Source organism: Rattus rattus, chromosome 12, assembly GCF_011064425.1.
Source record: "Rattus rattus isolate New Zealand chromosome 12, Rrattus_CSIRO_v1, whole genome shotgun sequence".
Lineage (NCBI taxonomy): Eukaryota > Metazoa > Chordata > Mammalia > Rodentia > Muridae > Rattus > Rattus rattus.
The window spans coordinates 73,278,014-73,422,192 of NC_046165.1; the positions used below are offsets into that span (position 1 = coordinate 73,278,014).

Consider the following 144,179-nt stretch of genomic DNA (forward strand, 5'->3'; position numbering starts at 1 on the left):
GCCTAGTGGCCTACATCTGCAATGTCTGCACTTCAGATACTGAGGCAAGGGTATTGTGCGTGTCTGACAAACAAATCTAGGTTAAAATTCCTCTCAGAAACATGAGAAATACAGTAATTTACTGGTTCTTGTTTTGGCCACACTTGGTAAATCATGTATTTACTTCTACTCTTCAGACAGATAGAAGTCCCTTGGGGACAAATGCATCAAATATGCACTTATGTCGCAAATATTCACTCTAATAATCGTTGATCTATTCAAACAAAACAAATCCATAAGAGGGGACATAAGATCGCTGTCTTGATAAGTGTATGATAAGTCACAGGGGCCCTTGTGAACATAGTTTCCAAAATTCGTTTTGAATGAAAAGATCTATTCACTGGGCAACATGACACCTTCCATGTTAAAGACATTTTAAAAGGTTTTATTACCTACCTCACAAAGACACATTCATGCCTGTAAAAGGAAGATTTTCTTGTATGTAAATATTTCAGCCTGAGACTTTATCTTTTAAAGACTCCACTAAAGGAAGGACTACACTGCTTTATATACCTGGCTCTGCCTCAGATCTCCCCCCTCCTACCTTGCCTCTTCAGTGTAAAGGACAAAATGCCATTTACTATGGTAGAATGTGGAGTTCAGAACCTAAGGGCAGCAAAGTGTGAGCATTAAGTGAAACTGCATTTTAAAGAAAGATGATGTAAGTTATGCAATATTTTGTTCCTTCACTTATGAAATGGCTTTGTTTGGGGGGCAGGAGGTAGGATAGAGAAGCCAGAGGATTCATCTGCATGATTCTGGGATAATTGTTAAACAATGTAGATATGGACAGAGAATGGATTCTTGTGTTTTGAAGTTAAAAGGAACTCTTAGACATAAAAATTAATCATTCCCAAGGCACATTTAAGAAAAATCATTTTATGACAGAATTTACTCCACTTACTTATCAATAAACTGTGCACTAAAAATATTATTTTAAGTTTACTAGAAACCTACTAGAACTAGGTTAAGTTAGGTCCTGCCAAATGTTCTCAAGAGGTTTGGATGCAAGAAAACATGTGACATCACAAAATAGATTCTAACTCAATACCATTATTTATACCATTAACATCACCACGATCAGTGAATTTCATTGAACACTTAGCGTCAGGTACTTATCCTTATACTACTACTCCATGTCAAAAACCACTGTGCAGAAGTTCAACCTAAAAAATCAAAACTGTGTCATCCTTCTACAGCGCTATCCTAATCTGTGTATTGTTCCAATTTTAGTATATGTGCTGTCAAAGCAAGGTCAGGGACCCCTATAGAAGAGTTAGGGGAAGGATTAAAGGAGCTGAAGGGGATGGCAACCCCATAGGAAGAACAACAGTGTCCTCTAACCCAGATCCCTGGGAGCTCCCAGAGACTAAACCACCAATCAAAGAGCATACATGGGCTGGTCCATGGTCCCCTGCACATATGTAGCAGAGGATTGCCTTGTCTGGACTCAGTGGGAGAGGATGCACCTAATCCTGTAGAGACTTGATGCCCCAGGGAAGGGGGATGGGGGGATAAGTTGGGGCAGTGTGAGTGGGGAAGTACCCTTTCAGAGGGGGGAGGTGGAAGGGGGTGAAGAACTCATAGATGGGAGACCAGGAAGGGAGGCAACATTTGGAATGTAAATAAGTAAAACAATTTAAAACATAATAAAAACGAAAAAAGTCAACAGCAACCAGAAATTTCCCATCAGAAGAAATGGTCAAAGGGAAAGGGAAGAAGGCTTTGGAAAAAACTGGAAGGCTTATGCAAATCAACCTTGAGGAAGGCCAGGAAGGAAAGACAATCTTTCAGAGCAAAGACTTAAACATCCAGTTTTCAAATGGCACCTTCTCCTCCCCGCTCCATGGCTACACCTCCAGTAAGATCAAGACAATTCAAAGGATTGGGAGGAGAAATACCTAAATACAACCCTAGAAGAAAATGTTTCCATCTGTGTGTGTGCGTGCGTTTGCGTGCGTGTGTGTGTGTGTGTGTGTGTGTGTGTGTGTGTGTGGTGTGTTACTTTTCATTCTGTCCCAGTGCCTCAAATCCTTGCTGCAGGTTCCATTTCAAATGAAAATCAGACTCCAGCAAAAGCACCCTCCACCAACACTAGCACTGTCTGAATAAGATTGGTCAGCTATTGTAAAAACCTCTTGATCATGTCTTTGCATAACCAGAGGTGCAATTTCTGTGGGCATCAGAATACCTGCTAGGAACAGACCTCTACAGAACGTCTCCCATGGTGCAGGATAGCAGTTTCTCCCACACAGAGGTCAGGTGGGTAGAAACACTGCTTAAAACCTTACTTATTATTTAATGTTTAAAATGATTTTACATTCACAGGTGGTTTTTCTGCACGTTTGTATGTTTTGCACACGTGTGACTGCTGCCCATCCGTTCCAGAAAAAGAAGTTACGTGCCCTGGAACCAGACTTACCAACAGCGGTGTGCTGGGATAGGACGCTGAGAACTGACCACAGCCCTTCTCCAAGAGCAGACAGTGTGATTAGCTCCTGAACCATCCGTCAGCCCCCACCCCAGGAATGCTCACTTTAGCAGAGTCCCATGCAGTGTGTGCAGGAGAAATGAGGGCCTGTTATAATTATTTGTAGCCAACAGGTGATATTAGGCAGGGATAAAGGGGAAAACTGTAGGTATCTGCTTCCCAGGCGCTTTTGGAGACCTCTGAATGTCAGCATGTCATCTTGCTGGGAGACAAGTGGCATGAGTAGTGGTGACTAAGACTCCAGTATCTTAATCAAAGCAAGGGCAGAGTTCAAGCAGCATAAATCCTTGTGACTCATTTCCAAGTGCTAACATATACAAGCTAGATTTACAGTAAACCACATTTGGTCTCTGGCTAATGGTAAATGCCCACAGGATGCTTATAATTAATTGTGAGGATGAACAGGAGCCGATGGCAGTGGGGTCACACTGGCCACAGAGCCAAGAGTTGACCAATGAGAGCCAGCAGAGTTCTTCTGTAACTTCTACAACCACAAGAAAGCCGAAAGGCAAAGTGACATCGATACACCATTATTTCTTCTGTGTTGGATTCAGAGCTGAGAAGTAAATGGTGACAGTGAGTTTAGCTCTCACCGTCTCTGCCTAGACACATCCTGTAAGCTCTCACTGTCTCTGTCTTAGACACATCCTACCTTCTAGGTTACGTGGAGCCTTTCTTAGCTGATTAAGGTTCTATCAATTAATACTAAGTAGTTCCTGCTTGATGGTACTTAAAGGTTGGTGCATTGTCTTAGTCTCCATTACCAAACCCATATGGAGGCAGTCAACTTCCTGCTTCTTCAATAAGAGTCATGAGGAACACAGGCTCTGGATACCCTTTGACTTTATGTGCCGTGTGTCCTCCTTTTAGATCCCCTTTTCCACAAGAGCAAGATCCTGAAAAAGAGATTCTGGTCCCTTGGTTCCAACAACCAAGAACTTCATTAAATAGCTGATATGTTTTGAAGTATTTCCACCCCTTTAAAATAGCTTTTAATTGACTAATTTGATTTGTACATGCGTTTTGCCTGCACTTACAGAGGACCTTAAACTACTTACATGCAGTGCCCCACAAGACCAGTAGAGGGCAGTGGATTCTGACATACTGGAATTACAGATGATTGTGAGCTGGGGTTTTTGTTTGTTTGTTTTTGTTTTATTTTGGTTTGGTTTTGGTTTTGGTTATTGGAAATCAAGCACATGGCCATTGGAAAAGCAGGCATGGTTTTTAACTGCTGAGTCATCTCTCCAGCCCTTTTCTGCTCATTTTAATGGCAGTCTCATTCTGTATACCAAGTTTTTACTGTCAAAACTTCTCCTAAGAGCGATATTTGAATGGTCATTCTTTTTTTTGCTTTTGTAGTTGGGTATTCAATTGCTTCTGACTCAAAAGATTTTAACCAGTTAGAACCATGCAATATCTAAAACCTGACAGATCTAAATTAATTAATTGCAGGATTCTCAGCATTTCACACAAACCCAATGTAATATCCGTGTAAGTATGGCCTAGATGTTGAATAGGTATATAATTTTCCTTCATGCTAGTGGGTGTCTTGTATGTATTATATACATCTGTGCCCAACTTGCCTGCCTGTTGCCCACATAGGCCACGAAAAAGGTGTTAGAAATGATGCAATTGGACTTACAGACATTTGTGTACTGTTTCTGGTAGCTTGGGATTAAACCCTGGTCCTCTGGTAGAGCAGCTTATAACCTAGGTTCTGAACCATCCCTCCAGACCTTGCATTTGCTTTTGCAACTATATATTTCTCATTGAATAACCAGCGCATACTAAAGTTAAAAGTCAGATAGAGTCTATCTGGAATTAAAATTTAACTGAGAATTTTCTGCAGAGAACTGCTAAATCTACCAGTCCTCAAACTTGTTTCCTGAATTTGATGCCTTGTTTGGAAACATGCAGCACACACAGGAATTTATGCAAATTTATACACACATAAACAAACAATCCGTTGCTTTATCCGAGACAAGGGAATAACAATCATAATGTGTGAATTTATTGTTTTAATGTGCAGAGAACACTTTTCCTGGTCTACAGCTCTTGTGTGTGTTGAGGTGGGGGAGAGATTTTTATCCCTGCCATGTACTAACAGCAGCTCTTGAGATAAACCTTTCCTACTAGAGTAGTTTGTTGGACAGGATAATTATTATAAATGAGCTTCAAGAAGATTGCTTTAGCTTTACTGCACAGCTGACACACTTTGGTGCAGTGGGAGAGACCTTTACTACGGGGAAGGGTTACCGTGGAGAAAGACAGCTTTAAGCTGGTCTAAAGGGCACTCTGCATTTCTCACTTTGCAGTGTCACTGCAAGAGATATGTAAACAAAGACAAGAGGATGTGCAAGACGTTTTGACTAGACAAAGTTTATGGATGGGTCAGGTCGTGGATGTGTGGGGGATGGGACTATCATCCTCTGGTCATCTCTTCTATATAGCTTGGAGCTACGGACTCAATGTTTAGCATTCAGGTTATTTTCCTTAGTCCTATTAGTTACCAGAATTTGGGTTTAGATGACCCATTGTGTGTGTGTGTGTGTGTGTGTGTGTGTGTGTGTATGCTAACTCAGACCTTAACCACACTGTAGAACTTTATATAATGAAAAGACTTGGCCTGATTTTTCAAACAATTGACTTTAAAGGAAAATGCTGAAACACGACTTAGTTAGGTGTGGCTGATCTGGCGGGAGACCTGGTCACCACACAGTGCACTATGTATTAAGCTGAACACACACAGAGTACAGATCTCATTCATCAATTAAATTTAATCACATTCCATTCAAAAACCACTAGCTGGCTTCCATTCAAATATGCAAAGCCGTTCTGAAGGGAAGTGGGAGGAATAAGGTGGCACTCTCGAGAACACACACACACACACACACACACACACACAGAGAGAGAGAGAGAGAGAGAGAGAGAGAGAGAGAGAGAGAGAGAGAGAGAGAGAATTTAAAAGGCCATCATGAACAAAGGCTATCATAAGAACCAGAACCAAAGGGGAAGTGCCATGTGACCTGTTTTAAAACTCTCTTCTCTCCATTCACAATTAGAAGAACGAAAAAGAGATACTGAGTTCGTGAAAGGCTTAAAGATAGCCGCAAGGACAACCCTGCCTTATGTCATTATACCAACTGCAGTCCTGAACCTTCAATTTTCAAGGGGTCATCCTAATTTTCAGAGCTCTTGTGCAGTTCTTATGAAGTAATTGATGTGGCACCTTGCTTTGTGTCAGAAAGAACAGTTCTTGCAGATTTTCTCTGATTAGACGCTCCACCAAGCTGCCCACTCTTCCCACAGGGACTACTGTATCTGGGGACTGAGTGTCCCTTGTTTACCAGGCACCAGAGAAATCCCAGCTCTGGTTGGACCAGTGCTCTCGTGTCCTCTCTGAAAGTGTAGAGAGAGCTGCAGCAGAAGCCCAGGATGTGAAGAGGGGCATTTGGGGACAGGGTTTCTTGAAGGGTCGGTCTCAGAGGAGTGATCCCACTCTGATCCTGCCTGGTGCGGTAGCTGAGTCCACAAAGTTTAAGCTGTAGGGGGCGTGGTGATTTAGTTCGTCACTGCAAGAGAGGCGGGCGTACCTAGCCGCTGGCCAATCCCTAGCCTTAGCTGCAGTCTTATGAATAAACAACAAAACCAAGTGCCCTCCCTCTAGCATCCCAGACAGCCAAGGGAGTGTAGGCGGCCTCTACGTGAGTCGTGGCAGGGATGGCTGGCACTGGCGCTGCCACTTTCCTTCGCGCTCAGCTGTGCTGAATGCTCCAGGTGAGGACAAACCCGGCTTCTGCAAACCTGGCGAGAGGCAGGGGTGGGGCGGGATTCCCGGGCTGCGCGGGCTCGCTCTGTGAGTGGGGCAGCCCTAGGGTGGAGCTCCCTGCACCCTCCCGGAACGCGGTACCCAGGCTCTGACTGAGCAGGGACAGCTCCGGGAGCACTGGACGAACCTTGCAGGCCTGAAAGGGCTTTCAGCACTTACTTGGTCCATCCCAGCCTTGCTGCTTAGTACCTGGGAGCAGCCTTTGTGCAGGAAGAGAGCTTCCAGGCTGGCTGCTTTTGTGTGGACTTGCTCCTTTTGCCCTGCCTTCCCTTGCAGTTCAACCTTGTGAGAGAGAAGTTCCTCAAGACTGTGGTTCATTCCTTTCAAAGCTTGGGTCCCAGTGTTCCTGTACCGCTAAGAGCTAGCAATGGAGGAGTGAATGCGGACTGCTGTGGCCTCCCAAAGGGTTCTGCTACTTTACAGAAAACAAAAACAAAAATATTTGAATGTTTGATGCAAGGATATCAGGAAGCCTTCCTGCTGTCCTGGGTCTCCCAGGACGAGTGAAGGACACTCCCTGAGAACTTAACCTAATTAGAAAAAGGTACTAGGGGTCAAGCTGGGAGAAAACTCTGCAGCGCTTGATACTCAAACCTGGCACAGAAGCCCAGTTTGGAGGTGCTGAGACATAGCATGTGTGTCCCGGTCACTGACAGAGCCCAGCCAATATAGATTCTAATCCTGTGGAAGCTAGAACCCTGGCTAAATGAGGGAGCAGCCAAAACGCGGTTCTCAAGAATTTGGGGCTATCCAAGATGAGACATTCTCTCCTTTCCTTAGAAAGAAAACGTGGGTACCAAATTAAAATTCAGATCTCTCGTGGAAGGTAGCCAAGAAGGCTGCTTCAAGTGTCCGCAGTGTTTTTCTTTACAAGTTTTCCTTAGAAACTTAAGCGGAGTTAAGCCAAGATTAGAAAGTCACCCACAGAGTTCTGAAAGCTCTTCACTGAGGACCGATATATGTGGTCAGAGATCGCATGCCTCCCCCTTTCCTTTTGTGTTTTTATTGATGTCAAGTCTATTAAGCTCCCGTGTGTCTCCTTCAGCTAAGCATCCTCTGAACAGGCAGCCGAAGTCAGCACATCCTTCGCATCATTCAGAAAGAGTCCGAGTCCGGAGGGAGGCTTTGCAGAGTCAGAACGCTGGCTGCTGCTATTGTTCAGAGTTACAAAGCCAGCCTGTTTGGCTCTTAGATGGATACAGTAGAATTTGCTACATCGGCTGTACTAACGAACTACACACGGCTGCAGCCGCCTTACTATTGATTGCAGAACTCCCAAGGCTCACCAAGTCCAAGGTAGCTACGGCAACAGAGCCAATTAGGACAATGTGGATCTGCCTTTGTTTTCTTGAGAGGCTCCTGACTGTACATAGTGGGTCGTTGTTGCTGGGCCTTCACACCATGGTCGTTTGACACCACAGAAAGTGTTTTTATGTCAAATGCATGTTCACAGTAGAAATGAGGAAGACAGGCTCCTCTTCTAAGATAAAGTTTCACTTGCGAATATCAGCTGTACATCCTTCCGAATAGCTTAGAAGGTATCTTTACGTTATAGATTTCCTTTCTTAGCATCCCACCCCCCTCTGTTTCTCTTTTCCTCCTTGAGATATGATCTAACGATGTAGTACCAGCTGGTCTGGACTTAGACGTATAGATGAGGCTGTCCTGGGACTAAGAGATGTATGCCTGCCCGTGCCCCTAGTGCTGTGAGTAAAGATATGGGCGGGTCACTACACATGATGCATTGCTGTTCTCGGAGTTTTCCTTCAAAGGTCATTTGAATTTATTCTCCATGATGAAAACTCATTTTTTTTCCAATTAAGCTATGTGTGGTCAGTGTTATTTTTCACATTGTGTTTAATTATTGGTGATGAGGAAAATCTCTGAAAGTCCTTTCGGCTCCCCGTGAAAGGCCGACTAGTGCTTAGAGATCTTGCCAGACAAATGAGGTTCGTGACTCACAAAGGACAGAAATAAAGTGTTGAATTGGGTCATTGAAAAGAACTGCCTGCTGTGGAAACAATTGCTTCCTTTAGGAAACTGATCAGGAGAGGATTCCGCACTAAAAGTCTGAAAAACGAAGTTAGGTGACAAATAGTGCACAATTGAGTGATGTTATGGATAGTTCAAATTGCTCTCTGAGTTTGAGGGACTTGTGTATCAGATCTGTGTTGACGCATCTCCCATTGCATGATATTTAAGTTTCTTTGGAAGGTTCATATTCCAGCCTGCTGTCATTTTGTTTTCCTGTCCTCCACCCTCTGAGGAAAACAGAATGCATGCGATGCTACTGGTGCTGACCATGACGTCTCAGCATGAGTCTGAGTCTTCTTATCTCTATTTTGCCATTTAGTACCTTTGCTGTCATGGCTTGTTCAAGATTCCCAGAGAACTAGCGCATCGTCTGTTAATCGTCAAGGGCAACTTCTCTTACCAAGGATAGGATGATATTCTGAGGGCGAGAAGCATGGGCATGTTGTTTGTTAGCATCATTAAAGACAAAGCTTTGGAAGGAAGCACAGTGCAGTGCAGAACTCACTTGGGGTCTGGAGCCTGGAGAGAGCACTTTGCTGGGAGTTGACCACTCACCCTCTTCTCAGTCAGCACTGGCCTGGACTGCTGTGCTCCTTGGAGAACATAATTCTCTGCAGCTACTTCATTCTCCATCGTTCCACCGTGATGGACCAGTCTGCTGAAAGAATCATTTGTCATCCCATCTCTAATCTACAGTAAAGGATGGCTGCCGCCCAGATCTTAGAACCAATAGGAGAGACCAGGGAGAGTTGCCAATAACACATTGAATCGGTAATGTGGTGCCTCAATGCCAAGATCTATAGCTAGATTAATAGAGCCAGAGTTGACTAATGAAATAGTATTGACAAGGAGAACCTTGATGCTTAGGAAAAGATAAGATAAAACAGTGACACATGGATCCATGAGGATCAAGGAAAGCACAAAGTGAAGAGATTATTAAGATACCTAACAAGAGCACCAAAGACATGCCCCACCTTCATCAATCAGAGAATCACTGGTTGGATTTCTGAAAGATTAGAAGGTTATTAGGAAACAAGTTGACCTGATATTCTCAGGCTAGTTACCTATAACTACTCCAACTTCCCCATCTCTCTCTCTCTCTCTCTCTCTCTCTCTCTCTCTCTCTCTCTCTCTCTGTGTGTGTGTGTGTGTGTGTGTGTGTGAGAGAGAGAGAGAGAGAGAGAGAGAGAGAGCACCAAAATACAGTTTAAACAAGAACATACACAATTTGTTGGTTCTATTGAATAATCAGCCCAAAGTGGCCAGGTAGGGAGCAAAGCACACAATAAGATGAGGAGAGACTAAATAATGCTGTCAGAAATCCCATGGTAGACAATGGATACCCCATCCTTAAATGATTACTCATAGTTATGCCACCAGCTATGTACGGATTGCCTCCTCTATCCAGTTGTCATCATTAAAAACTATAGGCAAAAAAAAAAAAAAAAGGAAACTTAAAATACCAATGTGAACATACTAGAGATTCAATCTCATTTGAAGTGAGAAGACTTATAAAGATGATAATTACTAGTAAAGAAGCTGAGAGATAATGGGAAGAGAATGGGCCAGCTTGTGTGTTTGTATCACGTGTTATGTTTTGTTTTCTGATAGCATCTGTTTTCTGATATCCATAGGAAACACGGTCAGGGCTTGATATGGGGTGCAGAGCAGAGCAAACGTCAGGCTAACATGGTGGACGCAGAATCAATACGAAGGCTCATGAGTAAAGCTCTTAAGTGGGAGCTTTATCTGCCTGAAAATAGGGATTTGCTTGGCCCTGGTGTGAGATTTGGATAGTAGATGTACAGCTGGGGGTTTGGATATTTGGGGACATTACATTCTGTGCCTGGGGAAGAGAGAAGCCAGATGGCAAAGACAAGGATATTGAAGTCTGAAAGGCTCCAAAAGATCAAACAAAGCTACAAGCTATCACAGAAGCAAGCTAATTATCCTCTGTAAACATGTAGCTTTTTCATCTAAAAGGTAATCAGGACCGTGGTAGCACCTACCACATTTTGTGGGATTCAATAAGGTAAATTTGCACCAGGCACTTAACAGCAGTTGGCACAGAGCATTACCCAAGGAGTAGCCACTCTTGATTGATCACTATCATTTTATTCTCAAGAACAAGCCATCTGGGTGGTCTATAATGTATTATAAAGGAGACCGTCTAGACAGATTCACCAATTAGAAGGCAATTAAAATAATGAGCATCTAGTTAGGCAGCAGCCACTCCAAGAGGGATAATGATGGGCAGAGTCCCAGCAGTTAGGACTTGGGATTTCAAAGAGGAAAAAAAATGAAGATGAGACTGAAAGTTAGGGGAAAACCAACACTGAGCTTGAGGTAGACCTCAGTGGCCATCAGGCATTGAAAGACAAGAGAAGACCCCATCCAGAACTGGAAGGTTGTCAATTTGAGTTGCAGACAACATTTTGCCGCAGACATTACAGAAATACATCCTCCGGGCCTTGAAGTTCAAGCATCCATTTGGATAAAAGAGCAACCCCACCTTTCCAGCAGACAAGGGGAATCTACGAGCGGGGATCTTTCCTGTATTTCTCCTCAGTTTTCCCCACAGTATTTCTGTAATTATGAGCCAGTTGTAAGAGCGTTTCTGTGCCTTCAGTATGCTTGGGGCAATGCTCATAGTCTTTTTAAGAATAGACATGAAAATTTAATTTATTCTGTGAGCCTAGTCATAATACATAAAATGTTTAACATGCCGAGTCTCCTGTCCTGTCTTTGTTTTGGTAATACACTGAAGTAATAACGACCTTCATCTCAGCTGGGAACACCTCGACCAAGTAACTGTGTAGAAGACCTTGTGTTTCAGTCCTAAGGCTACAGTTGCCAGGTTTGTTTGTTTTGTTTTGTTTTGTTTTTTAAACATTGCTTTTCATGGTCCTTGAAGATTGAGTGTGCCGGATTGACAAAGCAGAAGATTCTGGACTGTGTCTATTCAAGATGGTCAAAGATAATGCTTGACAGAACAGCTTATCTGCACACTGCTGGCTGAAATGCAGCAAATCACCCAGACGGCAGCAGAAGCCATCAGCGTGCCTTGATAGCGAGTGACAGACAAAGTGGTATTGATGAGCTCCCTAAGGAATGCTTTTTAATCTAGGTGGAGCGAATATCTGCTGTCTGTTAGGAATTTGGGTAGAGTTCCTGAGAACTAACCAGCATGGAGAGACACAGACAGAGCAGCACCCAAAGGTACCATGTGAACAGAAACTAAAAGGAGAACAATTTCCTTTTCTTCCTTAAGTATTCTACTGTTTGAGGTAATTTAACCTGCAACACAGATGCTCATAAACACTGACATTCCCCCTCTTCCCTTCTCCCTGCAGAGCAGCCGATAGACAATCCTGGCTTTTCAGCCAAGATCTGCTCAGCATTTCCTCTCTCCTGGGCACTTGGCCACGTAGGGGGTATAGTGTAGAGGAAAGAAAGCAAAGGCCCTAGACTACAAAATATGGCCACAGGGTTTGTTCAGGGTTAATATTCGCATCAACCTGTGGTCTGACTTTTCTTCCATAATTTTCTAATGTCATGCAGTTCCCTTTGTTTGATGCTAAACCCCTAAGAGCAGTGATGGGGACCTGCACTGAGCCTGAGAGATGGAGGGATTTGAAGGTCATCTGCTAGTTCCTCTGAGTGGCAGGCAGCCGTTCTTATAGGCCATCGTCTCAGTCTCTCTTAAAGTTTACATGTTGTTTCCAGCAGTGGAGAAAAGGAGCATAAGGCCTCAGTACACAGACACACGAGGCTTGTGCCTCACTCCTACTTTCTCTGAGGTGATTGGATTTAGAAAGCAGGTGGCCAGCTTTTAATCCCAGAAGGTACATCTTCTAGAGAGGAAGCAGAATTCCCTGCACAAGACATTCTGGAACTCTAGACGTAGATGAAATAAGACCCTGGAGGAGAATTCTGTCTTGGCATGGTGGTTGAGGCTATTTAAACCTTTACATTTTTTTTTATCCTTTCCCCTCAACCTAAAGAGTTCATAAAAATTTCCTCTCGGCTCACAAGATTACAAATCATAAAATGTACAGTGCTTCTTCACATGTGTGGCCACCTCCATTCCCTGATGGAGAAAAGCTGAGACTGCAGGAACAGTCTTAGGTTTGTCTTAACTTCATAGTAACCAGACATGAGTCTACAACTGTAGAGGGAGAGGGGATCTTATGGTTTGTTTCCTTAACCCCATGCTTTGTCAAAGGCAGAAGTGAAGAGGTTTACTCACCAGCACATGGCAACTGTTAACAAAAAAAGTCAATTCAGAGATAATTTTCTAATGTGAGTCCATGGACCTCTAAACCCCCAATTCTCGACATTTTGGGCTACTCTGGTTTTTAATCCAGAAGCATAGAATCATGTAGACTCAGCTTTTATGACGTATCTTTTGTCTGACTCAGGGCCTTGTGCATGCTAAGCAGGAATTCTGTCCCTGAGCCCTAGTCGCAGTCCCCGGGGCATCCTTTCCATCATCTATTATGTTTAGTACGATGGCACATTCTTCTTTAGAAAGAAGAACGGACAGCTTCCTGAGTAGATCTGAAATAAATCGGAGAGGTCTGTCAGTATTATCAGTATTTTTCCTTTAAAATAAATACCATTTCACAATTCAGTTTGTCTACCCAGAAATCCAAAGGGCTCATTGCCCATGGAGATTTTCATTCATAGCCCTCATTTGTCTTTGTTTTAAAGAAGGGAAACTGGGGCACCAGGGCCATCCCTCCATAGGCCCATTTGACCTGGCTAAGGAAGAAGGGACGTTCTAGCACATGTAAAGTAGAATGGCACCTCAAATGTTCATGTGCCTTGGCGTGTGATTTTTTTCTCTTTTTCTCAAATATTTTCTCCGTTTAGAATCACACTATACACAGACAACTTAATATTATTTAAAATTGCTTCAACCCTTGCCATCTAAATCCCCCTTCCACTGCCTAAGGCTCTTGGGGGTGGGGTGGTATGGAGACATGGACAGGCTTAATGCTCCTCCTAGCTTCTCTGGTTTCAGCGTCCTCTGCATGCTGATAACAATCCTGATGATGCCATTACTTTTCTGCACATGGCACTTGATAACTCATGGCTTCTCTTCCTATATTTCCCAGAAGCTCTGTGGAGTCAAGATTTGGTACAGCAAACTGTAGAAACCTACTGGCTTAGAGCGCAGCAAATGCTTGTTGTTTTATTCAGTTATGGATATGGAAAAATTGGCTGTTACTCATCCAAGGACTTCTGACCCAAGGGTTCTCAGGAAAGCTTGAGAGGGGTTAGAAGATCAGCTTGCAAGATGGTCACTGGGGGGTACTGGTGTTGGTAGTCCTCAGCTCCTGTAGATTCCTTTTTATATATGTTTAAACAATGTAAATATGGTATATTTACAAGAGCAGGCTGATTTCTGTAAATTTGAGGCCAGCCTGGTCTACAAAGTGAGTTTCAAGACAGCCAGGGCTACACCAAGAAACCTTGTCTCAAAAACAAACAACAAACAAACAAACAAAAAAACAAAACCCAAAAAAACAACAATAAAACCCAAACAAACAAAAAAGAACAATCAAAAGATTAAATGAGGTAACATGAAAGATTTGAAACCCTTCAGGGGAGGAAAACCTCATGAATGTGGGTTTCTGTATTTCACAACTTCACAGCATTTGCACATCCTAGGCAATTTAGTTGCTTAGATGTAAGTGAAAGGAGAAATGTAATTTTCATAAAAATAAGTCTTTGAACTTTAGAATCTAATTTCAGGATTTAATCTTTTAGAAAAATAATTTGCAGAATCTTAAATATTTTTTCCTATTTGTGCTGGGGAATTTTCAGTGTTATGAAATCTAATGACCATCACAGAACAATAGACAGGCATATTTGTATATCTTTAAACTGAGGGAAGATATGTTATGTGCCTGTAGTTTTAGCCGCAGTGCAACTGTGAATAGTTTGAAGACTAAAACAGATCTAATTATTATAAATCACAGCTAACTAGTAAGAAATAAAAATGTAAACATTAAAAACCCATATGTTTGTGTGGCCTTAGTACATTTTATGACTCAAATTTTGCAACATGGAGGTTTTGGGTATAATTTTTGTTGCAAATAGTTTGAACACTTACAAAGTATGTTTCGGCTGGAGATCTTTCACATGCATTTTTAAACTCATGAAAATAACTGATTTTCATTCAGCGTGTTTTATTATTTCTGCTTTCAAAGCATACTTTCTATTTTGACTGCTGTAGCAAAATACCAGGACTTGGGGAGAGGAGGAGAACTGTTAGAAATCCCAGTTACGAGACCAACGAAAGCCGTCAGATGAACCTCTTACACTTCTAGACACTGTGAAGTCCAAGCTAAGGACGGCAGCTGTGGACGCTGGTTAGGGCCTGGTCCACAGTAACCAAGTGTTTCTGTTCTCATACGTTGGACAGAAGGGAAGGGAATGTCCTAGGACTCTTCCACAGGGACCCTAGTCTTATTCATCAGACCCTATGTTCACCATCCTTATGATAAAACTCACATGAGTTCTAGGGGCACAATCATGCAGATCATGGCGACACACAAGTTCTTTATTTTAATTTGTAACATTAACTTTCCACCTCCTAGACATGGTGGTATTTCTACAGTGATTTTCATATACCGTTCTCCAGGCAGTTTTAAGTCAAAACAGCTGAAGAATTAAGCAGAGAAAAGTGAACTGGGTTACCCAAGTCTCAAGGGTACAGAGAAATAGAACAGCCATCTCCTACCTCTCTTCTCTGTGCAGTCTGGTTTGACTTAAAGCATATTATTTACAAAAATATATCCACATGACAGTGTGCTATGCTTTACTTGCCTACAGGACTCAGTTACTGGAATTGTCCACTCCTTCAACCGATTTTCTCCACCCACTATGAGCAGACCAACTCTGCTGCCCTCCTGTGTGGCTTTCTGCAGCATTCTCTTCCTCACCTTGGCCACAGGATGTCGAGCTTTCCCACAGGTGGAAAGGAGGGAAACAGCACACGCTTATGCAGAGAAGGCGCAGCCCCAGAAGATGGACACAGATGACCAAGAAAACATCTCCTTTGCTCCAAAGTACACACCCCAGCAGATGTCCTCTGATGCTCCCATGGTGCTCTCTGCAGGACCGTCAGTGACACCATTACATAAAGTATTCTCTGTGAGCAGGGAGAGTCACCTTCCCGGAGCTGGGCTACTGTATGCTACCAGCCCTGGTGTTTACTCTTCTAGTGAGCAAGTGGTTTCAACCAGTGACCAAGAGCATGGCCCCAGGCAGCTTGAAAGAATGTCTCCTGAGCACAGCCTTCCCACGTCCATGTTAACTGTTGCTGTATCTTCTTCACCTGCTTCTCTGAATCCTGACCAGGAGGAACCCTACAGCAGTTCGAGCACCCAGTCCATGGTACAAGGGATCACAGATGGGGCCCATGGTTTCCTGGAGTATTTAGATAACCAGGTGTTTGCAACTGGAAGTCAGGAAGCAGTTAGCTTAGGAAAGTCACCTCCTTCTTCTATAAATACCAAAGACACTGAGAACATCAAAGCAGATGCAGCCATGAGAACTACTGCCTTTCCTCATGTTGATTCCACAACAGAGATGAAGCCTGATAGGGAGAGACCCTCAGATATGGCAGCTGATGATGCTCAGAGCAATACCACTAAGTATTTGGTGACACTCTCCAAGAATGTCCTGACTATTGAGCCAACAGCTGACAGTGTTTTGGGAAACCCTAAGGTCACAGTGAGTGTCAGTACACCTGATCCAGTTTCTTCTGTCTTCAGCGAGGAGTGGGATGACACCAAATTTGAGAGCATAAGTCGAGGGAGGCCCCCAGAGCCAGGAGACAATGCAGAGACTCAAGCGAGAACAGAGCAACCACATGGAAACTCTGAGAGCTTTGAGGGGACTGAGGAGAGCCCCACTTCCACACAGGTTGCAAAGGTGGCTCCCGGGCTCCCGGGAGGAGAAACACCCTTGGGAACAGCCCTGGTAACTGCACTGGGGGATGAGAGATCAACAGTCCCGAGCCATCAGATTTCCTTCACTCCCACGAGTCCTGTAGAAGACCCTGAAGTTTCTACTATGAAGCTGTTCTCAAGTGCAGGAGGCTTCACAGCATCCACCCAGGGGTACAGGACCCAGTTCTCCTCAGAGACCGCAGTTTCTCTGTCTCAATATGAGTCTATGCCACAGCAGGCAGCAGGAAATGTGCTAAAAGGTAAGGTAAAAAAAACTAAACAATTAAAATCACAAAATTATCTACAAACTTTGTTCAATTTGAAACCTTAATTTGCATATTTTAAAATTTTTATTTATATTAAAACTTTTTGAGATGGGATCTGGAAAGATTGCTTTGAGTTCACAGTGTTTCTGCCTTTGCTCCTAACTTTTAGGCATGTGTCTTGTTGCCTGGGTTACATTTCAAATGTTATCTGCTTTCGAGATTTCCCCACTGGAGTTCCCCCTATTCCTTCGCCCCTCCCCCTCTCTCTATGAGAGTGTTTCCCCACCCACCCACTCCCTCCCATCTCCCTGCCCTGGCATGCCTACATGAGGGCATTAAGCCTTCACAGGGCCAAGGGCCTCTCTTCTCACTGACACCCAGTAAAGCCATCCTCTGCTACATATGTGGCTGGAGCCATGGGTCCCTCCATGTGTTCTCTTTGCTTGGTGGTTTAGTCCCTGGGAGCTCTGGGAGGGTCTTGTTGGTTGATATTGTTGTTCTTCCTATGGGGTTGCAAACCCCTTTAGCTCCTTCAGTCCTTTCTCTAACTCCTCCATTGGAGTCCCCAGTCTCAGTCTGATGGTTGGCTGTGAATATCTGCATCTCTGTTTGTCAGGCTCTGGCAGAGCCTCTCAGCAGACAGCTATGTCAGGCTCCTGTCAGCTCACTGCATGTTCTGGTTTGCCTTGAACTTACAATGTTATCCAGTTGACCTGAAACTTACAACTATCCTCCTGCCTCTGTTTCCTGAGTGGCCATGTTTTGTTCCATTTGTTTGATTGTTCGTTTTTGCAATAATTTGTTGTTTTATTTTATGTTCATTGGCGTTTTGACTACATGCATGTCTGAGTGAGGGTGTTGGATCCCCTTGAAAAGGACTTACAGACAGTTGTGAGCTGCCATGTAGATACTGGGAGTTGAACCTGGATCCTCTAAGAGTAGCCAGTGCTCTTGACCACTGAGCCATCTCTAAACCCTGGTTTTGCCTGTTAAAGGTGACTTAGAAATAGTTACTCATGTTTAAATCAAAGACAGAAGTATTCAAATAAATCATATATGTTCCATAAAAAAAACATACTCTGTACATAAATCAAGGTCCTCAACTTTGGACTGAAGTAGTAATTAGTTAGTCCACGCTAAACTCCCCAGCCAGTGGGCAGCTCAGTGGCTGGGCCACTTCTAATCCTTCCCACTGCTAACACACTCTCTCCTCTGATATTCCTGAATTATTACTTCCTAAAACCTCTTTCTATCCTGGCTGTCACAGACCCTGGCCTGCAGCCCTCATAGGCCATAATTCTAGACTCTTACATCTCGGCAATGTCTCTGTCCCTCTTCTACACTCCTCAGACACAGACCTTCTCTTCTCGGCAATGGTGATCTCTTCTCCCTCTTATTTTTTGCCCTGGACCCTCAAAGTCCCACTTATGTCTCCCTACCCAGTCACTGGCCACCAGCAACTTTATTTACCGGTTAGAACCAGCTAGGGGCAGAGACCTACAGCGTCACACAGAGACGCTGTGAACTCTTGTGTAATGTGGGAAGCCAATTAACATAAGCCATAAACCAACCCGCTACGTGGACTATTTTACACAGACCCCACTCCTCCTTGGGACATGTAGCAATACGTGAAGATGCTTTCCGTTGCTTCCGGTGAAGCTTACTGCTGACATCTCCTGGGAAGGGACCAGGGATGCTTTAGAACATTCTCCGTCTGCTGAACAGCTTCCAGAAGCATTAGTCTCAGCCAATATATCAATAGCATTGCAACCAATGGAGTTTAATGGTTTTCAGATTTTTTTGTCATGAAAATATATAAACACCTGTGAAAATATGAAAGAAACGATTATGTGTTTAAATAGTTTAATAATAATGTTGGTACTTATTTGGACATCATTGCAAATTATGTGTACATTTTTGACATTCTCACCAAAAATAATTAGGGAAATATCTATTTATTGATATTAACCACTTTAGTTCTCTGACCTTATGAATCCAAAACTAAGTCGTCTAGTAGTAATATGAAAGAAATTAAAAACCATCACTAGGCTTCACTCTGAATTTTCCACTTTTTCCTGGCCTCCATATATTTGAATATCAGAAGGTAAAAACCCTAACATCGACCATTGATGGATTATGCATTTATTGTGTGATTAATCCCATAATAACATCTGGCAGGAGAGGCTTTAGGTAAATTTATATGTATTCTCATTTCAATTTGCTTCAGAATGTATACAAATCTTGTAACCTGGCCCAGGTTACCTATTAATAAGAAAAATATCAACAAAAATATTGATAATGTTATGGCTTCTAAAGTTTAGTTGAGATCTACTATAAATGGGGACAATAGCCATTGGATAAATAATAAAGGTAACACAGAATACTTTAAATTCCTATTAGAGTTTTGTTTTGTTTTTGTTTGTTCATTTTTGAGACGAGACCTCGAGGTGCTCAGACCCACACTGGCTCGCCTCTAGTTTCTGAAGACTGGGCTGGTAAAGCGGAAATTTTCATATATGCTACCGGAAAACATTTTATAGGATGTATTTAAACTTTTCAAAGTTTGGGACTTTTTGAATGTGTGGCCCTGCCTCACAAGTGTAGAGATCTGCTTATTCATAAAGAGATCTCAGAAGCTGAGCTAAAGGCATTTTACACACCCGGCATAACATGCTTTAAACACAACATTAAGTGAGTTGCCTATAAAAGAATGATGATGTTAGGTAGGATTAAATGAGAATTGTATTTGAATATTCTATAGCACTTAAGCTTCTAGAACATAAAGTCACATGGTCCCCAGCACATATTCAACCAATACATTTATATTGTGATATTTTGGACTTATTTCAGCTTTTACAGATACAAGCTAAAAAATAAAATGGGTTTGATAATAGTCAGCCTGTTCTGGTGATCAAATATGCCTGAGGAAGCTGAAGGCCCAAAAATGTCCAATTAATTAGTTTAGGATCACAGAGCTAATGAGTGGTAAAATCAAAATTCAGACCCAAGTAACTTAGCACTGTGGTGTGCTTTCTTAAGCACTGGATGACAGGACTCCACAGGTGCTATTACTGTCCTGCTCCTTTACCTCATGTGGGACGGTAAATTAAGAGCACACTCTGTACCGTTAACTTGTCTTCTATCCCAGAAGCTAGGTGAGCACTGATTGGTTGTTGTAATTATGGGTTTCTTTTTAAATGCCAACTTTCATTCCCCCTTTTATGTACGCAAATGTGAGCATTAATATGCAAAACACTTCTGAAACATTTTAGTGTGACTTAGTTATGTACAGTTTATTTATTTTAAGTGAACAAGTTTTTATTATTTTTTAAACTTATTTTTATTGGATTTTTTTGTTTATTTATTTACATTTCAAATGTTTTCCCCTTTCCTGGTTTCCTATCCATAAACCGCCTATCCCAAATCCCCCTTCTTCTGTGAGGGTGTTCCCCTTACTGCCTCCCTGCCCTGACATTTCCCTACACTGGGGTTTGAGCCTTGACAGGACCAAGGTCTTCTCCTCCCATTGGTGCCCAACAGGGCCATCCTCTGCTACATATGCAGCTGGAGCCATGGGTCTGTGCATGTGTACTCTTTGGATGGTGGTTTAGTCCCAGGAAGCTCTGGTTGGTTGGTATTGTTGTCCTTATGGGGTTGCAAACCCTTCAGCTCCTTCAGTCCTTTCTCTAACTCCTCCATTGGTGACCCTGTTCTCAGTTCAATGGTTTATTTGATAACAGACTGATTCAGTTAGTATTCAAATATGTCTGAGAAGCTCAGCTAGCCGTCTCCCTATTTTGTTTCAATTTTATTCTAGGTTTATTGTTTGTTTGTTTGTTTGTTTGTTTGTTTTTTCATTAGCTTCTTTATTTCTGCCTTAGATTGCTCCACAACTCCCTAGAAGCAGCAACAATAACATTGTTTACTGGTTTTTGCTTCCCAAGTTCTCTTTGTTGTCCCAGTCTCTGAAAGAGCTGGCTGCCTCTTTTTGGTTAATTAACTTCATAGTGAATTGAATCTATAGGAATTTGGTCTCCTTTAAAATGTCTCCTTCCTTTCCAGACATCACTCAAGAGATGACAATGGCCACTCAAGAAATAGACTCCACATTACCCGTGGTCACACAAGAGCATATAGCCACCGTCGAGGTTCCCAGAGGCAGTGGGGAGCCTGAAGAGGCCATACCATCCCTCTCCCCTGTGTCTGCTGAAGTGGATGATGCTGAGCTCTCCAGACGATGGGAGTCTCTGGCCACTCCAGCCTCCACCACTGTTGTCCCTCTGTCTCTCCAACTTACCTCATCCATGGAAGGTCAGCAGGGGAGTGTGGGTTCAGTGTTTGAGGGGGAGTGTGGGTCTTTACTGTTAATAACTGGAATGAGAGAGGCAGCTGGCCCTTTCACCAGCGTGCACATGTCCCCTACCTGGAAAGATGGTCGGCTCTCTTTGCTTATAGAAATGTTATAGGGTCAACGGATGAGGCAGACTCCTCTCCTGGTTCCCATGTCCAATCCTCCTAAGGGCTCCCGCCTAAGAGCCAGGGTGAGTAAATGTAAAAATAGTGAAACCCTTGGGTTGAAGTCACCTTTACCCTGTCTAAGACTGGGGCCCCAGGTAAGCTTCTGAACATTTGTAAACCTCTATTCATTTCCAGTAATATCTATTTCTCTCTGGGATGTATAAATAATATACATATTTATATTAACTTATATCATTTATTTATATATATATATTTATTTTTACAATATACATAGAGAAATAGAGAACAATGAGTATGTATTTATTCGGTTCTCTCTTCATCAGCCAAGTAAGGATGACTTTTAGGCATCCACTGAGGTACTTGCACCAATATAATAAATATTTTTCAGCCCAGCCCCCTAATCCTCCTAACAAAACCAAGCAAAACAAAACTCAACTCTGGAGTCTTGACCATGACTCTCAAGAACTCTGACGACACTTCCTATCAGTCGTGACAACCAGCACTATCAATTTCCTTTTCATAATTCCCTACAGTCCATGCCACCTCCTGGTTTCTTGTACCTATACTCACTACTACAAGTATACATTTTAAATTTTCTGTTTTTGACTTTCTTTTTTTACAGATTCATTTATTTTATTTATATAAGAACACTGCAGCTGCCTTCAGACACACCAGAAGAGGGCATCAGATCCCACTAAAGATGGTTGTGAGCCACCATGTGGGTGCTGGGAATTGAACTCAGGACCTCTGGAAGAGCAGTCAGTGCTCTTAACCACGGAGCCATCTCTCCAGCCTGTGTTTTTAACTTTCTAAGAAAGTTAAAACTCCTACACTACAGATGAAGTTTTTGGAACTTAGTGTTTTCACTTATTGTTCTAGCGGCCAAATAACTTGTAGTTTTTATTCTGATCATCATTTCCTACTCCATTATGTAAACACATCTCATTGCTCGTCCATTCTTCATCTACGTTCCTGCTGTCTGCATTTGGGCTTCTTCTGGGTATACGTGTTGTGAATACTTCTATTATGAGCATTCTTCTACATGCACAGCGTCGGACATGCCAAGGAATTTTTCCTAGGTAGTGAGTTGCTGGCCATAGGATGTATGAGTGTTTGGCATTAAGAGCCAATGTCTCCTTTTCAGAGTGGTTGTTGCACCAACTTATTTACCCATAAGGAATATAATGGGGTTCGGTGGCTATGTATTATGGGAAATATTCCCTGTGACTTCATAGGCAAAGAGATTCTGAGTCATAAAGTTGGCAATGTGTGAAATCGGTCTGGGAAGATTCTGGTGATTCAAGCTACTATTGTAGATTCTTCTTTTTAAATTGGTTATTTTATTTATTTACATTTCAAATGTTTTCCCTTTTCAAGGTCTCCCACCCCACAATCCTCCCCATCCCATTCCTCCTCCCCTTTTCTCTAAGAGGGTGCTCCTCCACCCACCCACCCAGTCCTGCCTCACTGCTCTAGTATCCCCCTATGCTGGGGTATCAAGCCTTCACAGGACCAAGGGCCTCCTCTACCATTGCTGCCAAAATAAAGCAATCCTCTGATACAAATGTAGCTGGAGCCATAGACCCAACCATCTTTGGTTGGTGGTTTAGTCCCTGGGAGATCTGAGGGGAAGTGGTCCAGTTAGTTGATATTCTTATTATTCCTATGGGGTTGCAATTCACAGCTCCTTCAGTCCTTCCCCCATCTCTTCCATTGGAGTCCCCTGTCTCAGTCTGATGGTTGGCTGTCAATATCTGCATCTCTATTGGTCAGGCTCTGGCAGAGCCTCTCAGAGGAAAGCTATACTAGGTTCCTGTCAGTAAGCACTTCTCGACTTCAGCAAAAGTGTTGGGGTTTGGTGTCTGTAGATGGGATAGATCCTAGGTGTGGCAGTCTCTGGATGGCCTTTCTTTCAGTCTCTGCTCCATATTTTTGTCCCGGCATTTCCTTTAGACAGGAACAATTCTGGATTAAACTTTTTGAGATGGGTGGGTGGTCCCATCCCTCAACTGGAAGCTGTGCCTATCTACTGGAGGTGGTCTCTACACGTTCTGTCTTCCCTTTGTTGGGTATTTCAGCTAATGTCATCTCCGTGGAGTCCTGGGAACCTCTCACTTTCTTGGTGTCTGGGACTTTCTAGTGGCTACCCCCCAGTTCCCCACCCCCACTGCTGCATATTTCTATTCATTTTCCTAACCCTCTCCATTCTCTCCTGTCTCTTTCCATATTTGATCCTGCCCCCCTTTTATACCCCTCCCTCATTTCTCCCTCCCTGGTCACTCCCTCCCTCTACCCCTTGTGATTATTTTGTTCCCCCTTGTAAGTAGGATCGAAGCATCCACACTTTGATTTTCTTGTTAAGATTCATATGGTCTGTGAGTTGTATTGTGGGTATTCTGAGTTTTTGGTGTATTATGTCTTTATCAGTGAGTATACACCATGTGTGTTCTTTTGTGTCTGTGTTACCTCGATCAGGATGATATCTTTTAGTTCCATCCATTTGGAACTAAATTTAGTTCCAAATTTCATGAAGCCATTGTTTTTAATAGCTGAGTAGTATTCCATTGTGTAAATGTACCACATTTTCTGTATCCATTCTTCCATTGAGGGACATCTGGGTTGTTTCCAGCTTCTGGCTATTATAAATAAAGCTGCTATAGACATAGTGGAACATGTGTCCTTGTTATATGTTGGAACATATATTGGGTACATGCCCAGTAGTGGTGTAGCTGGGTCCTCGGGTAGAACTATTTTCAATTTTCTGAGGAACCACCAGATTGTTTTTTAAAGTGGTTTTGCCAGCTTGCAATCTCACCAGCATCTTCCGCATCCTCACCAGAATCTGTTGTCTCCTAGGTTTTTGATCTTAGCCATTTTGATTGGTGTGAGGTGGAATCTCAGGATTGTTTTAATTTGCATTTTCCTGATGCTTTAAATGTTGGAAGCTTGGGGGTTCATTTGGATGTCTTGAAATGGAGTCTACTTTAGGTACAGTTCCAGGCTGAGTCTCTTCCACATGATTTTCTTTAAGCATACTTGGTCTATCCAAACTATTACCTGGTATTTAATTAAAACATATATATATATATATATATATATATATATATATATATATTCAATTGTCTGCCTTTGGAATCCCATATGAAATTCTGGACCATCCATTATATTGTCAATAAAATATGTTGGATATTAAAGTTTAAAAGCAAATTTATGATTTGAAGCATTGCCTTTTCAGGATGATGAAATGTTTTCTGTGTGTGGTTAGGCTGATGTGAGAAGAGATGAATTTAAGTTATAATTACAGAATTTACTGTGCTTCTGGTTTCTTGCCTTTCAGAGTTAACGTTGACATTTTCTATGTTGACTATCTTGTGGGTCAAGCCCTGTCTCTTGCGTTTGGCAGATCTCATGGACACAATCACTGGGCCAAATGAAGAATTCATACCAGTTTTGGGCTCTCCAATGACACCCCCGGCAGTGACTGTGGAAGCTCCCACAATTTCTCCAGCACTCCCTTCCGAGGGAAGAACGAGTCCATCCCTCAGCCGCCCAAGTACAGCTGCCTCTTATGGCCTGGAACAACTCGAATCTGAAGGTATCCTTGTCTCTGCCCACTCATCTAAAAAACAGCTAAGTCGGTGTACGTGTAAGTCCCTGGGTAAACTGGCCTGGGAGAGTGTACTCTGCCACTGATTTTCCATAGCCTGTGAACTAACAATGGTTTCTACATTGTCAAATGGCTGAGCAAGCATGCAAGGACAATATTTTGTGACGTGTACTATTACATAAACTTCAGGTGTCAGTGCTCACGAGTAAAGCTGTATTGATCTCCAGGTTCATGCCTCACTTGCATGTTGATGGCTACTTTGGAGCCATAGCTCAAAACTGAGTCGGGGTGGTAAAGACTAAGTGGCCTGGACAGGCCAGAACACTTATAATAATGTCCTTTAAAGAATGTGTTTACTGTCCCTAGCATGCAAACACACACACACACACACACACACACACACACACACACACACACACACACACACCATAATGTGTGACCTTAACTGCAGGTAAACATTGGAGTCAGACACCTCCTGAAGAGCCTTTTATTCAAAGCATCTGCCTGAGATCTCTCTTTCTCTCTCTCTCTCTCTCTCTCTCTCTCTCTCTCTCTCTCTCTCTCTCTCTCTCTCTCTCTCTCTCTCTGTCTCTCTCTCTCTCTGTCTCTCTCTGTCTCTCTCTCTCTCTGTGATTCCAGTTAAGTTTACACAGGCAGAACATGGGATTAACATTAAAAATGAGTGTCTTATTTGGTTTCACTATGCAGGCTGGAATAATATGAGAATAGTAGGTTTAAATGGAGGGGCTGTGTTTTTTCAACTGGATTTTTTTTTATTTTATTCAAACTTGAAATGTTTACTGTGTTTTGATAACATCACTGTCAGTACTGGGTTATTCTCTCAGTAATGTCTTTGAGTAACTGTCTAGATACAGACAGTTTCTTTATTACTTAAGGCTGAGAAATCCATGCCAAATTGTACTGTGTAAGGCATTGGCTTTGGCCAGGAACAATGTAATCGAGGCCCAGCTCCACATCGCCAAGCAATAAGAATGGATATGGGGCCCACAGTCATGTGACTGCTTGAGTCAGCACCCTAAACGGGTGGAGGGTCACATTGTAGATACAAATAATTGAATCTAGTTATGCTAACCTGGACCACAGGGAAGCTCGTAGGGAGTCAACCATGACTTAGGAGAGAGGACAGAGGATGTACTAGCATTCTATGTCTTCTCTACTGCAGGGAAGAGGTTCAGCTGGATGTCTACGAGATGAAGGATTCACCTTATCATTTTTGAATCTATGTGTATGTCTGTATGGGTGTATGTGCCATGTATATGTTGGATCCCTTAGAAGCCAGAGTCATAAGATCCTCTGGAACTGGAGTCAGAGGGAGTTTCCATGGGTACTGGAAATCAAACTTGGATTCTCTGCAGAACAATACACACCCCTAACCACTTAGCCATCTCTCTAGCCTGTCTTGTAGATAACATTTATAATCTGCTCACTAAGAAACATGACACATGAAGAGTGGCTTGGATAATTTCCCAGAGGAATGCTGACTTAAGAAGCAGACCAATATGGTCCCAGAGGTTATCATCCCTGTCATGTCATGTGAAGACAGATACCACATGGCTTTGAGCTCAAAGCCTCAGTTTTCAGTTCCCTTGAATGCCACCTTGTAAAAAAAAAATCATGTTTCCTTAAACTGTCTTGAAATATAGATGGCAGATGTACTTGGCAAGACTCATTAAATCAAAGGAAAAATGTATTTGTGAATAGTCTATACTTGTAAAACTGTAGTAGTTTTCTAAATTTAGTAGACGATGACAGTTGTGTTAAAATATGTGAGAATTTTTCTGATGTGGCTAAAGATATCCTGGGGTTTGAGATCTTTCCCTCTGCACAATTCAGTTTCAGTTTCTTTTTTTCTTTTTAGAATATATTTTGTCAGGTTTCTAACTGAATTATGCTTCTTGTCAAAGCTTCTGAAAGACATTTTTGGTTAAAACCCATTTTTTTTCTGTTACCTTAATGGGCTTAAGATAAGGTCTAGAATTTGATTAGCACATAATTGTTCCTAAAGCCCGAGGTGCATAATTTATCTATAATTACTATGTTAAAAATGTCACAAGTTTATGCTGTCATTTAAATCTTGGAAAGCTGAGAAGGCTATATGTATTTAAACAGATGAACCTACCAAACTCCTGGATATATGAGGGGCCACCATTTTCAGCCTGTGTTTCTCTGCCTTGACTAGGAATGTAAACACAGCATGAGATGTTGCCTACTGGAGCATTTTAATTTTTTCACAGAACTATAACCAGTATTATTTTTATCAAAATGATTCATTAGTTGTGGTACGTTTCCTTTAATTGCCTTCTTAGGTTATTTTGATTTTGAGACTGGGTATTTCTATGTAATTCACATTGGTCTGGACCTAGCTATAGAATAAGTTTGAGGCCAGTCCTGGACACATCAGACCCTGTCAAGCACACAAAAACGTGTATTTGTTTGTCGATACACTTAATATTTTATGACATAAAAGCAGTTCTCAACATGTAGGTTATGACCTCTTCAGAGGGGGGACTGAATGACCCTTCCACAGGGGTCAGCTAAGACTATCAGAAAACACAGAGAAATACCTTACTATTCATAACACCAAAATTAAAGTTATGGAGTAACAAGGAAAATAATTTTATGGTTGGGGGTCGCCACAGCCTGAGAAGTTTGAGAACCACTGCAGGCAGAGTTTGCTTTACACAATTCAAAGTCATTGTGTGTTTCATTTACTTCTAAGGAGATGTACGTTAATCTATGCTAAGGATTTTCAACAATACTATGGGAAGTAGGACAGTGATTGAATACTTCACCACTTAGAGACCGAAGACAGAGCTCAGTGGTAGGCTGTTTACTTAGTATGTGCAGGTCCCTGATTCAATCCCAGGTACTCCACAAAGTGAAGAATGTCGATATTCAGACTTGCATTGGCTCTGTTTCTACCTGCTACTATGTTCAAGTGGGAGATCTGAAATCTCAGGTTTTGTGAATACCCTCCTTTTATTATCTTACCTCTTTTGTTAAATGTCTGAAAATGGGGGAAACAGTGCGTACCAGCAGGGACAGGAAAATGGAGAGATAGGGCTTTCCTGGGATACTGAAAGAGATGAAGCTGGATTCTTATTAAGATTGGTCCTGTTTAATGAATGTATGAGCACAGTGTTGAGACCAAGCTTTATCTCAGAAAATTTCCATTTTCTCATGGTTTCAAATGACCCATTGCATACAGGTTTTTTTTTATCTAATAAATGAACAAGAATTCTGTGATAAATTCAGAAGTAATAGAACAGTAATTGACTTGTTGGAGGATTCCTTTGTATGTGTATTTAATTTTAATAATTATAAATTTTATATACAGCATAAAAACATAGAAAAACATACCTTTCTCTCTACATATGACATAAGAATTTCAAGAGAAAATAAAATTTTTGTTTTGTTCCATTGTATTTTGTTTTGTTTTGTTTGAGACAACTTTTCACTTTTTATCTCTGGCTAATCTGGAACTCTGTATGTAGACCAGTCTGGCTTTGAACTCACAGACATCTACTAGCTTCTGCCCCTCACGAGTTGGGACAGAAAGTTGTGTCTGGAAAGGATGCCATTCTTTGTGCAACTGAGATGATATTTTGGGCAATATGGTGGTTTTCTTGCAGTTGACACTGAAGTCGAAAAGCCTTGTCTTTTCTTACTGGTTAATTAGAAAGCAATTTGGAGGTACCCCAAGAGGCTTTAAAAAATAGCTTCTCAGATAATGTTTTTGCGAGCTCCTCTGAGGATACTGCGGTTCTTGTTTGATTTAAAATATTACTTAACGCGGATGGGTGTTTTGCCTGCATGCATATACAGACACTACCTGGATACCTAGTGCTCACAAAGGCCAGATGGGCACTGGATCCCGGACACTGAGTTACACATGGTTGTGAGCTGCCGTAGAGATGCTGGGAATTGACCCAGGCCTCTGCATAATCAGTAAATGCTCTTAACCTCGGAGCCAACTCTCTAGCCCTCTATGCGTCATTTGTAAGGGTCTCCTGTGTGACAGACTTTCAAAAACAGATTGCCAGACGTTTCAGTTATTGATTGCCTCTTACTGTGGGTCTTTTTGTTGTCTTGCCCTGAAGTCATCATTCATCACCAGACACCTGTGACAAGCCTCTTCTGAGCATCCGTCAACTCTCTCGGGTCGAAGAGCTGATCTCTTGGCACTCAGAATGGGTATCATATGCTTGCTAGTAATACTCATGTGGTCATTGCTATCTCTAAAGTGCTTTAAATTAGAATTATGGTGTACTGCTATAAAGTGTTCACAAATTCTGACACACACACACACACACACACACACACACACACACACACACACACCCCACAGAAGACAGCAGACATCCATTCTACTATTCTGACATCTTTTTTCTTACCATTGGGAATAATTTACCAGTATACCCACACAATTTAGTAACATTGTTGCAGACTTGATGCCCTCCATTGGCCTCTGGTGTGTGTGTGTGTGTGTGTGTGTTTACAGTAAGCATGCACCTGTGTGTACATGCATGTGCATGTGTGTGCATGTGTACTTTTCCCAGTACTGTTTAATGTGCTCATCTTTAGTTATCCAAAAGCATCCTCTGTAAGGATGGAGACAAGGTTTTGTTTCGTTTATATACAGTAGGCTCACACTATCGTTTACTCATTTCATTATGAATGCATTTGGAAAGTATTTGGCAACTCAGGGAATACCATGAAAAATTAGGGTTTGACTTAACAGAACACAGGTTTAGTAGAAGAAGACATATGATAGATGTGTAAATTATACAATGCCTGTGAAAAGTGAAAATATTAAAAACATGAGCAGAGATTCAAGGTCGGGAGAAACATTAGCTCTGGGCTGCAGAGATATGCATTGGCATACACGCTTATCTTTCTGTGCATTCGGGTTTGTATAAATATGTTTAATTATCATTATGCTGTTGCTAACAGAAAAAGAGATATGACAAATGTGGGGGAAATACTGAATAGATGTTAAGAGATACTATATATAACAGTGATGATAAATTACCTTCTGACCGTTTGAACCAAGCAAAACTTTCTAATTTAGATAGTGATGAGATGAATTAGTCTTTATGATTAATTTTTTAACTGGATGTGGTAGCATACACCTTTAATCTCAGCTCTTAAAACGCAGAGTGGGGCAAGTTGATCTCTATGAATTTGAGGTTAGTCTGGCCCTCAGTGAATTTTAGACCAGCCAGAGTTACAAAATGAGACCCTGTTTTATATAGATATAGATAAAGATATGTAGATTGAGATAGACATAATCACGTGTGACAGAATAGACAATACAGAAGAGCCAGCCATATCCTCAGGCTCAGACCAACAAATCTTTTATTTATTAGAAGCTGCACTCTGTTTCTCTTGCGAGGGATGTTCAAGTATCAAGTAGGTTTTGTTCTGAATGACCGATCTGTGCTCTTGCACCATAGAGACCCTCTATGGTGAGTGGTTCATGCACAGATTCCTAAGTGTCGTGAGTTTCCTGCAGTTGAAGAAAACATGTATCTTGGAGGTATATAATAACTTGCAGAATTTTCAAAAATTTAAAAATTGCTATTAGTATATATTAATCCTAAATAATAAATGCATTCTTTATTATATCATATATAGATAGCAAAAGTATTTTAGGTGTTTGCAGAGAAAACTTTTTTATTTTCATTTTTAAAATAGTTTAAAACTTACATTATTGTGTGTATTTGTTTTGTGTCTGTGCATGCACGAAAGTTGGAGAACATACTGTAGGGGTGTGTTTGTGTGTATGTGTGTTTATATTCTTTTTTTTACAGAAATAAACATGAGAATTACATTGTGCTAAATACTCATTATTATAAACCTGAGAAATATGTAGATGCATGTAAGGGTAAGAACCATCATTGGCTATCTGGCCAACTGTACTCATCCCCTTGATGCTACTCGGATATCTCACTGCTGCTGCCTATTGTTACTTTTTATTTTTTTAAGGCAGGGTCTCACTCTGTAGTCCCACCCCATAGCCCTGGAGCTTACTATATAACTGAGACTCACACTGAACTTGGGGCAGTCCTCCTCCGTCAGCCTGCCAAGTTCTGAGATTACAGGCATGAGCCACGACTCTTGGGTCATATCACCTCTTAATGTTCATATCCATGCATGGCCCTCATAGAAAAGATCAGAAAGAGATGTTACCTATTTAGATACTCCTATAGGTTTTAAAAATCATCACATTGGGAAACATTGAATTTGTTCTGATTTTGGTAGGTTCTGACTCTGCTTACTAGAGTCTACTTCTGCAACCAAGCTACCTCTTTCTACACTGAATGATAATTCCAGATAAAAGTATCCCATGGTTATGCCCCTACTGAAATGCTATTAAAAAAATAAAACCTCCAGACTTCAGCATGACAAGCTAATTGAGGCCAAGTGATGGCCTCATCTCCCACATACACACCACCTCTCATCTTTTGAGGTTGAAGGGCATCCCCTTAACTCTGGAAGGCAGCAGTTTAATGGTGCTCGTGATTAACTCCATTAATCATGTTAACTTCCAGCCTTCGGAGAGATAATCCCATGCCCAGTAGAAGCCTGCTCTCGTCTTATGACCGCTGCTGTGATGAAACACTCACACCTAAAGTAGTTAAGGAAGGAAGGAAGGGCTTATGTTAGCAACAGAGCACATCCTCTAAGCAAAGCAGTGATGGCAGAGACTTAAGGCTGGAACCTAAAGGCCATGCCTGCTTGGTGTTGTCACAGCGTCACCTTTAACCAGGAACTCACAGCCAAGGAAGGGAAACAGAGGCTACGGGGGAGTGCTGCTTGATGGCTCTCGGCGGGATCATGTTCAATTAGTTCCCAACTTTGCCTGGGATCACTTCCACAAATAAATAAATAAAAATAAATAAATAAATAAATAAATAAATACATCAATAAACAATCAAGCCAGTTTCCCACAGACAAATCTGATCTAGGCAATTTCTCTCAAATGTCTTTAGGCTATGTTAAGTCAACTGTAAGAACTAATTAAAGCAAAGCCTGATTCTTTTCTAGACATTTTAAGACCATCCTCACCTATAGAATAGTAAGGCAAATAATAACCAAAGCTACATTATTCCAGAAATAAGGGAATGGAGTTAAAATTAATAGGGAGAGGAAGGAGGCAGAATCAGTTCTGCTCAAACCCGTCCTCTGTGAAGCCTCTCAGACCACCCTGCTCCCAACAACGAACGAGAGCTTATACTAGGAAAACTCCCCTGCTTCCAGTCTCAAGTTCACTCACTTGAGTATAAGTCCTGGATCCATAATGAGACCTCACTGGAATTTAATGAAAGATTTTTGCCGTATTTGGACATCGGTTTTTCTATCTGTAAAACTGGGACGTTGATGGTTCTCCTCCTGGCTTGTGAGGAGGAAATGTGAACTTGCATGCAAAGGTTCTTAGCGTACATTTAAACATGGAGCAAATACATAATGCGACTTAGTTTTATGATTGCTGACGTCATCTCCTAACATTATGTATCATGTATTACCCGGTCTCATTTATTACAGTGAAGTATATCTTCTCTACGTTGTTGTTATTGTCTGGGTGACAGAAAGTTGACATGACAATAGTAAAGAACAAGGCCGGAAGACAGGAAGTGGCAATGTCTTGAAAGGAGACCACACCACTTCTGATCCAGACGGATGCAGTACTTTGTCAGGAGGAAGAACTGAGATTAGTGGTACCAGATCTAAGAAAAGCCCAGCCTTTTCATAGCACGTGAGACATGCTTAACTGTGTGTGTTAGGAATCAATTCAGATGATTTTCTGCTTTAAGATATTATTTCATTTTGGAGTCAGAATCCTGCAATGTAGCCCAGGCTGGACTCACTCTCCTGAACAGATTCAGGAAAAGAAAACCACAAATCACTTCCCAAGAAACAAGACACTGAGAGATCACTGGAAATGTAAGCTATAAGACAGAATACCATCATCAAGAATTCTGTTCTCATGCATTTAAAGAATAAAGGCAAAGTACTAATAGCAGTCTTTATAAAATGAGCTGCTAAGACAGGAAGAGACACAACCCTGACAGGAAGGATGCTGTACTGCACATTCCAAGCTAGCTGGCCCTGGAGCTTCTGGCCAATTCTCTCATTTCTACCCCCCTTATTTCTACTACGTTTCACTGTAGTAGGGTACAGATTACTGATGTTTCTCACTGCTTCCAGTATTTGTTTTTAAACTAGGGATTTTTTTCTCCTGAACTGTTTGTTTCTCTATCAGTGATTAGATCCCCTTTTAATGGCTGGTAAGACAGCAGTGCAAATTAGTTTTTGTTTAGTTAAACATGAATAGTAATGTTTACAGAATCAATTCAAGAGTAAGGCTTAGAAATGTAGTGGAATGTATAATATAAATGCTAACATATGGCATTTGGTAATGATGGGTACCATTAGGACCATATAGAGGATTGTGAAGGAGTAATGCATATAGTTGCATTATTATATATGTGTATGATATTTAGTTTTAGCATATTTATGTGTATTTGTATATAGATAGGTGCATGTGAGCATTTGAGCATAGGTGACGTCAGATGCTGGATTCGGTTAAAGGATGAAGTTAAAGGTGGCTCTCAGCTATGTGGTGTAGGTGCTAGGAACGGAACTTGGCCTTCTGTAAGAGCAGTATGGTCTCTTAGCCTTTCAGCCATCACACATCCCTAATGGAAGATTGTTAAACACATTGTAATTCTTTGCTGCAATGATGAGTTCTCTGGGATTGTCTATCACAGTAGAAGGCTTGTTAACACATTTATGGTATAGATCGATAGAGAGATAGATAGATAGATAGAGATAGATAGATAGATAGATAGATAGATAGGTAGGTAGGTAGATAGATAGATCATATTCATGTTGAAATTTAATATTAAATTTCATAATATACTACACAAATATTATTTGTACATATCTCACATATGATAAAAATATGAAAATGGGAATAGTTGAGATTTCAGTAATGTTAAGAGATTCATTAAATTCTCTTATATTTTTGGTTGCGAGCCTAGCCTTTAACAGCTCTCCAACCCCATTAAATTCTCAACTGGATTTTGTGAGAGTTAAAAATGTCTGAGGTTTCTCAGTACCTTCTCCTCTTAGAGAGCCATCTGCTGGAGGATTGCTTCATATCCTTAAAAGAAATTTAAGTTCTTTGGCTTTTGAGTTTCACATTCAATTTCATGCTCAATTTGAGAAAAATATGGCTGTAAAAGTAGTATCATTCCTAGGGCTGTACTTATTCTCACGTGTGTAAAGCCTTTTAGTAATAGTGCTATTAGTTAAATTAGTTAAAACAATTTAATCCCATTTATGAATGGTGCCGTCTGTGCGTGCATGCGTATGCATATGACATGTACAAGTGCCAGTGCATCTATGCCATGGTGGGTTTCAGGGATGAAACTGGATCTTCAGGTTCCTGTGGCAAGTGATTTACTCACCACAGAGCCGTCTTTCTGGCCCCTTGTTCTTGATCTTCAGGGTTCTCAGATGCTAGCAAACATTTCCCATTCCTCAAAAGGACATGGCAGAAACGAATACCGCTCAGTTCAGGGAGTTGCCTTCTCCGCAGTAGCCTTCTATTCTTTCATATGCGTTAGTTTATTTGCCTTAGATCCTGCTTTAAATTTAAAGGAGGAAGGGAAAGGTCAGTGAAAAGAGAACTCTACCTTATAAAAAACTTCATAAATAGGCCAAAGGTGAGGATACCTATAAAAATGAATGCTTTAAGAAGGCAGAAGGAACAGGTGAGGAGCTGCCCAGAGTCAGGTAAGCAAGACATCCTAGGGACAAGGGTTCCTGTTCTGGTACTTTCCCCCAGGATGGGATGGCATATCTGCAAGGGTTCTTCATCCCTGTGGTGTGTTAGTGACTGCCTGGGGCTGCTCACTATGTGACAGTCTTTTGGATATGAAAAAAATGTCTATATTAGAGATTGTGGGTCAGCCTTCGGTGAGGTCTGCCTATGAGAATATCAGTGAAATTTGTAGATGTCTAGTCCTGAGCAAAAGGAAAGCTTGATTTTTGGTGACCACGGATGGAAGGTATATTTGTAATTAATAAGAAAAACAACACCTAACCTCGAGGGACAATTCTGGGTTTGAACAAACTCCTCTTAAGCTCCGCTTAGATAGTATATGAGGATTCAAAGTTCTTATTAAACGAACAGCCAGTAAGAAAATCAGAGCCTGCAAATTTCTTCTTTGTTCAGCTAACAACGCGAGTTTGTGGGATAAGACTGGCAAGGCTTTTTAGTTCCTCAGAGGCTTAATCCCTCAGAAGAACAAAGGATCCTGTGGGTTATGAAGCCGCTGTTAAGTTCTATCAGACAGAGGCCAGACAGATAAAATTGGCTTAAAGGGGGTACCGTCTAGACACATTTTTCCTCTCTCCTGGCCATGTGTAACAAGACATTTCTTTGTTTCAAATCTAAACATATAACTTAAGGTCACCAAGCATTTTTCAGCCTTCTGGCATTGATATCTGACACAACTGCTTAATGTTTTAGTGTTCTCTTCCTTCCTTCTGTCCTTCCTTCCGTCCTTCCTTCTTGCTTTTCTTTCTTTCTTCTTTATTTATTATATCTGTCTTTCTTCCTGTTCCTCTCTATGTCTCTCACTCTTTGTCTCTGTCTCTGTATGGCTCTGTCTCTCTCTCTCTCCTTGTCTCTCTCTCTGTCTCTCTCTCTCTCTCTCTCTCTCTCTCTCTCTCTCTCTCTCTCTCTCTCTCTCTCAAGGTTTCATATAGCAGCCCATGTTAGCTTCCAATTCACTATGTAGGTAAGGAAGACCTTGACCTTCTGAAACTCCTGTCTTCATCTCAAGGGCTGGTATTAAAAGCATGTGCTACATGTAGGTTTATGTGGTGGTGGAGATCAAACTGAGAACTGGACCTGTGCTAGGTAAGCACTGTGTCAACGGAGGTGCATCCCAGTCCTAAGAGTTTCACTGTTAACCGTTTTAGTTCATCTCAGTCACAGCAAACTAAAAGGAGCAAGGACCTAGTTTCCATTGCTGTCAGTTGATAATTTCCACATTTGGCCCTTCCTGGACTGTCAGCCTTTGCATGTGAATGTCACTGGCATGGCCATCATACAATGTGTTTCAAATATATTTAATTTTGTGTACAATCTTTGCATTCCCACTGGTGATGAGGGAATCTTCTTCCTTCCTTCTTGTGTCCCACATGGTAATAATCACCAAGGGTCTACCTACAAATTGTATCACTGGATCTAGGCAGATCTACATCATACCTACTTTCAGGTACCATTACTCACCTGAGTTCTAAGAGTATCCTCATGGGCTTCCTTCCCTGGGTGCTCAGTTGAGGTCATTGCCTACCTTGTAGCCTGAGTCATTTGAAAAGTGGTAAGTCTGATAGGCTCTATCTACTCCCTCTCCTCATTTAATATATTCTTCCTGCATCCTCATCCTATGCCCGGTGACCTCCTTGCTAGTCTCTGAACACAGCCTGTGCACACCTGCCTTAAGGCTCTTGGTGTCACTGGTCTCTCTTCTGGTGATGACCTTCCAGTAAGTATCAACTCAGTTACACATAGAATTTCTATTTATTTTTTTTTACACTCCAGAATTTATTCCCCTCCCAGTCCACCCCCTCCGGGATGGTTATGCATCCCATACCTTCCCCGCTCCCCTGACCCTGCACTTGCCCTCCCTGGTCTCCACAATGATGTTGCCCACCCACCTACCCACCCCGCCAGACCTCTAAACTTAAGGGCCTCCAGTCTCTTGAGGATTAGGTCCATCTTCTCTGACTGAACCCAGACCCAGGAGTTCTCTGCTGTATAACTGTTGGAGGCCTCATCTCAGCTGGTGTATGCTGCTGCCTGTTTGGTGATCCAGTGTCTAAGAGATCTCAGGGGACCAGGTTTATTGAGAGTGCTGCTCCTCCTATGGGGTTGCCCTCCTCCTTAGCTTCCTCCAACTTTTCCCTAATTCAACCAGAGGGGTCATAAGCCTCTGTTCTTTGGTTGGCTGCAAACATCTGCATCTGACTCTTTCAGCCGCTAGTTGGGTCTTTTGGAGAGCAGTCACGGTAGGTCCCTTTTTGTGAACACCCCATAGCTTCAGTAATGGTGCCAGGTCTTGGGGTTTCCCTTTGAGCTGGAACCCACTTTGGGCCTGTTCGTACATAATCCTTATGCTATAAGGAAAGCTTTCCTCAGTCTCACCATCTGAAGTAACAGCGTCCAAGTCTGTTGTGTGTTTTCTTGAGGGGAAAATTGGTTCCTTGGACCCACAAACCATATCTCTGTTGCCTGGAACAGTATCCATTAAATGTCCATTCTGTTGTGTATTCTGAATGATGACATGCACTAAAGCCTACAGAATTCAGACTGATATAGGACCAAAGGATGACAAATTGTAGATCCTGAGCTCATTGCCCTGCCTATGCTAAGCATGTGCTCTCCTACTGAGCTGCATACCAGTGAAGAATTGATATGTGTTACAAGTAATAAGTGTTACAAGAAAATGTCACAGTGATAAAAGAGAGAAGAATGTATATGGTTGTCTGTAAACAGGAACGGCTCCAATGAAAGGCTGTGATTGGCTTTAGTTCTCTATTCTCTTGTCTTCTCTGCCTTCTGAATAGAGTTCCTTGCCACAGTGACTGTTGACTTACAAGAAAGCCTTAGATGCATTCTGCCATCATTCAGCTGCTTTGTGGGCTTAGTCACGGTGAAGAGTGGACATGAATATTCCTGGGAAATTAAAGTCAATTGGATTTGCACTCTTAGGTCCCTCAGCCAACACCACCTTAAGTACCAAGGAGGCTCAGTTGTAAAAATTAACTCCTAACAATGATAATGATGTCTTATCACAGGTGGTGGACATCCTTGATAAATCTGCCATTTTGTAACTCTCTTTAGCACTGAATTAGAGTGTTAGTGCAATTATTTCTAGGTTTTTGGGTTACTCTTCCACAGGGAGAGTGCAATCCAAATTTATCTGCCTCTCATGTAACATTGCTGAATTCTAGACACTGATGTAGAGGATGGAAAGAGAAGTATATCAAATCATGAATTTTCTTCTTTAATATTATAGAAGAGGTGGAAATATTTTTATGTTCTTTAACACGTCAGAGTAATTCCTAACAGATAAACATTGCAAACCTTTAGAAAACAGAAATTTTTACTAGACTTGAAAATATAAAGTAGTTTACAAAAATTCATTGTTCCTATCTTAGTTTACCTTCTACTACTGACCAAGAGCAACTTGAGGAGACTGAGACCATTCCATGGTTTAGCTCAAGATGTCAAAGTAAAAACTTAAGGCAGGAACCTGGAGAAAGGAACTCAAAGCAGAGGGCATGGAGGAGTGCTGCCTACTGTCTTGCTCCTTATAGCTTGCTCATTCTACTTTCCGTACAACTCGATATCACTTCCCCAGGGATGGCACAGACACATGGGGGAGCACCCCAACACCAACCATGAATCAAGAAAGTAACCCCACAGACCTGCCTACAGGCCAATCTTACTGAAGCATCTTCTCAACTGAGGTTCATTTTTCTCTGATGAGTCTAGATTATGTCATGCTGACAAAACAAACAAACAACAATTCCTAACCTCTAATTCCTAATGAGCATGAGGGTTATCATATATAACTGTAGTATTGAAAGTTTTAAACATGGTATATAGAAACACATAATCTCATAAAACTTGGATTGCCCAATGTTCACTTTAACAAGTGGTTTTAAAAGACAAACATGACTACTTCATAATATATGAATCTCTTCAAAAGATTAATATGTTTGAGAATATGTTCATTGCATGTCTTCAAGTTTTCCTTTGAATTGTTTTCTAGAGGTAGAAGATGAGGAGGATGAAGAAGATGAAGAGGAAGAGGAAGAAGAGGAAGATGAGGAAGATGAAGAGGACGAGGAAGATAAAGAGGCAGACTCCTTGTATAAGGACTTCAATAGTGACACCGAACCACCAGGGTATACTCTGCCTGGCATCACATCCCAGGAACCTGACATAGGGCCAGGAAGCATAGACCTACTAGAGGTAGCCACCTACCAGGTGCCAGAGACCATCGAGTGGGAACAACAGAATCAAGGTCTGGGTAAGAACCATTTGAATTACCACTCCTTTGCCTAAGACTTCAGTTTTCTTTCACTGACATCTGTCATACAGAAGCACAATCTGCCTGTGGGTATGGGTGCCAATTTGTGTCTAAATTATCAGTTATTTCCTCAAAATTTTCACATCTGTGGTTTTACATTGCCAACTCCAATCCTCTACTTCCTATTACCAGTCTGGTTACTTAATGTTTTTGGAAGGATCGCCAAAGACTAGCACTTGCATCCCAAGTTATAGCTCAAGCAAAAGAAATTAACTGACAAGCTGTACTAGGCAGGCATCTATTCCTGGCTTGTGGTCAAGGAAATGAACTCTCCTCACTCAGGAAGTGGATTTGTCATGTGCAGGTAAGGATAAACATCTGAAAGAACTTTGGAGCTTAGGAGAAGGTGGAGAAGCTTCAAATCAATGTTGCAATGATTATCAGAGTTGTGTTCTAATCATGTCCATGAATACAAATTGATTATTGGAGTCCAATTTAAGAAATCACTTTTAGTTATTTACAGGTTATTACATATACAAACTTTATTCAGTTAAGTGTATAATTCAATGAAGTAGGTTTTCAATTTTTTGAAAAACTTTTACAAGGTCTCTGTGGGTAGCTCAGGCTGTGCTCAGACTCATGGTTCTTCTGCCTCTGCTTTCCCTGGCATTACATATGTGTGCAACTACACCCTGCCAATTCAATGGGTTTGCAAGTTGCCACCGATGCTGTTCCTCTGTAGTCAACATACAGAATATGCCCATCATCCAACTGATGTTCTTTGTCCCAAGTAACCACTGATCTACTTTTAAATTTATATATTTTCTTTATTTTATTTTTATTGTAGTGTGTGTGTGTGTGTGTGTGTGTGTGTGTGTGTGTGTCAAGTATGTGCACATGCCCACCACAGAAGCTAGAAATCATTGTATCCCTTAGAACTGGAGCTATAGACAGTTAACAGCTATCCTATGAGGGTTCTGGGGACTGAAATCCAGTCTTTTGAAAATAGAGCAAGTTCTCTTAATTTTGAGCTATGTTTCAGTTCCATTTAATTACATTTTATTTTGTTTTTGTATGTGGAAAAGTGGGTGTACCTATGTCATGACTCCTTTGTGGGTGTCAGAGGATAATTCTTGGCTTAGGTTTTCTCCTTTCTTCTTTAAGTGGGTTCTGGGGATGGAACTCAGGTCACCAGTCTTATTCAGCAAGAAGTTTCACCTTCTGAGCCATCTCCCTAGCCCATACAATCTACTATTTTTGTTTGGTGAATAACATTTTTAAGGGTGTTATGTGGATGGGTCCTGGCATCGCTTTATTAACATTTCCTGAAGATATGTGAAGGAACATCTCTCATTCTACATAGAGTACCAGCAACAGACTGATGGAGTGATTCTACATAGAGTACCAGCAATGGACTCATGGAGTGTTTCTGTTGAATCCCAGCTTGGTGAATCAGAGAGTTTAATTGGCTTACTTGCAGTATCAGAGAGGAGGAGTTACAAGAGAATAACTGATCTCTAAACAGTCACATCACAGAGAAGTGTGGATGACAAGCTCCTAAAAGCTGCATAGATGAGGGCCCCCTGTTAGTTAAGTTGGTACCTCCTTATAACTTTCTCCCAAAACTATATGCAGCAGGAGGGAGGTGAAGGTTGGATTGAGTGGCTGTAATCTCAGGTGAAGGAAAAAAGAACCTTATCTCTCTTACTATGAAGGACCTTCTACAGGTTGGATCTTATTGGGAATTGTCTGTAAGTAACTACAGCTAATCTGATTAAAATGATAATGACTATGCTATGTTTATGGGAAAGTTTTCCAGAGAGTCACTTATTATTTTATTTGTAGCTTCTTTTTTCTTTTATTGGATATTTTATTAATTTATTTGCACTTCAAATATTATCCCAGTTTCCCCTCCAGCAACCCCTACTAAATCCCCATTCCCCCAATTCTAGGAGGGTGATCCCCACTCACCCATCCACCCTACCAATCTCCCTACCTCCCTCCTACCTGCCCTGGCATTCCCTGACTCTGGGGCATTGAACCTTACAGGACCATGGGCCTCTCCACCCATTGATGTCCAACAAGGCCGTCCTCTGCTACATATGCAGTTGGAGTCATCAGCCACTCCATGTGTACTCTTTTGTTGGTGGTTAGATCCCGGGAGCTCTGGGGTGTATGATTGGTTGACATTGCTGTTCTTCCTATGGGGTTGCAAACCCCTCCAGCTCCTTCAGTCCTTTCTCTAACTCCTCCATTGAGAACCCCATTCTCAATCCATCTGCCTTTGTATTTGTCAGGCTCTGGCAGAGCCCCTCTCATCTGACAGCTATAGAAGACTCCTGTCAGCATGCACTTCTTGGCATCCGCAATAGTGACACTATGTGGGATGGATCCCCAGGTACAGCAGTCTCTGGATGGCCTTTCCTTCATTCTTTGCTACACATTTTGTCTCTGTATTTCCTCAGTGAGTATTTTATTTCCCCTTCTGAGAAGTACTGAAGCATCCACACTTTGGTCTTCCTTCTTCTTAAGCTTCTTGTGGTTTGTAAATTGTATGTTGGGTATTCCAAGCATTTGGGTTAATATCCATTTATCAGTGAAAGCATACCATGTGTGTTATTTTGTGATTGGGTTAACTAACTCAGGATGATATTTTCTAGTTCCATCCACTTGCCTAAGAATTTTATGAAGTCATCGATTTTAATAACTGAATAGTACTCCATTGTGTAAATGTACATTTTTGGTATCCATTCCTCTGTTGAAGAATATCTGAGTTCTTTCCAGCTTCTAGCTATTATAAATAAGACTGCTATGAACATAGTGGAGCATGTGTCCTTGTTATATGTTGGAGCATCTTTTAGGCATAGGCTCAGAAGTGGTACATCTGGGTCCTCAGGTACTACTATGTCCAGATTTCTGAGGAACAGCCAGACTGATTTCCAGAGTGGTTGGACCAGCTTGCAATCTCACCAACAATGGAGGAGTGTTCCTCTTTCTCCACACCTGCTACAGCATCTGCTGTCACCATAGTTTTTTTATCTTAGCCATTCGGACTGGTATGAGGTGAAATCTCTGATTGCTCTGGCTAGGACTTCCAATACTATATTGACAATGTAGGAAGAGAGTAGGCAGCCTTGTCTAGTCCTTGATTTTAGTGGGATTGCTTCAAGTTTCTCTCCATTTAGTTTGATGTTGGCTACTGGATATTGTATATTGCTTTTACTATGTTTAGGTATGGGACTTGAATTTCTGATCTTTCCAAGACTTTTACTATAAAGGGGCGTTGAATTTTGTCAAATGCTTTCTCAGTATCTAATGAGATGATCATGTGGTCTTTTTCTTTGAGTTTGTTTATGTAGTGGCTTACGTCGATGGATTTCCAATACTGAAGCATTCCTGCATCCCTGGGATGAAGTCTACTTGATCATTGTGGATGATTGTTTTAATGTGTTCTTGGATTCAGTTTATGAGAATTTGATTAAGTATTTTTGCATTGATATTCATAAAGGAAGTTGGTCTGAAGTTTTCTTTCTTTGTTGGGTCTTTGTGTGGTTTAAGTATCAGCATAATTGTGGCTTCATAGATGGAATTGGGTAGTATTGCTTCTGTTTCTATTTTGTGGAATAGTTTGAAGAGTATGAAGTCTTCTTTGAAGGTCTGATAGAATTGTGCAATAAACCCATCTAGTCCTGAGCTTTTTTCTGTTGGGAGACTTTTAATGCTTCTACTTCTTTATGGATTATGGGACTCTTTAGAAGGTTTATCTGATACTGATTTAACTTTGGTACCTTGTATCTGTCTAAAATATTTTCCATTTCCTCCATATTTTCCAGATTTGTTGAGTGTAATCATTTATAGTAAGATCTGATAATTTTTTTAATTTCCTCAGTTTCTGTCACATCTCCCTTTTCATTTCTGATTTTGTTAATTTGGATACTGTCTCTGTGCCCTCTGGTTAATCTAGCTAAGGGTTTATCTATCTTGTTCTCAAGAACCAGCTCCTGGTTTTGTTAATTCTTTGTATAGTCCTTTTTGTTTCTACTTGGTTGATTTCAGACCTGAGTTTGATTATTTCCTGCTGTCTACTCCTCTTGGGTGTATTTGTTTCTTTTTATTCTAGGGCTTTTAGGTGTGCTGTCAGGCTGTTGGTATATGCTCTCTCCAGTTTCTTTTTGGAGGCACTCAGAGCTATGAGTTTTCCTCTTAGCTCTACTTTCATTGTGTTCTATAAATTTGGGTATGTTATGCCTTCATTTTCATTAATTTCTAAAAAGTCTTTAATATCTTTCTATATTTTTTCTTTGACCAAGTTATCATTGACTAGAGCATTGCTCATTTTCCATATGTATGTGGGCTTTCTGTTGTTTTTGTTGTTGTTGAAGACCAAATTTAGTCCATGGTGATCTGATAGGATGCATGGTATTATTTCCATCTTCTTGTATCTGTTGAGGGCTGTTTTGTGACCAATTATATGGACAGTTTTGGAGAAGGTACTATGAGCTGCTGAGAAGAAGGTATATTCTTTTGTTTTAGGATGAAATGTTCTATAGATATCTGTTAAGTCTGTTTGGTTCAGCTTCTGTTTTTTGTTTGTTTGTTTTTTCTGTTTCTCTATTTAGTTTCTGTTTCCATGATCTGTCCATTGCTGAGAGTGGGGTGTTGAGGTCTCCCATTATTATTGTGTGAGGTGTGATGTGTGCTTGGAGCTTTAATAAAGTTTCTTTTATGAATGTGGGTGTCCTTGCATTTGGAGCATAGATGTTCAGAATTGAGATTTCATCTCCGTCGATTTTCCTTTGATGAGTATGAAGTTTCATTCCTTATCTTATTTGATAACTTTTGGCTGAAAATCAATTTTATTTGATATTAGAATCGCTACTTCAGCTTGTTTCTTGGGACCATTTGCTCAGAAATTTGTTTTTCAGCCTTTTACTCTGAGATTGTGTCTGCCTTTGTCACTGAGGTATATTTCCTGTGTGCAGCAAAATGCTGAGTCATGTTTATGTATCCAGTCAATTAGTCATTGTCTTTTTATTGGGGAATTGAGTCCATTGATGTTAAGAGATATTAAGGGAAAGAGAGTGTTGCTTCCTATTATTTTTGTTGTTAGAGGTGGAATTATGTTTGTGTGACTATCTTCTTTTTGGTTAGTTGAAAGACAATTACTTTCTTGCTTTATGTAAGGTATAGTTTCTCTCCTTGTATTGGAGTTTTCCATCTATTATCCTTTGTGGGACTGGATTTGTGGAAAGATATTGTATGAATTTGGCTTTGTCATGGAATATCTTGGTTTTTCCATCTATGTTTATTGATAGTTTTTCTAGGTGTAGTAGCCTGGGCTGGAATTTGTGTTCTCTTAAGGTTTGTATGACATCTGCCCTGGGTTTTCTGGCTTTCATAGTTTCTGGTGAGAAGTCTGGTATAATTTTGATAAGTCTGCCCTTATATGTTACTTGACCTTTTCCCCTTACTGCTTTTAATATTCTTTGTTCTGTGCATTTGGTTTTTTGACTATTATGTGACAGAAAGAGTTTCTTTTTGGTCCTGTCTATTTCAATTTCTATAGGTTTCTTGTATGTTCATGGGTATCTTTTTCTTTAGGTTAGGGAAGTTTTCTTCTATAATTTTGTTGAAGATATATTCTGGCCTTTTAAGTTGGGAATCCTTGCTTTCTTCTATACTTATTATCCTTAGGTTTGATCTTCTCATTATGTCCTGGACTTCCTGGATGTTTCGGGTTAGGAGCTTTTTGCATTTTTCATTTTCTTTGACTGTTGTGTCAATGTTTTCTATACTATTGTCTGCCCCTGAGATTCTCTCTTCTATCTCTTGTATTCTGTTGGTGATTGTTGTCCAAGGTTGTCTCCCTTTGTGATTTCTTTATTGTTTCTGTTTCCATTTTTAGATCCTGGGTGGTTTTGTTCAATTCCTTTGCCTGTTTGGTTGTGTTTTCTTGTAATTCTTTAAGAGAATTTTGTGTTTCCTCTTTAAGTACTTCTACTTGTTTACCAGTATTCTTCTGTGTTTCTTTAAGGGATTTATTTATGCCCTTACTAAAGACCTGCATCACCATCATGAGATGTGATTTTAAATTTGAATCTTGCTTTTCCAGTGAGATAGAGTATCCAGGACTTGCTGTAGTGGGAGAACTGGGTTCTGATGATGCCAAGTAGCCTTGGTTTCTGTTGCTTATGTTCTTGTGTTTGCCTTTTGCCTTCTGTCAATCTCTACTGCTACCTGTCCTTGCTGTCTCTGGAGACTGTCCTTTCTGTGACCGTGGTTGTGTCAGAACTCCTCATAATCCAGCTGTCTCTGTGATCCTGTGATTCTGTGATTCTGTGATCCTGAGATCCTGGGTGGGTCAGAGCTCCTGGGAGACAACTTTCTCTGGCTGTTACAGGAGTTGGTGGGAGTCAGAGCCCTGAGTTTGCTCCGGGCACTGGTGCAAGCTGGAAGGAACCAGTGCCTCCGGATAGATAGGGGTTTGTGCTTCCCTGGTGCCTATGCAGGGCCCAATTAGGCTGGGTATTGGGAAAGAGGTTGTGACCTCAACTGTGATCATGAGTGTATCAGAGCTCCAGTGCTCCTGGTTGTATCTCAGCTCCTGGGAGTTGAGCTTTCTCTGTGATCGTGTGATCCTAGGTGTTTCAGATCACCTGGGAGTCAGGCTCCCTTTGGGTGTTGTAAAAGTGGATGCAGAGTCAGAACCCCAGGTCTGCTCCAGGTCCAGCTTCAGACCAGAAGGAACCTGTGCCACTGTCTGGGTGGGTGTTCCTGCATCCCTGGATTCTGGAGGGACCCAGTTACTCTGAGTGTTGGGATAGATGTTGTGGACTCTTTTGTGATCCTGGGCGTTTCAGAGAACCTGGGAGTTTGGCTTCCTTTGGGTGTTGTTGGATTGGGTGTAGAGCCAGTGCCCAATGTCTGCTCAGGGCACTGGTTCAGACCAGAAGAGTGTAGCTTCTTTTACTTAGTGCAATGATGGTGAGATCCAACTCTGCATCAATATTTGTTTTCCTATTCTAATAGGTTAATGTGATGTCACATTTTTTTTATCTAGTATACTACTAGAGCCATATCCTTGTCAGAATACAACTTGGGGTCTTTCCTTCTACCATGTTGGTTCTGAGGATTAATTTTAAGTGACCAGGCTTGGCAGAAACCACCTTAACAGCCTGATTTGTTAGCTTTTAAGTGATTTTCCTAGTCCAGAGTATTTTTTTAAAATTTACTTTATTTTTAATTATGGTTATGGGTATGTATCTAGGAAGTGGTATATGCTCGTGTATACAGATGAACATAGAAGCCAGCAGAGGTGATTGGATGCCTTGGAGCTGAAGTTACAAGCAGTTATAAGCTGTCCAATCTGGGTACTGGCAAGCAAACAGGTCCTGTGGAAGAACAGCAAGTGTTCTTAACCACCAAACCATTTCTCTGGCCTTGTAAGTTTGTTTTGTTTTATTAGTATTTTTTCCTTACCATAGTAATCTACTATTTTTCTAAAAATCTCTTGTGTCTTATCATGATAGATTTTTCAGTAAGTTTATTTCATCAGACTGTTGTTAGCATTGAAGATTTTTGTAGAAATCCAAACAAGGAATGATTGTTTAAAGCTTGTCTTTCTTCCACTGGGGAAAGATTATAATTGTATAGTGAGTCTAGAATTCTATTACCCCAACTTTTTCTTGAAATGTTTCTTTACAACTTTAAATTAATTGTGAGTTAATATAAATTATCTGCTGTCCTCAATTCTTTCAGACTGGTTCCTTGATCCTGGTATGTTTTGTGGTAGGTAGAATATTGGCTCCCAAAATATAGTTTATGCCTAACCTCCAAAGACTTTAGATATTTTACCCTGTGGGACGTTAGTCTGGATAGTAGGGGTTTCATAGTCATAGAGGTAGTATATCAGAGGTAGTATATTAGCACTCAGATGGTAGAGTACGTTTTAGCATGAAGGAAAAGTCCAAGGTTTGATCCCAGCAGAGCATAGACTGGGCATGTTGGTGCATGCCTGCAATCCCAGCACTTTGGAGCTAAGGGCTGGAGGACCAGAGTACAAGGTCATGCTAGGCCACATAGGGACTTTGAAGCCATCCTTGGATACATAACATCCTGTCTAAATAACAACAGCAAAGGGAAACTCCTAATCCAGGCAATAAGCAGAGAAAAGAAGCCCAAAGTCAGAGTCAGAAAAGAATATCTGATGTTGGAGGCAAATATTAGAGCAATGTGGCCCTGAGCAAAGGAACACCAGAAACCCCTGGAAGATGGAGAAGCCAATAAAATAGATTCACCTGTCGCTCGTAGAAGAAATGGAGTTCTACCAACATTAATTTGAGATCAGTCAGGCCCATTCTGGACTTTTGACCTCTAAAATTATGAAGTAATGAGTTTGTGATGTCTTAAGCCTCTGTTTTATATGAATGTATGATAACAACAAGGAGAAAAACACACAGGTTTCAGTTATGATTTAAATTAACTCCATCATTTTGAAAGTATAACGTCTGATTGCCTGTGGGCAGCATGGGGATGTTGTAATCTTAGGTCTACTGTTTATCTCACAGTAAATCGGCAAAAGTGCAAATATACTAATATACTCCCCATAGACTAAGAACGGAAAAATCTAGACAACATTCTAGCACAAAGCAGTAGATGCACAGACCTGAATTTTCTGAAACTGTCTTCTACATGTCCATGCATGTATTGCTTCCTACAGGGAGCTCTGCCTCCTGCAGAATTCCTCTTTCCAGGAAGTGGTTGAGATTAAGCCATGTGACCACATAGGCAGGGGATATCTCATTGGTGCAGTGGATTAAGTGAGTATCAGTCATCTCCATCAGTGATTTCTGACGTGCTCTCTGCCTTCATTTCTTGTACATTCTTATCTCTGTCTGTCTCTTCTGTCCTCTAATGAATTCTGTAGCTAGTCTTGTTAAACTATTAACTTTATTTTAAATATGTATCGAATTCATCGATTCTGGGTGAAAGCTTAATGGTATTAATTTATGTCTTGCTTCACGAAGAGACCATTTTTTGGCCACTTTAACATTTGATTGATATTCTAGAGGAATGAGGTTTGGAAAAACCATCAGTTAGGTCGGTGCTGAATTATTATAACTGTCTTCATTCTTATTCCGAAAGTCTGCACATCACATTGCAGCGGGCACTTGATTGAGAAAATACATTTCTGGGGTTCCTTTCAAAGTCATTATAAATATTCAGTGAATATTCTAAGGATGGGTGCTGGCCGCAGATACAGGGACAGTGTTCATCTGTCTACTTTCTATGGGGCATTCACTGAGCCCGTACTGAATACGTGCTCTGTGTTTTGTCAGCAGTGAAAGACTGATATGTTACCATGTCATAAATTATCCTAGAGCAGAGAGCAGTCTCACAGATGCAGTGGCTGAGCAGTTCCAATAAGCAGGGAAGAGAATAATCCACTGTTTTGCTTTGCATCTGGTTGACATCCTTCTGTGAGGTGTGGCTTCAGAAGGTGTAGTGCCATTCACTAGTTTCTTACACCCTCTCTGTAGGGCCTTCAGAAGGACCTAGAAAAATGCAGAATTGCTATCTCGGTAAGGCAACTCATTTAAAAATCCTCATGCATTATAAGCTACAAGGAATTACTCATTAGCTTCCTTAGCTGGTCACTTCCAAGATTAAAGGGAGAGGAACAGAGAGAAATGTGTTTGGGAATGATTTAAAAAAAAAAGCAGGATGCAGTGCAGTCGTGTGGTGGGTAGGCCTTAGAGAAACAGACTGCTTGGCTGTGAGGAAGACTCTGACATGGCAGCATTCTTTTCTTCTCTTCCTCTGTCAGTTTATTTAAAATGTCACACAACTAAGACCGAATAGTTCAATGTCGTGCAATGCACACTATGGCAGCAAGGAAGAGATGCTTTCTGGAGGACAGTGGAAAGTGTGAGCATTACAGCGAATGTCGGTGCATTCCGATGAAGGACATGGTGAGCTATGGTTTAAAACATTCAGGAAGGTCCTGGGACTATTGCAATTAAGTAAATGTATAGACTAGAAAGAAAGGGGAGAAAACCTTAATGCGATGCTGTTAAAAGCACAAAGAGAGCAGATTGGCCAAATCCCCACACAAGGGTATTCACTTAAGGAGCTATAAAAGGTAGTGGAATACTACACCTACTGTAGATGTAACATTCCTAGCTAGAATGTATGGATTTTCCTGTCGTGGAGGTAGCTTCTGTAAGGATATGCATAACAGGATTTGAGAATGCTACTCTCTACTATGAATCAAATCTTCAATAGTGAAAACTCACACACTTCTAGTGGTATATCATACATTAATATTTTTGATTTTTGTTTTTTACCCCCAAATGAGATCTTGTGAGCTCAGTCAGACTGATCTCGAAGTCTCAACCTTGTTCTGTAGCCAAGAATAATAAATGTTCACTTCTGACCCCTGCTTCTGCCTTCAGAGTACTGGTGTTATAAGCTGCACCACCATGCTCAGCCTTCTACAGAGCTAGGTATCAAAACCTGGGGTATCTTATGTGATTTTTCAAGCATTCTGCAAAGTTAGCTATATGTTCTGCTATTCCCCCAGGACTATCAGTGTTTCCACTTTCAACATTTTACAAGTTACATAGAGCAAAGACATAAATTCAGTGCTCAAATTTCAATTTCCTTAGAAACCTCATGGTCCCACTACAAATTCGAAACTCTAGACTAGAGAAATGTGGATGTAGACACCCTGATCTGGGATTGGTCTGGCATCCGCCAATGCTTATTTGTCCTTTTTGTCCCAGAGATGATGTCTGAGTAGGTTTCTGGACTAGAGTTTAAAGCTACTCTCTTTTCTTTGAAGATTTGAACTGCTTTTCCTACATAGGTCCTAGACTTAAATGCAGATCTTTGGTGTATTAGGTCAGACGCACTGGTGAGTTCATGTAGAGATAAATGGCCCACATCTCGCTGCCTCCAGAGCATGAGCATATAATGTACAGTGCCTTTGAATCCAAGGTATTATTTCTTCATAGACCTTTCATTTGAATATTTGCTACTTGCAAATTAGTAGTAGTTGGAGATTTCTGACTGCCTGTGTCCAAATATTCAGCCAGTGCAATTTCAAATACTTCTGTTGTGTGAATTTTCCATTTGTTTATTTTTATCTCTTCTTGTTACTATTTTGTGAGGTGCTCTCAGTCCTCCCGTTAGCAGGAAGTAGGCTATAAATAGGGCAAATACACCAACATGGCAAACTCCTGTGGCTCATTCCCACTGTGCTCCCAGATGTCCAGGAGGCTGAAACCCAGAAAGTCATTAGCTCCAGCACTCAGCCATCCTGAGGAGCCTGGAGAAAACAATGGATGGAATTAGACAAACACTGTATTTCCTTTCACTTTATGCTCATGAGGCTCTGATGAGAAGTTCTGGATCTGTATTTTATGTTACTGTTTTCTTTCCACCTAGGGTATGTGAATGTGTCTGGAAAGAGAAAAAGAATTGATAGATGAGCTTGGCTTGATGATTCTCAGTTGTAAGCCCAGCACTGAAGCAAGAGGATTGCCATAAGTTGGAGGAAAATCTGGCCTATGGAGTGAATTATAGCTAGTGTGGGCTACAGAATGAGACCATGCTTCAAGCTCTATCCCCAAGCTGAGTTGATAGTTTTGTGGGATGTGCTGTGCAAGGTGTGGTTTTCTTAGACTGATGTATATAACAATCACGTGAAGAACTTCCTCACCCTAGATTTATGGGAGAGATGACTGATAGAATCCATTCATTTCAAGAGGAGTAAAGAGAACTATGTCATTTGCAAGATACTTTTTACCTTGCCTACCTATAGAATACCATAAATACCCTTCTCTTTCTAAGTCCTCTTTTGAGGAAAATTAGTACAATGTCAATTTTAAGGCAAAAAACAAACAAACAAAAAACTTTCTATCACAAATTGCAGCCTAGCTTCAAACTTTCAGATTGGCTGTGTAGCCTGTGCTGTCCTTGAATTTCTGATCACACTTTGAGTGCTGGAATTACAAGCAGTCAACAACATGAAGTGCTGGGGATCGAAGCCATGGCTTCGTGCATGCTCTGTGCTAGGCAAATGCTCTCCCCATTGAGGCACACCCCCTCCCTGACATTTCAAATGTTAATCAGTGGAGTTCATAGTATTGTATTGAGTGTTACTAGGGCAGCTAAGGCTGCATGAGCTCATACTCAAGTGTGTACCTTAACTATTCTCCCAGGTATTCCCTTACCAGGAACAAAACATTCCAGTTCAAAGAGAAATCTGTAGGTCAATTACATCCCAACTCTGATGGCTCACCGTGATGGCACTGTAGCAGTAAGTTCTACGTGACCCATTAAAAGAATTGTTAAGCTCCCTGGGGATGATGTATTTGGACATTGAAGGAATGATAGCACACACAGCCACAATACAACACAGCTAAAGCCAAAGGAGAGATTAAATGTTCGAATAAGCATGGTAACTTGGGATTCTACAGGTCAAGCATCAGAACAGCTCCTAAAATGTATTTATCTTCTTCTGCACTCCTGATATGTCCTAGCCTCTTCCCATGCTTCCTTCATTTCCTCTGTGGGGGCCTCTACCATGGTCCAGCCATAGTCAGAATCATTGAGACATGCAGAGAACATTGCTGAAGAGGGAAGTTTTCTCCCATATTCTTCTTTCTGGAAATGGTCTTCTTATTTCATAAAAATATCTGTGCACACTCAGATCTGACTGAAGCCTTTCTTGGGAACCCAATTCACCTGAATGCTGTTGTGAAGCTCATAGATGCTAGCATCCAGCACTGACTCCTATTGATAGCTTAAAGGAGAAGGCTGACTTTGAGCTAGCTATCACTCTAGGTCTGAAACTTTTCAGCTGAGTTGGGGAGAGGGATGGGACGTTGCTTCTTATAGCTATTCTTGGTGGATGTTTAAATGACATTAGTTTGACTCCTGAGAAAATCATAACTCATCAGACACTGAAGATTCTTTGCCATATTCATAATAAACACCAAGTTTATGTCTCGCACAGTAGTAGAAATTCACCCGAGTTGGCCTGTCTTTGGGTTTCTATACAGTACTGGTTCAAAGTGGTTTTAACAACTCCAGAACCTTTAATAATAACTAATTATGCCATGTAGGCTTAGATTTTTCAAAGCCTACTTTAATAAGGAAAGGCTCTTAAATGCTTTAACTTCTCTTCTAGAGAACTACCACTCACCAGAGGTAGTTGAAAGGAAAGGTTAATAGGGCAAAGGGGGATGTGGATCTGCTTAGAAGTAGTTCTTTGTGGTGATTCCAGTCTTCATTGTCAGGATATCAGCAGTTCAGCTCACACAAATCAGCGGCAGTGGCTTGAGCTATGCACAAACACCATTCACAAATCAGCAAAGGCAGTTAGATCCAGAGGAAACTGCAAGGCTTTGCCAAGCAGCCAAGTCCACAGAAGAGATAAGAAGCTGCCCGAATGTCACAAGAAAGTCTTTGGTGCATTTCTCTCTATGAAATCCCAATAAATTATGATCAGCGATCAAGGCAAGGTGAACCAATGTCATAGCATCATCCACTGTTTGTTGGGTTATACTTATACCCTTTCCAAGCATCACATGTCCTTTCAAGGGTCTACTCCAGCAAAACATCACATGCCCTTTTTTTCAGGAGGCTTCCAGAAAATGTCTATTCTCAGCAAAACATCCCCCCTGTGTCTGCCTCAGTAGAACAATCATAAGACAGTTTTCAGAAAAACATCACACAACACAACTGAGTCTCCAAAATACCAGAAATTTCCACTTCAATGCCATCGATCTGTCAACCTTGAAGAACACCCTCCAAATTCATCCTCCATTGTCTGGTTGCTTGATTTTGCTTTGGCACATTTTAAAAGATAAGACACACAGAATATGAGTCACAGTGTGCACCCTGGCAACTGTAAGAAACGTGAAAGCTCTTCACTGTCTCCCAACCTCCAAACTCACTTGAATAACACAGACTCAGCTATCCGTAGACAAGACAGGTTTAACATAAACTCCCATTGCATGAACCATCTCAGCAGTGGGGAGTGGAGGGATACTGTCTGGTCAACTGGCTCTGCACCTACAACACTGTACTTGCAAACATGTGACACCATGCTCAGTGTTAACAATGGTGTTGGGGATCAAACTCAGGTATTTTTCTTGTGCTCTGGGCACTTGATTGATTGATGTATGACCCTAGATTCTCCTCCCTCCACAACTTCTTTCTATCATTGGTTCTTTTTTCTTTACCTTCCTATTTTATTAATTAACAGTTAGCTCTGTAAGTCAGAATACAAAAAGTAGGTTTCATTAGAGCATCAGTACGCTTTGTTTTGCATCTTTTCCCCATCACCTAACACACTTACTATTTATTCTCTGAACAACATTTTGAAGCTAGATTATTGAGAACATGACCTAGCATTTTAGACCTGCTTTTTGAATCAGGATGTCATTCAGCCTAGTCCGGTATCAAATCTGCTAAGTACCTGAGGATGACTTTGAACTTCTGACACCTCTGCAGGTGCCAGAGTTACAGGTACGTGCATCCATGCAAGACTTTAAATGTTGCTAGATGTTGAACCCAGAGCTTTGTAAACACTAGGAAAGCACTTTTATCAGTTTTTTAACCTCAAAACTGAGCTATAACTCAAACTTTAATTTTCTTTTAAGATTGAGTTTTGTACTCTGTTCTATTGTGTACTGTATAAGTGATCAGACTTGGGAAACAATGGGCCAGTTACCTTCACTGGTGCAGACTATGACTCAGATAAAAACCAGATATTTTATTTTCAGAATGATAGTTCCTTGCAAACTTCTAAATTGTCTGTGTGTAGTGGCACATGCCTTCAATTCCAGCACTGGGGCAGCAGATATCTGAGTTCAAGGGTTCTTGGCCAGCTAGGCCTACCTAATGTCTCTTTAAAAAGAAAAGGAGAGGGGGCGGAGGGCGAGGGAGACAGAGACAAAGAGAGACAGAGAGGGACAGAGAGATGGAAAGAAAAGAAAAACAGAAAGGAGAAAAAATTAGATGGCCTTATGGAGACAGATGTTGGAAAGCTTCCACTAAAGACTAAATTCAGCTTTGTCTTGTCTAAAGTGGTAGACACCATATATACTCTGTCCTCTCTGCCACTGACTAAACCAGAGAATAGACTTGCTTTTTCTCATCATTTTTAACTCATCTCTTAAACATTTATGAATCCTTGTTTGAAAATTCATTCCTTTTTTCTATCTTTAATGTCCTGTAGGAGGTTGTAGATATCATTTTTTTGTATCAAGGTTTATCTAACATAAATTTAGACTCATTTTATTTTGAAAAGTCTTCTGGAAACCCAAATCCACATATCTTAATGTTGCATCTTCTCCTTGATTTAATATTTTTATTGGATATTTTCTTTACCAACATTTAAATATTATCCCCCTTTGTTGTTTCCCCTCCAGAAAAGCCCATCCTATGTTCCCACCCTCTGCCTCCATGAGGGAGCTCTTCCACCCACCCATTCACTCCCTCCCATCTCTCCACCCTGGCATTCCTGTATTCTAAACTGGTATATAGAGCCTTCACAGGAGCAAAGGCCTCTCCTACCATTGATGCCCTACAAGGCCATCCTCTGCTACATATGCAGCTAGAGTGATGGATTGCTCTAGGTGTACTCTTTGGTTGGTAGTTTAGTTGCTGGGAGCTCGGAGATGTCTGGTTGGTTGATATTGTTGTTCTTCCTATAGGGTTGCAAGCCCCCTTAGCTATCTCAGTCTTTTCTCTAACTTCTCCATTGGGGACTCCATTCTCAGCCCAATGATAGGCTGTGAACATCCATCTGCCTCTGTGTTTGTCAGGCTCTGGCAGAACCTCAGAGGAGACAGCTATGTCAGGCTCCTATCAGCATGCATCTCTTGGCATCCCCAATAGTGACTGGGTTTGGTGATTGCATGTAGGATAGATCCCTATGTGTGGCAGACTCTGGATGGCCTTTCCTTCAGTCTCTGCTCCACATTTTGCCTGCATATTTCCTCCTGTGAGTATTTTGTTCACCCTTCTAAGAAGGACTGAAGCATCCACACTTTGGATTTTATTCGTCTTGAGCTTCCTGTGGTCTGTAATTTGCATCTTGGGTATTCCAAGCTTTTCGGCTAATAGCCACTTAACAGTGAGTGCATATCATGTGTGTTCTTTTGTGATTGGGTAACCTCACTCAGGATGATATTTTCTACTTCCATCCATTTGCCTATGAATTTCATGAAGTCATTGTTTTTTATAGCAGAGTAGTACTTCATTGTGTAAATGTACCATATTTTCTGTATCTATTCTTCTGTTGAAGGACATCTGGGTTCTTTCTAGCTTCTGGCTATTACAAATAAGTCTGCTATGAACATAGTGGGGCATATGTCCTTGTTATATGTTGGAGCATCTTTTGGGTATATGCCCAGGAGTGGTAGATCTGGATCCTCAGGTAGTAGCATGTCCAATTTTCTGAAGAACAGCCAGACTGATTTCCAAAGTGGTTGTACCAGCTTGCAATCCCACCAACAATGGAACAGTATTCTTCTTTGTCCACATCATTAACAACATCGACTGTCACCAGAGTTTTTGATCTTTGCCATTCTGACTGATGTGAGGTAGAATCTCAGAGTTGTTTTGATTTGCATTTCCCTGATGACTAAGTATGTTGAACATTTCTTTAGGTGCTTCTTAGCCACTTGATATTCCTCAGTTGAGAATTCTTTGTTTAGCTCTGCATCCATTTTTAATAGGGTTATTTGATTCTCTGGAGTCTAACTTCTTGAATTCTTTGTATATATTGGATATTAGCTCTCTATCAAATGTAGGATTGGTAAAGACTTTTTCCCAATCTGTTGGTTGTCATTTTGTCCTATGGACAGTGTCCTTTGCCTGACAGAAGTTTTGCAATTTTATGAAGTCCCATTTGTCTACTCTTGATCTTAGAGCATAAGTCACTGATGTTCTGTTAAGGAAATTGTCCTCTGTACCTATGTGTTAAGGCTCTTCCCCACATTCTCTTCTATTAGTTTCACTCTACCTGGTCTTATGTGGAGGTCCTAGATCCACATGAACATGAGCTTTGTACAAGGAGATAAGAATGGATTGATTTGCATTCTTCTACATTCTGACCTCCAGTTGAACACACACCATTTGTTGAAAATGCTATCTTTTTCCCACTGGATGGTATTAGGACTTCTTTGCGAAAGATCAAGTGACCATACATGTGTATGGGTTCATTTTTGGGTCTTCAATTCAATTCCTTTGATCTACCTGTCTTTCTCTGTACCAATACCATATAGTTTTTATCAGTATTGCTCTGTAATACTGATAATTTGAGGATAGGGATCGTGATGCCCCAGAAGTTCTTTTATTGTTGAGAATAGTTTGTCATTATCCTGGGTTTTTTGTTATTCCAAATGAATTTGCAAATTGCTCTTTCTAACTCTATGAAGAACTGAGTTGAAATTTTGATGGGGATTGCATTGAATCTATAGATTGCTTTTGGTAAAGTTAAATCAGTATCAGACAAATCATTTAAACAGTCCCATAACCCCTAAAGAAATAGAAGCAGTCATTAAAAGTCCCCCAACCAAAACTGCCCAGGATCAGAAGGGGTTAGTGCAGAATTCTATCAGGTCCTCATAGAAGACCTCATACCAATACACTTCAAACTGTTCCACAAAGTAGAAACAGGGAACACTACCCAATTCTTTCTATGAAGCTACTTATACCTAAACCACACAAAGACCCAACAAAGAAAGAGAACTTCAGACCAGTTTCCCTTATGAATATCGACAAAAAATATTCAATAAAATTCTGGCAAACTGAATCCAAGAGCACATCAAAACAATCATCCACCATGATCAAATAGGCTTCATCCCAGGCATGCAGGGATGGTTTAATATACAGAAAACCATCAATGTAATCCATTATATAAACAAACTGAAAGAACAAAACCACATGATCATTTCATTAGATGCTGAGAAAGCATTTGACAAAATTCAACACCCCTTCATGATAAAAGTCCTAGAAAGAATAGGAATTCAAGGCCCATACCTAAACATAGTAAAAGCCATATACAGCAAACCAGTCGCTAACATTAAACTAAATGGAGAGAAACTTGAAGCAATCTCACTAAAATCAGGGACTAGCCAAGGCTGCACACTCTCTCCCTACTTATTCAATATGGTACTCAAAGTCATAGCCAGAGCAATTATACAACAAAAGGAGATCAAAGGGAAACAAATTGGAAAGGAAGAAGTAAAACTATCAGTATTTGCAAATGATATGATAGTATACTTAAGTGACCCCAAAGTTCCACCAGAGAACTCCTACAACTGATAAGCAAGTTCAGCAAAGTGGCTGAATATAAAATTAACTCAAATCAGTAGCCTTCCTCTACTCAAAGGATAAAAAGGCTGAGAAAGAAATTAGGGAAACAACATCCCTCACAATAGTTGCAAATAAAATAAAATACCTTGGTGTGACTCTAACCAAGCAAGTGAAAGATCTGTATGATAAGAACTTCAAGTCTCTGAAGCAAAATCGAAGAAGATCTCAGAAGATGGAAAGACCTCCCATGCTCATGGATTAGCAAGATTAATATAGTTAAGATTTAATATTTTTATTCCTCCAAGCTAGGTGATAGGATTCAATCTTTCCCAGAATTGGAAGCCCTCACCTGCTTTTTCATAATGAACCATACAGATTAGAGAACTGAAAGCATCTCCATTCCTTCTTTGGGAATGCAGTTATTTGAAAGTCCAGTAGTTGATTTTTCTTTGGAGAATGGCAAAGGGGGCCTTGGAATAAAGCCAGAAGCCAATCCCCTCAGCCACAGTTAATAAAATCATTAATATGGCACATTACACTCCAGGAAAATGCTGCAAACTAATTTCCTTGTAATCAAAATGCACTTGTCGGGATCGTTTGGGGAATTATTAACACACACAAAAAAAAAACATATAAGTAGGCTCTTCTGGCAATTAAACAAGAAGAAACATTACGAGAACTGAAAGAATATTCACAAAGGAAGAAGGAAAGCCTAAATCGCTCCTTGGGAAAAAAAAAATGACAGTAAGCCAAGGTGATATTGAAGGGCTTCCAGCTGTGTCCAAACAAAATCAATCAAGGGCTTGTCCTTATCTCTTAATTTGAGGTTATGCTAATCAAGGTGATTATCTTTATAAAATGCAGGACCACAGTATTAACAATCTGGCATAGACTCGGCAAATGTAATGAAAGGGATTTACTTAATCATGTTTAGTAAAAGAATGTATTTCACCTCTCTCTCTCTCTCTCTCTCTCTCTCTCTCTCTCTCTCTCTCTCTCTCTCTCTCTCTCTCTCTCTCTCTCTCTCTCTCTCTCTCTCTCCCTCTGTGTCTCTCTGTGTCTGTGTGTCTGTCTCTCTCTCTCTCTCTCTCTCTCTCTCTCTCTCTGTGTGTGTGTGTGTGTGTGTGTGTGTGTGTGTGTGTGTGTGTGTGTGTGTGTGTGTGTGTGCAGATTCCTGTGGGTGCTTGGTGTGAGCATGCCTGAGAAGGCCAGGGTCTGATATTGATTATCTTCCTCAATCACCCTGTACCTTAGGATGTGAAGCAGGGCTTCTTACTGAATCTAGAGTTCACGCATATGACTAACAAGCCCTGGGGACTTTCTCACCTCTGCCTCCCAAATGCTGGGTTTGTAGGAACATCCTGCCCCTATACTTTATGCTGTGGAATGCTTCAAGCCTGCCTAGCATGCCCTTCACCCACTAAGACTATTCCCCAAGCCTGCACTTCATGTTTACAATAGAAATCAGAGCAGTTAAGTAATTGCCTCCATATCTCCAATTAGTGCCAGAGAAAGCTAAGCCTCCCGATCCCCTGAGGATGAAGTCAAACAGTGAATTTGATCCTTTTCTTTCAATATTTGAAAATTAGTGTCTATGGTGATTGGTATTTTTATCTCAATTCCCTGGTACTTCTCAAAGAAAACTAGCTTCAGAGAACATGGTACAAGATCCAGATCTGTGGTCATTCTACAACTCCATTCAGTCAACATAAAGGCTGTATGCAGTCACAGATGGACATGCAGATTTGTAAGACCCAGGGAAGGAACTGGAAATGAAGGCAAGCTTACCAATGTGAAGATTTTGACATAACATCTTCCACATCTGTAGGACTGGAACTCATTTTGAATTAAGCAAACTTGAATTTTCAAGTTGTTCTTGAGTAAAGGTAGCAACACTTTGAAACAGGAGGGGTTTTAGGAGTCATTGTAAGTATCCATAGCAACCATAGAAATTTTTCACTGCAGAATGTTTGATGTACAATTACCTGAAAGCATAGGGGATGCTCCCACTTGGGACCCTTTACGCCTTTATCACAAGACTGGTAGTGCATTGTACCTCCCTTGGGATTACCTTCCTTAAATGATTTTTGAGGGTGCATCAATAATTCATATTGCTATAAGATACATTTTAAAAGAAGATATAATTATGTTGAGCATTTTTTCTCTCTAATTCATTAATTCATGAAGGAATCGGGAGCCACAATTGATTCATTATAGACATCAGAGAACCGTGGATTTGTCTGGAGTGAGGAGCCAGTAATGTAAATGGCAGATGTAAGGCTGGCCATTTCCAAGGGACCAGGGTCATCCCACCACTAAATTTTAATTAGAGAATGACCTGTGTTGCCATCACCCATCTACCATAAAAAGAGCTGTGAAATGGGTCATAAATAATGAAATATTCACAACCCTGATGGAGTTACATAATGCACAAAGGTGCAATCCTCCAGTGAAAGATACTCAATTGTCACATTTCCTTCTCTCTCTCTTCATCTCTCCTTCTTTCCCTCTCCCTTTCTCACTCTCTCTTTTTTCAAACACAAGGTCTCATGTAGTTTAAGCTGTCCTGTGTAGCCAAGGATAACTGTACCTCTGTTTCTCCTGCCTCCAATTCTCAATGGTGAGAGTATAGGCACGCAGCATCATATTCAATTCATTTTTCATATATGCTGCATAAAACCATGCCCTTAATTCAGCAGCATTTATATTGCTAAAGATCAGCTTGCAGGATAAGTGGGGATGTAGACACATCCTAGACATAGCACAGCCTTCGGGGGAGGCTGATTGCTGTAGCTGTAACTCCAAGGTCTCGTGGCTCATAAACTTATTCATTAAGGACTTCACTGTGAATCTTTACCTTCCACTGCACTTCGCTTACTTCCTAATCTGACTTCACCAACTTCACGGGATCTGTGATATTTAGCCATGGGATGGGAAAAAGAAGAATTCTGGAAGGTGGCCCAAAACTTGTGCTAGTGGGAACAGTGACCTGACTGTTCTGGATTGCAGAGACACAGGCAGTAGAGGTGGTAAGTGTGGCTTTTTGACCACACAAAGACCCCTTTATACCTTTGCTAAGGAAGCTGCTTGCTGGACTTTACCAACACACACCTCCTTTATTCACATTTTTGTCCCCACTAAGAAGAAGCCTGTTGCTCTGTTGCTAGGGAACCGCAGGGAAGCTTCAGCTTCATTGCTCTTCCCTACAGATCTTAATCCCCAGGTTTCCTCTGGAAAGTCTGAAATGTATAGAGCTGTACACATGGCAGCGTTTCAAAACAGAGGTGACCCAGGGGTGGCAGACCCCTCACCTGGGTCCCAGAAGAGTACCCTGGAGACCTGGATTCCAGCCTAGCATGAGGTTGTCCCTATGATCCTCTCAGTCAGTTCATCTAAAGTAAAGTTTGAATCAGAGTGAAAGGCAGGCCCTCTGTGTTTGTAAACCTACAGCTATTCTTGGAACGCAGATGCCTCTCAAATATGTACTTGCTGGTGTAGGAAGAGACTGAGAGATGTAATAACCCTAGTGTGATTGCAGATGAGATTATAGTTCTTGAAACTTACATGATCCCTTAATGGTTACCATAACACACACACACACACACACACACACACACACACACACACACACACACGCACACACACCATCTTTTAAACATTAAAAACTTCAGTTACATTTACATGTGTGTATGCATGCAGGCAGGTTACATTTGGGGGTAGAGAACAACGTCTATGCCAGTTTTCTCTTTCTACCGTGTGAGTCTCAGGGACCAAATTCAGATCACCATCCTTGGTCTCCAAGCTCTGAGCCATCACACTATTTGTGTCCCCCATACACAGTCTCTTTCTCCCCTGCACTCTGTCCCCACCAAAGGTGCACTCACACATGTGGACACTTGCACACACCAACAGCAAACTCATACTCACATGTATGTACACACATACTCACATGCACGCACACTCACACACATGCCCACACATATTCACATGCATGCACACACTCACACCAAACACACAAACTCTCACACACATGCACACACAAATTCACATGCATTCACACACTTACACAAATGTACACACACACAAATGCACACACACTCACACACATTTACTGCAACCATACATATACACACCCACACATACACAGGAAGACACACATGTGCAGGCATACAAACACAGGCATACACACACTCACGTGTATGCACACACACACACACACACACAATGGACATACACATACTCATACTCCCACACAACACACACACTCATATGCATACATATTCACACAGGCACACACACACACACAATGGACATACACATACTCATACTCCCACACAACACACACACTCATATGCATACACATTCACACAGGCACACACACACACACACACACACACACACACACACACACAAACACACAAAGTAGATCACACTGGCCTCAAACTCATATTTCTTCCCACCCGTGTTTCAGGAGTGCTGGGCCTAAAGATGTTCAGCACCACCCCCAGCCTATTGTTACCATTTTAGTGCCTTTTTTTCTTCTCCCCAAGCAGACAACTCCATTGCACTCTAGTCACACCATGGAACTTACCTAAGCATAAGTTCAACAAAAAGTCTATCAAAAGCTATACCACAGCCTTGGGACGAATGGTTTCCTGATGAATGAGTCCCCTCCCTCCCTCCCTCCCTCCCTCCCTCCCTCCTTCCCTCCCCTTCCATCCTTCCTTCCTTCCTTCCTTCCATCCTTCCTTCCTTCCTTTCCTATTAAGCGAAGAGCTGAGAAACAGCAGCAGTAGATTTCTTTCTAGGACAATATCTGCTTTAGAAAACAATGGCACTGCATGTACAGGTGTTCACAGCAGGTGGGATCTGGGTTTGTTTAATGACCACCAATACCGTCTTTAGGGTCTTTGCACCTTTATCTTTGTGGTGTTGGGGACCTGAGCCAGAGTCTCGCACATGCCGTCCAAGCTCTGTACCATACCAGCCCCCGAGCATCTTCTGACACAGACCGGCGGCACCAGGAAATAACGTGTGTGCCGTTTCTTAAAATGACAGAGATGACTCATAGTATTTTAGGTTTCAGATTTTTTTTTATTTAGGTCGGAGTTGCCAACTTTTATAGGACAAATTCTCAAAGAAGTGGAAATTTCACCAAGCCAAATATAAGCATAAATGTGTTACCCAGACAAGAGGAACTGAGTTAATGGTGTTTCCTCTCGTGAGTCAGCGGTGACAGTCACCTCTTATTCAGCCAGGCTCCCAGGAGGGGTGCTGCAGCCAGGAACTTCTAGTCAGGGTCTTGAGCCTAATTCTCTGTGGACATGTCAATGAAATCAACCCAGAAGTGTTCTCTCTTTAAAGTAGAGAGAAGTTTAAGGTTTATTATACAGAATAGCTTGTGGCATCTGAATGCCCCGGGGTCTTGTCTGGGGCATCACTGCAGTAAGCATTTGGAGAGATGACACTTCCTCAAAGGTAACGGTAGGTGGTGCTGCAGTCAACCAAAAGTCCCGGGAATCTATGACCTAAAGGATTTTCTGTAAGAGGAAAACTAGCTTAAAAACTGCCCAGGGATCAATTGACTTCTCACTCTGAACTGAAACCCTTCACCCAGCAGAAGTTTTTCTAAAATTAGCTAAATTTGTTATTATTTATTTATATCTGTGTGTGCATGTATGTGGGGGGGACTGTGTGTGCCATGGTGTGTGTGTGGAGGACAGAGGACAAATTGTGGGTGTTCCTTCTCTCCTTCTACCATGAGGGATCTGGGGTTTGAACTCGAGCCATCAGGATTAGCAGCAAAGGCTGCCTGGTGAGCCAGATCACTGGCTGTAAACTCCGCTTTTAAAGTGGGATACAAATTCCCTTGTGGACTTGTGAGTGGTTTGTTACCTAATGACATTTTACATGTATGTGTCCTTGTCATTTGTTCAGATTGTGTCCGCACCGACCTGCTTCCCTCACTGTGGCCCCTACTCCCCTTTGTCTCATTCCTTTGTGCTTGCACGTCAACATAATCTATTACCTTCTCACTTCCTTTACTCCCTAAGAGCTCTTCTTCTCCTCTTATGATTTCCTTTCTAGTTTCATGACCATGACCCCCCACACACACACACACACTTTAAATATAGGCTTTGTCCGAGTCTGAGTCAGACATCATGGTGTCCATTTTTGCCCATTTTCCTCTGCCCAAATACAAATCCTCAGATCGTACTATTGTTTACTTAAAAGCCATTATATATAGGGCAGTTTCTTCAGGAAATTCTTTTCTGCAAATTATCCCATTCCATCCAATCCATCCATTCAACAGATATCTATGAGACAGCCACATTGAATTAGGCACTTGTGTAGTGCTTGCAAAGTGTAATAGCAGATGGGGTTTAGCCTTCTGAAATTTTAGGAGAGTCAACCAAAGAGGTAATGCCTCCCCAAAGGGATTCCACGACTATGTATAGTTTAATGTAACCACAGGGCACATACTAGATAAAATATAAGACAATATGGCACCTGACTGAACTGAAGAATCGGGGGTCAATACTCAGGTAAAAGGGACTTTGAGAAGATGCTATGTCTTATGTTAAAGCATAAAACTGGGGATTCCTTTACTCCATTTAATGTCCCTGCAGTTTGTAGTCCCACCAGCAGTGAAGAAGTGCTTTGCTTGTCCCACATCCTTTCCAGCATCTGCTATCTCTTGAGTGTTTGATCTTAGCCATTCTGTGGAACCTCAGAGTTGCATTTCCCTGATGATTAAGGACTTTGAACATTTCTTTAAGTGCTTCTCACAGCCATTCGATATTCCTCAGTTGAGAATTCTGTTTAGCTCTATAGCCCATTTTTTTAATTGGGTTCTTGGGGATGTTGGTGTATAACTTCTTGAGTTCTTCATAAATTTTGGTTATTAGTCTGTGTCATTGGTGAAGGTTCTTTCCCAATCTGTAGACTGCTGTTTTGTCCTATTGACATTGTCCTTTGCCTTACAGAAGATTTGCAGTTTCATGAGGTCCCACAACTGGGGCACGGGCTATCCCAAAAGCTGTTACCTATACATGGGCTATATCCCTCTACTTGGGCTGCCTTGTCTGGCCTCAGTGGGAGAGCAAGTGCCTAGCCTCACAGACACTTAAAGTGCCAAGGTGGGGAGCCCCACCTGCTCAAAGGAGAAGGGGAGTGGAGAGGGGGAAGGATTGTGGGGGGGGTTGATGGGGAGGGGAGCATCGAGTGGGATATAAAGTGAATAAGTAAAAGAAAAAGACCTTAAATTAAATTTTAAAAGAGCCCCACAGGCTTGTAAATAAAGTAATTGGTCTCCTTTGCCATCTGCACTATTAGAGTTGCATAAAGAATAGTTTCTTCTCCTGATGTTATTTAATAAATTTAAACTACCTAAAATTTATTACGACTCACATCGCTCTCATATATCTCTTGAGTAAATGCGAGCTGCTTATTGTTTGACTTTTCCACTGAAATACTTTGAGAAGTTCTCAGTATTTTAGCACGTGGTCCATGGAAGGTACATTCGGTGTTGATCAGTCTGACTTCCCCTGAGATTTTCATTCATTTCACACTGAGATGCTTTGATTAATAAACAAAGGGAGTTGGAAAACCATAGCCAAGAGTGGATCTGGCAGGCAGGATGGGACGGGACATTGCATTCAGTCTTGAACAGTTTAGCCAGATAACAGCAAAATAAAGGTTGAAAACATAACATGAAATCCCTCTTTCATGTTACCTTAGGGGCTAGAGTGAGTATGTGGGCTGGTTAAGACTCGGGCAGAGATGGGAAGAGTTCTCATCCACACTACGTTCCCACCTCCCAGTGTAGATTTTTTACCCAGGTCCCTGCCTCTAACATCTCACCCAAAGCTCTGTAAGTCAGCTTAATAATTCACTGGTTCTCCAGGGTACATTTTGATGGAATTAATCTTTTGTTCGTCATTGGAAATGGTAAAAGATGTGGAGGAGTTGTTTATTCCTCCCAGGGATAAAATTCTCTAATTACTACTGGTCAATCACTGTTGGTCGTTATAGAATTTTCCTAGGAGTATCTAAAAGTCCATGACCATTTCGCATTAAGTAGACAGACAGTGAGACCACTAACATGGCAAGATGTTCTGGAGATGCAAAAATGCAAAGAACAAGACACAGCTTACCAGGGTCTTCTCTGCTTAGGAACTCATCTTAAGGGATTGATTGAGGCTCATCCCAGGGCTTGACAGAGCAGACCTGCCTCCAAGATTACACATTTATTGGCAGAATTTGACTTGGTGCAAGAGGGAGGGCTTCAGGTACTGTTGGCTGGAAGCTGTCCTCAATTCCTTGCAACATGGACTACATTCTAAGGTGGCTCACAACTCAAGTTGCTTCATCAAAGCCTGTTTGTGGGGTACAGTGTGGTGAGGTATCTGTATACTGAAGCATCACACTATCCTCTATAAATGGTATGACAGTTAAAGATGAGACTAAAACAAAAGAAACAAACAGTATGTCAGGTCAGAAAAGATTCTGCTTCTAAAGGATAATGTGGATTTATACTGAGAGGGAGGGCAGCTCAGTGGAGAGGATGCTCTAAGAAATTAGCCATTGTCCTTTGGCTCTTTTGAGGGAAATTGGAAGAAAAGTTCTGTGATATCTGGGCATGGTAGTGAATGATGATGTACAGTGTGCTCAGCCTACATTGTGATTTGTGGTAGCTTCTGGAAGCTGGAGGTTCAAGGGTATACAGAGGCTACAACCATGCAATGGGCAGTGGGTACAAGTAGTCTCATTGATGTTCAGTGGAACTGCTGGCTAGGACATCTCCATTCAATGGCATTTCTGGCAAGAACCACTGCTGCTCAATGTCACTGCTGGCTAGGAATCCCTCCTGAAGAGTCTATTGACTTGTTCAGAAATTCTGAAGCCATCAAGGGACAAGAGCAAATAGTACCCTGGCTAACAAAAAGTGTCTTGAGATTTTATTTTTCCTTTTTGTTAAATATGAGACAACATTAATTTACTTGATCAGCAGTTGATTGGTTTTGTTCTGAGTTACTCTTAAATCTTAAAAAGCAAAACAAGGGGACTGGGGATTTAGCTCAGCGGTAGAGCGCTTACCTAGGAAGCGCAAGGCCTGGGTTCGGTCCCCAGCTCCAAAAAAAAAAAAAAAAAAAAAAAAAAAAAAAAAAGCAAAACAAAACAAAAGATACCAAAACAAAAAAACAAAGAACATTGACACCTAGCATAGCACAACATCACATAATATAATAGGCAGTTTTTAAAAGTTTGATAAATTCTTGAGTTCATATGAGTTCTCAAATGAATGCTTTATATACTCTGATGGGAATTATAAAGAAGGAGCTTTTCTTTTTTTTTTTTAAGAGAAAAAGGTAGCATTATTTATTTGAGATTTGGATAAGAAATATAAAGTGGCTAACAGAAAGACCAAAATTACACCATTTGAGTACGGGCCTACAGGACTTTGGATATATATAAATATAAATATAAATAATATATATAAATATATATAAAAATACAGGTAAAAATTGTCACATTTGGTTTTCAATAGCCTCATAAAAATGAACTGCATTATATTGATTTTATTGATTGATTGATTGATTGATTAATTGATTTGCTCACTTTACATCCCACTCACTGCCTCCCCCCAGGTCACCGCTCCCACTCCTCCCCTTCTCCTCTGAGCAACTGCTCAAGTATCCTTCCACCCTGGCATATCAAGTCTCTGTGAGGCTAGGGACATCCTGAAGCCAGACAAGGTATCCCAGCTAGAAGAACATAGCCCATGTACAGGCAACAGCTTTTGGGATAGCCCCTGCTCTAGTTGTTTGGGGCCTATACGGAGACCAAGGAGACCAAGGTGCACATCTTGGTCAGTTCAGGGAGGCCTAAGTCCAGCCTGTGATGTTCTTCGGTTGGTGGTTCAGACTCTGAGAGCCTGAAGGGTTCAGGTTAATGTAATCTATTGGTCTTCTGGAGTTCCTTTGGCCCACAAGCTTTCCCTCTTATTTTCCATAACAGTCCCTAAGCTCCATCCACCATTTGGCTGTGGGTGTCTGCAACTGTCTGAGTCAGCTTCTGGGTGGAGCCTCTTAGAGGACAACCTTGCTCTCTCTGTCTGCAAGCATAACAGAGTAGTGTCAGGGGTTGGTGATTGCCTGTGGATGGGTCTCAAATTGGGCTGCTTATTGTTTGGCCACTCCCTCAGTCTCTGCTCCCTCCCCTGTTCCTGCATTTCTTGTAGACAGAATAAATTGGGTCAAAAGTTTTGTGAGTGGATTGGTGTCCCTATCGCTCCACTGGGGCTCCTGCCTGGCTACAGGAGGTGGCCTCTTCAGGCTCCATATCCCGAGTGTTGTGAGTCACAGCTAAGGACACCGCCATCGATTCTTGAGTGCTTCCCTTATCCCAGGTCTCTGTCTCTTCCTGGAGATGCCCCCCTAACTCCCTGCAAGTCAGTTGCAGATTTCTATTCATTCGCATGGCCATCTGGCCATTCCTCCTGTCCCTCCCCATACCTGATCCTGACCCCCCATTCCTCTCCCCATCTCCTCTCCCACTAGTTCCCTCTCTGCCTCTTATGACTATTTTATTCCTCCTTAAAGAAGGAGCTTTTCAAAAAAACTTTTAATAATATCAATATACTTGACATAAATGACAATCATAAGCTTGCTTATTGAAATAGAGCACTCTTGATGTATAGAAAGACTTGTGTTTATTTTAAGGTGATTCTTGGTTCCTGATCTTTGATAATTCTGTCCTCTCCTTCAACCAACAATGATTCTGTATTGAATCTTGTAGTGAATAAAGTCTTTAAGGATATATATGGTGATTCTTGTGTCTGAGCACATTAGAAACACATTAATAACTAACTGCCTGTGCATGCCTGCAGGTGTTTCCACTTAGAGTCTGGTTAAAGGTTTATGATCGGGATGCTATACTAACTAATCTGTGAGGGCTAGTTAAGAATTAAAGGAGCATTTCAGGAAAAGCAAATGAATAAATGATTACCAAGACAATTTTATTGTGTGATAGCCAATATTTGCTGAATTATTTAAGACAAAATTTTAATACCACCATTTGGGGTGGTTGACTCATGTATTACTCGTGTAACTCTGGGTTTCCCTTTGCCTGGCTGGCTACTTCCAAGATCCTTGCTTCCACTATTGCGTCTGCTTGGTATCGAAGGAGTTAATTTAATCTGCTCAAGAAAATTATCCGTCAGCCAAAAACCAGGTCCATTGCAGCTTGTAGAAAGTTTCTGTTGCTCACGTGTCTTGGTTTGCACAACTGCTTGCCTCAGCCAGGTTTTGTGATTGAGAGTTAACTGTGCAGCTTGACATGTGCATTGATTTTGCCTCCTTATTGACTAGAGCAGACATGAGTGGGAGAGCGGTGATGGATGATAGTACCACAGTGTTCTGGGCTAAAGCTATGAGGCTGTGTCCTTCTCCAACTCATTGAATCAAAGCAGAATACTAAGCATTATATGCTTGCCCTGGCAAGCCTCGCTTGGGATGGAGATAATCAAACTCTCTGCTTATTTAGAAGGAACTGTGACCTGTCTACTTATCCTTAATGAAATGTTTTTCTAAGAGAGATGTGAATTGTCTCTCCCACCTTCATCTTTAAAAATCTCTCCCCCTTGAACCCATTGTGCCTGTGACGCCTTAAATTATGCCCCCCTCACCCTAGGAAGTACATTGAACTTCCAAGTATCAGCTTTTTAGATTGTTTAAACTTATTTGCAGTAGAGTGTAGTTGTTTTTTTCAATTAAGATGACTCATAGAAGAGATCTTCATTTAAGTACTAGTGTCTGTACAAGAGGCCTGTGAACACTGATGCTGCCTTGATGTTTTTTACCAGAAGTCAAGCATTGCCTGGTGGCTCCAGAACATGGGACACGTTCCTTCTTTGGAGCCTTTGGGTGGTGAGTGGCACTGACAACACCTTGATCTGGAAATGGGTTTCTACAGATTTGCAAGAATAAATTTCCATGGTTTCCAACCTCTCACCTTGCAGTGCTTTGCTCTGACAACCTGGGGAGAAAGCTCTCTCTCTCTCTCTCTCTCTCTCTCTCTCTCTCTCTCTCTCTCTCTCTCTCTCTCTCTCTCTCTCTTCTCTCTCTCTCTCTCTCTCTCTCTCTCTCTCTCTCTCTCTCAAACAGGCTGTAAATTGGCTAGATTACATCACTCCACTAAAACTGCTCTTTCCAGGGTCTACAGGACCTCTGAGGAAGGGCTGACTCCAGATCCTTATTGCTGAGATGCAGCCACTCCTAGTTGGAAGAACTCAGATGCATTGTTTAAAATTCAAGTGTCTTAGTTTGTATTTATTAATAACATGGGTCCGCGTTTAGAAGTTAGCAAAGCTAACTCACTCCTTATAGTGCCTGGAACATACATGGCCTACATCAGCTCGTTTTCATTGTGCTACTGCCTCACATTGTGCCTTCATAGTTCTTTTACTTCCTGGCTGCAGTCCTGGACCATGATGGCCACTTTGTTCCCTATGCTCTGTTGCAGTCTGGATATCGTCCCTGGCCCTGGCTGTTCTTTTAGTAAAGATCTCTTGGAATGCTTTATAGGCAGTGGATTGCCCAAGTATAGAATCTTAACAGTTCTTCGCTTTATTAAGTGAGTAATTTTGAATAAATTAACCTTTATGAGCCTCAGATTGTTTTAAGCAATTGGTTGATAAAATAGGAATACGCTGACTGTGGGAAGGGTAAATAGGCTCAATTAAGCAAAGGGTTCACCCAAAGTTGTATTTGAATCACAGTCTCTGGGACACAACCCGTTCCCAGACAAAGGCTGCCATTTAGTCGGTGCACTTGATGTATTTTGCAATAACACGGGGAGTCAGCTACCTGAAGTGCATTATAATGCAGAAGCCCAGCTGCCCACAGCAGCTTTTGAGGTTGGGACCAGCTCCTAGGTAGCTGGGGGAAAAAGTCTTACCAGGTTAAACTTTAGTCATGGTTGATGCTTATGTCTTTCCAACCTCTATCCACTGGTCTCCATTGTTTTGTCTTCTGTCACAGCTCTCACACACATCCTTCTTTGAGGACAGCAACTGAGTAGGTTCTTCCCTGGAAGGGAGGGCAGGGACACTAGGCATAGGAATGATACCAGGCAACCATACAACACTCAGTTTCAGAAATGATTAGCTCCAGGATGAGGTTAAATTTAGTAGAAGAATGTAGTATGTTCTAGGTCGTCATTTTGATTCCCACCACCACCACATAAACAAAAAAGCAATAAAACTAAAAAATGACTGGTCCCAATGTTACAGTAAACTGAGCAGTGGGAAATATCAAAGGTCCATTCTTGGCTTCATGTAGTGGCAGTTGTCCCAAGAGGGAGGTGGGCTAGGGCTGTGGGATTTGGAATGTAGTATACTAGATCCACATTCTGAAGAAAGGTGTCATATAAGCCAGGTAGAATTATTAGTCCAAGCTATTGAACTGAGCCTCAGAGAAAGTGTCAAGTTCTAGATGAGGCAACTGGGGAGAAGCCTCTGGACTGAGCCAGTACGCAGGTTAGGTGGAAGATTTGCAAATGATAAGTAAGCATGTCCCAATCAAGCAATATCAGACGGACCATCATGGCCTGGGAACACAACATGAAATCTGAGATGAGACTTGTGAACTTTACCTAAGGGATCCAGAGTGCTTGTGGGGGAGCTGTTGGTGCAGGTTGCCCCTGTCAGTATTAAACTAGATGCTAAGGTTAGTCAAGGCTGTACCAGTAATCTCACCTAGAGAGGCCCTTGAGGTCTGGAAGAAGGGAATAAAGCTCATGGATACCTAGTCCATTGTTATCCACAGTTAGGACAGATGCATGGGCAGTCAGGGAACCTTAGAACACCCTTCCTACACACGGTTTCTGAGTAGACTCCAAGGAAAACCCCATGGCAGTGTAGACACCCCAGAGATCTCTTCCCCCAGGCCTTACTTGTTTGTGAAGGAGCCACTGGTGTTCATAAATAGTATTCAGACTCAAAATCTTGTCCTAGGATTTTTTGGGGTGGGTATGTTCCTCAACAAAGATTTAGGGGAAAATATGCAAAATCCCTGTCATAGGTGCCTAGTTATTTCTTATCAGAGATAAATGGATTTGCAATTCCAATACTACAGCATCCAGTGATCAAACCAGTTTCTGAAGATCACCAGCTCTTAGGAAGCATGGAAGATATTTTCAAAGTTTTTCTCTACCTACCAGTTTTAACCAGCTTAGTCTGCTTATCTATTACAGTCAGGACCAGATTGTGTTTCCCAGGTCATATGAAGTTAGAATAAAGACATAAATTAATGTAAGGTTTGTTCTAAGGCAAGAACAAGCGATTCTCCATTATGACAGGGTCATGAGGCAACCGCAGCAAAGCTGAGTCACTGATGTAGACTTTACTGCCCACTTTATTCTACAGATGAGTTAGTGCCTTTTTCATGTGGGCAGACAAATGAAAAATCTGAGTACACTACAGTGCAACTAAAGCGGTTATAAAGATTAAATCACGATCATGTTAGTGAGATTCAAAAACGCATCCCATACTGATTAAAATAGACTGCTCCAGTCCACTCCGTGTGAAGACAGTGAGGATATCGCACCCTTTCCCAGGGTGTAGGTGGCTTGATGTTTTAGTCTCTGCATCTCACTTCGTGTTCTGTAGGCTCACAGCATGACCTAAAACTTAAACATCCTTCTGACAGATCCTGCTATGTAGTTTTCAAGAGCTTTAAAGCTGGAGGTGCAGTCATGGGAGAGGCAGCCAGACAAACCAGGGAACAAAGGGCTTTGTATTCTATGCACATCAAAGGATCACTACCTTTGGGGAAAAAAAAAGCCGGAGTATAAAACTTTGCCATGCATTAATATCTCTAGTTCTCCTCAGAGTCCATAAACTGTAGCTGTTCATTAATTCTCAATAAATGCCTTGTGCAGAGAGAGCTCCTGCTTCAGAGGGTTTTCAGTGGCATATTTTGCCGAGTGATGCAGTGAGAATTGGTATTTTAGGGTGCTTTTGAGATGATGGATGTTAAGCTTTGGTTGAATTATTTCCAATAGTATACGTAGGCTGCTACAGAGAATACATTTTTGACACTCAATTTCCTAGACCCTGGGACTGCATGCTTAACGTAAATGGCTGGTCATACATGGGGACTTCAAAATCAGAGCTCACTCTGGGAATAGATTTAGCATCCTCACCAGGGTTCCTTTCCACAAGCCATATTTCTGCCTCGGGTAGGACAACATATTTGTCAAAGTGACTCAGCACCCAGCATTCAGCAGGTCCGTGGAGAGCATGACCTCCTGGATTTATAAGTGCTGTGGGTTACACAGAACATCAGAAAGGCCCTTTAAATATTTTATGTAGCCCTCTTCTGGCCCTGAGCTGCTCAGCCTTGACTTATGCTAGCATGGTTCTCCTCTGATTATCTCTTACATCTGTCTGCCCCTTTTCCCACGTCTATAAGATTGACTCTGTTTGATTTCAAACTGTACACTTCCTGCCCTTTGTTCAGAACGTTGCTCAGTGTTTAAAGAAGTCCTCTGTTTCTCAGAATGCCTTTCATGTGTTCTTAAGGGCTTTCCTAAGGTAAGGCTTCCTTTCTCTTCCTGTGGCCTATGGATGGAGCACCTGTTTCCCTACTGCTTTAATAGCAAGTCACAAAATGCAGTGGTGGAAAGGATTGGATTTTTCTACCTTTCCATTCTGCCATCCTTTGCTAGAGGAAAATAAAGAACCATATTCGAGCAGAATCAAGAGTAAGTAGCCTGTGACACACTGGGGCTCCATGCCTTTGAGTTTGGGATGCCCTGAAGTTGTTTTAGTTGGTATCTTTGACCATGATGCTAAATTGTCCCTTGCCAGAGAAATCCTTAATTCCCTAATACTGTATCCCTTATGGTTGCTTTGAGAGTAAAAGTGGTTGGTTAGGTGTAGGAAGTAAGTGGCAGCTATCTCTTTGTACGCATGCTGAAAGCTATTAGAACGGTGTCTTGCATATATGTGTGCATATATGTGTGGCATATACATGTGACTACTCTGTTATATCACTTTTGCCTTAGGTCTTTGAGACAGAATCTTTCACTGTGTCTGGACCTAGTTTGATGGCCAGCAATCCCTAGTGATCCTTCTATTCTTGCCCCTCTACCCAGACTTGAATGATAGGAGTGCATTGCCTCTAATCCTCATGGTTGCAAAGCAAGTGTTTTTATCCACTGAGCCATCTCTTCTGCCCAGATTGTTGTTGACGTCAGAGGCCATGTATGCTTTCAGAAGCCTAGTACCCTGCAAGTCTTAGAACCTGTGAGACATCCAGGGCCTTTGTCTCATGGGCCAGTGTTCTAGTCACAATATCTAGGCTATCAAATTTCCTTCATTAATTTGATCCCTCAAAAACACACACACACACACACACACACACACACACACACACACACACAGTCTCTATCTCTTACCTCTGTCTCTGTCCCTCTCCCTCTTTCTCCTTCTCTAGTAAAGTGGGCCTATACTATACAGAATTAATTGAATATATGACTTGATTAAGTCATCCCTCTAACCCTTACATTTCTAGTCCATAAGTGAAAGGCAGAAATCTAGAGTTGTGAGGATTAAGTACTCTAATGTAAATGTAAATTGCTTAACAAATTGTCTGTACCCAATGTGCCCAGTGAACTATTTTCTTCTATTTCCTCTCATGTAGGAAACACTGAGTTTGGTCAAAGATTTAATGCAGTGATCCTTCTAACATTGAACAGCATCAATTTCTAACTCTAAATGACAAAGAATACTTAAACTCTCTTGGCTTGTACTGTGTTGAACGCACACTATATTGTTTTGGGACCCTTGTAGTGTAAAGACCCAAGGTAGAGCCTAGAAAGGTAGAGGGTTTGATTCATTGATCATTCGTGATTCAAGTTCCTTCTTATATTTTGTTTTGCTGTTTACTAGGGTACTCTTGGCATCTGAGATGTCATCCATGAGAAAGAGAGAGTGTGAAGGAAGCATGGCCATTTCCACAGTGACTGGGCCCTGCAATTACAGTTCATCGATAACTTTGTCACAGGGCCACATCTAAGAGCAAATGACAAGGACACTTGTACAACTGGGCATTATATGACAAGATATGTGGTTTGTTGCTATAGGGCAAGGGGAAGATAGACGAGAATGGACAAAAGATCATCCTTTCCTTGGAATCCAGCCTAGGGGGCCCACATGGATGAGGAAGGTTTATGTCACTCTAGAAAGAGTGACTCAGGAGTGTGGATTCTGACTCTAGTTCAACCAGAGATTTACATTATGACAGTGTCCAAAGTAAAGAACCCCATATGAGCTTTGTTCATTTAGAAGAAGATGCGGGATGATGGTTGGTCTCCATGCCCCTTCCTGCAAAATGAGAGTTCTCCCTGACCAATCATCTCTGGTTCTCTGTCTCAGTACTTCATGATACTTCTACTGGGACATACCTGCAGGCGCTTAATTTTCTGTGAGCTATTCCTTCACTTCATCAAACAATGAGCCTACTGAAGAAACAAGCCTACTATAACAACAGTCTGCAGGTATCCAAAGGCCAAATGGCATTTAGGGATTGGCAGGTTCGTTGGTTGATAACTGCAGATCAATTGAGGTTCATTGGACAAAGAGACTTCAGAAGTACTGCAAAATGACTTTTGCTGTAGATGGATCAGACCCAAGGTCTTTTCTATTCTTACATTTTATAATCCTGTGACTCAGCAGCTTTTCACTTGGGAGCAATCCCATCTCCATTGCCTCTGGTGGCAGGCCTTCTGCAAGTTTTTCTATCACCAAGTTAAATTTGGGGTAAAAGTTTCCATCCTCCAAGGTCAGCTTAATATGTATTCAAATTTAAGACAAAATATCCTCACCTCTGGATAGATTTTTTAAAATCCTCTAACCTTTCGAGCCAGGGGGCTCACTACTTAACATGGTATTAAAATGCAGGGCCATGCAATTTGCTGAGCATGGGAATCTTATTTTAGACATTAAATCCTAAAACAAATCCCTCAGAGCTTCACTTGAAAACCACTATGTTAAGCATTTATTCCATAAAAATCTAGCTCTGTTTTGAAGTCAGCTCTCATCTAGAGTTTTATTGGTGAGTGACTGAGCACCAGAACAATGTGTAACCATACTTCTCCAAGGCCTGTCATCTGGGCATTTGATTATAAGGTATATTGAGATTTTTTTTTTTAAGTTACACTGAACCCTCCATGACTACAGACATGTGGACCATTCTAAGTGCGCAGATATTATACGGCATAGATGCATGTAGACAGGAACCTATATCAGTATAACACTGCAAGGAGCTAGCTTTTCTCTGCCTCTTTCAGTACGGTTTCAAAGCCAGGCTGAGGTGCTCATAATCAACCCTGGATCCTCTGCAAAAGCAGCAAATGTTAACTGCTGAGCCATCTCCCCCACCTCACCCAAAACAAATCGTAAGAAGGACAATAAAACAAAATCAAGAACAAGGCAAATTCCATGGCAAAGCAGGCCCATGTAAGCAGCTTACCTTCTCTTCTGTTGATTATATAGCTGAACGGCCTGGCCCTTGTGTCCTGGCTTATGTTTAGAGTCTATTATAGGTCTGTACATCAGTATTTAATCCCCAATTATTCCTTGACCATTGTTTCTCTGAGGGAAAACAGTCTCTCTCCCTCTCCCACTCTCTGTCTCTCTCTGTCTCTCTCTCTCTGTCTCTCTGTCTCTGTCTCTGTCTCTCTCTCTCTCTCTCTCTCTCTCTCTCTCTCACACACACACACACACACACACACACACACACACACACACACACGTATTTACTGCTAGACATGAGCAGACCTGATGAGGAAAGAGAAGGGAAGTAAGAGGTTGAGTAAAGACAGGGCCAAGGCTTTGAGGGATATGATCTTCCTGGGATTTGCTAAGACTAAGCAATGCGATCAATGAAACTGAAAGTTCTATTAGAGCCATCAAAGCCCTCAGAGAAGGATTGTTCATTGGTCCTCCATTCCTAGGACTGGGTCCAGGCAGAGCTACATAGGATGAAGTACTAACAGTGTTTGCCTTGCCTGCTGAAGGATCAGTGCATAGATGAAACCCATCTGGAAAGTGCTCCCCTTAAAACCTGCGGTGAGAAGGTGATTGTCAGGCCATGAAGCTGACCTGTGAACTGAAGAGAAGCTACAGAAAGATTCAGGTTCAACACCCCTGCTTTGATCCTCTCTATGTGAGAATCTAGACTGGAGACAAAGCCATCAACAAAGATGCTTCTGGGGAGATCATTCACATTGTAAGCCACAGGAACACTGAGTCACGGGTAATGAAATAGCATTTGAGATCCACATCTAAAGGTAGAGACTCAATACAAGAAGTGTGTGTTTTTTCTGAGCTGCAGGGGGATGCCTGTAACCTTACAAGAGATGGCTAATGAGGCAGGTGCAGCACCATTGAGTCCCTGGGTCATTGCTTCTGGGAATTAAGTGAGTTCTGTGCTTGAGTTTGGGCAATGATAAAAGTCACCCTCAACTATTTCTTTCATTAATCTTTCATTTCTGTCATCCGGGGCACTTGACTCCTCTGATGTATCAATGATAGGACTTTCCCTTGAAGACATTCCTTGAAGGCATGGACTGTATCCATCTCTCTATCCATATTCCCAGCAATTGCCTGGCCACCAAAGAAGCTCAGTTGATCACTGAACTAAATCCTATCTCCACAGATAGCTACTGAGTTCAACCCTCTGATTCTTTTTAGGTCTACCTCCTTCCTTCCTCTTGGCAATCTAGATTATGCACCCTTTTGTATAATATAAAGTCAGAAATAAGACAGCATTTTTGTAAAACAATGTGAAATTCAGGATCTATGATTACAGCATTGTTCGGAGTTCAGAACCTAGCATTTCTCATAACAATGAAGACTGCCTGCTCTCTGTAGCCATTTTTTTCCTTTTTGGTTAAGCTTTTTTCTTTTTCTTTTTCTTTTTCTTTTTCTTTTTCTTTTTCTTTTTCTTTTACCTCTTATCACTGATGTTTTCTGCTCTATTGATCAAGAAGTCCAGTGGGTTGATATTCTTATATATAAAAAACAAAGATTTAATTAAAGGTTAAACCATTTTCAAGCTGCAGTCCAATGAATTCTGTCCTTTATCTCAGTGTTGTCACTTCTTGAGTCTTTCCTGCTTTCCCTTCCCCATCTTATATGTCACCTGCCACACAAACTCTTGCATGGCATCTCACATTCTCTGTGTGCATGCTTCTCTTTCTTTCTGGTCAGCTTATTTCTAGCATTTTCCTTGTGTTACTTTTGAATTGTCATTCCCTTCAAATACTGTGCACTGCTATTAGAAAAAGTGCCAAATTCCCCCCCCCAAAAGCAGACAGGCATAAAATGCTGACTTTCAAGGTCACATGAAGGACAGGAAACAGCCACCTTGGTCAGTACATCGGACTGTCCCTCATCACCACACACAACCTGCTTTCCTTTTAGACATCCTCCTGGGAACTGTTTTCCAATAACCTCTTTGGAAAACCATGCCACTCATGAAAGAACGGAATCAATTAATGTTGCTTCATCTGTGATTGAGTCCATCGCCTCTCCTTGGTGTAGCTTGATGTTTCCAGGAAGGAAGAAGTATAAGTTAGGAAAATTCACATAGATGTTCAGCAGGTGACAACATCCTTTTGATCATTGTTGAGAACGGAAGCTTGAGTTCTTTTTTGTTATAACTCTCAAGAGAATCTAATGTCACTGCCGCATCTCTTGGGAAGAGTACTCTGGAATAGCATGTATCAGTCCCCTTCTGTAGCATGCTGAGGCAGCTAAATTGGTAGCTTGACTGTCTTCCTCCTCTTCACTTTCAGAGCTGTGGCAGTTTTCTTTTTCTGCATAGGGATCTATCTTACTCTGCTTCACTCTCGCCCATGACTCCCAACTTGCCCTCTCATTGTTTCTGATTTCTTTTCGTCTTATTTTGTGACAGAGTCCCCACACAATAGCCCAACCTTGACTTGAATTCATTATGTAGCCCAGGCTAGACTTGACCTCATGTGTTCCTCTTTCCCAAGCTTCATGAGTGCTAGGATTATAAATGGGTAATCCTCTCCTCAGCCCTTGGGATTCTTGACATCTGTGAGCATCTTCCCACTCACCTAACCTTTCTGTGTGCTTTCCTAACTTAGTGATTTGCCTGGCTTTTGACTAGTCACCTTGAATCCCTAGTCTTTTTCTCTGGTTTACCCAAGATCCCAGTTACTGCATCATATGCCACCTTAGTTCTTTTGTCTCTGGGTCCAATTTAGGAGCTGAGCTAAGCAAGATTACACATTAACCTTAGAAGATGAATAGCTCATGTGGGAAGTCTGTGTAGTTAAGGATGAAGAGCACAGGCTCTGAGTCAGGCCGTCTCTGGGCTTACATACTAGCTCTGCATAAGGCAAGGTGTGTGATCTTGGACAAATCAGTTAACCACTGTTTCCCCAGTGCTCATATTATCAGATAGATATAATGATTGGGCCTGCCTATGTTATATAAAGAATAAAGTCCACTAAAGTAATTTCCTTAGAACAGTATTTTGCTACCAAGTGCTATGCGTGGCACCATGTGTTGACTATTACTAACACATTAAAACCCACATTCTGAGTCTGCTGGAGGACAAAAGGATAGATTCATGGGACACACGCCATGAGAAATTTTAATCTCATGCTGTGCTCACATTTAAATGAACATGTAAACACATCAGAATCAGCATTTTTTAAAAACAACTTAATATTTGACTGACTCATTGGTATCTAAGCAAGGTTTGGTATGAGGAAAGCCTGGCTTCTCATTGTGCTTGTGATTTGATTGGTATGATGCAGGGAAATCTGAATCTTGAGGCTTAGAGGAATGTTGTGGTTTGCCCTGGAGTTATCTGTATTTTGATGTTAATTTTACTGTCCCAAGGACAGGTGTCCTGTCCTGTACTCAGGAATCAGGTGACTTCACCAAAACCACCTCTCCATTGAATTTGTAAAGTACAGGTGAGGGGCAGGTACAGGATAGAAGGAGGCCTGTCATTGGAGGAGAAGGAAGGATGGGCGGGAGAGAAGTTTGAAGGAAGAGGAGGAAACAGGAGACAGGAGGGAGAGAGGGACTGAGAAGCTGTGACAGGACAAGATGGCAGGTGATGTTAAGATTCTGTTCTGTGTATTTACAGGTTGTTATTAATGTTCTCAAGGGATGGAGAGTACCGGGCTTTGTATGTTTAAGTGGGCAATTATATCTTACCAATTGGATCTAAGATTATTGTGTTGTGTGTTCTTTTATGTGAGGGTTTGAGTGTAGGAAAGTGTGCGGCTGGGCTGTGTTTCCGCCAAGATAACTAGCAGATATCTCGGGGCACCGAAGTGTAGACCCAGTGGGGTAATAGACCACATTACTCTTTTCTATTTTATATATTTTTACAACAGAGGAAGGATGACAGAGAGAGAAGTTCGCTCCAGCCTTGTGTTCTATGCTTCCCATATTGCTAGAGAGCAACTCCAAGCAGCCAATGAGGCTGCCGCAGTGAGTGGGGCCACTGATTTTAGACTTTATATTAATTCTACTAAGTCCATAAACTTGGCCTATTTTTATTGTTATGTGGAAGGACTGTCAGGATTTGTGGGTTTTTATCTAGACCTCTGTATTTATTAAAATGGCATTATAATAAAATAATTTGTTAGCACTGGAAGACCATGAGAATTTTTATCTTTTAAAAAGAATTTGTCTATATATTTTTCAAATCCGAGAGAAAGTAGATTAAATAACAGCTCATAAACAGATTCTGAAAAACAGTTCCTTAGGGCATTCATTAAAGCTACAGCCCCATGAGTTGTAGCCCAGAGCTGCTGAGTGTAGCCTGTACAGCTGTATTTTTGCCAAGATGCTCAAGTAATGCTGTAAGGTTTGTTTTCCATGTTCTTTCTAGTCTTCACCTTCAAAATTGAGATAACGGTTCATGTCCATTTCCTACTGTCCAAAGGAGTGATGAGAATTAATGAGGCAATTTACATAAGTGATCCTGGAGGAAAATAACAATTTCAGTGTCATTGTCAAGGGCAGAATTGAAGTAGACTCACTCAACATATAGATTACTTCCTAGACATGAGAGGTAACTTAGCACTGGAGTGGGGCAACCAGGGTACTTCACAGCTGTAACCAGGCTGCCCTGGAACTTGCTATCTACCTGAAGATGACCTTGATCCTCCTGATATTCTGCCTCTACACTCTGAATGTGAGCCGCTGGGCTTGACTCCCCATGTCATTTTTGAGATATTCAAATTAATCCATTCTATCATGTTTCTTTTTCATTTGGACTATTTTACAATACGGAATAGGTTATTTCCTAAAAGCTGGCTTGACATGCGAAGGGCATAACCAGTTAGCAACCATGGTGGGTATGGTGGTTTGAACAGGCTTGGCCTATAAAGAGTAACACTATTAGGAAGTGTGACATTGATAGATATGTGTGTCACTGTGGGGTGGACTTTGAGGCTTAAACTCTGCCTAGTATGTATGAGCGCCTCCTCCTGACTGCCTAGGAATCAAAATGCACAGCTCTCAGCTCCCTCTTCAACATCATGTCTGTCCAAATACTTCTTGCCCTGATGATAGTAAAGTGAATCTATAAAATTATAAGCCGACCCCTTTAAATGTTTTCCTTTTATAAGAATTACCTTGGTCACAGTGTCTTCACAGCAATAAAACCATAACTAAGACAGTAGGTACCAGGGCGATCCACAAAAACTACTGTAAATCATGGTGTACATATATATCCTATTGGTCCTTATGCTACCTTTTCTTGTTATTGTTCCTGGAATCACCGGAGTTACAAGAGGAGGGTGGAGAAGGGAAATACCTCCTGATGTACACAGAATCATTTTAGCTTCCCTCCTAACACTCACGGTCACGGTCCCCATTTTCTCCATCACTTCTGCAATGCTGTCATATCTCTATTTCTCCATCACACTTTACAAATCTGGATGTGTTTACTAATTCATGATCCATGGTGTTGAGACTGAGAGACTCTTAGAAATGAGTGAAATATTGCATGTATTTTGGATCCCAATGTCATCGGTTTTGTTTCAGTTCGGGGCTCAACCCTCTTCTTTTTGTCCCAGGCTCTTAGCGAGCCATATTTTTTCTGCTCTAGGAGGCTACTCTTTGGACCTTCTTTCAGATAACAAGGCATTATGGGAAAAAGTTTTACTTACAAAAATTCTTGGCCAATCTAGGTGTGCAGGTACATGCCTGAGGTTCAATCTACTAGGGAGGCTGATGGGAGAAGGATTGCCTGAGCTTTAGGCTCAATTTTATTTTTAAAAGGAAAGAAAAAAATTTCTCTATACAACCGCTTTCAAAACCAGGCATTAAATTTGTGTAAACTGTTGTAAATATCTGCATATCTCTATATCTTCAGAATAATTAGATTTGAATAACTCAGGCAAGTAAGACTTTTACTTTTTTGTTAATAGTGATTTGGGTCTTGGCAGGTTCTCTGGAAAGCTGGAATATGTTTGCTCATAGGGAAGGTTATTGTGAGGCCACATCTGGATAAAAGAAGTGACAGGGAAAGGAGCACGCCCCCTACTGGAGCGGAAGTCCCACATTTGTGAAGCTGCAGCCCAGATGACTCTCCCACTTAGATACAACTAGTGCTATACTACAGAAAAGGGTTCCAGGACAAGCCAAAATGAAGCAGCATTAGCGAGTTTATGAAGTATTTAGACAGAGTCATATAGGAAAAAGACAGCACTGAGACATGGATGGTGAAAAGGGAGGGAGGGAGAGGTAGGTGTCTTTACAATGGCTCTCTATATGACCCTGTGACTTTATATGTCTTATGGTACGGTAGATTTAAAGGAAAAAAGTTAAAATTTTAAGTCTAATTCCAAATTAAGTAAATTACAGGACCCAGTTTCCTTCTTCCTCTTAAAGAATTTTCTTTTGTAAATGAAATGATAGGTAATTTTACGAGTCACTATTCTGTTTCAATTTAGGAAAGAGAGTGCTGCTTGTGGTGCAGGAGTTCCGAGGTTCTTGGCACATTATTCAAGAATCCAAAAAGGGGCACAAAGACTGTAACATAGCAAGACTACTTCACCCAAAGCACAGGCCAGAAAGAAGATGCTGTCATGGAGGACAGTGGGCTACAGGACAGTGGTGCTCCAGGCCCTGAGTCCTCTTTATGTATTCTAAAGGAAGGTGGAATCGGCTATTATGTACATATTTGGATGGTTCCCTGTGTTGATTGATGGTTTTAAAGATGTATAAATTTCTCTCCTCTATGCATAGCCCTTCCATAATGCATCCAATTCTCATATGTGCATACCCAATTATGCCTAGGCATAAAATTCTAATAGGAGATTCCAAAAAAAATGTTACCTTGGAAAGCACATTTTCCTTATTTTATATGCACCAAAACTAGTTCAGGCTGGAGCAGCCCCCTTAGCCTTTTATCCAGATATAAGTGAATTGCAATTAAATAGAAATTTGATAGTCTCTATTGAGAAAGAAACTTACTCTATTGTTCACGGAGGGGTGTGCACACAGCTTGATGCAGGTGGGTATCTTCAGATGCTAACAGGATGCTAGGTACATTACTCAGAGAGAGGTTTGTGTGTGTCCAGTTCATTCAGGTAAAGGTCATAAGTCTATCAAGTGTATTATGAAAAGAGAGGGATGTTCATAGCCCAAGGCAAGTGGAATCCCAGGTGGCCAAACTACCCCATATGTTTTCCACTCTCAGGAGGAAAAATAGCATGGTAAAAGTCATAGCAATAAATAGCCTAGTAAGGGCACCAGCAGAAGGGAGAAGCCCTTGATCCTGCCAAGATTGAACCCCCAGTGAACGTGATTCTTGTGCGGAGGGTTGTAATGGGGGAGGGCAGGGAGGGGAACACCCATATAGAATGGGAGGGGGAAGGATTAGGGGGATGTTGGCATGGAAACCGGGAAAGGGAATAACATATGAAATGTAAATAAAAAATACCCAATTTAATAAAGATGGAAAAAAAGTTTTAAAAAATTAAAAAAAGAAAAAAAAGTCAAGACTACAAACATTCTAGCCCTGAGTTAGCAGAGTTCACCTGTTTTAACATCTTTGTTTTCAGTGTTTTTAGAAAAACCACAAGCTATCTCTCTATGTAATTTTAGCTTGATCAATTATGTTGGAGTGTCTTGACTCTCAGTTAGGAAAAACAAAGCAAACTATATATCCCAGGGAAAGGGGATTCTTTCCCTTCTCATGCTCCCTTCTCCCCCCTAAATCTATCTAAGCTATCTCAAAAGAAAGGTCAGAAGGAAGCAGACTGAGGAGTATTAGACTAAATGAAAGAATCATCGAACTAAGAATTTCCCAGGAAGCCATGCTACCCATTTGGAATACGTAGAGCACTATGATGGTGACCCATTCCATAGTAAGCTGTGAACTTATTAACAGAGGTTAAGACAAGGGAAATACCAAAAGACAAAAATAATGAGGATCCCATCAGATATTTTTGAAGCAGTATTCTGTGGCCATGGTGATTAATAACAATAGTGTCCTCCATCCAAAGTTAAATGGGCAGTTTCTGGGCTGATGGCCTTGTAGAAGCACTTTCTATATGAGATTGTAGCTGCCTCCTTGGAAACCTGTAGCTCTGGTAAAGCCATATGCATAGTTACCATCAGATAATCTTTATTGGAAAAACTGTTTCTTGATGACTCCATTTTGGTTATGACAACTTTCATCCTTCTAAGTGGAGAAGGGCCCAGATAGTATTTGAGTTCAGTGACTGTTTTGATATGATTGACTGTGAGTTCTTGAGCCATTCCTTATGAGAAGACTCTTCTGTCTGCTGAAATGGACTTGCACTAGAACATGCCATTTTGTCATTGTCTGAGAGTCATGCAGGGGGGGCAGGCATCGGTAGTGCGCAGGTGCAATGGCCCCCAAATCTGGGAGGGGAAATAGTGAGGGTGAAAATGGAGACAGAAGGTAGAGTTGGTATGAAGGTGTGGAAGGGAGGCAGGCTTTGCTCTCAGAAGAGCTCAAATCACATAGGGTTGTGTGAGACAGGAAGTAATGCAGACGTTGGCTTAAGGGCAACAAGCTTTGAAGGGATTTTAAGCAGAAAGTAATTACATCAAATTGCCTTGGGGAAAGACGGTTTGGAAGGAAATGAGAATGAATCTGTAGTACAAGGAAAGGCTGATTGCACCCTGATTAGGAAGCAAGTATGACAGAAATCAATGCCAGAAAAGACTGTTCAGGATACATTTTCCAATGTCCATTGGGGGATCATTTTCTTCCTGTGAATAACTAGGTCTTGCATTTCAGTGAATTAACTTACAATGGTTTGCATTAAAACTTTGGAAGCAGCCAGTTGTGGAGGCACAGACCTCCTATCCCAGCACCTGGAAGATGGAGGCAGTTGGATCTCTCTGAGTTCAAGGCCAACCTGGTCAACACCAATGAGATCTGGGCCAATCAGTGCTACAGAGAAAAACTCTGTCTTAAAACTAATAAAAATAATAGTAAGTAATAATAATGGTAATAGCGACAGTCGGGAGCATCTTTCTGAAAGCTGGGGTGTTCCCAAGGGTGGAATTTCTCACTGAAGTCTGCTCCAAAAAGCTTCTGCATTAAATATAAACACACAAATCTTGGAAAACTTCCCTGAACACTGTCTCACAGGGGAAGTATCTGTTATTTGTTTAGCTTCTTAATGCATATTTGTAACTTGCCACAGTGTTAATGGCCTTTAGACTTCTACATTATGAAGAAATCCTTATTATTAATAATGTAGATCGTTATATTGCCAATTAAATGAAAGGTTTCTAGCTGTTCCATCTTGAAGGGATTCGGGATTTGTTTGCTACTAGGTAAAAACAGATCTATTTTGACACATGGTGTGCCTGACTTTAGGACCGTTCACATCTGGACAACTCATAAATGTATGTGGAAATGAATCTCAGGGACAATCAGATTTTATTTCTAGTGTCTAATTGATGCTCGGAATTTTGGGACTTAATTATGTCTGCTTTAAAAAAAAACGAGAAAGAGAATTCGATTTCTTTTAAACCTAACTGCAGTGTTAATTTCAACTCATAGATGTACAAGGCTTTATAGTATTTTCTAGCACACTATCTGGTACTGTTAGATTCTCAGTAACAGTAGAACTGTGCTAATTATATTGAAGTATATCAAATTATAAACTAACTCAATTTCTGGATAACTACCCCCCAGTGAATTGAAAGCAGGGTCGTGAAGCGATATTTGATTATGATAGTGTGGTAGATATTATGTGCGTCTCACACAGAAGAGATTTAAAAAACAGAAAAGAAGAATCAGGCAGAGAGCATTGCTAGCTTACTGCCTTTTGCTTAGAATTGACTCTCGGTGGCACTTGTAATCCCAGAGAAACAACTGAAACAGGAGATCCTTTCAGTAAGAGAACGTCTGCACCCTAGACAGACTGAACTGGCCTCATTTGCTCTAGGAGAGGACAGCAGGTACCTGGGAACTAAGGCATGATGCATCGAGCTGGTGGTGTGCATGGAATATGTGATCTGTTCTATCCCTCTTGGTGGCCCCTCCTTGGCATGCAGAATGCTACAGATCAGTCTTTCCTCCGTTTTTCAACACTTTTACACTTTCTTTCACTAAGAACAATAATTTCTAGGTTCACCTGGAGTGTAACATGTAAATATAGTGCATTTTTATGGCTGGATAAGATGCCACTGTACCTGGTCTGTTAGTTGTTAGACACTCGAGTTGTGTATTTATTTGGATATTTGAATGGCTGGTGTTAATATTTATGAGGAAGCGTTTGTTTAAGAACCTTAAAGGTCTACACCTATAACAGTGAATTCTAAGTTACGTAGTCATTTTATGATCAGTTTTGAGGGAGCAAGCAGGTTGTTCTCTCTATCTTCATACACACTTGTCATTTTCTTTCGTTTTTAAACAGGCCTCCCGGTTTAAGCTGGCTGGGAGGTAGCATCTCACTTTGGCTTTGACTTGCTTTCTGCTAACTAATGGTGCTCGGCATGTTTTTAAATGCTTGTTGGATGTTTGTATGAATGCTACTACGTGGAGGGATAAACCTTGAAGATATTATGATAAGCAGAAAACAGAAATAGTGTTATGTGCTTTTTCAGTCCATTCATCTGCCATGGGCTGAATGTGTAAGAGTCAGAAACCAGCTTAGCAGGACCCGGGGATGGTGCAGAGAGGGGCTCTTATGGAACGATGTGCTATGTATTTTGGAACTCATTAGAGGTGGCATTTGCTGCATAACGTTGTAAACGTGTTGGATGTTGTTGAAGTGGCACTTTAAAACTCTTAATCTTGTTATAAGAATGTCATTTTAGTAAAAAAAAAAAAGTACCTAGTTTAAAGTTAAACCAGACTCTCCAGTTTCTGTAGTAGGCTGGGCTGAGTGACTGATTCTCACTTCTGCAAATGTGTAGAGAAATACTGGATACGTCATAACATCTTCAAAGCGTATTGATCTTGATAATATGCATATGTGATCTTGACAGGAAACCTCTTCTTGCCAGAAGAGGCAATGTTATGCTTAGAAGACAGACATAGTGTTTTGTACTATATAAGTCCATTCACAATGCCACGTTCTGACTGTGTAACTAGGCAGCAGAGTAGGTCCTAGGATAGCACAGAGAGGGTTCAGAGATGGTTCGAGCAGTCTCACTACCAAGTGATGCATGGTGGACTGCAGGGGACAGTAGACCAAACACAGGAACTTGCTTGAAGGAGAGCATTTAAAACAACACATGATCAAGAGGAATGGCCTTGGGCTGGTGTAGGGCATGAAGCAGAGAAAGAGATCCTGAGAACAGAAAGTATTCTGGGAAAGGCTGACCCCTACCCTCTAGGGAAAGGGTCCAGAGATGTACCCCTCCCCCATACAGAGGCCTGAGAAATATCAAAGGAACATTTTTCTTTCTGACTTCGAGCAACAAAGAAAAGATGTTGGAATTTTCAGGCTTGACTTTGTGATGCAAGACTATCCAGCTGGGAAAGAACCACCTGTCCAAGGAAAGTGACCACCTGTCTAAGGAAAGTGACCACCTGTCCAAGGAAAGTGACCACCTGGCCAAGGAAAGTGATCACCTGGCCAAGGAAAGTGATCACCTGGCCAAGGAAAGTGACCACCTGGCCAAGGAAAGTGACCACCCTAAGGAAAGTGACCACCTGGCCAAGGAAAGTGACCACCTGGCCAAGGAAAAAGTGATCACCTGGCCAAGGAAAGTGATCACCTGGCCAAGGAAAGTGACCACCTGGCCAAGGAAAGTGACCACCTGTCTAAGGAAAGTGACCACCTGGCCAAGGAAAGTGACCACCTGGCCAAGGAAAGTGAAGTGACCACCTGGCTAAGGAAAGTGACCACCTGGCCAAGGAAAGTGACCACCTGGCCAAGGAAAGTGACCACCTGGCCAAGGAAAGTGACCACCTGGCCAAGGAAAGTGAGGGTCCTGGTCCTGATGTGCATGGCACAGGCAAAAGAGAAACTACTCATTTGTTTTTATGTTTCTGCAATTCACGTTCCCTCGGGTAAAACCAACCTCCATTGATGAAATAAAGGAACTAAGTGATCCAGGAGGAGGGAAAGTAAGTGAGCTTATGAAGCACCCAGCAGGAAGTCTGAATGCTTGAGCTCCAAGTAACTAAGAAACAAGGGAGGGAGAGCAGGGAGAGCAACACCCCATACCTGCAGGGAGCAAGCAGCTGCCCCTGTTAGCCCAAGGAAACCTTGCTGAAGGAACTTTGAAGGGAAAAGGCAGAGTCTGGGGCCTGATCTATATGCTCTCCTGCACTGGAGACCAAGATCCTTAGGCTTTCCCAGGGGATCAAGAGCACAGGGAATGTTCAAGTAACTCTTTTAAGCAGCAGTCGAGTTCCACCCTTGAGTATATTTACTGTGATGTTCAAGTGATCTTTCGTTTTGACATAGAAAAAAGCTGCACATGTTTAAGGTCCACAACTTGATGAGTTTGGGGATAAGTACTTATCTATGACACCAAGATCATAAACAATTCCGTCACCACCCAAAGTTTCCTCCTGTCCCCTTCATCATTATCATTTTCTTAACAGAAGAAGTACTTTCTTAATGGATGGGACATAAGTGTCCCCAACACATGCACAAACATGATGTCCAGCCATGTCTGTAGATATGTCAGATTATAATGACCATTTCACGGTACATACGCATGTTGACCCATCAAGTTGTACAGGTTAACAAAGGGCTTGTCCCTGTAGCAAATTTTACACGTAAGGCTTCAGGTACTGTACTGTGTGGAAGATCTCTAGACTTACTTATCACACAGTACTGTAGGTTTCTCCCATTGAACCATCAGTGCACAGACGTTCCCCAGCAAATATTTGCCTTAATTTCTCTTGGGAGTACAGCCTGACATTGCTTCGTACTGTGGAGAGAGAAGCCGTATGAACTGCTAAGTGGGACTTTAGGAAAACAAACCCTGAAGCAGCCTCTCAACCCACTTCAGCACTCATTCGGCACTCTGCTGCTAATTGATTTCACCTGTTGGTAAAGCATCAGGAAAGTGGGAGCTTCCTGGGATTAAGTAAAATCCTGTCCAAAGCTCTAGATGATAGCCACTGGTAAATGAGGTCTCCAGAAAGTGCCCTGTTTACCTCAGCCCTGGGTCCGAAGCATGGCTTTTGTCAGTGAAACCTGGAATTTGTATGAAGAAGAGGGGTGTTGTGTGGGCCCATCCTACACAACATCCTATGTAAAGGGCTGTACCACTTTACATAGCAACTGCGCATGAGGAAGACCTGTGTGCATGTCTGATGGGTGTTTACTCTCACTAAAGCTGCAGCATGTCTGGGGAGGGTGAATTTCACATCAATGGCTCTGTTATGCAGCTCACACAAATTGGCCTCCAGTGGCCTTTTGGAAATAGTAAACCTTCTATTAAAAACAAAGCAGGTTCTAGCATCCTACTTACTGGGGGGATATCTAAAGGAGATGAAATCAGCATATCAACCAACGGACACCCAATTCTGTGTTTGCCATAGCACCATTTGTCCCAGTGAGTATATGAGGTGCTGGGTCCATCAATGCCACTGAATAAAAATCATGACTATGTGTAGAGCAGAACATGACTCGGCCTTCACAGAAGGAACTCCTTTCATTTGTGACAACTTGGATGGATCTAAAGATATTTATATTAAAAGAGATAAGCCAGGCCCAGGACATATGAGGAATCTGGAAATAAACTCAGAGGAACAGAGCATGGAATGGTGCTTACCAGAGTCTGGGAAGCATGGGAGAAAAGAAGATGAGAGACATAAGAAGACAGACAACAAATTGTAGTTACAGAAGAAAATGAGGTCTAGTGTCACCAGTACAGTAGGACAGAAAAGTTATACATTAAAACATACAATGTGTGTGTGTGTGTGTGTGTGTGTGTGTGTAACAACACAATCGCTACAATTTTATTTTATAGTGTGCAAAAGTTTAGAAGAGTTCTAAGCTTCCCAACACAAAGCCAGGAAGGGAAGGAGGGGAAAATGCTAGTCACTCTGACTTGATCATACTACATAGTCTGTCAATATCAAATAGCTATGTTTTGCCCTTCTGGTGCACACAATCATTGCCTGTCCATTAAAGTAAAGAAATAAAAATATAAAAGATAAATATTTTCTGTTTTTAAGTACTGGGTTGGAGAGAGAACAGATAATTAAAATGTGAGGAGAAACCTTGGGGAGACAAGAAGTTCTGAGCTGTTAAGTGTGGACTCGGTGATGCTGAGTGAAGGATCTGGAACCCCACTGGTCAGTGATGTTTTCAGGAAGCCACAGTCAAGCAACAGTGATGCTTAATGTCACTCGTTGTGGAGGGTGGACACTGACAGATTGTATTCTTCTCTCATGAGTGATGAGAAGTAATGCCAATGCTTCCATTGGCAGAGGGACATCTCCCTTATTTGGTTACCATATATGAGCCTTATGACCACCTTCTCTTACAGAAGTTGTGACAATGTGATATATAATTTTTCAGTTATCAGCATGGTTATTATTAACTGACCCTGGCCGATATTATTGATTTTAAGCCAATCCTCCGCAATCGTCTCGTGCTCAGTAAATAAAGATATTTTTGATGTTACTTGAAAGTCAAGATTAGGTTATCTGGCCTCTCTGTGCCCTTCTCTGTAAATATCAGTTCAGAGCCTTCAGAATTAATTGCATCTTGAACACACAGTTAGTGCTCACTTAGCCCTGTGCAAAGAAGTAGGTCATCCTGCTTATTGGAATCTTGCTGTTCTGTAATTATATGAAGAGCTGATGATTATAGATGGGGTTTACATGATTTTAAGGCAGGTAAATTTAGGATCTCTGAAGACTAAATCCATAGATACAAAAACTCAATGACTTTTTTTCTTTTTTTAAACACACATTTAATACTCAAAATGTGGTAAGTTCTATCACTCTTAAGAGTCGTATGGAACTTGAGAAAGCTTGGTTTCTCCAGTAAGAATGGCAATTAGGACTAAGTAACAAAGTGGAAGAAAGAACTACTTTTCTTTTCTTTTTTGACAGAGTAGACACACCCTAAAATTTAGGTGCACATACTTTAATAAAACAAAGGGCTGTGTATGATCTTTATTTTTTTGTTTTGGTCAAAAATACACTCCTCTTTCTCTTGATGTAAGTAAAAAACTTAAGTTTCCTTATCATTGGAAAAATACACTTCTCACTAAAGAGGGTGCATTTATGATCCTTTTAAAATGGGATGTAAGTTAAATGGACCCTGCTGTGAAGTATACTTGTGTAGGAAGGGTATATTTTACAAATCCAGACCTTCTGAAATTTTTCAGGTAGAATTTCCTTTAAGTGAAAAAAAACTCCTCTCCTCTGAGCTTGGCCAGTTTGCCCCAACTCGTGTTTTTTCTCCTTGTGCTCACATTGATATTTTCATTTTACTGAACAAAGTGAGTAAAATTGCTGTGGCAAAAGTCCAGCCTACCTTGATGGCAGAGGAATTTGACTACTGTCCAGTTAGAGTTTTCCCTGAAAGCAGTCATAGAGCTGGGAAGTGTATGGAGGAGGTAAGAGAGAGGGACCACTGAGAAGTCAGTAATAGTGGATTGTCTCTGGGCTTCTTTTTTTTTTTTTTTTTTTTTTTTTCCGGAGCTGGGGACCGAACCGGGGCCTTGCTTGCTAGGCAAGCGCTCTACCACTGAGCTAAATCCCCAACCCCGTCTCTGGGCTTCTTGCTGCTAAGGATTCTCTGATAATCTGCATGTAACATGGAGAGGGAAAGCTGAGGGATTCACCTGACAGGGTTGGCAGAACAATGGCTGCCTTAAAGACACCATCCAGGATGCCTGGAGCCTGACTGTTGCCTCTGTGGCAAAGGAGACAGCAGATAAGACTGAGTTAGGATGAGGAAAAATTTCACAAAATCCTTATAAAGAGAGTAAAAGGGCCAAAGGCAGAAGAGATCGACAATGGGGGAAGGTGGGAGGCTCACATTTGAATTAGTAGGCCTAGTGAAGTCTGATACTCAAAGGCCTAGCAAGGCCTGATGCAGGTGGGCCCAGTAAAGCCTGATACTCATAGGTCCAGTGAAGCCTGATACTCATAGGTCCAGTGAAGCCTGATACTCATAGGTCCAGTGAAGCCTGATACTCATAGGTCCAGTGAAGCCTGATACTCATAGGTCCAGTGAAGCCTGATACTCATAGGTCCAGTGAAGCCTGATACTCATAGGTCCAGTGAAGACTAATGCAGGTGGGCCCAGTGAAGCCTGATACTCATAGGTCCAGTGAAGACTAATGCAGGTGGACCCCATCTAGCCAATGAAGAAGGAAAATGCTGAGTGCGAGAGAATTTCTCCCAGTAGGCAGCCTATGAGCTTGGAATTTGGCTACATGTACCTTCAGACTGAAAATATTGGCTTCTCTTAGGTCTCAAGTCTTCAGGCCTTTGGTCTGAAACTATTAGTGACTACCACGGTTCCCAGGCCTTTGGGTTAGACCTGTAACCAAGCCACCACTGCGCTTGGTTCTCAGTCTCCATATCTTGTGAGCCAATTTTTTAGAAACACATATTCCCTTTCCCCAACAAACAAATTCATGAACACTCTTTCTCCTGGGAGTCTGTATGTTTGTGCTTTTAATCTTCTTTTGTACAATAGTCTCCATACTAAGTGTCCTCAGCATTGCTCACTCTGTGTTTTATGTTTCACTTCAGGATTTCTGCCTCTTGGGTGGTTGTTGTCCGAAGGAACACTCAGGGGCTGCAGCCCTCTAGCACCCACAAAGGAGCTAGAGAATATACGGGCTAAGATGAAAGTATAAATTCTAGCTCCTTCTGTCTAAATGAGAGCTACATAGGAAAGATATGAACACACCCACTTAATATCCACCACCCCAGTTCTCTCTTAGAGAGAATAGGGGTGAAGATAGACACGAATCACAGGATATATAGAGGGTAAGAGGTAGTGGCAGAAGGTGACACAAATAAAGCCATAATAATAAAGCAAGAATAATAGGACATTTGTTAAAGGGTGTGGTCAAAACGAAAAGATAAGCGAAGAGTCGGTTAAGCACCCCGTCCCCATTTTGGTTATGCTCTACTCTCCATAACTCATCAAAGTCTTTATATGCACTCCAGTGTGGTTTCTCTAGTGCACTGATCCCTCCTTATGGTGGCCTCTTGAACAGCTCTAGAACTATCATCAGACAAGACAAGTTCAAACAGCTCTCAACCTTGTACCATTACTCTGACGTGAAATAAATTTCTTATCAGCTACTCAGCCTCTGGTATTTTTGTTATAGTATCAGAAGAGTGGATATAGTCAGTGATCTTGAATATATATCCATTTCTACATTTTCTGTAGAAATGTCTATTCAGGCCTTTTGACCTTTTCCACTTGTTGTTTTGAGATAGGGTCTCACTATGTAAGCCCAACCACCAGCCTGGGATTTACTAAGTAAACAGGGCTGGTCTTGAACCGATCCACTGGTCTCTGCCTTCTGAGTGCTAGGATTAAAGTATGTGTCACCATTTTTAATTAGCATATTTACCCTCTTGCTATTAAGCCCTGTGATTCTCATACAGTTTGGATATCTGCTCCTTTCAAGATAAGAGATTTTCAAATATTTTGGTTTTTTTCATATGAAGTTTTAGGCTGTATCTTTGATTTCCGTGAAAAATAATCATTTTGATAGAGAGCTCAGTGAATCAACAGATTGTTTAGAGCTCTGTGGACGATTCAAGAATATTAAAATTCTTCCAATCCAGTAAGACAGACAGCTTTCTATTCTGTGTCTTTGACTACTTTTATCCTGTAAAAATTTTCCTCTGTGGGAAAATCCATTCCTGATTATTTTAACCTATTTGTTTTATTTCTGTTGTAAATGGGATTGCTTTCCTCTTTTTTCCAGATAATTTGCTGATACATAGCAATACCACAGGTTTTCACAAGTTTATTTTGTACCTAGTAATCTTTTTCACTCCAATTATAAATTCTTCCAGATTTTATATGTGTATATGGATACATGAATGTCTGTGTACATGGGTTAGTGTGTCTTTGTATGTGTTTATGTGCATGTGTGGGTGTTTGTGTGTGTTTCTGTATGCACACCTGTGCATTTCAGTTTCTCTATGTTGGATGTAAATGGTACATTTTGGGGATTGGCTTTTTATAAGATTATGAATTTTAATTTACAATTTCCTGTTTAACTTTTTCCAAATAAATAGCTTTTTCTTTTTATTATCTAAGTGTGCTGTGCAGGAATTCAACTGCTATGTTAAACAGAAGTGGCAACATTGGGCATCCTTGTGTCCCCGACCTTAAAACAAAGACCCTTCAGCTTTTCACCAGGGAATATGTCAACTATATATGGCCTTTATTCAAGCCTACTTTTTGTCTGGATACTTCTATTCCTACTTCAAGGAGAGCAGAAGTCTTGTTATATTGTTGTGCTTTTGAATTTTTCACTAAACAAAAATTTGAGACACAAACTCCAGTCAGCGGTACTAGCATCTAGCTGTTACCTTAGGAACCAGCCAAGTGGAAAGGCCTCAGCTTCTGTGCCCCTTACAGTCAGCAATTTATCCCCAATTTCAAGTTGTAAAGGTTAGGGAGCTCTGCAGGAGTTTTAAAAGTGTGTTTTCCCACTAATTAAGAAGTACTACCAAGTTATATATAGCTTGGCAAACCTTACAAAATACAAAGAATACAAGAAAGTCTGTCCTTAATTCTACCTCTTGTTATTTAATTTGGTCACTGTTTTGATGTGCATTTCTCTGGCTGCACGGAATATTTTTATTCAGGTGCTGGGGGAGAGCTAGCCCTGGGCTATGCTCGTAGGCACACAGTACTTTATTATACAAACTTTGACTAATAATTATTTTTATTTAAATCATTTTATTTAAAGACGCTAGAGCTGCAGAAGATTTGGTTTGATTTTCAGCAACTACATGCAGCTTACAACCATCTGTAGCTCCAGTTCTAGGAGTCCAGGAACCCTTTTCTGGGCTTTATGTGGGATACATGTGCCATATATAAATGCACGCAAAACAGCCATACATATAAAATTAAATATAGAACCAGTATAGACCTATGTCTAAACCTTTTTAGACTTACCTACCAAAATGCCTATCTCCACATGTCTTTAGAGCTCAACTGTGGTTTCTTTCCTTGATTCATAGAACTGATGAGTGGACTATACCCTTTCAGATTATCTCTGCACATTCTAAGAGGCCTTTTCGCTCCCATCATAGAGTTACTGTGTAAGGATATTGCTTAGTGTGGGGTGTTATCTTAGTTTTGTTTCCTGTCGCTGTGACAAAATGTAACTTAAGGGAGAAAGGGTCTACAATTGTTTTGGCTCACAATGCCAGTTACAGTCCATCATTGTGGGAAGTCAGAGCTGCAGGAACTTTAAGCTTTGAGTCACATCACATCCATAGTCAAGAGCAGAGAACAATAAGTTAAAACATGCATATTACCGTTCAGATCAGCTTCATTCTTATACAACCCAGGATCCCGCTGCTCAGAGAAAACCACCGACTAGAGCAGGCAGATCTTCCTACCGCAATTAAGCTAATAATAATAATCCCTTGCACATGTGCCCACTGGCCAACCTAACCTAGACAATCCCTCACCGAGACTCACTTGCCTGGAGATTTTTGATTGTCAAACTGACAACTAAAACTAACCACCACGGGCCATCAAGAGGAGGTGGCTCAGTAGGTAAAAGCACTTGCCACTAAGCCTGGTGACTAGAGTTTGGTCACTGGTCCTGCTACCACAGGGTAGCAGGAAAGAGATGACTCCTCCAAGTTGTAGTTGTCCTCTGACTTTCAGATGTATACTATGGCAGGAGTACACATAGAAAAACACACACACACACACACACACACACACACACACAAACACACACACACTTTGGAAAACTCCACCAAACAAATCCTGGAACCCAACCATCACAGGCTCTATACAATTTACTCCACTTACCTCAGATATGGGTAGTTTTCCAGATGAGGCCCTAGTTGAAAATGCTCCTCTTGGCAATGAAACATTTACTCTTTAGATAGAAAAAGCCTATGGATGTTTTAAGGCTAGCTTTGAGCTTTGCCTCCTGTCCATCTGCTCTGAGAAATTCTTCTCATTCCTTCTGGGAGTAGTCAGCCTGGTCCCACGGTCATTGTCCTGTTCTCCATATGATGCCCAAGCTATTTCCTGAGTCTGGACTCTCCCTCACTTACTCACATGCCACACTACTTCTTGTTATCTACTTCTTGGATGTATGCTAACTGAACTCTTTCCTCGCTGGCACCAGGTCCGGTAGCATCTGTGGGCTTATTATAGAGAGAACACACTGCTGGATCAAACACCATGTGTGTTGCAAATATTTGTGGAACAAATGAATGAATTTCGTGCATTCTCTTGCTTGCATTGAAATCTGTTTTGGATTGGAGACAGAGTAACAGAACACCCACATTTCACTTGCCCTTCATCTTCCTATTTGGATTCCATATCAGGTACTATATGGAAATTTTGCATGTGACATTTCTAATCTCCACAATGACCTCCAAAGCGTCTGTTGCCATCTGTTGTACAGGGATAGCCGAGGGTCTTCAAGTTCATTATTTTCTCTAAAATCAGTGGCTGACCTCCTTCTTGGAAGGCTCACTCCTGGAAGCACCAACTCCTGGTCTTGTTCTAAGGTTGATAGATGTCTTTTTCCTGGCGTCCTTATGCTCCTGATCCGACCTTGATCAGCCACCTCATCTGTCTGAACCCATTTGGTACAGAGCTACGAGAGAAGAATAACCCCGAGAGGTTCGATAAGGGTTTTGCAAGATAACAAAGTCAATCAAAGGAAGTGAAAAGCCAAAGGTATCCCCACATTTGCAGCCACATTTGAGATGGGTAGAAGAGCAGGGTTTCTTCTAGAAATCAGGCAGACATTCCTGTGGCTATTCACTGGCTGACTGAAAGTGCCTCTTGGCTTCTCTGAACCTCAGTTTCCCCATCTTTTCTACGAGTATCACATAATCTCACTCTTTGAGGCGTGTTCTCATGCTGTAGCTCAGGCTAACCCTGAATTTGAAGATATCTTTATGGTTCCGTTTCCTGAATGCTGAGATTATAGACCGGAGCCGCCATGGCTGGCTTGTGAGCTTATCTGACTCTCATGCTTGCCACCTTGTGGGTCACGTGCTACAATACATGTGCTGTAGTCTGTGAGAAGTAGTCTTAGACACGGCACTGTCAGCATGATAAAATACCTCATTATGGGAGCAAGATTGTATAAATGGAGGTGCTGACTTATTGAAGGTGATTTTCTTATTCCAGGGGCCCCGAATCATGGCTCATGACCAACTCTGGCTGGCTTCCTGTTTTTATATAACTTGTGAGCAAATAATATTTTTTACAGTTTAATATGATTTTTAAAGAAAACAACTATGACATATAAGTATTACATAAAATTCAAACCCCAGTATCTATAAATACAGTTCATTAGAGCAAGACTGAGCACATTTTCCTGTAGACCAATCATCCATGGCTGCTTTTGCAGCAACAGAACTGCCTAGTTATAAAAGACTGCAACCACACTGACTTCATACATTTATTCTCAGACTCTGCAAGTGGAGCTCACTGTGCTCCCTTTCTACTTGTTGAAGCTTCTTATCTGAACAGTAAGTGTAAAGTAACCTCATTTCTTCCTTCAGTTTAATTGCTGATTTCTTTTACTTGATAATAAACATAAAATGAAGATACTGTGCCCCTCTTCCACACCCTTTATGCTTAAGTAACATGGGGACTGAAACACCAATATAACATCAAAAGTCAGTAAAGGGTGAAATGCCCATCCCCAATTTCAAGTCATCCTTCTCACTCCGAATGATGCATTTCTCTTCTCCTATTAATGTTCCAAATAGCTGTGACCAGGATCTGCAGAACAATACTTAGTTGGTGCAGTCCCTTCACACATGTCACTTCCATTATTAATGGCGGTTATCATACGGTAGTGTTGTAGAATGGTATGGTGGAAATGGCCCTGAGTTCTTGCAGTTTGCCTTGTTCTTTTCTTTCTTCAAATATGACTGCAATGCTTCCCTTTGGAGCCAGCGCTGCCTTGGTGCACCATTTTCCTGTCCTTTCCTGTTCTCTTGCTGACAGGCTTCAAGTGAGGCATCCTCATGGATCCTAAGCGCTGAGACAAACTAGCATCAGGTTAAAGAAAAGCGGTCACAGGAAAAGCAAGTTTCCCAGGCCTTCTCCAAATGAGTTGGACAATATATAGAATTCCCTTAACAAACATTATTCTCCGTTCATTCAATAAGGGCATGGGAGGGGGTTGATCTGTGTTGCATTTCTGAAAAAGTGGCTTGGTGACACATACCTTTAATCTCAGCACCCTGGAGGCAGAGGCAGTTAAGTTTCTGTGAGTTCAAAGCCAGCCTAGTCTACATAGTAAGTTCTAGAACAACCAGAACTATGTGAAAAGACCTGTGGCTGCCATTTTGTTAAAATGGTTGGAAGTTTTTTATCATATTTCATGCAAAAAAAGAAGAAAAATTTCCAGTAAATCAAGTTAAGCTCTGTAATACTATCAAATGTAAGTAGGGGACTGCTATTTATATCTGGTTCTCTTATTTTTCCTAGTGAGAAGCTGGATGGAAAAGCTAAAAGACAAGGTAAGAAAAGTCTCCTCTTCTTGTTGCCTGATACTAAGGGGTAAATAAAAGACCCACAAAACAGCACAGCCCCCACGGGTTACCGTTTAGGAATTTATATGTATATATACAAACACGCATGTGCATGTTAATAAGAGGTCATAATTTTAAAGGAGAGCTGGAAGGGATGCAGGAGAGTGTGGAGGAAGAAATGAGAAAAGATTAAAAAATTTTAATAACGGAGCTTCAGTTTGCTGTCCTGAGCCTCCCAGGGAGGAGAGGCATTCCCTTTGGCTTCCTTCCTGGGAACACAGACCAACACCATAGTCTCTGGAGCCTTGTTCACCTTTCCTCCTCACCTTCTCTCTCTGTCTCTCTATCTCTCTGTCTTTCTGTCTCGCTCTGTCTCTCTCTATCTCTGTCTCTCTCTCTGTCTCTCTCTGTCTGTCTCTCTGTCTCTGTCTCTCTCTGTCTCTCTGTCTCTCTTTGTCTCTCTATCTCTGTCTCTCTGTCTCGCTCTGTCTCTCTCTATCTCTGTCTCTCTCTCTCTCTCTCTCTCTCTGTCTCTCTCTCTCTCTCTCTCTCTCTCTCTCTCTCTGTCTCTCTGTCTCTCTGTCTCTCTGTCTCTCTCTCTCTCTCTCTCCGTGTGTGTGTGTGTGTGTGTGTGTGTGTGTGTGTGTGTGTGTGTGTGTGTTTGTGTGTGTGTGTGTGCACGCGTGCAGGTATGTGTGCTTATGCATGTGTGGAGTCCAGAGGACTCAGTCAGATATCTTCCTCTATTGGTCTCTTTTGAGGCATGACCTCTCACTGAACCTAGAGCTGGTGGATTTGGGGTATGCTATCAGCCAGCAAGCCCCAGAAATTCTCCCAACAACACCTTGCACAGAACTGAGGTTACAGGTATGTTGAGAGACCTGACATCCAATCGCAGTGTGAGTTCTGGGTTCTGAACTGAAATCCTGTGATCGCACAACAAGCACTCTCCAAAAGACATTTTTTTAGGTTGGTTCATTTTATATTACATGTGTGAATATTTTTATATTACATGTGTGAACTGAAGTCACAGGTGGTTGTGAGCCCATGCGGGTGCTGGTAATGGAATGTTCTCTGTCATAGCAGCAAATGCCATCAGTCACAGCCTTTTCTCCAGGCCAACAGCAAATGCTCATAACCCCTGAGTCAGCCCCTTATCCTTGGGTAGCATGGGCAGCTAAATACTATTCTTGATCTACCCGGTACAGCTTCTTTTAGGAGATGTTGGCAATGTTGTTCATTTTTTGTCTGTGAAATAAGAAACTGTCCCAGGCGTGTAGCTTATTTTAGTGCTTCCTCTCACTGGGGACGAGCAAACCACCCTGTCTGGATGGTCAGCTGTGGAAAAGCACTTCTCTCTCTTGAGCAGACTTGACAAAGTGATTGACAATGCTCATTTCTTTCCAGAATCATATTTTCATTTTCTTTTGATTTTTCAGTCCTCTCCAAGCTTTCACATTTGGTTGTAATTTTAACTGGAACTACTCAAAATATTGATGGAGTCTTGAATTCCTGAGGGTAGCCATGTCAGATCCCATTAGCACATTCATCTCAGGTTTAATTGGGATTTCAATTGCTTGAAAATCGTTTTAATGGTCAGGCAATAAGTTGCCTTCAGTTCCGCAGCCTCAAAACATGTCTGCTTATGGCTTTTCACATATTTTATTTTATTAGTATGCTAGTTTTCTTGCATTGGAGTCAGTAGATTTTATTTTGCTACAACTTAGTGTTAAAGGACGAGCCATCCAGTTGGAATTAAAATTATGCAAGTACAGTAGTCCTCACTGCCCTTTTGATTCCGGATGAAAATTCACATATATGTAGTTTTTGTTAACAAGTTCACTTTGTTTTCATATACATTAAAAGTGATAAAGGAAACTTTCAAGCCGCTGAGGACATTGGGTGCCATTTTTGGTATTTGTTATGTATGCAGTTATGTCAAAAGATATGTTCAGATGAACAGATACAGGTTTAGAATATCCTGAGAGAGATATTTTCTAAAATATCTCATATTAAAATACATTTTCTAAAATATATTACAAAAATTATTAAAATAGACTTAAATTTTGGCGTAAAACTACACCAAAGAGGTTGGACATTGCAACCTCTGTAAGTTGCATATAAATGTCAATTCTTGCTAGTTGCCATCTTCAGAAGCAATGTTGGGAAGCCTGGCTGCTGTCTGATGAAAGTCACTCGAACACTTAGAATGAAAACTAGACACACATTTAATGGAGCTCATAAACCAAACAAGGACAGCCTCTTGATCTCGTTTCATGAATTGTTCCAACGTTGGGTCTCAGTCAGTCCCAGAAGTTCTAAGAGAGTCTGTCTGCAAAAGTCCTGGCTCCTTTCTTTTGTTTTGTTTTCTTTTTCAGTTTCTCTGTGTTAATATTAAGGTTCATCCTGAGTAACCAGTAGCTCCTAGCCATCACAACTGAAGTCAAAGGTTCATAGCTAGTAGCAAAGAATCGGGGCCTCAACTGATTCGGTTTGATAGTATAGTACCATTCATTCCCAAGGGTAATTTATGATTCTAAATGGCACGTCCAACTTAGCTACCTTCATGTTCTAGCGAGAAACAAGAAAAGGGGACGGGGATGTGAGTGCTGTGGACAATCCATCATTAAAAAACGAAGCAGCATCCTGTCATTCTTTTTTTTTAAATTGGTTATTTTATTGGTTATTTTATTTACTGACATTTCAAATGTTATCCCCCTTCCCAGTTTCCCCTCCACAAACCCCCTATCCCTTTCCCCCTCTCCTCTGCCTCCATGAGGGTACTCTCCCACCTGCCCACCCACTCCTGCCTCAGCGCCCTAGCATTCCCCTACCCTGGGTCACGAGCCTCCAAAGGACTGAGATGCTCTCCTCCCAGTAATGCTAAATAAGGCAGTCCTCTGCTACATATCCAGCTGAAGCCATGGGTCCGTCCAAATGTCTACTCTTTGGTTGGTGGTTTAGTCCCTGGGAGCTTTGGGGGTCTGATTGGTTTACATTGTTGAACTTCCTATGGGGTTGCAAACCTCTTCAGTTCCTTCAGTCCTAACTCCTTCATTGGGTTCCCCATGCTCAGTTGGCTGTGTGCATCCGCATCTGTATTGGTCAGGCTCTGGCAGAGCCTCTCAGGAACAGCTATAACAGGCTCCTGTTAAGGCTCGCATCCCCCTATAAGGAGTGTGGTCTCGAATGTGCACGTGTCACGGTGTCTTAGTCAGAGTTAGTATTGCTGTGATGAAACAACAAGGAAAGGGTTTATTTTACTGACACTTCCACATCACAGTTCATCACTGACAAAGTCAAAATCGGAACAGGAATTCTAGCAGAGCAGGAACCTGGAGGCAGGAGCTGCTCACTGGCTTGCTCCCCATGACTTGCTCAGCCTGCTTTCTTACAGAACTCAGAACCCCCAGCTCAGGGATGGCCCCACTCACAATGGGCTGGGCCTTCCCTTGTAAATTACTAATTAAGAAAATGCTCTGCCAGCTTACATATGCATGATCTTATGAAGACATTTTCTCAATAAAGGTCCCCTCCTCTCAGATGACTATACTTTGTGTCAAGTTGACATAAAACTCACTAGAGCACATGGACTTATCATCTTCTTGTTGAAACTGACTCCTCAATCATACTCAGCTTCATGGACGTTAAGGGAGGAGAAATAATCTTAATTCTGTCCCACACCAGATTAGAAATTGTTTAGCTACTGAGAAAGGACATAGATATTGACAGACCACTAGTTTCCATAACTTTAGCCTTTTTGGTTAAATGTACATATTGATGGTGTTTGTTAGACCAAGCTTATCTTGGTTACCAATTGATAAATGTCTTTTCAACATCAAGATTGCTTCTCAGAAATGAAGATGCTTGATTAGATTGTATGATAAAGACTAGTGCTGGTGTTAGGTCACCAAGGCCAGTTTATGTCTTCGTGATTTAAAAAAATCATCCAGCAAAGAATAATCCAGATTTTATTTCACAGTCCTTGATTCTCAAGGTGCAGTTTGGAACAGCTTCTTCAGACACCCTGGGAGCTTGGCCAAAATGCAGGTTCTCCGATCTTGCTCTAGTCCTCTGAGTCAGAAACTTTGAGGATGTGGTCCAGTAGTCTGTGTTAGCAAGTCTGACACATGACTCTTACATGTTCTTTAGTTGGAGAGATACTGCTGCTTAGAGACCCCAAGAGCCAGTCTCAGTCCAGAAGAGCTGAAGCAGTGGAGGATAGCATGCATTGTTTGTTTGTTTGTTTGTTTGTTTGTTTGTTTATTGAGAGTCTCACATAGCCCAGGCTGACCTCTCATCACTATGCAGTTGAAGATTGTAGCTGCTTGTATTCTCATGCTAATTACGTTCCCATAAAACCTGTTTGCAGTGTCTTGCACATAAGACATGGAGGGATTCCACTTTGTAAATAAAGATGCCAACTGCTAGTGGTTGGGCAGAGCAGACAGGGGTGTGACTTTTAGGATTCTGGGCTAGGGAGAGACTGGAGAAGAAGAAAGGAGATCTGCCATGATGGGAGGAGAAAAAAGATGCCATACCTGAGAAGGTGCAGGAGAGAACATAGCTGCCATGTAGGAACCAGGGAAGGATGGCCCTCTTGGTCCCGGACTGGGTCTAGGGCAGAAACGATAGAATATAGATTCTAGTAAGGAATAACCTGGGAATATCAGAGGGAGATGGAGTAGCCATGTGGAGGTTGGGCTGATTAAGTCATATAGAAATGTAAAGGCTATGCCTATGAGTCTTTCATTTGGGAACCCAGACCATTGGGGCAGGTAGCAAAGGGCGTGCTGCAGCTGCCGGAATCAATTTGAGAAGCTTTGATTAGCTACAGCTACAGAAGATAGCTTTAAATTTTGATCTTCCTGCCTCTGTGTCTCAAATGCTGTGACTACAGGTGTGTGTTGCGATGCTCGGTTTAATAAGGTGCGAGAGAGTGAACCCAGGCCTTGTACATGCTATGTAAGGTGTGAGAGAGTGAACCCAGGCCTTGTACATGCTATGTAAGTAGTCTGCCAGCTGAACTACATCCTCGGTGCCCTTCACAGGCCCTCCTTATAGCTCTCTTGAAAATAGATGTTTCTGAACAAATACATATATATTTTTTTTATCTCAAAGGCAAACATAAATGAAATTATGTCTACTCAGCTTTTCCTTTACAATATATTTTAGGTGCTTAGACTTTAGAGGGAAAAATTTACAATCCATAGACAAGATATAAAAATGAGAATGGCACCAATAACGCCCCTAACACCTTTACCACATTTAATCTAGATACACCGACTAATATTTTCTGCCTTCGATTTTATTTGTAGGCATAGCCTCTTCCTTATTTTACCTGAACCATAGAATGATAAATTGCATAGATGGTGGCCTATTTATCCCTAATTTTTCAGTCTGTGTTTCCTAAGAATAGGAACCTTCTGCTATCAAATCTTACTGCAGTTTCTAACTTGAGCCCATTTAACATAGCTAGAGTACACCTTTGCGTTCTCTGGTATTCATAGTGCAACCCTTCAACAGACCTGAAATGACCTTCATGAAAGTATCATTTCTCCTCCAGTATAAGACCCCACCAACAATTGCATAATACATTCCTTAATCACATCCCAGTCACTCCCTTTCATTATTTTATAACCGTCTTTTATTTTTCATGATACCCACATTTTTAAGAATATAGTCTATTTTTCACAAAGAATTCAACCTACGGAATTCTAGGTAGACTTAGAATGACTCTGGTGCTCAATAGAAAATAAAAATAGAACACATTCACATGCACAGACACACACACACACACACACACACACACACACACACAAGAATCAGACAAAAATATTAAAGCATTCAAATTCCTTGCTTAATATTTTATTAATTTCCCAATGCATATTTAGAGTTTATTCTAAGGTTGACTTTCATTCAATGTAATAAAATATTATTGACAGTTTTATTATTTCTATAGTTTATTTTAGATTTACTTATGTCTACTCTGCTTTTAAATAGTTTACATATTTTTGATAAGCATTGTACTTAAATTAGTTTAACAATAAATTTAGTACATATGTATTACCATTCATGCTGTGCATATGAAAGAACAAACAGGCAAGCTGGCCTTATGATATAACGATGTTTTCCATCAAAGTCCAATGTTCCAATAATAATTTTCACATTTATATCTAAGAATTATAGGAAATAACAATAAAAATAAAACTGAAAACCTAAAAAAAGAATATAGTCTATTTTTATATAAAAATAAAATATCCATCACTTTAGCCTTGTTAGCTGTTCTGTCCTGGTTAGACTCAGTTTGGTTGGGAAATCCCATGAGTAAATTGTGTCCTCTGGGTGCCATTTTGAATGCCTATGCTCAGCCAATGATTTTGAACAAAGAAAAGCTCCGAGACACAGTTGATAAGTTAAAACTTAAGTATATAGCATCTTACTTTATTTCTGAAAAAACGAGGTGATGGGCAGCTCTGAGGAGGACCTGATTGAAGACCTGATTTACTCTAGTCAGTGTTAAAGAACAAATGGTTACCTTGTCCTGGAAGGCGGGCTGAGAGCTGCACCTCATTCTACAATCTATTTGTGATTTGAAGGCAAGGTAAATACCATTTAAAGGTGAAAAATATAACTGATTTTTTTGTAAGTGAAATATGACAAAAGTGATACATTTGGAACACCCACATTGTTGATATGGAGTCAAGCTAAGAGCTTCAGGACAGTGGCTGTCGAGTTGACATTTCACAAAGTACAATATTGTCCTGTGAATGTACAACCTAGAAGAAGATCGTTTATAGGGCTAAAAGTTAATCATTTTTCATATTAAATATGGGTATACATTTCTGTGCACTGAAAATACTGTTTTTTAAAATCTTTATTTTTGGTGAGAGCACCAGAGCTTTTGCATTGTCCAATATTTCCTTATAGAAAAGATTATAGAGTTTTTGTAAGACTCAAGCGGGTCTGCAAGAGTTTTAGAAAAACTTTCATTCTCTACCAAGCGTATGGATTTGTTGAAGAATGACTGGGGTTTGTTTCTCTATTGAAAGCATTGTGCTGATTTAAAAGAATCCCATTGTTCTTAAATTAATGAAAAACTTTCCATATTTTGTCCCAATTTAAAATCCTAGGATATAGGATCGGTGAGGGCGTAGCTGAGGGTGTGTAGTTTTGTGAGAGCCCCTCTGCTACTCCACATGCAAGTTTACAAAAGAATTATAACCCACAGATCTCAGTGCTTTATGAAAAACAATCTCTCTCTCCCCTCCCCACCTTTCTCCCTTCCACTATCTGTCTGTGTCTATGTCTGTCCATCTCATTTTAGTTCATCCTAAGAGACATTAGAAATAGCTTTGCTAGATAAGCAATTAATAATTAGGAGCTAGGGAGATGTCTTAGTGGTTTATTACCACTTGCCTCTCTTGATGAGGACCAGGTTCTGTTCCCAGAGCCCATGTGGTGGCTCACAACCATCCGTGACTCTAGTGCTAAGTGATCAATATCTTCTTTTGGCCTCTTCGGGGAACTCATGTATTTGATGACATGCGTGCACTCAACCACACACATACACAGTTCACAAGTATAAAAATACATAAATAAATCTTTTCAAAAGGAGAAATAGAAGACTCATTCTTTTTCAGAAAAACAACTGCACATTTATTCTAAGTTTTAAAAAGTATAACTGTAATGTATGTTTTCCAGTAGGTGTGTAAGCCTTATGATTTCCCATGAAAAGTTAGTATATACACGTGCAGCCCACAAGGGTTTTACTACAAAGACCTACCTCAGAAGAAGGGCCTTACTCCAAGAGTGGGTGGGACCTGAGCTGTGCACTAAAGCATAGGGATGCACTGGGACTATACTGTTTTCTCAGGACTGAAGTGTCCATAGTGATCTTGGGTATGCTGGAAATACTCGAGGCTCCTGGTGAAGTAGCCATGCTGCAGGCAGTGATCTTGGTGCCATTTTTGGCCACTACTTCCCTGGGACTAAGGATGCTCTCTGATTGGTTTTGTTCATTGGGCACACTGCTTCTCTCAGTGATGTGTTTCATATGCACATCTCCTTGTCCTTGCCTTCCAACAATTAACCCACCTCTTCATTCATGCAACACTCTCACCTTCTACACATATGCACTTTTATCCTTCCTTTCTGACTGTAGTACAGCTGAGAAAAGTGAGTGCTGAGGGGTGACAGGGAGGGCAAGAGAGTGCAAACCCCCCTTTACCCTCCAAGGAACACAGTATTCCAGAGGACACTTCAGTCCTTTGGCATGCAACTCAGGCTGTTTCCAATTTATTGCATTTTAATAGCCCTGGCATTCTCAGAAGCCCACTCCATCCATCTTTAGTACAAATTATATTTCTGTCATCAAAAATTGATGTTGACAAATGTGCATAATCAAGTGTCTGGAGGGGCCACCAGGTCTGGCTGGTTTATTTCAGACCGTACTTCTAAGGGATTTGAAATAATAATAATTTTTTTTAAAACCTCATTACGTTTTCAGTTGCTTTCTTCCCCCAAAGCGGTACCTTTGTTCTAGGTTCCCTTTTAAATTATAGCTGAGCAGACAGAGGTATTCAAAGCCTCTAAAACCTGCTGCCATGTAGCAGGAAAAAGGAACTGACCTGGTGCTCTGTCTAACATCCTAATGCACACCTCTCTCGTCTTTCTCCTTCTCTGTCCAGGCAGGCTACATGTCTGGAATGCTGGTGCCCGTTGGGGTAGGGGTAGCCGGAGCCTTGTTCATCTTGGGAGCGCTGTACAGCATTAAGGTTATGAATCGCCGAAGAAGGAATGGCTTCAAAAGGCATAAAAGGAAGGTATGGACGAAAAGAAAGCCTACTCCTTTTGCTGCTTGCCCGATTGCTTGATAAAGTACAGAGGGTTTAATGGGGCAGAAAAGACTCCCCGTTCAAGGTGCTTTGTATTAGCTGCTCCTTTGTTCTTTAGAGTGGGTCTGCTTCTGGGCTTTGCAGACAAAGACTGTAATGCCTTCCTCTTTTCCTGCCCCAGCAGAGAGAATTCAACAGTATGCAAGACAGAGTGATGCTGTTAGCTGATAGTTCTGAAGACGAATTCTGAGCTGGACTTGAGTTCAACCGAGACATCCCATGGGATTATTATCTTGTTTTCTATGAGAAGACAAACAGAAGAAAGAGAATAAATAAATGAGAAAGAACAGTATCTATCCACCTTGCTGCTACCAGGCCTCTGGTCCAGCTCCTGTCTCTGCTGGAGAGTAGATTTTTTTTTCTTGTGCTCAGCATAAAAACCACGCTGTACCCTCAATGCAGCATGCAGTGTTCGGCTCGTCTGTAGTGTATATGTCATCCATAAGGGCTGGGATTTAGAAACACACAGGCTACATGTTCAGGGGGAGTTAGGTAGAATAAATATTTCGTATTTTTCCATTGCCTTTTTCTTGGTTTGGATTACTGGACTGACGTTAATGGTGTCACCACCAAGGCATCGTTGACTTTGATTGACGAATTCTAAGGAAGGGTAACTTTTCACAATCCTTCCCTACCTTTTTGAAGCCTTGGTGTACCCTCTCTCTGCATCAAAGACTAGTTACCACACTTGGAATGATTTTTTTTTCCCTGAGATATCTCAGCCTATTAGAATTATATGCAGGTCTGTGTGTATCTTGCATTAAACTTTCCAGCCTCTTAGTTTTTTTTATTATTATTATTTTTCTCTTTCTTAGTTTTGCTGTTAGTAAGAAAAAAATGCACCAGAAATTATACATTACATAAACCCTTAACCTCAATTTATGATTGCTTTCTTAAATAGTGTGACTTGGTTCGATGCATATACTGAAAGATTCTTATTTGTTAATCATTACAGGATAGTCTTTTGGTATATTACTGAAATTAGCTAAGAAGAAATAAGGATGAAATCAGATTGAGGGTATGTAAGCTCCCAGAGTGATTGTCCTTGCCATTTGGTTCTATGTTTATGTGGCCATTACTTTTCCATATCTATGATCTTACTGTGGAAGGACTGGGCCACCAGTGGTCTTTTGGGCTTTAATAGATAAGGCCAGTTTTCTTTAGAGAAGATGGCCCAGTGACCAGAGTTCTCATGTACAAAGGACCTTTGGGTATCCCTCATGGGGATGATGGGCTGTTAGATCCTTTCCCATTTTCCTAGGAATGCAATTTTCTCTTCTATACCGAATAACACATTCAAACACCCTCTTTGAATCTGGATATTTGGGAATTTTGGTTCATTGGATTTAGCAATATAGCTTGAAACATTTCTAAGGATAGATAAAGATTACCAATAATGCTGTGTTGTGCCATAAAATGTCCATGAACTCCAAAAGACCACTCAGGAGCTGTGTCCCATGCAATCACACCAGGGTCTTTATTCGAGCTTGTGCTTAACTCACCACCAACCCGCAGAAGGGATCCGGTGGATTAAAAGTCCTGAATATCCTCTCGAAACAAGGTTTTATGGAAAGCAGCAAGTGAGGGGTTAGTGTTCCTAGCCTGGCAAGCATCTAATTGGGGGCGGGGATGAGGGCGGGTGGTGGGTGGGGGCTACTGTGGCCTTTAACATGATTGGCTGGTACTGGGAGCCAAACTACAAACTTCTGTTTTCTTCCTAATTGGTGGTAGACAGTGGCCCTGTTGGGGGTTAACCTGGAAACTGGTACTAAACACTGGCGACACAGATCTTGTTGGGGTTAGCCCAGAAACTGGAGCTAGCCTCAGGTTTCCTTGGAGGGTAACTTAGAAACTTATGCTAGGGACCAGCCTGTTAGTTTACTTAAGTTCAACCTTAGGTCAGGTTCTCTTAAGATAGAGTTTGAACCCAAATGTTTGGTCTCTCACTGCTATTATGGAGAATTTGTTCATAGTTATTCGACTATGGGAGGGTCAATTTAATTACTCCTCATAGCTTCGGGGTGAGGGAGGATTCATGTCTCTATTTTTGATTTTACTGAAGATGGAACTAAAGTAGAGAAGAGAAAGAATCAATCATCAGTTATATCTGTGGACTCAGCATGAGAATTACCTTGGACCCAAACTATATACTGTGCTCTTTACCCATGCTTTGAAAGGTATTATAACATTGGAAGGTCCTTCGTTAAAACCAAATCTACTTGGTCAAAACACATTTATCATTAATTTCTGTGTTTGTTGAATGAATGAATCTTTCACACAAGCTCTTTCCCCCTAAATGAATTTAAGAATCATCTCTATGGAACTAATGGGAAAATTTCATGAAACCCATTTTCGAATGCTGGCTATCTCACAAAAATGTTTTTCCTAAGTTTAATTCTTTTGGTCAAGAAATAAAATATATAAAGTTGAATAGAAATGAAAAGTCATGGAGCAAATAAAAGCTAGCCATCAGGCTGCAGTCAGACTTTTTTAAAAAGTGGAACATGGGTCAAGGCTCTCGTCACAGTTCTACTAGGAGAGCTGCCCTGCTTCTGCATAGGGGATGCTTTCTAAGAGCAGTCTCTTGCTGTGTCCCTCTCACTGAGAACAAGTGAGCACGAGGGGACTTTGTCACTTGCAATATTGACAAGTTGTATATAGCAAACTAACAACAGGTTCTCCTAATTCAAGGACGCCTGGGTGACACTGACAGGCAATCATGCCTGGAGCCACTCAATCTGCAGCTTTAGATTAGATCAGGGATAATAGCGCTTCTTTAAATTGTTGTATAAAAAGTCACTCTTTTGCCTGCTATTGGGACCTTTTCCCTTATACTGGATTGTCTGGTCCAGGTCCAGTCTTAATATGAAGAGAAGTGCCTAGTCTTACTGTGACTTGATATTTGGTTGATATCCATAGGAGGCCTGGCCTCTTCTGAAGAGAAAGAGAGGAGTAAATGTCGGCAGCAGAGGGGAGGTGGGTGGGGGAGGAGGACAAAGGGGAAACTGCAGTCAGAAGGTTAAAAAACAAAAAGTCATAAGTATAAGTCACAAATTCACACAGTGAAGATGATGTGTGTACATTTTCGCTTTAACAACAATCTTGGTATCCCCTTTGGCCCACATGGCTATATAGAGTAAGGGGTTTACTTCGATCACAGCAGATTTCCGTACAAACCTGTTTAGCTGTCTGTATATGGAAATGTGGTAGAGCTACACATTAGACTGCTACTCAGTCCTCAAAAATAAAGGAATGGATGCTGGAGGACTCTGCTAAGTAAGATAAGCCAGACTCATAAGAAGGGCTGCAGGATTCTAAAGGATATGAGCTATTTAAGTGGTCAAATTCGGAAACCAAGATAAAACGATGGTTGGGAGAGATGGGGGAAGGGAAAGGAAGGAGAAATGAGGACATGTTGGTCATTGCTATAAAGTTTCCATTATCGAGATGAATAGTTTCCAGGCATCTGTTGTACAGCATAGCACCTATACTTCACAATGCTGGATTATACAACACAGCACCCACGGTTAACGATGATGCATTGTATCTATTCTCAACCGTGCCGTATTTAAAATTTGGTTAGGACAGTAGATCTCACAATAAGTATTTTTCCCATGCGACTAAGAGATGAAGGAGAGCAGGACTCGCTCTGTGGGAAGGGATGCTTTCCCTGGTCATTCTACCCAACAAATCTCACCATCTTCTGCCAAGTCACAAGCATGTTGACATAATGAAGAAAGGGAAATAAAAGCCAAAATAAATGAAAGGAGCTACTAGGGGAAAAAAGGGGCGGAGGGCTGAGGAGACGTTGTCTATCATACCCTTGGTCCCTTATGCTATAATCAGAAGATAATATTTTTATTTTGAACCGCTTTGATTTTGCTTTCTTCTGTGAGCTGCTGCTTTTATTAGCTGCTGACTTAATTTATATGCAATATTTAGAGTTAGTTAGTATCCCAGGGAATCAGATTCCCTTACCAATGACTTAGCCTTGGCTGCAGTTCACAGATTACCTCAACGGTAGGTTTTTTTTTTCTGAAATGGAAAATACCCATATCCTTATACAGGCCAAAAATGCTGTGGGTAAAAATTTAAAGCTAAGTTTGGGAGCATAAAGTGGTTATACCATAGTCCATTCCAGGTAGTTTGTCATTTCGTTAATTTATTGTTTTAATCTAGTTTTTTTTTATAGTACTAGGGATGAAACTCAAGACTTCACGTGTGCATGAAGTAAGCAAGTGCTTTACCCTTGAGTCACAGCCTCGGCTTTTACACACAGAGACATGGGCACACTCACATACCTGAAGCCTAAGGTTTAAAGTGTTCTAGCCATGAAAACAACATGGGATGGTATAAATCATTCTGAATGCCTAGTGCTTCCCTCTCTGGCTGCCCATATATATTTTCTTCCTATGGAAGTCCAAATCAAGCACCATTTTAAATCACAACCATCACACACACACACACTCCTCTTTGGGCATTATGATTTCCGTGGCCATGAATGGCCATCATCCCTGCCAGCTGCTGAGGAACGGCTTTTGGAAACAAGCCTAACTATGGCACAGGCTTACAGCTGTGTATCCTGTTGTAGAAGCAGGCTTTGCTTTGACCGAAGAGAAGTATGAAGAGGAAAGATGACATTGGAAGGAAGCAATCTCACTCCTTGCGTGTAAAGATGAAGTAACAAGGAAGGAAATATGAACAGAAAAGGATGGAGGAAAACCCTAATACAGAACATGTGAAGCAATGGTACATGATAGTAGTGTGTTGACAAAAACAAGTCATAAATATATATTCTTTGTGGGATGCTGGGGATCAAACCCATGGCTTCGTGCATGCTTACTAAGTGTTCTAACATTGAGAAATACCCTCCATCTTCACACTTAGCTGCTTAGGAAAACAATGAAGCTAAACAAGGAGAAGAAAGAAAATGAGGAAGCTCACTAACAGGGAAGGAACAGTAAATGTATACAAACCTATGTGAGTTCCATCTCTCTCATCAAAGGAAATTACACGAGGTATAATGAATAGAGCAGGGAAGGAGCTGAAGTCCACAATGAATGGGGAGATGGAGTTGACTGGTTTCTTTAAATTACCTTACTTTCAGTTAAATGTCTTCCTTAATTACATAGACTTGAAATTACTGAATGTAAACTTTTAGGGATAGGAAATAAGCTGAAAAAAATTAATGGTATAAACCTAGTAAATGTCTCACATTTGGACATGGGGCATTCCATCGGATGCACAGCTCCATTTTGGGGTAGCTATTCAACCAATAAACTGTGATTGACTAAGGAGCGACATCTCATTATGTTACTCTGATAATTACAAATCTTGACAGTCAGCACGACTGTAAACAACTTAATTTCTCCTGTAAGCTAGTGTTATAAAAATGCACCAGAAGTATCCCATACATGTAATAGTTGAATCTACTTCCTTATTAATTGGCTCACATTTCTGTTATGCACATGCACAGTAAAAGAAACAGAAAGGAACAGAAAAGGAAGAAGGAAGGGGAAGGGGAAAGGGAACAGGAGCACAAGTACAAAAAAGACAGTTGTCTGCTCTCTCATTCTACTTTACTCAAAAGCTCAGAGTGGATTTCAGGTGGACTCTGAAATCTTCCCCTGAGTAAAGCAAACATACTACAGTCTTTTCTCAAAAAAAAAAAACAGCAGATGCAGTAGCCCAAGTGATAGCCACAAGTACAGTACACTAGAAGCTTGGCCAGGTAGAATTAAAGTTCTCACCTCAGATTGTAGTCTATAGCTAAGATGTTCAAGACTGATATTGCCTAAGAAGTGTGACATTTTATGGGATGGGAATGGACGGCCTGATAGGGAGTAGAAATAGAAGACTAATTTATATTATCAACATGGGAAAATGTACTTGTACTCTCATCACAAAGCTCACAAAGAGTATAGGAAACTGGCAGGTCAAGAGGGTTGACTGTTACTTTGTTGTTGTTAAACACAAGATGTCATCTACTTGGATTTTGAAGGAAGAAAGTTGATGCCAGTCCAAAAAACTGAGTTTTTATGAACTCTGAGGCCCAACGATTTCTTCTCAAATAACATAAAAGTAAAACACAAAACCTTGGAAATGTTTCTTCAATTTTATAGGAAAAGATATGACAGAAATAGATCTCTAGAAAGTGGCAAAGACATGCTTCCAAGAGAGAATTTTATTACAAAACCTCTACTTCTTATTTCCCATTTCTTTATTCGTGCAAGAAAAGGAAAAAAGGGAAAGGAAGATACAAATAACTCTATTAATGAACTGATTAGATCTCATTTCAAGTGTCTCCAAGAGACACATGAGACCTTGAGTCGGGTCCCCACAATAAACAAACAAACAACACCCTGTGTCAAAAGGAGGGAGCGTGTCTAGAGATTTTCTCTTTAATGAGAAAGAGCAGTGGGTAGCATTGTTTCTTTTCTGAATTGGCATCCCTCGGATGCACAAGAACAGTAAGGTGCAGTTAGTACATCACCAGAAGGAACTTAAAGATTGATGACAAGGGGAGAACTAAAGAATAATATCATGCCAAAGTCTGTTGGATCCAGAAAAGGAGTATTCAACCCTGCCAAGAAGATCAGAAATGTGTTTCTAGAGCAAGTAACATCAAACCTGGGACCAGAGGATTAGTAAAGGTTAGTGGGGTTAAAGAAAAAGAAAGAGAGAGAGAGAGAGAGAGAGAGAGAGAGAGAGAGAGATGCTTAATCTAGCTAGGTGGACCAGAGTAGGTGAGAGATCGTGGGAAATTCATCATTGAAAGGATGGTTGGAGTGGGAAGTGAATACATGTGGTAGCAAATATAAGGTTGATCCTAAAAGGTCATCTAGACCATGCCAAATAATGGAGAGTTTACTTTGAGGATAACTAGAAAGTATCAAAGGATATTATGGTCAGGTTTGTGATCATGGCAAGGTTTTAGTAATCTGAATTTAAGGATATCAGTCAAGGTCAATGCTGATGAATCAATCTGGTGAGATGAGGGTAAAGAAGTGCATGTAGAGGGAAGATGAATTCTGTAGGTATTGAGAAGCAGCAATACATGAAAGGACTTAGGGATGGGTTAGAGATGAAAATAATTATTTAAAATATGGTGGGTAAAGATGAACTTCAAGGACCTTCAGTTCTCATGAACTCCAGTTCCTACATTTTTGGAGAAAATTTCAGCATATCCAAGTATGAAAAAATAAAGCATTTACTTCTGGAAAAAAAAATATGGAAACAGCTTCTAGTCTCTCAACAGTGTGTGTGTGTGTGTGTGTGTGTGTGTGTGTGTGTGTGTGTGTTCATTCTCTGTGACATTTAACAATGTGTCAAATAAATCACTTTAAACTAATGAACTCTCTATTAGACCCTAAAGAAAATTCTATTTATCACCAATGTACTTGGTTTAGCCTGAGGTCTGAGTTAATACTAAGATTTGACTGCCTTTCTTGATTTGTGAACACTAGTATGAAAGTCTCTTGTCTTCTGACAAGAAAACCAAAGTTTAATATCTCTAAAAGACTTCTCCCTTAAGCCCAGGTGCTATGAAGACCATGCCCGTGGCTGCTGATGTAGTCCATGGAGTCACATAAGCTTTGCTATTTCCATGTCTCGGTTCTAAGTAGTTTCTGGGGAATTTGAATAGTTGCCATGGACAGTTGTCAAGCACTATATTTCTCTCTCTCTGAATATTAGACATAAAACACGTTTACTTGACGTATCAACACAAAGGTGGATTCTAGAGGGCCTTGACAATAACAATACAGAATCAAGAAAACAGAAAACCATAAGAAACCCCAGAGTTAAGCACTGTTACCAGTATGGTCTGTATTTTTCCAATCTTCCATTTCTGTGTATTTATGGTACAGAAAATACACTTTTAATTTTAATGCCTTGGAAAATGTGATATCCTTATGCCTTAGAGCAGTGGTTCTCAACCTATGGGTTGCAATGCCTTTGTTTCACACGAGTCACAACACCATCAGAAAACATAGAAATTCATATTGCAATTCATAACAGTAGCAAAATCATAGTTATGGAGTAGCAACAAAAATAATTTTAGGATTGGGAGGGGGGTCACCACAACATGAGGAACTGTATTAAAGGATGACAGCATTAGGAAGGTTGAGAATCACTAGCTTAGGGGATTAGAGGGCATGCTCCCCTTCTTGCCTTGGTCCTCAAAACAAAGACTGTGAGCTTTTAAAGTTGGAGAGTAAGGCTTAATTATCATAAGGGTAGATAATGCATGACAGTTCAGGAAATACTGAAGGAAAACAAACTCATTGAAGTGGCAGAAATTGGTTAAAGGCTTGTTCGGTTCAACTCTCCAGTCTAATTGGTACTTTTCATCTTATTATTTCAGAGCATGCATATTATCTACATTTTATTCCACTTGGCTAATGTTAAGGGGGAAATCATTCCTTCCGTGTCCATTGCCTCCTTTTCTTTGTCCTGGAGAAAAAGGGGAGCTGTGGCTTTGTGCCTCTTTGGGTTTTAATGGATGAGATCTTTTAAGGCAACCTTTCTCTAGGCTTGCTAGATCTGAAGGATCTTCAAATAACAATAAGTACAGAACACCCCCCCCCTTGAAACAAGTGTCTTACTCTGTAGTTGAGCCCAGCTTAGAAAACATCCAATTCTCCCGTCCTTATCATCCTGATGGCGGGATGTCTCACCTGAGATTACAGTCATCCACCATCATGCCCAGCTGTAAGGCAGATAAATAGGACTCGTGTTTTAATAAACAGTGTTTCGTTATTTTCCTTTCTCTAAGAGATTTACTTATTTTGATGGTATGTGTGTAGAACTAGAGTTTTAAAAAGGTTACTCATTGTCAGAGTCCGGATGTGCAGGGCCGGACGTGCCTGAGGGAGAGCCAGAGACAGGACTTGCCAAACCAGCTATCAGCCCCAAGGACATTGATCATCTGTAGCCACCCCCTCCCCTTCCTTCACCCCCCTGAGTGAGATGAGCCACCCTACCTGCCTGCCGAGCTGCTAGAGAGCACGTACTCCTTGCTGGTGTAATTTCGCGCCAAAAATAACTGTGCACCATTTGAATTGACCAATCATGTGTAACCGTGCGAATGCCCCTAACCTCCCCTATATAAACCCCCGAGTTTGGAGGCTCGGGGTCGATTCCTCTGTCTCCTGTGTGGGATACGTATCGACCCGGGATCCCGCTAATAGGGATCTCGTTAATAAAAGCTACCTCCTGCTGTTACATCAAGGCCGGCCACTCGTGATTCCTGGGGCACCTCACCCCGCGATTGGATCGAGAGACACGGCTCCCCGTTTACGCTCTTTCGTGTGTTTGAGTGTTTTTCCTGCATATCTGTATGTGTACCATGTGTGTACCTAAAGATGACATTGGATCTCCTGGAATGAAAGTTGTGGAATAACAGCTGTAAGGAACCATGTGGTAGCTGGGTACCAGATACAGTTCCACTGCAAGAACAGCAAGTGATCTTAACTGCTGTACCGCCCAGCCATCTCTCTAGCCCTAATTTCATTATTTTAATACCATGTATTTCCAGGAAAAAAAAATGTCTTTGATAACAGTTAATGAAACCCTGTGTGCTTTGTGTTTATTTGTTTGTTTGGGGTTTTTTTGGTTTTTTGTTTGTTTTGGTTTTGGTTTTTTTCGTTGTTGTTGTTTTTGTTTTTTGATTAAATCTTTTATAAGCATCTACACTAGCTCTGTCTCCTGCAGGTTTCTTGCAAAAGGCATCAGAAATGATCAAAACATAGCCAAGTGTAATGACCTTTATTCTGAAAGTATAGTCTTTTGGTGTGAAAATAAATTATTATGCAAAAAAATGCAATTGGATAAAACTAGGCTGGAGTGAGCATTCAGCCAGTTGCTTAGCTTAATCCCTTCTGGGAAGGCTTTGCTCTTTGGAACATACTTCAGTTTATGGTGTTTAAGGTCTAGAGTCCATTAAAGGCAACCACCAATAAAAGAAATTAATCCTATTTCTAAGTGACGAGAGTCCTTATGTTACTTTGGGGGAACTGTTCAATAGCTTAGTTTTTTTTTTTGTTCTAGAATTGAAATTTCTTTTTTTTTTCTTAATAATGTGTCTTTATTTGCAATGATTATTTCTGCCATTTTATTCAAAGGTGACTAGAGGTTTTTGTTGAGTTTTTTTTTTGTTGTTGTTGTTTTTGTTTTTTTTTTATTAACTTGGGTATTTCTTATATACATTTCGATTGTTATTCCCTTTCCCGGTTTCCGGGCCAACATCCCCCTAATCCCTCCCCCCCCTTCTTTATGGGTGTTCCCCTCCCCATCCTCCCCCCATTGCCACCCTCCCCCCAACAATCACGTTCACTGGGGGTTCAGTCTTAGCAGGACCAAGGGCTTCCCCTTCCACTGGTGCCCTTACTAGGCTATTCATTGCTACCTATGAGGTTAGATTTATACTACATGTTTCAAATATGAACCTCAAAAATCTGAATGAAATTTAATTCTTTAAATTCGACAAAAGCAAAATTCATGAATGTTTATTAAGCTTCTTCTGGGAGCCATGTGCTGTGTTCTTAACATGTACTTAACATGGACAAGCTCACTTAACAGAATTGTAAAACCCACTGTGGTAAGTACCTTAGGTCATCAACTGACTCTACTAATGGCATATCTTAGTGATGGCAATAATGACCTAACAAGATAAACATCAAAGAAGGCCTGATTTTATTTAGTTCTATAATGTTGGAACGGTATGGCATTGGTCTTCAGTAATGGTTTTGATGTGACGTTTAAGGTATTTTTGTTGTAACAGCCCAGTGAACCTTGGCCTTGGGAAGGTAATCCATACCCAATTGCTCCAAGGAAAGGAATCACAAAGAATGCTGCATATTGAGCTATATCCTGAAATTATTGAAAGAATCCTCTGCTGAAATAGGTAATATGTAATAGACACTTGAGTCATTCTGCATTTAGCTTAGTATTATCTGTTATCATTTACTGGAGAAGTGGCTTGAAGTGACTTAGTCCTTCATGATATTTATCACTATGAACTAAAACCAACTTACAGTTTATAAACACTTTGGTTTTGAAGTAAGCAATAGTCAGTGGTGTGATATTTGTGCTAGGCTGAAAGGGGGCTTCCATGTTATAATGGCCACATTTTAGAAGTTGAGAATGCCTTGTGTTCTTGTGTCATTGACTTTTAGATTCAGAAGGCTGCCATATATGTTTCATAACACTCAACATGGCTTAATGTGGTTCTTTTTTCTATCCCAGAGGAGAATCGTCCACTACTTCACTTTAAGTAATGAAAGCTGGGTGATAGATGGTCCATTCCATGCATGAGACTTATTCAAATGTTTGTTAGTGCTCTTTGTTGGACTGCTCTATTGGGTTCTTATTATCCACCACCCTTCCAAACTTTATGCCACCTTAATCCCTTCCAACTCCCTAACACTGGGTAGGAGGGAAAGAAGGTTGGAGGGGAAAGGAGCATAGACCTTTTTAGACTACTTCCTTCTGATTAGGGATGTGCAGTTCCTTGGTGAAGTCCAATCTCTGTCCTCCTCAGGACATCTCCAACCAGCAACCCAGCAAAATAGTAAAACAGCAGTCCAGCAATAACAAATGCAGCAGCAGGAGCCAGCAGCAGGGAAGTAACGTCTGCCTGTGTCCTACACCACTCAGGCTCTGGCATTTACATCCTCTGAGAAGTTCCCAGAATTCCAAACATAAGCTATCCACAGCTGGACAAAAATCATGACCTTCCTAATGCATGAGACAAATCATAGTCACCTGCTGTGAAGCAGCCTCTTACCCCATACCTGGGCTTAAAACAAAGCATATTTACACAACATGAGTAGGTTTTTGAAGAAACTAAAATTCTTACTTCGGTGGTTCCTTTGGGTTCAATCTTCATTTGTCCTAATGGAGACAAAGTGTGTTCCCTCTGGAGACAGTTTTGCTGAGGACAGTACAAAAACTAGAGAAAAATTAATTATTTAAAACTTTTTAGTTTTCTTGTTTTGTAAAGTGCCTCTGTGTGTGTGTGTGTGTGTGTGTGAGAGAGAGAGAGAGAGAGAGAGAGAGAGAGAGAGAGAGAGAGAGAGAGAGAGTCTTTAAAGGAGATGCTATATTGGTGAAGGTTTTTCAAGGGGCTAATGACCTGATAATACACTGGTTAAACCCTACCTAAGAAAAAGAAAAAGCTTTAGTTCTTTATAAGCCCTGACACTGAGAAAGCTATAATGCTTGGGGCACATCTTTGGGATTTAACCATAGACATGATACTTGAGAATAGTGTTCCAACCCATATATCGATTGTAGATTTTATTTGTTTATTTTTGTAACTTTGGAGTGGAATCCAGAGGAAAAGATGGCTCTCTACAGCAGACCAATGAGGAAACTTGGTTGGGGGTGTCCATGGTGCTTTGCGTGTACAAGACTCCGGATTAGATCCTTAACATCATTATAATTTGTAATAGGCTGTCTTTACATGTGGGTTTTGTAACCTAATGAATACGTGGGCCTACAGAGACCCAGACAGGACAAGAATGTTGTGTGAGAGCTAAAAAGACCCAACAGTAAGGCCAAGGTTGCTAGGGCAAAGCCATGCCTACTGTGACAGAGGAATATTTGACTTTGAGAAGGAAAAGAGGACCCCTAGGGGCCACTGGGAAGTGGCAGAAATTAAACATGTGACTAGAGTTTCCTGTTCTGCCCCAGCTAACTAATCACGTGGTCAGCTGAGGTTTGGAAGGAAGACATACATTATATGAGCTGTTATTATGTATTCTTTTGCTGTCTGATTTAAGTTTACTGACATAGTTGACTTCATGTACACTAGAGGAAAAGAAAGATTTCTAGACCTGGTTTATGGAGGAATGAGCGACATGTTAATTATTAGTGGAATGCTTTTCCCTTGAACTCTTACATAGGTAGGGACCATTGCAAGGCAACAAAGGCAAAGAGACTCTGGACACAGTGCTGGGCTACCAGACACCTCACTTTCTCTCAGCCACAGTTTCAGGCAAAGTGACTGGTTTCAACCAACCTCATTAGGGAACAAAGCTCAGAGAGCTTTGTCTGAAGCCGCAGAACTTGCCTGTCAGTTTCTGCTTTGGAACCTTTCTGAAGCTGCCGGAACGTAGCAGGAAAGTTCTTCAGCATTCATACAGTCCACTCCAGAAATACAAGAGAGCTAACACCCATGATCATTCACCGACACAGAAAAAAAAAAAGATAGATAAAGGCTTCCCCCTTTTGCTCTAAACCCCCTCCAAAGTGCCTCGCCGAATGAACACAGTTACTAATAAGAACTGAATTTCTTCACTCCATCTTTGTATGGGCTTTCCCCGCAGTAACCTCTTAGAGTCCGCTCACTGTGACTCAGACAAGGATACATCTCTTCTCAACTCCGCATCCAGTAGCATCCAATTGAAACTGGCAAGGGAGAGGATTTACCTGTGAGGAAGAGGTAAGCCACCAGTGTCAGTGACAGTTAATCTTCACTGGCAGCTTACTGGATTTGGAATCACCATGGAAACGTACCTTTGGGTGTGTCTAGGGGGACAGTCCCCCAGAGGTTTAACTGAAGAGAGAAAAGCCACTGTGAAGGTGGGCGGCATCATTTTGTGGACTGGGATCCCAGATTGAATAAAGGGAGAACGTGAGCTGAGCGCCGGCATTCACTTCCTGGTTGCTTGGGTGCAGACCAGTGTGACCAGCTGCCTCTCATTCCTGCACCCCTGACTTCCGGGCAACAATGGACAGCACCTTCAAACCATGAGAAAGAACAAATGTCTCCTCCAGCTGTTTTTGCCAGGTTCTTTATCTCAACAATAGAGTAAACAATCACAAATCAGGGTTAGGCTTCTTTTCTGCACCACCCCACATCTCTGCGCCGCCACCCTCCTCCCCCAGCACCCTGGGGTTGCTGAAAGACATTTACTAAGTCAGTGCTTCTTTTCTTACTCCTTCTGTTTGTTAAACCTTCTTTCACCGATCCTATTACCAAAATAATCACCTGGAAGTAAACCTTTGTCTCAGACCCTACCTTCTGACCAGTCCAGGCTCAGACAAGTATCTATTTCCTTTGCGATTATTGGGCTGAGTGGGATCGCATTGAAGTAACATGGCTATTCCCGAGACTCAGTAGTCTAGATCTAGAAAAATGTATCTATTGTTCATGGCTTTATTTCTCTTACTCGCTCTTGAGAACTGTGAAACCTAGATACTTAGAATTTCTCTGCCAGGAATCTTGTGAGAAAAACAAGGTATGTGCTTAAAATAGAAGTAAAGGGTCTTCCGAGCCTTATCAAGGTGACTTAAAGACATTGAGAGAGAAATGTTCTGGTGGGGTCTGTCTGCAGGGCGAGCCCAGACTGCAGCATCTCCGGACCATAGTCTGTTCTTCCTTGCTCATTCCTCTTATCTGACTTTTTGCGGACCCTGTGCTCCAGCTCCAGAAAGAACTAGAACGGAGAACCTGAGATGATTCTTTTGTCTTGATGCTAGCCTAGTTTAAAGCAAAACGTTATAAACCCCTTACAACCTCTCCACCCAATGGATATGTATCTGAGAAACATGTATGGGGTATGCATGTTTTGTGTGTATTTGTGTGTGTGTGTGTGTGTGTGTGTGTGTGTGTGTGTGTTAGGCTAAGAAAGCTAAGACTACACTGTCTCTTTGAATACCCTTTGATTATATATGACTATTTTGGTAATTTTTTAATTGTTTTTGACATGTGGTCCAGGCTAGCTTCAAACTCACAACCCTTCCACCTCAACCCAGCAAGTGCTAGAGTTACAGACCCATGCCACCATACCTTCTTTGTTTAAAGCAATTGAAATGGCATAAAAACTTTGCATTCAATTCTAGATCCATGTTTCAGGGGTTTGGCAAGCCCATATGTCCACATGGCTACTATCTAGTGCAATGTAGATATGGAATACCTCCATCATCACAGGAAACTCTTTGGACAGTTCTTTGGAAGGGAGTAGCATTTGGATCCCAGTCCTGGCGTTGCATGAGGAAGCATAGCTTGCTGAACAGAGAGAGTCCACTGTATCCTCTATATCTGGATGGTTGTTGCCAAGCCACTGGACTTTCACAAACAGAAGTCAAAGAACACCACTGACCATTGAGGCCAGGAGGATATCCTGTACACTGGTCCTGGTTCTTATTCTCGGAGCACAGCAATGACCCCGCCATACTTGGGAACTGGTACTATTCTCAATCACCTCCATGAAGCAGGGTCCAGGCTTTGTTTTCATGTGTATTTTCTCATCTAATCAGAACAACCACTCTATGTCCAATGTCACTATCGTACCCATTTCAGAGATGAAGAACCTGAGGCTCAAGGTGCTAACTGAGCTCATTATTGGAGAGGATGAGAAAGAAATGCATTCTTGTGCTAGCAGCTAGAATTGCACAGCCTTGAAACTTGAATATTAGGCGAATATGACCTCATTCTACCCCTACATGATACGGATGAGGAAATGGGATGCAGGGCATGCAAACCCAGAGCATGGCAAGAATGATATATATGTAAATTTGTCCCCTTCATCTTTTAGAGAGCCTGCCTGCCTAACTACCTTCCACAGTAAGTAAACAAGATGTAGTTCTTCATAGACCACTAACCTCAACAAAGAAAACAAAACAAAAACACAAGCACAAAAAATACATTCAAAAACCATATTCTGCAAGATTCCACAGTATGAAAAATAAGTTCTATTAAATTTGAAGCTTACTTGTGACCAAATGGTAGAATATTCTGAATAAATGAGTGAAAGCAATTGGCGACCATCTCAGAAGCTTTTCTATATGTTTAGCTAAAGAACAAAAGTATAGCCTTACCTGCAAAGATTTTTCAAGGTCTCCAATTGCCAATATTTTTTACAGCACAGACACTGACTTCTGCTGCATGTCAAATGTGCTTTCTCCAGTTTCCACCACCTGTCAATCATTACGAGTCCCTAATTAGGATTCTCCCAAGGAGACTCTGACATCCCAAAGAATGATGCTTCCACATAGCCCCTCATCCTCTTTCCCAGATCAAATACCATGTCAGTAGACATGGTCAAAGGAGGCATTTTTCTATTTCTTGAGGAGGCATTTTAGAGGATGGATTTTATTTTTCAATGTAGTGGAGAAGATGGAGTGTGCTTTCAGAATACTGAGTCATCAGAACCCAGGTACTAGAACTTGCTGTGCCTGACAAAATGGCTTCCAGAGCCCCAGTGTAGCCAACAGCATTTGAATGGTGTTCTGAGTGGTTTGTGTGTCTAAAATATAGTGGCAATGCCTCTTGAAAAATCCCGTACTCATCAGAAGCAGAGCTGGACAGTGCCAAAGGGTTTTCAGACACCAGCTGTTTCTACAGCTGCTCAGCCTAACAACTTTCCCGATGAACCAGCATTCCTATGTCAGGTAAAAAAAAGATGTTTTACTCAGAAAAAGCAGAGAGAATCATGGGAACAATTTGAACAGTAGGAGAAAGGGGCCAATCAAGAGGAGGAGAGGAGTAAAGGAAGAGAGGAGAAGGAAGAGGAGAGATGGGAGAGGAATGGAGGGAGGGAGGGAGAGGAGAGAAGGGGAGGAGAGGAGAGGGAGGGGAGAGGAGAGAAGGTGGAAGGAGAGGGGAGGGAGGAGAGGAGGAGGGGAGGGTAAGAGGAGGAGAGGGAGGAGGGGAGGAGGGAGGGGAGGGAGAGAGGAGAGGAGAGGGGAGGGAGGAGAAGAGAAGAGAAGAGAAGAGCAGAGAAGAGAAGAGAAGAGAAGAGAAGAGAAGAGAAGAGAAGAGAGGATAGGAAAGGAGAAGAGAGAGTGTGTAAGAGTCCCTGGTTGGTAGTGCTATGAAGATGACATTAACACTCAGAATGACAAATACGAAGCCCTGGAGATATGTCACAAGACCCAAGCCTGATTGTTTGCTTTCCTCCTTCTTTCCTTCTTTCTTTTCATTTTCGTTCCTTTACTTGTCATTTTTGTTTGTTTGTTTTTGAAACAATATTATTGTATATAGTCTTGACTGTCCTGGAACCCACTCTGTAGCCCAGGCTGTCCTTGAACTTAGAGATCTACTGCCTCTGCCTCCCAAGTGTTGGGATTACAGCAGAAACCCTTGTTTCTGGAAAGCATGCTAGCTACCAGAGAAGGCAAAGCAATATACACTTCCCAGGACAGTATGGCCCTTGGCCCTATTACTATTTTTAAAATCTCAATACAATAAACTCATAGTCTCTACAAACTTGGGAAAGTAGGTGGTCTCACCTCTCTTGCTGCTGCTGGACATGCTTCTCAGCTTAACCTCTTAGCTGCTGTGGCTCTGACCCAGATCCTGAATGTGTCTGCTCAGGGTGGGAAGGCAGCAACAACCTTCATGTTTTGGCCTAGCATCGCCATTGCCTCTGAACTTCAGTCTGACACAGCTCTCTCTCTCTCTCTCTCTCTCTCTCTCTCTCTCTCTCTCTCTCTCTCTCTCTCTCTCTCTCCCTCTCTCTCCCTCTCTCTCCCCTCACCCCCATTGGTGGAGTACATGGTAGAGTCTCACACTGAGATTTGTGATTTTGTGAGGGGTAATCTTCACTCTAAGCTTGGATAGTTTTGGAATCACCTAGGAGACACACTTCATTGAATAAGTCCTGAATGTCGATAGCAACATCCAATGAGCTGGGGTCTCAGACTGAGTAAAAAGGGAGGAAAAAAAAGATATTAAGCCAAACATGACTCTTCAGTGCCCCCACCCATCTCTTTCTACCTGCCTGCATTGCATGCCCACAGTCACACAACAGACTGCCTCAAACAGCTGCCATGGCCTGGCTCTACCCTGTAGGACTGTACGGAGAAACAATGAGCTAAAATAGACCCTTCATTCCTTATGTTGCTCCTCTGGGATGTTTTGTCATTATAAAGTAAGGAATACAAGGTCTCAAAAGTGAAAGTGACCATTTTCCTATTTCTGAGAAGCATTATTAAGTGTGTAAATTAAGTATGTAGATGGTAACAGTCATAAACTAGGACTACATAAGACAAACCAGACATATGCTTATCCTCTCAAAAAAAAAAAAAGCTACTGTTCAATTTGAGGCTTATAAATAACTCTCTGAGGAAGCAAGAATATCATGGACCAATAGCAGTGACTTGAGAATATCACCTTGGGTGTATACACATGGTCCTTTGTACTGAGTTATCTCAGAATTCGGAAGCTTAATATAACCCAGCCACATGGCAGGTGAGCTCTCTGCATTCCTGATATTTTCTCTCTTTTCTTCTCCTCCAAAAAGTGTGAATCCCTTACCCTCCTTTCATGGTTTAATAGCAGTTCCTCTGTTACTTCAGGGTCCCATCTCCAGCTTCTTGAGTGGCATAATAGTCCTGATGCTTTGGAAGGCACTGGCTCTCTAGAGTCTTATTGCAGGTATCACCCCTGTCCCCCCTGCGTGGTACCCTAATTTCTTTAGACTTTTTACCCTCCCAGTAGAGAGACAGGCCAAGAGACTTCTACCCTTTTCTATACTAAAAGCATAATGTCTCTCTGCTCCTAACAAGGCAGTTCGTGTAGCAGTGAATTACTCAAACTGCTTTGGCACCTGCCTAAGAGCTTTCTGGATTCACAAATGAAAGGCAACACACCAGCTAATTTTGATATGCCTTGACTAGCTCAATGGCTGGACACTTCTAAACCTCCCCTCAGCTAGCACATACTTCCCTCCAGTATTCCTGACTTAACACCTTCTAAATCTATATTTTATCTTTGCTACCCTGTTACCTCTGGGTAACTCTCCCTTAGGGCCGTATTCCCTTCCCACTGACATTGTTGGATGCTTTCTTTCCTGCAGCTCTTAAATCTGATCTCTCTTCCTCTAAGTCATGGTGATTCTCCTCTTCTTTTCCCTCTACCTCGGTCCCTTGCCCATCCAATCCAAAAGTTCTGCCTTTGTCTCCCAGCCCAACCATTGGCTGTAGAACAATTCTTTATTACCAATCAAAGCCAGCTGGGGACAGGGACCTTCAGGTCTGGAGGCGTGGCTTTGGGACCCGAATTAAGACAAAGCATTAGAATCAATTCCTAACAAAGTTCAGAGCCTTTTTGGTGAAGGTCTGTGCACTTTTAACAACAACCATCTTGTTAATGCATTTCATTCAAACAATATTACCCCATAACAGACTTCCGGAGGCAGAACAATGGCTGAATCAGTGGTCACCATGGCACACTGTGAAATAGGCAGTCACTACCTTCTAATACATATGGAATTTACTCTCCCTCTACTGTGCGGACAAGACATCTGAAAGGAAAGTGCATATGGCTTGACAGACTGTAGAGACGATGAAACAGCCCATTGTGCATACACTATGCAACCTGGTACAAAGCTAATAACCCAGGTGCTCACCCTCAAGAGCTGTGATAAGACCTTTCCTTTACCCAATTAGTTGTAGGACTCAGGCTAGGGGTGGCAGCTTCCTAGTTTGCATTTCTAAATCCGCTAAGCCAATTCTCAAAGTACAGTCCCCAGGCATGTAGTATGGGAAACAAGCAGGAATTCATTAGAAACACCAACCTGCAGCCTTTCTCAGATTCACTAAGTGGATCTCTAAGAATAGTGCTCTGCTCCGTGTGCTTTAAGGAGCCTCCAGGTAGCTCTGATGCGTGCCCCAGTTTGAGAATTATTGTCTTTAATCAACTTCCCACCATCTGCCCACCTCCTGAGAGAACAGATGTAAAAATATTTTTTAGGTCATGGATACCTAGCCCTAGATGCTCTTAGGGTATTAAAAATACTGGCGTATGGCACCCAAGCCAGACCAAGGAGATGAGAACGTTGGTAGAAGGGATGGGTGCCATACTTCTGAAAGCTCCTTGGCGGTGCATCTGTTCTGTGGTAAAGTATGGAGCTACAAGGTGACAAACCATCCACTGTCATCTGGATGTATTCCTTCATTTTCTTCTTGAAAAATGATTGGAGGAGAAGGGGATATTCATGTTTAAAACTGATGGAACACTCCAACATTGACCAATAAACGCTTCTAAGACATGTTTCTTTATGACACAGTATTGGGGATGTTTTCTGTATGAAAAGGCCAAGAGGTCTTCTGTCAGCTAAGTCAAGCACATACTTAATGTTCAGCATGCTTGTGATTAATAAATCTATAGGTGTAGTGGTTAGTTTTTGTTAATTCGATACAAGCTGGAGTCATCTGGGAAAAGAGAGCTTCAGTTGAGGAATTGCTTTCTTCAGATTTGCCTGTGGACATATGTGTGGGACATTTTCTTGATTGATGTCCAAAATGGAAGGACACAGCCCACAAGGGTGTGGTGCTACCTGGGCAAGTGGTCCAAGGTTGTATAAGAAAATAGCTGAGCAAGGCCAGTAAACAGCATTCCTACGTGATGTCTGCTTCAGTTCCTACCTTCGGGTTCCTTACCTTGAGCTCCTGTCCTGGCTGCTCTCTATGATATACTGTCAACTGTGAAACAAACACTTTTCTCTTGGAATTGCTTTTGGTCGTATTTTTTATCATTACAAAAGAGAAGTAAGCTACAATAGGAGGGAAGGTCACTCCGTTTAAATGAACCACATAGAAACAAGTATTCCTAAGGATCATGGAAAGGTCAGCTCCCACTTGCTTTCATCAGATCTACATCAAATATTTCTCAAAATGCAGCTACCATTTGTTTTCTGTCAGCAATAGCAAACTAATATGTGTTATGGTCTGAACATAATATATTCTTCTCAGGCTCATATGTTGAACACTTGGTACTCAGTGGTTGTTCTATTCATTTGGAAGGAGGTAGAAACTTTGTGCAGGAGAGCATGCATGGAAGAAGTGGGTCACAGGAAGCTTTGTCTTTGAAGGGCATATGCTTCTCTGTTCCCTTCTTGTTCCTGCTTCCTGCTTGCCACGAGGCAAAGAAATTTCTCTGCACAGTGCTATGGTCATTATGCTCTGCCAAAGTGTATGGGACCAACCACCCATGGACTGAACCCTTTGAAACTATGACCCAAAGCAAATATTTCCTTCTTTGAGCCATTTGCTGTGTGTATTTTGTTATATCAAGGCAAAAATGTAATTAATAGCATAACTCTTTGAGAATCTCAGATTTTCTAGTCTTGGTTTTTTTTCCCCCTTCTCTTTTCATCTCTGCCCTTTCTGTCTCGGCAGCTATCTGTGAAACTCAGGCTAGAGATAACATCCGTCTAAGCTCTCATTTCTTCATGTGCTAAATCACAGTTCTCCACTGGGGTCCCCAGACCAGGAACATCAGCATCTCCTGTAAGCAAGTTAAAACATAGATTGTTGGGTCCTGCCAATTCCGACCCAGAAGTCTGTGGGTACAGCTCGGAAGTCTGTTTTTGTCAATATTCTAGGTGATTCTAATGCATGCTAAATTAAACAGTTATGCATTTGCTTTGTGCTTCCTCATACAGTAGCTTACCTCGTTGGCTGATTGTCCCCCATAAATGTACACAGCCCTCAGACTCTCTGTCCACTTTCCTGAGTCGAGAAACGTTCTAAGAGTTCTTACGCTTCCCATTCTCTCTGTCTTCAGTACTTTTTCCGTTGGAGTTCTACACAATTATTTCAGTGGCATACAATGGTGCATCTCAATGTTCTTACACATAGTATTATATTTGCTTTAGTATACTCATTATTGTCTCATATTGAAATACACACACACACACACACACACAGAGAGAGAGAGAGAGAGAGAGTCTCTCTCTAAATCTCAAAATATTACTTTACAAAGTAGGGACCTTATCTACTCACATGATTTATCCTTAGAACTTAATACTGTGTCAGAATGGCTGGAACACGCCAGTAGAAATTTTTCTGATGATTGAAGTCTTCTGTATTCACTTCATCCAAGATGGCAGCTGCCGGCCATATGTGGTGCCTATTCGAGCAGTTGAAATGAGGCTAGTATGACTAAGATACTAAATTTAAATTTTCCAGTTTAATTTTAATTCACTTAAATTTAAGTATCTATATGTGGCCATTTCCTACTGTACTGAACATCACAGCTCTAGACACTTGAAACGTGTGTATTGAGTGAATGAGTGAATGCCTCATAAACACACAAAGAATAGGATGTTTTAAAGTATTAGTGGTTGACAAATACAACTTTGAGCCTGACTTATACAACTGCCTTGCTTGCTGTGAACCTGACGGGATCTAAAATTACTTAGGCGGCAAGCTTTATAGGCATGCCTATGAGGGAGTTTCTAGGCAGGGTTAATTTGAGGTGGCAAGACCAACGCTAATAAGTACAGTACCATTCTATAACCTGGGGTCCTGAACCAAATAAAAGCGATGCATATTAATTAGCCTTGAGGCAACTCGAGCAGTTTGGTTTGTGGAGAGTTGCAAAGGAATGGCTGTGATCTGTTCCCAATTCAGTGGACTTCCAGAACCCTGGCACGCTTGCTTAGACGTTCTGGGACTCCTGGGGATTGAGGGGAGATGTCCTTCTCTTTGCTGGAAGAAATGCGGCAAAGCACATGGGAAGGGTATAGCAAACAACTTAGATTAGAAATTAACTTGGACGTTAACTTACATCCTGTACTTCTGCTTCCTAACCTGTCAATAGACATCAGAGTGCCCAGCTGGCATCGTGGAATGTGTTAGTTCTTTTCTTGAGAGCAAAAATTTAGCAAGACTAGAGAGAAATTACCTACTTCCAAGTATGCGTTTCTTTTTTTTTTTTTTTTTTTTCTATTCTTTTTTTTGGAGCTGGGGACCGAACCCAGGGCCTTGCGCTTGCTAGGCAAGCGCTCTACCACTGAGCCAAATCCCCAACCCCCAAGTATGCGTTTCTATACGAAAATATCTTCACCTCTCGGATGAGCCTGTAGTTCTGTGGGAAAGTACTTGCCTTGTATGTGCGAAGCCCCCATTTTGAAGGTCCAATGAGATCTCTTAGTGGTTATAAGCATGGGCTGCTCTTCCAGAGAATGGAGGGTCCATCCTCAGTGCATGATTCCTGAGGACCTTCTATAACTCCAGTTCCAGGGGATTTGACATTCTCTTCTAACCAGTGGAAGCATTGCATACACACAGCACACAGAAATAGGTGCAGGCAAAACACACATGCAGATAAAATAAGTTAGTCTTTTGTTTTTTAAAAAAAGACCCAAGCTTAGTTCTCAGTCCTACAAATTTTTAAAACAACCTACCTCTTTTACTATTAAATATAGGTCAGCTTTCACTCATTTAAACTTACCTTAACCTAATTTGATTGCCTTTTTGTCTTCAAGACTTTTAAGTATGTACTTTTACTCCAGAGACAGTGGTCAGCATTATTCAGGCTAGTCCTGGATGGTTTGACACAGAGTAAACTCTTCTATCAGATGAATTAGAATATAATAAATCCACAGCCCAAACTTCCTTTTCCTTAAAAGATAAGCGAGAATGAGATCTAAGGATCCTACCAGCTCTAAAATTGCTCTATCCTCTGGCTAAAGAGTCTCTAACAAGGAAAATGTGGCCTAAATGTGTCATCTTCATTATTAGAAATACCATAGCTCTAAATTGGGCTCTGATGTCCCAAAATATTCCTGCAGTTTAATAGCACATCACAGTTTCTTACCTTGATTTGATCACCCACTTCCCTTCTCTCTCCCTTTCCCTCTTTCCTTGCATTTTATCTTAGTTTATGTCATCTCCAAAATGGAACCCAAAACAAAGGCTTAAACATCCTAGTTGTGATGTTGTGGGGCTAAAATATACATAAGCAGGGGAGAGAAGATTATCAAGGATCATTCATTATCAGGATGGCCATTGTTAGAGGTGATTGACTTCCAGGGGTTTCTAAGGAGCCTTGTAAGTGGCAAGTAAGAACAGTCTACGTTCAAAGAGAAAGAAGACAAAGCAAGTTAGCCACTATCCCCCTTTTACATTGCTCAGGAGAGTCAGTCACAGCAGCCCACGTGCCCACACACTCAACTGTATATACCTGAGTATTCATCTAGTCTCCATGTGTGGTGCTGGGATGCTCAACCAGCTGGGAAGGGAGCAGGTCACAGCAAGGAGAGAGATCCTGCCAAACTGTCTGTGTAGGGCTGATTGGACTTTGCACAGCTTTGGTGGCCACAGCATTGGCATAAACAAAAAGATCTAATTCAGCCTTTGAGTTCTTTTATAACCTTCTTTCAGTTCGGTCTATCTCAGAATCTTCTTCAAGATGGCAACCAACCATGATCTCCAAACAGAATAATTTCAAGTACCATTTACTGCTATTGGGACGACCTCAAGGCCATAGTAGCATTCTTCGTCTTCTCCTTGACCACCTGTCTAAGAGTTCTCTGTGTCTGGCCAGTGTCTGGGTCTGCCTGACTTTAATATAAGAATCTCACCACTCTATGTCAAAGAGACCATTCTTAAACACTTTCTCACGAATACTAGCTTTTAAGACTTTACAATGTAGATAATTGGCTGACCCAACATTTTTTTTTTTTTATTAACTTGAGTATTTCTTATATACATTTTGAGTGTTATTCCCTTTCCCAGTTTCCAGGCAAACATCCCTCTCCCCCCTCCCCTTCTTTATGGGTATTCCCCTCCCCATCCTCCCTCCCTTGCCGCCCTCCCCCCACCATCTAGTTCCCTGGGGGTTCAGTCTTAGCAGGACCCAGGGCTTCCCCTTCCACTGGTGCTCTTACTAGGATATTCATTGCTACCTATGAGGTCAGAGTCCAGGGTCAGTCCATGTATAGTCTTTAGGTAGTGGCTTAGTCCCTGGAAGCTCTGGTTGCTTGGCATTGTTGTACATATGGGGTCTCGAGCCCCTTCAATCTCTTCAGTTCTTTCTCTGATTCCTTCAACATGGGGGTCCTATTCTCAGTTCAGTGGTTTGCTGCTGGCATTCGCCTCTGTATTTGCTGTATTCTGGCTGTGTCTCTCAGGAGCAAGCTACATCCAGCTCCTGTTGGCCTGCACTTCTTTGCTTCATCCATCTTGTCTAATTGGGTGGCTGTATATGTATGGGCCACATGTGGGCAGGCTCTGAATGGGTGTTCCTTCAGTCTCTGTTTTAATCTTTGCCTCTCTCTTCCCTGCCAAGGGTATTCTTGTTCCCCTTTTAAAGAAGGAGTGAAGCATTCACATTTTGATCATCCGTCTTGAGTTTCATTTGTTCTAGGCATCTAGGGTAATTCAAGCATTTGGGCTAATAGCCACTTATCAATGAGTGCATACCATGTATGTCTTTCTGTGATTGGGTTAGCTCACTCAGGATGATATTTTCCAGTTCAACCATTTGCCCTCGAATTTCATAAAGTCGTTGTTTTTGATAGCTGAATAATATTCCATTGTGTAGATGTACCACATTTTCTGTATCCATTCCTCTGTTGAAGGGCATCTGGGTTCTTTCCAGCTTCTGGCTATTATAAATAAGGCTACAATGAACAAGGTGGAGCACGTGTCTTTTTTATATGTTGGGGCATCTTTTGGGTATATGCCCAAGAGAGGTATAGCTGGATCCTCAGGCAGTTCAATGTCCAATTTTCTGAGGATCCTCCAGACTGATTTCCAGAATGGTTGTACCAGTCTGCAACCCCACCAACAATGGAGGAGTGTTCCTCTTTCTCCGCATCCTCGCCAGCATTTGCTGTCACCTGAGTTTTTGATCTTAGCCATTCTCACTGGTGTGAGGTGAAATCTCAGGGTTGTTTTGATTTGCATTTCCCTTATGACTAAAGATGTGGAACATTTCTTTAGGTGTTTCTCAGCCATTCAGCATTCCTCAGCTGTGAATTCTTTGTTTAGCTTTGAACCCCATTTTTTAATAGGGTTATTTGTTTCCCTGCGGTCTAACTTCTTGAGTTCTTTGTATATTTTGGATATAAGGCCTCTATCTGTTGTAGGATTGGTAAAGATCTTTTCCCAATCTGTTGGTTGCCGTTTTGTCCTAACCAAAGTGTCCTTTGCCTTACAGAAGCTTTGCAGTTTTATGAGATCCCATTTGTCGATTCTTGATCTTAGAGCATAAGCCATTGGTGTTTTGTTTAGGAAATTTTTTCCAGTGCCCATGTGTTCCAGATGCTTCCCTAGTTTTTCTTCTATTAGTTTGAGTGTGTCTGGTTTGATGTGGAGGTCCTTGATCCACTTGGACTTAAGCTTTGTACAGGGTGATAAGCATGGATCGATCTGCATTCTTCTGCATGTTGACCTCCAGTTGAACCAGCACCATTTGCTGAAAATGCTATCTTTTTTCCATTGGATGGTTTTGGCTCCTTTGTCAAAAATCAAGTGACCATAAGTGTGTGGGTTCATTTCTGGGTCTTCAATTCTATTCCATTGGTCTATCTGTCTGTCTCTGTACCAATACCATGCAGTTTTTATCACTATTGCTCTGTAATACTGCTTGAGTTCAGGGATAGTGATTCCCCCTGAAGTCCTTTTATTGTTGAGGATAGCTTTAGCTATCCTGGGTTTTTTGTTATTCCAGATGAATTTGCAAATTGTTCTGTCTAACTCTTTGAAGAATTGGGTTGGTATTTTGATGGGGATTGCATTGAACCTGTAGATTGCTTTTGGTAAAATGGCCATTTTTACTATATTAATCCTGCCAATCCATGAGCATGGGAGATCTTTCCATCTTCTGAGGTCTTCTTCAATTTCTTTCTTCAGTGTCTTGAAGTTCTTATTGTACAGATCTTTTACTTGCTTGGTTAAAGTCACACCGAGGTACTTTATATTATTTGGCTCTATTATGAAGGGTGTCGTTTCCCTAATTTCTTTCTCGGCTTGTTTCTCTTTTGTGTAGAGGAAGGCTACTGATTTATTTGAGTTAATTTTATACCCAGCCACTTTGCTGAAGTTGTCTATCAGCTTTAGTAGTTCTCTGGTGGAACTTTTGGGATCACAAATATACTATCATATCATCTGCAAATAGTGATATTTTGACTTCTTCTTTTCTGGTCTGTATCCCCTTGACCTCCTTTTGTTGTCTGATTGCTCTGGCTAGAACTTCAAGAACTATATTGAATAAGTAGGGAGAGAGTGGGCAGCCTTGTCTAGTCCCTGATTTTAGTGGGATTGCTTCAAGTTTCTCTCCATTTAGTTTAATGTTAGCAAATGGTTTGCTGTATATGGCTTTTTACTATGTTTAGGTATGGGCCTTGAATTCCTATTCTTTCCAGGACTTTTTTATCATGAAGGGGTGTTGAATTTTGTCAAATGCTTTCTCAGCATCTAATGAAATGATCATGTGGTTTTGTTCTTTCAGTTTGTTTATATAATGGATCACGTTGATGGTTTTCCGTGATATTAAACCATCCCTGCATGCCTGGGATGAAGCCTACTTGATCATGGTGAATGATTGTTTTGATGTGCTCTTGGATTCGGTTTGCCAGGATTTTATTGAGTATTTTTGCGTCGATATTCATAAGGGAAATTGGTCTGAAGTTCTCTTTCTTTGTTGTGTCTTTGTGTGGTTTAGGTATAAGAGTAATTGTGGCTTCGTAGAAGGTATTCGGTAGTGATCCATCTGTTTCAATTTTGTGGAATAGTTTGGATAATATTGGTATGAGGTCTTCTATGAAGGTTTGATAGAATTCTGCACTAAACCCGTCTGGACCTGGGCTCTTTTTGGTTGGGAGACCTTTAATGACTGCTTCTATTTCCTTAGGAGTTATGGGGTTGTTTAACTGGTTTATCTGTTCCTGATTTAACTTCGGTACCTGGTATCTGTCTAGGAAATTGTCCATTTCCTGCAGATTTTCAAGTTTTGTTGAGTATAGGTTTTTATAGTAAGATCTGATTATTTTTTGAATTTCCTCATAATCTGTAGTTATGTCTCCCTTTTCATTTCTGATTTTGTTAATTTGGACGCGCTCTCTGTGTCCTCTCGTTAGTCTGGCTAAGGGTTTATCTATCTTGTTGATTTTCTCAAAGAACCAACTTTTGGTTCTGTTGATTCTTTCAATGGTCCTTTTTGTTTCTACTTGGTTGATTTCAGCTCTGAGTTTGATTATTTCCTGCCTTCTACTCCTCCTGGGTGTATTTGCTTTTTTTTGTTCTAGAGCTTTTAGGTGTGCTGTCAAGCTGCTGACATATGCTCTTTCCTGTTTCTTTCTGCAGGCACTCAATTATGAGTTTTCCTCTTAGCACAGCTTTCATTGTGTCCCATAAGTTTGGGTATGTTGTACCTTCATTTTCATTAAATTCTAAAAAGTTTTTAATTTCTTTCTTTATTTCTTCCTTGACCAGGTTATCATTGAGTAGAGCATTGTTCAATTTCCAAGTATATGTGGGCATTCTTCCCTTATTGTTATTGACGACCAGTTTTAGGCCGTGGTGGTCTTATAGCACGCATGGGATTATTTCTATCTTTCTGTACCTGTTGAGGCCCATTTTTTTACCAATTATATGGTCAATTTTGAAGATAGGACCATGAAGTGGTAAGAAGAAGGTACATCCTTTTGTTTTAGGATAGAATGTTCTATAAATATCCGTTAAGTCCATTTGGCTCATGACTTCTCTTAGTCTGTCTACATCTCTGTTTAATTTCTGTTTCTATGATCTGTCCATTGATGAGAGTGGGGTGTTGAAATCTCCCACTATTATTGTGTGAGGTGCAATGTGTGTTTTGAGCTTTAGTAAGGTTTCTTTTACATATGTAGGTGCCCTTGTATTTGGGGCATAGATATTTAGGATTGAGAATTCATCTTGGTGGATTTTTCCTTTGATGAATATGAAGTGTCCTTTCTTCTCTTTTTTGATGACTTTTAGTTGAAAATTGATTTTATTTGATATTAGAATGGCTACTCCAGCTTGCTTCTTCTGACCATTTGCTTGGAAAGTTGTTTTCCAGCCTTTCACTCTGAGGTAGTGTCTGTCTTTGTCTCTGAGGTGTGTTTCCTGTAGGCAGCAGAATGCAGGGTCCTCGTTTCGTATCCAGTTTGTTAATCTATGTCTTTTTATTGGGGAGTTGAGGCCATTGATGTTGAGAGATATTAAGGAATAGTGATTATTGCTTCCGGTTGTATTCATATTTGGATGTGAGGTTATGTTTGTGTGCTTTCATTCTCTTTGTTTTGTTGCCAAGACGATTAGTTTCTTGCTTCTTCTAGGGTATAGCTTGCCTCCTTATGTTGGGCTTTACCATTTATTGTCCTTTGTAGTGCTGGATTTGTAGAAAGATATTGTGTAAATTTGGTTTTGTCATGGAATATCTTGGTTTCTCCATCTATGTTAATTGAGAGTTTTGCAGGATACAGTAACCTGGGCTGGCATTTGTGTTCTCTTAGGGTCTGTATGACATCAGTCCAGGATCTTCTGGCCTTCATAGTTTCTGGCGAAAAGTCTGGTGTGATTCTGATAGGTCTGCCTTTATATGTTACTTGACCTTTTCCCTTACTGCTTTTAATATTCTTTCTTTATTTTGTGCGTTTGGTGTTTTGACTATTATGTGACGGGAGGTGTTTTTTTTCTGGTCCAATCTATTTGGAGTTCTGTAGGCTTCTTGTATGCCTATGGGTATCTCTTTTTTTAGGTTAGGGAAGTTTTCTTCTATGATTTTGTTGAAGATATTTACTGGTCCTTTGAGCTGGGAGTCTTCACTCTCTTCTATACCTATTATCCTTAGGTTTGATCTTCTCATTGAGTCCTGGATTTCCTGTATGTTTTGGACCAGTAGCTTTTTCCGCTTTTTTACATTATCTTTGACAGTTGAGTCAATGATTTCTATGGAATCTTCTGCTCCTGAGATTCTCTCTTCCATCTCTTGTATTCTGTTGGTGAAGCTTGTATCTACAGCTCCTTGTCTCTTCTTTTGGTTTTCAATATCCAGGGTTGTTTCCATGTGTTCTTTCTTGATTGCTTCTATTTCCATTTTTAATTCCTTCAACTGTTTGATTGTGTTTTCCTGGAATTCTTTCAGGGATTTTTGTGACTCCTCTCTATGGGCTTCTACTTGTTTATTTATGATTTCCTGATATTCTTTCAGGGATTTTTGTGTCTCTTCTCTATGGGCTTCTACTTGTTTATTTATGTTTTCCTGGAATTCTTTCAGGCATTTTTGCAATTCCTCTCTGTAGGCTTCTACTTGTTTATTAATGTTTTCCTGTGTTTCTCTAAGGGAGTTCTTCACGTCTTTCTTGAAGTCCTCCAGCATCATGATCAAATATGATTTTGAAACTAGATCTTGCTTTTCTGGTGTGTTTGGACATTCCATGTTTGTTTTGGTGGGAGAATTGGGCTCCGATGATGCCATGTAGTCTTGGTTTCTGTTGCTTGGGTTCCTGCTTGCCTCTCGCCATCAGATTATCTCTAGTGTTACTTTGTTCTGCTATTTCTGACAGTGGCTAGACTGTCCTATAAGCCTGTGTGTCAGGAGTGCTGTAGACCTGTTTTTACTATTTTCTTTTCAGCCAGTTATGGGGACAGAGTGTTCTGCTTTCGTGCGTGTAGTTTTTCCTCTCTACAGGTCTTCAGCTGTTCCTGTGGGCCTGTGTCTTGAGTTCACCAGGCAGGTCACTTGCAGCAGAAAAGTTGGTCTTACCTGTGGTCCCGAGGCTCAAGTTCACTCACGGGGTGCTGCCCACGGGCTCTCTGCGGTGGCAGCAACCAGGAAGATCTGTGCCGTCCCTTCCGGGAGCTTCAGTGCACCAGGGTTCCAGATGGCCTTTGGTGTTTTCCTCTGGCGTCCGAAATGTGTGTGCGTAGAGCAGTCTCTTCTGGTTTCCCAGGCTTGTCTGCCTCTCTGAAGGTTTAGCTCTCCCTCCCACGGGATTTGGGTACAGAGAACTGTTTATCCGGTCTGTTTCCTTCAGGTTCCGGCGGTGTCTCAGGCAGGGGTCCTGCCGCTCCTGGGCCCTCCCCCACGGGAGCCCAGAGGCCTTATACAGTTTCCTCTTGGGCCAGGGATGTGGGCAGGGGTGGGCAGTGTTGGTGGTCTCTTCCGCTCTGCAGCCTCAGGAGTGCCCACCAGTCCAGGCGGTGAGGTCTCTCTCCCCGGGGTCTGAGAGCAGAGAGCTGCTGCAGGCCGGGATCCGCGGGACCCAACATTTTTTTATTGGATATTTTTTTATTTACATTTTAAATGTTATCCCCTTTCCTGGTTTCCTGTCCATAAACTCCCATCCCATCTTCCCTCCCCATGCTTCAATGAGGTTGTTGCCCCACCCACCCATCTACCCACCCCTTTCTGCCTCCCCACCCTGACATTCCCCTAGACTGAGGCATCCAGCCTTGGCAGGACCAAGGGATTCTCCTCCCATTGATGCCCAACAAGGCCATCCCCTGCTACATATGCAGCTCTAACCCAACATCTTTAAGTTTTCATTTTCTTTTTCCAAAGTTTCCAGGAGTCTGAGCCTACCAGGAGACTCTTCTTAAATTTCCACATTGTTTGTCTATAGACCAAAGCTTGTTCACAATCAATGCTTTGCCTTCTGCCTGACCTCCATCCCTGTCCAACACAAGTTAGAAAGAGCCTTAATAACTGAGACACTGCTGGCTACTTATACTCACTCCTCTCTCTCTAACAAGAGACTCGTTATTACCACCAACGAATGATCTTGTTTTGAAATTCCAACACTGGTTATCACAACCTTAGTTTCCCTGCGAGCAGAACTGGAGACGTAGTCTTGCATGCAGGAAACATTGAAATAGGGAAGAAGAGAAAGCCAGCACAAGAACGAATGTTCAGGTTGGCCTTGCCTGAGAGTACATACTCTGAGGACTTTCACGCATTCCATGTAAGGTAGCCAGATGAGTACCAGATGGTAGGAATATTTATCCACCAGCTTTCACTGCCACTGGTTAAAGCTGCTGGCTAGATCCCTGCATTGTCAAGGTGTACATGAAGTCCCATGGTGACCTGCAGCAGAGCAAACAGGAGAAGCCTGTGTAGACTGGCTCAACATAGCAGTAGTCATGGGAAAGGAGAACTCGGGTGGTATAAGCTGTCAGAGACACCCACTCCCCTCTCAGGCATTTTTGGGCATACAGTTCTTCTAGGATTCTAATGTTCTGATGGGAGTAATGTGGGTAATGGCATTCTGGTGTTCCCTTTTGCCTTCAGTTATGTTCTAGTTTACACTGTAAGGATATCGTAACTAGCTCCTCTCTCTGTCTCTCTGTCTCTCTGTCCCTCTCTCTGTCTCTGTCTCTCTCTGTCTCTCTCTCTGTCTCTGTCTCTCTATCCTTCTCTCTGTCCCTCTGTCTCTGTCTCTGTCTCTGTCTCTGTCTCTCTCTCTCTCTCTACTTCTCTCTCTCTCTCTCTCTCTGTGTGTGTGTGTGTGTGTGTGTGTGTGTGTGTGTGTGTGTGCTTTTAACCCATTAGCACATTGCTTTTTACTAGGACATAAACAATGCTTATTCCTTGCTCCCTAGGTATATTTGGATAAGGCATGTGATCTTCACACTATTAAGACAATCAACATCTCTACAGATGTGAAGTAAAAGCACTTAGATAGTAAATGATACTGGGTTCCTTTTGTAAGGAGTGAGCTTTGATCATTATTCTTAATCAAAGAAAAAGAATGCACTTGTTATATCGGTGGCCCCAGATGAAGTGCCAGAGGCTCTGCTCATCTCATCTGACTGGTGATGGTACTGTTTCTAGTCTCAATGCTGAAATTGGGGTCATCTTTGACTTAAATATAAAGTATCCTACTGTACTCTTCCTGGACTCATTATCTTTTTGCCATGGACGGGCAGGTGACTTAATTGGGACTGACACGCCTATATACTTTATGTTTTTGGTGATGGCTATAAGTTCTGTAGTTTTACCCAGGAACTGATATGGCTTTTGTTCTGTCCTCTTCATGTGGGATGGGAACAGTTTTAAGATATTCCAATTAGGTCTTTCTATTTAAGAAAAATGGCTCTTAATCAATGGACCAGGAAAAGATTAAGAATGTCTACACAAGATTTTCTCTTAAGTATTAGGAAGAATGTCTACACACAAAAAAAAAAAGAATCACACAGGCTTGAGAAATAGGTCGGTGGTTAACAGCACTTGTTGCCCTTTAAAAGATGTGAGTTCACACCAACAATAGAACCTACACGGGCTGGACCTAGGCCACCCGTGGACCATGTGCAGATTGGTCTTTCTGTCGGTCCGGAACACTAGAGTGGAGACTAGCACAAAAGCTGTTGCCTATATGTGGGATATGTTCTTCTAGCTGGGATGCTTGTCTGGTCTCAGTGAAAGAGCATGCACCTAGCATCACAGAGACTTGATGTGCCACAATGGGGAGATACCCAGGAGGCCAATCTGCTCAAAAGAGAAGGGGGGAGAATTGGGGGGGTGATTGGAGGGGGTCTGTGAGTGGAATGTAAAGTGAATACAACAACAACAACAACAACAACAATAATACTAATAATAATAAATAACCAAACCAACCAAACAACCCCCCCCAAAAAAATGGATGTGAATTAAGTTCCCAACATTCATGTCTGCCCACTCACAACATCCTGCGTCTCACACTCCAGTAGACCCCTTTTCTGACTAAGGCATACTTTCACTGCACCCATAGGCACATGAATAAAAATCTTTTAAATAGAGAATGTATATCAGGTTACATATTACAAACGCAATTCTGTTTCTCATCTAGCTTCCACAGCCAATCTTCACGTGACAGACAGAAAGAATGTGAGTGTTTTTCATGAAGCACAAACCTAAACCTCCCCGTTTCCCTGGAATCACTTTAGAAAATGGACACATGGACTTTGGGAGCTAAATCAATACTAATATTATATCTACAGTATGTTCTCCTTTCCTTTTGTAAGCTGACTTCTTTCCTTTAAACCAACACGTCCCAGGACACTTACTGATGGTATCATTCTATCACCATAGCTCACGAGGGTTACTGTCCCCCCCCCCTATTTCATTTCGCTGTTTATAAAACTCAAATAATGCTTTGTTAGTTCTGCACTGTCTTCTTTCCCTGTAGCACTGCTCCTGCAGGTCTCTGTTGTTCTAGGCACCACCATGTTTTCCACTCCAAGTCTTGCTGAGCACTCTAATTACTTTCACCTTGCCTTTGACAACTCAGGGCTGTCATTTGCCATTTTTTCAGCTTCCTTTGTTCTGTAGCTCCCAACTCAATGGCAGAGCCCTCAACAGCAGCTTTCAGATGATGGATATGTGAAGCAGTTCAAATATTCAGTAATAGTGCGTTTATCGATACAGTGTACTCCTCATAGCCTGGATCATTGGAGTTTGTTCTAGGTCGTCCAGTGAAATCCTCATTGGATAAGTTTGCAGATATCTTGTGATATTTCTAGTCTACCATTCTCACCTCTGAACCTCCCAATTTCACCCAACATCTCTACCCTATTTACTGTAGGTCACTACTGCCTCTGGTCTTCTAACTGCCACAGTAGCAGAACTAGCTCTAGGTACAGAGCCATGGTGAGGGTTGATGAATCACAGAAAAGTAATATGTGAGATTTTCACTCCTGTGTCCTTCTATGTGGAAGCAAGTATGGTGCTAGGACATACTTCTGAGAACATTCAAATACTGTTATTTTCATTAGAGAACTCAATGAACTGAAAGATATTTACTTTAGAAAACAAAAATATAGCAATTGAGCCTACAACTTTCAATTTCTAAGGAGCTTAAAGTTTTTCCAACTTCCATCAGAAGGCATAATTAGCATCAAACTAACCCCAACAATAGGTTGGCAGTGGAGAAAACTATTTGTTCCTGCCACAGAGACATATATCAAGTGTTCTTAAGACTCCAGGAAGTGTAGGGAAAGCCATTGTTATTACAAAATGGCCATCTTGACTATCAATTCCATTTATTTTTATTTTTAACATTATTTGATAATTTCAAACATAAAACAATGTGCTTTGCTTACATTCACCCCATCCCTCTCTCTCAGGATCTTCTACCCCAACACTCACTCCCATAGTCATGTCTTTTTTTCCTAGTAACTCATTGAATCCAACTAATGTTGTCCATAGACCATGGACAGTCAGAGAACACTGTCTCTCTCCCAGAAACCATTAACTCCTGAGCTAGGGGTGGGTACTTGTGAGCTCCTCCCACATTCCAGCATCTCTCCTGAAATATTGGCTGACCAGATCTCTCAGAGTTAGCCTATGACTATGTAATATAATGATTCCTGTGATTCATGTAGATAGGCTTCTGAGAACATTCAAATACTGTTATTTTCATTAGAGAACTCAATGAACTGAAAGATATTTACTTTAGAAAACAAAAATCCTAATAAGTTGCCATTGGTTATTTGCTTATAACCCAAGTCAAGTGGTTAAAAATCACAGTTCCACATTCCCATGAAATTTAAAGAGTTAAATTTTGATGCTTGCCTGTTGTTGGGAAGCATTTTAATCGTAGCATGGTGATGATAATGAAGATGGTGGTTGTGATGATGTATTTACTATGCACCAATCCCCATTCCAAGTCCTTTACATGCATGAATTCTATAATATTCTCACAACACTGTGCAGTAAGTATACTGTATACTCTCCCATTTTCTTATAGACTTTACTCATTCCCATTCCTCTCTATATTGCTCTTGAAATGATCATTAGTGAAATAAACAAGATTTATGGTGGTGGGTAACTCCAACATCTGAGCCAACCAGAAAACTCTATTTATAACCCATCTTGAAGCTATGTACTGAGTCTGGTAAGCCATTCAATCAGATATTTATTTTCACTTCTCATTTGCCTTCTCCCTTAGATCTAAGCAGGTAGTAAATATTTATATTGTGTGGATACTTATATGGCCATCTGTATGTGATTGAAGAGTCTTACAAATCCATCCATTCTCTTCCCATTGAGCTTAATGCCCTTCCTCGTGAACCTGGGTAGGCTTTAGTGACTAATAAAATGGAATAACAGTGTTCGCAGGCACCTGGAGGCTGAATTCAAAGAAGCCTTGTAGCTTTTACTTGGGTGTCTGGGAAGTCATGAGCCACCCCATAAGAAATGGGATAATAAATCTTTGTGCAGGCAGACTCAGCTGAACTGAGCCTCCTACCTAACCCTGCCAAGTGCCAGATACATGAACTAAGCTTTCTTGGGTGTAACATGAATTTATTTCAGCTGACTTCCACAAAGTGACCCTCTATCCACTGCAGTCACATGAAACAGAAAACGTATCACTTTAGTCCTGCCTTGATTCATAACCTCGTAAATCATGAAAAATATTTTGGATGAGTTGATTCATTAGTATTTTTAGTAGTTTTAAATGTACAATTAGAAAATTCTCTGAAAGGGTGGTGGTGGTGGTGGTGGTGGTGGTGGTGGTGGTGGTGGTGGTCTTGGTGATGGTGGTGGTGGTGGTGGTGGTGGCAGTTGTGGTGGTTGGAGTGGAGAAATGGTAGGGTAGCTGGTATGGTGGGACAGACTGGGATGTAGATCAATAAATGAACATGACCTGAGACTTCCTATTTTCTAGGTTTGTTCACCATTGAGCTTCTGTAGAACAAGAGGAGAACACACTGATAGCCTTCAGTTCCAGACTCAGTGCCTATTTGTACTTTCTATCTTGAGACCTGGAAATATTCCTTTCCTGTCTTAGGTAATTTGAAGCACACTTTTGTTTTATGCACCAAATGAGTCTAAGTGATGACTCTCTAAGGTCCCTCCTACTTCATGTCCCAAGTCATGCCTTATGGCTCAGATAGCCATTGCATTGATTTTCTTGGAATGGAAGTCTGTGCCCGAAAGCTGTGAACACACTGGGAACTACAGATGGGGCCAAGAAAAGAATGTTCTTCCAATAAGGTGGTCTTCTAGAAAGAATTACATAAATTATTCTAAGTAAATGCACTTGAAAGTAAAAACATGAGGAGAGTTCCCTGGCATGTTCACATTACCTCTGTAGGGAAGGCAAAAGTCTGGGATAATCACTAACTTTTAGCTCCTTCCGGATACAAAATACTGATCCTAATTCTCTCCTCATGCAAG

At 41.4% G+C, this 144,179-nt stretch overlaps 1 protein-coding gene across 1 annotated transcript; it reads left to right on the forward strand.

The window, feature by feature from the left end:
* Nucleotides 1–6,197: 6,197 nt before the first annotated feature.
* LOC116913509 (armadillo-like helical domain-containing protein 4) lies at nucleotides 6,198–107,837 on the forward strand. The gene is made up of 8 exons (XM_032917713.1): nucleotides 6,198–6,310; nucleotides 15,240–16,620; nucleotides 20,689–20,937; nucleotides 24,509–24,700; nucleotides 38,593–38,853; nucleotides 98,374–98,405; nucleotides 107,108–107,242; nucleotides 107,436–107,837. The coding sequence occupies exons 1-8, from the start codon at nucleotides 6,302–6,304 to the stop codon at nucleotides 107,502–107,504; spliced, it is 2,328 nt and encodes a 775-aa protein (XP_032773604.1). The 5' UTR covers nucleotides 6,198–6,301; the 3' UTR covers nucleotides 107,505–107,837.
* The last annotated feature ends 36,342 nt before the right edge of the window (nucleotides 107,838–144,179 follow it).

Coding starts and splice junctions, on each gene's coding strand:
- LOC116913509 (XM_032917713.1), top strand. Junction 38,854..98,373: donor ACAACAGAATCAAGGTCTGG/GTAAGAACCATT, acceptor TATTTTTCCTAG/TGAGAAGCTGGATGGAAAAG. Junction 107,243..107,435: donor TCAAAAGGCATAAAAGGAAG/GTATGGACGAAA, acceptor TTCCTGCCCCAG/CAGAGAGAATTCAACAGTAT.